Source organism: Nesoenas mayeri (assembly GCF_963082525.1).
Source record: "Nesoenas mayeri genome assembly, chromosome: 2".
NCBI classification, from domain to species: Eukaryota; Metazoa; Chordata; class Aves; order Columbiformes; family Columbidae; genus Nesoenas; species Nesoenas mayeri.
Genome location: NC_137543.1, coordinates 164477113 through 164621291, shown reverse-complemented (window position 1 = coordinate 164621291; position 144179 = coordinate 164477113). Strand labels below are relative to the sequence as shown.

Sequence of the window (144179 nt, the reverse complement as noted above, 5' to 3'; positions counted from 1 at the left end):
AAGCGACAGTCTGCTCCCCTGCCCACGGCTACTCCATCCCAGATGACTGCACAACCTTTGCCTACGCAGGTTAACATGTCAACAGATTAATTGTGGACTCCTAGAACTCCGGCTCCTGACTCTACACCTCCGGGCAGAGCAGCTCCAGCCAAACACGCATGTGCACAGACAGACGCACCACACAACATTATAGACGACACGATAGCAACATCACCAAAAACGCTCTATAACAAGAACGGCTCCAAGCCAGAGACTGCATCGACCAAAATAACCTGCAGGGAGGCAGCGGTGAGGCGAGGAGCCTCTACCGCAACCCCAGAAAAAAATAAGAGCCGAAAATCACGGCCCCTTATGAGACGGCGGCGCTGGCGCACACACACAGATACGGCGGCGCTGGCGCAGACACGCGAGGCTGCTGCAAGACTAAGAACTTCTTCCCAGCATCTTGAAGTGCCAGTCCCTGAGACTGGATGGGTGAGAGAGCACATCTGCTGGCACAGCCCAGGACAACGCCACAAACACAACGGACCAGAAACGCCCGAAACGCAAGAACCCTCCACGCTTTCGGCTGCTGATACAAGAAAACCAGCACCCAATTGGCGCTACACCAATCGGCACAGGCGTTCCAGATCCCGGGACGGCACCCAAGATGCCTTGCGTGCCCCTCGAACTCAACGAGACCCCAGCATCGTCTGACAGGCGCAAGGCAGGCTTCCCGAGCTACACAACAACGCAGACACAGGCTGGAGCTGCCCTGCCCGGCACACGCTGCCATCGCACTGTAAGGTTCTCGGGGCCCCCTACCCACTCAAACGGGACAGTTCCTGGACAGTCCTTTCCCTTATCAGAACTATACCCCCGGCCCTGCCATTCCCAGCCCCTTGCCAGCCCTCGTGCCTCCACTTAGCTTTCAGAGGGCCAAGATACCGAATCCATCTTCAACAGAGGAAAACGCCACGTGCGTGAACGGCCGTCCTCCTGCATCGCCGGGTTCCTCTTCAGCGTCTACGGGAACACGAGAAAACACACGCTCGCTAAGCCGTGCCGGCACACGGTGCCGTGGGGTAAACGCCGATCCCTTCCGCAACACCCACCTCCTGCTAAGTTCCACGGCGTTCCGTTCGGCGCGTCGTGCCGCGAGCGCGGTCACAAACCCCCATCGCTGGTGATGCCTAAGACGGCGAGAAGCAAAAGACCTGTAGCGCCTGGAACGAGTCCCCGGCCCCACGCTCCTCCTCGCCCCTAGCCCGGCTCACCGCAAATGCTCCTCCGAGTCCAAAGGGCCCAGGAAAAGCCTGCAAAGAGAGAAGGAAACGCTGAACCCAGTCACCGGGCAATAACAGGCTCCTCCACGTCCTCCGCCGCCTCACCTTCTCGGCTGCCGGCTGGCCTGCGGCTTCGCCCCTCCGAGCTCGTCTGCGGCACCTGCAAAACCAGAGGCACCTGCTTGGACACCGCCCGAAAACACAGCCTGCCCGCAGACGGTCCCATCTCGCCCTCCCTTACCTGGGCCGCTCACCCACCTGGCCGCCCTTGCTTTTGCCTGCCACGCTGTTGACCACGAAGACGTTCGGCCACCGCCTGTAAAACGCAACCAAAGGACGCTCAGACCTGCACCAGCAACACAGGACCTGAAACCAGCTGCCGCTTCAGCCCAGCACTCCGTGCTCACCTTGCCCGAGGAGCTGCGGCGTCGATACCCAGCTTTCCTCTCCGCTTCACACCTAAGAAAGAGAGAAACCACCAAGCTCAGCTAGAGCCACACGGCACAGCTTCCCTCTGGCGCCACGCACCGACCCACCTGCTTACGGCGCACAGCTCGCCTCCTCCGTCGCTCTTCCGTGCCAAGTCCTTCCTCTGCACCTGAAATTGAGTTATGCAGCAAGTCACCCAGCAGCTCATCAACAGCTTGACCATTCCACAGGTCTGCTTTCTGTTTAGGAATCCCACCAGAAGCTCTAATTGAGTCTCTAAAACACTGGGGAAGCGACAGTCCGCTCCCCTGCCCACGGCTACTCCATCCCAGATGACTGCACAACCTTTGCCTACGCAGGTTAACATGTCAACAGATTAATTGTGGACTCCTAGAACTCCGGCTCCTGACTCTACACCTCCGGGCAGAGCAGCTCCAGCCAAACACGCATGTGCACAGACAGACGCACCACACAACGTTATAGACGACACGATAGCAACATCACCAAAAACGCTCTATAACAAGAACGGCTCCAAGCCAGAGACTGCATCGACCAAAATAACCTGCAGGGAGGCAGCGGTGAGGCGAGGAGCCTCTACCGCAACCCCAGATAAAAATAAGAGCCGAAAATCACGGCCCCTTATGAGACGGCGGCGCTGGCGCACACACACACAGAGACGGCAGCGCTGGCGCAGACACGCGAGGCTGCTGCAAGACTAAGAACTTCTTCCCAGCATCTTGAAGTGCCAGTCCCTGAGACTGGATGGGTGAGAGAGCACATCTGCTGGCACAGCCCAGGACAACGCCACAAACACAACAGACCGGAAACGCCCGAAACGCAAGAACCCTCCACGCTTTCGGCTGCTGATACAAGAAAACCAGCACCCAATTGGCGCTACACCAATCGGCACAGGCGTTCCAGATCCCGGGACGGCACCCAAGATGCCTTGCGTGCCCCTCGAACTCAACGAGACCCCAGCATCGTCTGACAGGCGCAAGGCAGGCTTTCCGAACTACACAACAACGCAGACACAGGCTGGAGTTGCCCTGCCCGGCACACACTGCCATCGCACTGTAAGGTTCTCGCGGCCCTTTACCCACTCAAAAGGGGACGGTTCCTGGACAGTCCTTTCCCTTATCAGAACTATACCCCCGGCCCTGCCATTCCCAGCCCATTGCCAGCCCACGTGCCTCGTGCCAAGTTGTTCCTGTGCGCCTGAAATCGAGTTATTCAGCAAGTCACCCAGCAGCTCATCAACAGCTTGGGCATTCCACCCACCCCTGACTGCACACCTCCGGGCAGAGCAGCCTGAAAGACACTTTGCCTTATGGTCCTGCTGCTTCCTTCGGAAATGCTAGGACTCTACTTCTAGATACAAGATGCTCATTTTAACCCCTGCTAGATAACCAAAGCATCAGTCCTAGGAGGAGAGATTATATCAGCAACTTGTTACACCCCTATAAAAACCATAAATTAACACCTCATCTTCATTGCAGTCAGGAATTTCAGGAAAACGCAAAGAACTTGGAAATTATTCAATAAATGAAACCTAGTTACAAACATACTTTCAACTACAGCTGGTACTGAAGCTTTGCTGCTCCTGAAGGTCCTGCGTCAAACAGGCATCTCCACTTCTCCAAACACAACTGCCCACATAGCTTAAACAGCCCAAAAGCTGCCGACAGAAGCAGCAGAGAACCAGCACCCACACAGCCCAGGAGCTGAATGAGCTCCCTCCCTGGGGACTGGGGCTCAAATACCCTGAGACCCGCCCACCCCTTCCCACAATCCCCTGGGAAAGGGGAGGGATCAATCACCCCAGGCCCCACCCACCACCCTTATCAAATCACCTGGATCCTCACTAGAAATGACAGCACCTGCACTCTTGGGCTCTGTCAGACACTGTTGGTTTTTGTGAAGCCCTGTCGAGACCCCTTGGGGTCTGTCAGGCTCTATCAGGCTTTGGTGGGCTTTGTAGGGCTCTGTTGAGACCTGTTGGGCTCTGCTGAGCCTGTCAAGATTTCTCAGGCTCTGTTGAGGTCCCCAGGACTCTGTCATACACATTGAGGCTCTGTTAGGAACAGACAAGATTTGTCAGGCCCTGACGGGTCCTGTTGGGCTCTGTCAAGCTTTGTCAGGCTCTGTGAGGATCCGTCAAACTCTCTCGGGCCCTGTCGGGCTTTGTCAGGCAGTGTCGAGACCTGTCGGGCTTTCTCAAGCTTTCTTGGGCCCTGCCTGACTCCGTTGGTCTTTCCTGAGCTTTGTCTGCCCCTGTCATGCTGTCGGGTACATGGCTCAGCAGGGGAGGGGAAGGAGTTGTAGGTCTGTAGGCCACACCCCTTGCAGGGAGCCCACCAATGAGAGTGGAAGTGTGGGTCAAGGGGGAGGAGCCCAGCTGGGAGGGTAGGAGTGCTAGGAAAGGGGGTGGGACCTGGTAGGGGCACACCCCTCCGGGAAAGCACCTTGGAGAGAGCTTGGGAGTGGGGTGGGGTGGGCAGTGGCCATAAGCCTCAACCTCACCGTTGTCGTAACCTAAGCCTAACCCTAACACTAAGTGTAACGCTAAACCAAGTCTAATCCTTACCCTAACCGTAACCCTAACCCTAACTCTGACCCTAACCCTGACCCTAACATAAGTTTAACCGTAACCCTAACCCTGACCCTAACATAAGTTTAACCGTAATCCTAAACCTCAACCTAACCCTAACCTAGGCCTAATCCTAATGCTAAATCAAACCCTAAAACAACCCGAATCCTACCCCTAACCGTTACCCTAATCCGACCCTGACCCTGACCATAACGCTGACCATAAACCTAACATACGTTTAACTATGAGCCTAATCCTCACCATAGCCGTAACCTAACCCTACACCCTAACGCTAATTCTAACGGTACACCAACCCGCCCGAACCCCGCGAGGGAGACGGGGCCGCCCCCGGCGCGAGGGAGACGGGGCCGCCCCCGGCGCGAGGGAGACGGGGCCGCCCCCGGCGCGAGGGAGACGGGGCCGCCCCCGGCGCGAGGGAGACGGGGCCGCCCCCGGCGCGAGGGAGACGGGGCCGCCCCCGGCGCGAGGGAGACGGGGCCGCCCCCGGCGCGAGGGAGACGGGGCCGCCCCCGGCGCGAGGGAGACGGGGCCGCCCCCGGCGCGAGGGAGACGGGGCTTGGGAGAAACCAGAAAGTTGCCACTTTCCTCTGTATCACCCACAATAAGAAAATACATACACAATAATGAGCACTCAGATAATGGTTATCAGTACTAGTTCACTAGCCATTGCTCGTTTTGGCTGAGTTCTGCGACATCCATTTGAATGATCTACCAGAGTCCACCGCACACTGCTAAGGTTCTGTGGATAACACACTGTTCTATTGGTGATCAGGGAGGCGATGAGCCACCCCGTAGCTTGAAAGACACTCTGCCTTATGGTCCTGCTGCTTCTTTCAGAAATGCTAAAACTCCACCTACAGGTACTAGATGCTCATCCTAACTCCTGATAGATAACCTGAGAATCAGCCCTAGGAGGAGAGATTATATCAGCAACTTGTTACATACCAATACAAACCAAAAATTAACACCCCATCTTCATTGCAGTCAGGAATTTTAGGAAAATGTGAAGCACCTGGAATTGATTCAATAAATGAAACATAGTTACAAACATACTTTCAACTACAGCTGCTATTAAAACTCTGCTGCTCCTGAAAGTTCTACCTCAAACAGACACCTCCACTTCTCCAAACACATCTGCCCATGTAGCTTAAACAGCCCAAAAGCTGCCAACTGCTGAAGGAGCAGCAGAGAACCAGCACCCAAGCAGCCCAGGAGCAGCATGAGTGCCTGTTCAGGGGCTGGGGCTCAAATACCCTGAGACCCGCCCACCCCTTCCCACAATCCCCTGGGAAAGGGGAGGGATCAATCACCCCAGGCCCGCCCACCACCCTTATCAAATCACCTGGACCCTCACTGGAAATGACAGCACCTGCACTCCTGTCGGGCTCTGTCAGACACTGTTGGTTTTTGTGAAGCCCTGTCGAGACCTCTTGGGGCCTGTCAGGCTCTATCAGGCTTTGATGGGCTCTGTAGGGCTCTGTCGAGACTTGTTGGGTTCTGCTGAGCCCTGTCAAGATTTCTCAGGCTCTGTTGAGGCCCCCAGGGCTCTGTCATACATATTGAGGCTCTATCAGGAACTGACAATATTTGTCAAGCCCTGACGGGTCCTGTTGGGCTCTGTCAAGCTTTGTCAGGCTCTGTGAGGATCCGTCAAATTCTCTTGGGCTCTGTCGGGCTTTGTCGGGCAGTGTCAAGACCTGTCGGGCTCTGTCAGACTTTCTCAATCTCTCTCAGGCCCTGCCTGGCTCTGTTGGTCTTTCCTGAGCTTTGTCTGCCCCTGTCATACTGTTGGGTACATGGCTCAGCAGGGGAGGGGAAGGAGTTGTAGGTCTGTAGAGAGCCCACCAATGGGGGTGGAAGTGTGGGTCAAGGGGGAGGAGCTCAGCTGGGAGGGTGGGGTGCTTGGAAAGGGGGTGGGGCCTGGTTGGGGCACACCCCTCCGGGAAGGCACACTGGGGAGAGCTTGGGAGGGGCATGGAGTTGGCAGTGGCCCCGCCCACACCTTCAGCCCCACCCTCGACCCTAAACCCCACACCCAAATCCTTCACTGGAGATGGAACAAACCACATGCTAAAGGTTTTTTTACATTATTTAATTTTATTGGGTGAGAATTGGCCCCAAAACCAGGTTAAAAATCCCCCAGCATGGCCCTGCGGGAGCAATGTCAGGATGGCAGCGGCACAGCGCTGCCCTTTTCCAAGATGGCCATCAGGGGTAAACAAAGTCACAGGTCCCACCACCCACCTTGGGCCCCATCCCAAAATGGCCGCCCTAGGCAGACCCCGCCCACCTCAGCCCCACCCTTCCAGCACAGGCTTGGCAGCCAGGATAGCCATGGCCCCGCCCACCAGCAGGGACACAGCAGCCAAGAGGGCCACCCATCAGAGCAGCCATCTTGTTCCCATGGGCAAGGTGCAGGGCCACAGGGGCAGCCAATGGGAGCGGCCGATACAGCCAGGAGCTGCCGCCTGAGCACAGCCCAGATCAACAGCCCCTCCGGCAGTGCCAGCATGGCCGCCAGCCCCCCCCAGCCATCTTGGATTCCAAGCAGGGTGGAGCCCAGCAGCCACGCTGTCCTCATTTTCTGTTGTGCACGGGGCCCCGTGCAGCATCGCAACCCAGGACATCTGGTGGGGTGAGGGGACCCAGGAATGTGGATCTTTGTGCAGAATGCAGAAGCTGTGGGGTGCTACATATCAATGGGGCAGAGTGCTGGAACTATATGGTGCTGCAGAGCAGTGCTGTGGATGTATAGGGCAGCCCGGATGTGTGGGGTGCTGTGGGGCACTGCTGTGGGTCTATGGGGCAGGGTGCAGGAGCTACAGTGTGCTGTAGGGCAGCATTGCCGGCCTATGGGTTAGTGTGAAGAAGCTATGGTGTTTTCTGGGACAGTGCTGTTGATGTATAGGGCAGAGGAACTGTGGGGTGCTGTGGGGTTACACTGTGGGTGTATAGGGCAGAGTGAACAAGATATGGGGTGCTGTGGGACAGCACTGTGTGTCTATGGGGCAGAATGGAGATACAGGATGCTGTGGAACAGTGCTGTCCATTTATGGGGCAGAGTAAAAGCAGCTATGGGGTGCAGTGACTCTACAGGGCAGAGGGGCTATGGGCTGCTGTGGGTCACTGTGTGGGTCATCTGTAGGGGGTTCAGCCTCTTCAGGGGTGTTTCACCCCACAACAACCCCCTTGACCCCACAGCCCTCCTGACCCCCACACCCACGCCACAGACCCTTGTGACCCACCCATAGTGGGCAGTGCAGGTGTGGTCAGGAGGGAAGGGTGGTCAGGTGGAGATGTGGGGTGCTGTGGGGCAGCACTTTGCACCAATGGGGCAGAATGCAGCACCTACAGGCTGCTGTGGGGCAGCTCTCTGGGTCTAAGGGGCAGAGTAGAGTCCTGTGCAGCACCACTGTGGGTCTATGGGGAAGAGTAGAGTCACTATGGGGTGCTGTGGGGCACTGCTGTGGATGTATGAGGCAGAGTACAGGAGCTATATGGTGCTGTGGGGCAGTACTGGGCATCTAGAGGGCAGAGTGCAGGAGCCATGAGGTGCTGGGGGGCACTACTGTGGATGTATGGGGCAGAGTACAGGAGCTATATGGTGCTGTGGGGCAGTACTGGGCATCTAGAGGGCAGAGTGCAGGAGCCATGAGGTGCTGGGGGGCACTACTGTGGATGTATGGGGCAGTACAAGAGCTATATGGTGCTGTGGGGCAGTACTGGGCATATAGAGGGCAGAGTGCAGGAGCCATGGGGTGCTGGGGGGCACTACTGTGGATGTATGGGGCAGAGTACAAGAGCTATATGATGCTGTGGGGCAGTACTGGGCATCTAGAGGGCAGAGTGCAGGAGCCATGGGGTGCTGGGGGGCACTACTGTGGATGTATGGGGCAGAGTGGAGGATGTCTGGGGTGCTGTGGGGCAGTGTTGTGGGTCTATGGGGCAGAGTGTAGGAGCTATGGAGCATTGTGGGGCAGTACTGTGGGTGTATAGGGCAGAGGAGCTATAGGTTGCTGCAGGGCAGCACTCTGCATCCATGGGGCAGAGTGGAAGACATATGAGGTACTCTGTGGCAGTGCTGTAGATGTATGGGGCAGAGTGGAGAAGCTATGGGGTGCTGTGGGATAGCAAGCAGGAGCTATAGGGTGCTGTGGGGCAGTGTTGTGGATCTATAGGGCAGAATGGAGGTGCTATGGGGCACTGTGTGTCAGCGTGTGGTTCACTCATCTGCAGGGCGTTCAGCCTCTTCAGGGGTGTTTCACCCCACAACGGCCCCGTTGACCTCACAGCCGCCCTGACCCTCACACCACCCCATAGACCCTTGTGATCCCCCCTCCCGTCCCTGCCATGGTGTGCAGTGGAGGCGCAGCCAGCTGGAGGGGGGGGTGGGGAGGGCGCATGGTCAGCCGGAGAGGGGAGGGCGGGGGGGCCGGCAGACGGAGTTGGAGGGGGGCGCGTCAGCCCGAGTTGGGGGGGGCCCTCAGCCAGAGTTGAGGGGCGCCGTCAGCCGGAGTTGGGGAGGGCCCCGTCAGCCGGAGTTGGGGGGCGCCGTCAGCCGGAGTTGGGGGGCGGCCAGGCTGCCTTCACTGTTTTCTGAGCAGGAGCTGCAGTGGGAAAGGGAAGGAAAGGGCCGTTATTTGTGTCACAGTCCTGGGAAACAGCCCCAAATCCCCCCGCTTCAATATTAACCCAGTGAGCAAATTAACTGCCAAAAAAATTGATCTTAAAAGCTTCTTTGAGCACAAATTATACTAAAAACAGCCCCAAAATGAAGTAAATTGAATTTGAGACCAAACAGCCTTAAAAATCTCAAAAACCCACCCAGTATGGTCCCTCACAGCTTTATATAATAAGATATATATGTAAAAATAGATTAGATACATTACATAGTAATTATATATAGATATTAATATTATATAATGAATATCATTATTACAATATTAGGTTATATATCATTATATTATGTCATTATATATTAATTATAAATTACATTAAGTAATATCAATGAATATTAGTTGATCAGTTAATTATATCAGATTATATATAATATATATTTCTACTATTCATCATATTATATCATTTATAGTAGTATATTACTATATTGATTTTAACTATAGATTTAATATTAATATATTATTTAATAAATTAAATATATATATATATACAAATTAAATATATATATATATAAAATTAAAATTAAGTTAAATTAAATTTAAATATATAAATAAATTTAAAAATACAGTGTAAACAATTAAGTGGGTTTAGGGAGGCGGTGACCAATCAGCGCCTTCCTCTCCTCAGAGGCAGCGACCAATCAGCACCTTCCTGTCCCTCGGAGACAGCCGAGCGGGGCTGAGCCCGCGGGAGGCTTTCCCGCCAGACGGCACCGGCCAATCAGCGAGCGTCTCCTCGGCCCCCCCCAGCGTGAGGGGAGAACGGGACGGGGGAGACAAAATGGCGGCGGGTTAAAAAAGCCCAATTTGTTCCCGCTTAAATATTAATTCAGTAAATTACAAATAAATAGATTTTTAAAGCTTTTTTGGGGGCGCAAATCAGCACAGATCCGGGACCCCCAGCTCTGGACACGTTCAATAAAGCGAATTCAGCCCTAAAACCCCCTCAAAAAGCAACAAAATGCCCCTCCCGACTCTAAATACAGTAATTTACACACTTATTTCAACAACTATTTAAATTATTTTAACAATTAATAATTTAAACAATTAAGCGGCTTTAGGAGCCTCAGAACCGCCCAAAATGCTCAAAAAAAACCTCATAAAACCTCAAAAAGCCCCGTTTAAATATAATAACTTAAATTAATAAGCGGTTAAAAGAAAAAACCGCATTTGGACTCGCAGTCCTGGGAAACAGCCCCAAATCTCCCCCGGGCTTTAAATACTAATCTAGTGTATAAATTCTTATCTATAAGTAGATTCAAAAAGCTTTAAAGTCGCAAATCGGCCCCTCCAACTTTAAACGCGTTAAATAAACCTTTTAAAAAGCCGATTTAGACCCAAACGGCCCCAAATGGCTCCTCACAGCTCTAAGTAATTAAAACAACTCAGCGTCCTCAGGAGCCTCGAACCGCCCGAACCCAGCTCAGCGAAATAAAACCCCAAAAAGCCCCCTCAAACACAACAATTTAAATAAATAAGGGCTCTAAAAAAACCCGATTTGGACTCAAAATCCCGGGGAAAAGCCCCAAATCTCCCCGAGCTTTAAACTTTAATTCTCCCGATAAACCCTCAATAAACAGATTTTAAAGGCGCCTTTTGGCACAAATCGGCACCCAAAAAATACGCTAAAAAAACTTTTAAAAGCCGAATTCGACCCAAACCAGCCCCGATTGCTGAGAAAAGCCCCGAACCAGCTCCTCCCGGTTTCAACACAACGATTTAAACCGTTAAAGCGGCTCCGGTGGCCTTAATCGCCCCCCGCCCCCCCCATCACAAACCCGCGGCTTTAAAACCCCAATTTCGATCAAAACCCCCAGATACACCCCAGCCCGCCGGTCACTCATTAACCCGCCGAGCGCCAATTAACACCCGCACGATAATTACCGCCCTAACCCGCCCCGTTAACTGATTCCGGCCGCCGTTCCTGCCGCTCCCGGGTTTCCCGCCGCGGGGGCGGGGGGGCGGTCGGCCGGTTCGTCAGCGCTCAGGAGCTCCCGCAGCCGCTGCCGCCTCCACGTTTCCAGTCTTGCGCGCGCTCTGCACCGCCCCCTTTATCACCTCCTTGTCCCGCCCAGTCCCGCCCCCCGCCCGCCCTCCGGCCAATGGGCGAGCCTCCCCCCTCAGCCGCGCTGCCCAATCAGCGCTTCGTTGCTGTGGGCGAACGTCGGCGGGGAAAACGGCGACCAATCAGCGCCTTTTCTACCTCAGGGGCGCTAGCGAATCAGCGCCTGGTACTGCGAACGTCAATCAGTGCCTTCCTCCCCTCAGCGACAGGATGACCAATCAGCGCCTTTCTCCCACCCTCACGGGGAATGCCACGTGGGGATGAGCCAATGGGCGACTTCCGCGGCTGATACCTCAGCCAATCAGCGAGCGCCTCCTCCCTCCCTCGGTATAAAATAGCGAACGCGAACAGAAGGGGAAGACAAGATGGCGGAAGAGGAGACGTTATGGCGGCATGTGGCGGCGATTGAGGACGAAGGAGGACAGTTGGGGCTAGGCGGAAAACCGGCGGCAGCAGCAGGGATCGGGGGACGTAGGGGGCGGAAAAGCGGCGGCTCCTGCAGCAGCAGCAGCGATCGGGGGATGTAGGGGGGGCGGAAAGCGGCGGCTGCTCCGGCCGCGGCAGCAGCAGCGATCGGGGGATGTGGGGGGGGCGGAAAGCGACGGCTCCTGCGGCCGCGGCGGCAGCAGCGATCGGGGGATGTGGGGGGGCGGAAAGCGGCGGCTGCTCCGGCCGCGGCAGCAGCGGCGATCGGGGGATGTGGGGGGCGGAAAGCGGCGGCTGCTCCGGCCGCGGCAGCAGCGGCGATCGGGGGATGTGGGGGGGCGGAAAGCGGCGGCTGCTCCGGCCGCGGCAGCAGCGGCGATCGGGGGATGTGGGGGGCGGAAAGCGGCGGCTGCTCCGGACGCGGCAGCAGCGGCGATCGGGGGATGTGGGGGGGCGGAAAGCGGCGGCTGCTCCGGCCGCGGCAGCAGCGGCGATCGGGGGATGTGGGGGGCGGAAAGCGGCGGCTGCTCCGGACGCGGCAGCAGCGGCGATCGGGGGATGTGGGGGGGCGGAAAGCGGCGGCTGCTCCGGCCGCGGCAGCAGCGGCGATCGGGGGATGTGGGGGGCGGAAAGCGGCGGCTGCTCCGGCCGCGGCAGCAGCAGCGATCGGGGGATGTGGGGGGCGGAAAGCGGCGGCTGCTCCGTTCGCGGCCAGGACGTGGCTTCAAGGGCACCGGGGGAGCGAGACCGCGCGCTGTAGGGCCGGGGGCTCCAGGGGTCCCGCAGCGGCGGCCGTGGGGCGGGATGGGGCGGCTGTGGTGATAACCTGTGGGGCACTTCAGTGGCTGCCAAGGGGCTCTTCAGAGGCGAGTCTGGAGCTCTTACGGGGCACGAACAGCGCTGCTATAGCGGTACCTGTGGGGCAGCCATGGAGTTACTTTGGGGTCACCTGTTGGGGGGGGGGCGGGGGGCCGCGCGCAGCTGAGTGCGGCCCCACCCACCGGGGTGGGGTCAGTGCTGAGGGGCGGGGACTGTGAAGAAACGCCCATTGGGAGGCCTGCTTGAGGAAAGTGGGCAGGGGGTGCAGCCTCCGTGTGCCACGCCCCCATAGGAGGAGCCTCTTGGGGAAGGGAGAGGGACACGCCCGAGGGGGGCGTGGCTTAGGAAAGGAGGGGTGGAGCCGAGATAAGGGTGGGCTCTGTACAGCACGTGCTCTGAGGGGGTGTGGGTTAGCAGGGGCTGAGTTTGGGGGTGGAGCTGTGGGCGGGGCTTCGATGCACCGTGCTGCTGGGGGGTGGGCGCGATGAAAGGGGAGGGGTCTGTAAGGGACACGCGCCTCGGGGAGGGCACAGACCGGCAGGGGCGGAGCTTGGACAGGGTGGAGTTGGGGGTGTGGCTTTATCAGGCCACGCCCTTGGAGGGAGAGGCCGGACTGGATAGCACACTGAAAAATTAAAATTAACTGTTGTTAACCACATCGAGTTTGCTGTCTTTTTATTTTAACTCAGAGGTAATTAATAGCCGTCATGTTTTTGCACAACCCCAAAAAAGCTGTGCTTAAATTCAGACTGTTTTCTAATTTTATTTTACATCAAAATATCTTTTACTGTTCTGTTGGCAATCATTACTGCCTGGGAACTCTTTACTGCCTCTATTTATAAACAGCCACTATTTAGTGGTTCCTTTTAACTTCTCTTTAAAAAAAAAAAAAAAAAAGTAACGTTTTGACTCCGTTTGGTTCTGAGCTTTGTTGCCTCCAATCTCATGGCTCTGTTATAATTTAAATACGAAACACTCCCGATTACTTTCCACTGCTGTTTAACATCTAAAGCTTCCTTATTTTGTTTCCTATGCAGTCATTCGTGCCTGCAGTTTATTTCATAACGGTTGTTTAAATGTAGCTACCAATGACTCCACATTAGTTTTCTGCCTTTATCATTTAAAAGGAATTCCAAACAATGTGCTTTTTAAACCAGGATTCAGATTGGGAATAACCGCTGCCTAGTTCACCAAGTAATAGCTGAAATTAAATTTAGTTATTGCTCACGCCTAAATAATTTCATTTATTTACACTTTAACATTTTCATCATTACATTACTACCAGGCAGATTAACTAGCACACATTATTTTTTATTATAGATATAAACTAGAGGTTTTTTCTCTACAGGTATTACTTCCAATTAGTGCTCCAGTATTTATATTCCACTCTTTTAAATTTTACTACATAAATTGGGGATAATTACTGTCTGCAGAGTCTTGAGTAACAGCTAGAGTAGATGAGAGGCATTATTTACTCCCAAAGACTCTTCTGGTTACTCTTATTTAAGTTTTAATTCTAAATGTCTTACAGTAAGTAAGCAGTTACAATAATAAAACACAAGGACCCTGGAATTTCCAGGAAAACCCACCGCAGCGCCTCGACGTGTCCAGAGACTGTCGGTGCCGGCTCCGCCAGCAACGCGTCCAACGAACCCCACAGTGCTGCCGAGGCTGCGGCAGCGCATGGAACCGACCGGAGCGCGGGGAGGAGACTCAGCCCAGCAGGTACCGCACGCAACGTGAAACACTGGGCAGCGCAACTTCATTTCAAAGGAGGAACACGCACACGGAGCGCAAGGGATGTTATTCTGCACGGGACACGCGCTGTCCTTAGCAGCTGCGCAGCAACACTGTCTCTGAGTTGCGCGTCCATCCAGCCGTCTGCCCACCCTGACGCGCTCACCTGCAGACGTACTCAGCTGGACACACACACGTGTACTGGGGAACTCGCACCAGCGCTACGTTCTGGGGAGGAGCGAAGGACAAGGCAGCAATAAATCCTGCAAGAATCCGCCTCTAATATACTGTAGATCAACAATGACAGTTGTAAGTCACAGAGACTCCTCATTTTCTCTCTGACTCTCACAACAGTAATAAGTAAGTCCCGAAGGACGGAAAACACCAGGATCAGCTGGGAACGACAACAAAGGTAGGTCAAAGAAGGTAAATGGGGGCTCTCAGGGGCCCCAAAAGACAAGCTCAGCTGTCCTGAGAGGAGCAGATGGGAATCAGAGGAGTTCTGAGGGGATTGCGGTGGGGGGCTGTCCTGGTTTTGTTAAAAAACAAGTTTCTCTTTTAGTTAATTTGCCTGTCAGCTAAAGCTTCACATTAGCTGCATTTTCCTGGAGAACCAGATACCTGTTTTGGTAAACAGAGCAATGGAATGCTAACTTGTTGCTAAGGACAGATTCACATCTTGCAAGAGGGGCAACAAGAAACAGGTGACCAAGAAACTGACCAACGGTGTATAACATCCCATTCACGTGAATACTTCATATAAAAGTGGGAGATCACGAGGATCTTGTCCTCTTGGCCCCTTTTCGTCCCTTCTGCTTATGGTGACATTAGGAGAGGACCTTGCTAGTCGTCCCTGCGAACTGAGGCCTAGTGAGAAACTGAATCCAGCTCCGGTTGTCTGCAGAGTCCAGTCCAGGACTTCGGGTGCCGGCTCTGCAGGTGCTGAGACATTAAAGACTGGTTTTGTATATTTTGTATGATTTTCTCTATTCTTATTAGTAGCATTAGTAAAACATTGTTAATTTTTCCAACGCTCTTCTCTCTGTCCTTCTTTCCCTCCCGATCGCCTGTCCTGAGTGGGAAAGGGGAGAGGGAGAGGCAAAAGGGGGAAGTGGGGGGGAGAGGGGGTTAACAATACGTCTGCCACGGTTTTACTGTCACCCCGCAATCTAAACCTTCGACAGGGGCCAACAGATGGGCGGTCCTGAGAGGAGACAAGAGGGAAAAATGAGGCCTCTGGGATGTGTCAAGAGCAAATGGGCAAGTTTTGAGGGGAATTTAATGGGGCAAAGGTCAAACAGGCACCGTGATGCCACCAAAGAGCCTGCAGGGACCCAAAGGCAGGCAGGGTAATCGCAGAGGAACTGGAAAGAAATGGGTTTCTGAGGGAACCAGGGGGCGAGTAAGCTTGTGAGGGGTCCAGAGGCAAAGGGATGTGTCCTGAGGGGAACAAATCGGAAGGTTCTTACCTCTGAGAAGTTGTCCTTGACTTCGGTTCCACCAGCAGCCGTCCTGTGGTCCCGGCACAGCCTGGGGATCCCTGACCCGCACCACCACAACCTTTAACAGGACATTGGGCCGTTCTAGAACCTGAATGACAAACAGTGAGTATTTCTCTAGGACGGCTTTGATGTGGGATTGTTCTGTTTATCCTGCAGGGGATGGGGAGTAATTTCTGCTCCCCACAGTACCACTGAACACCCCGCCCATGAATCTTCAGGCATTTTGGGGCTGTAAGCCCCCACCTCTCGCTGGCCTGCTCCTCCAGTAACATCATGGTCACGCCCTGAGTCCCCCCATTTATTCACTCCAAAAAAAAAAGGTAGAAAAGGAAAACAGCCCCAGCTGCCAGCTCATTACTTTAAAATGCCATTTACCTATGTACATACCAGAGCCCCCAAAAACGGGGGGGCAGCGCCACGAACAGCCGCAGCCACGTCCCACAGGCGAGCAGCCGCACCCCGGCACGCTGGGGACAGAGGACGGTGCCGCGAGTCCTGCTCCCCCGACCTGGGCTGGGGGCTCTGCTGAGCATGGGGCGGTCACAGCTCCCCCTCTGAAACACAGGAATTCCACAGCAGAGTTCCGCCCTGGGGCGGCCGGCTGCAGCGCCGCGCTTTGCCCGCAGCCTTTCCTTCCTCGTCCACTTTATACAACGGCCTCTGCTCATCACATCTCATCGAGGCTGCTCTACTCGCATCATCAGCGGGCGGTTCCCCAGTCTCTTTCCTGCCAGCTAAAATACCCCCCAACGGGCTCTTTTTCACAATGACGCTCCTACGCCGTCCTCCCGTTACGCGTCACGCAGAACGACGCAGCTCATCTTGGAACAAAGACAGGCAATAACTAGCAACGCTTACAGCACCGCTCCACGCATAATACTAAAGCCTACCCACGACATACCGCCCTCACAAGCTGTGCTCCAACTTGATCCCACCCTCTCCAAAACAAAACAATTCCGCTACGCAGCTCCAATCTATCCAACACTCAGCACCGCAATCAGGACACTCTGCAACGCAGGCGGCTTCACAACGCTCACGCCCCTTGCGCGTTAAAGCCGCGGCAGCTTCTGCTGTAGTTATTGCCGTTCCAGTGCATAGTCAAAAACCAAGGCTAAGCCGCGTTCTTTACTTCATTTCATGAGCTTACTTATAACCCTTTAGTTTCTCGCTGACCACGCATCTGTGAATTCTTAGTTAAATACAAACCAAGCTCTCAGCTTCTAAACAACGTGTTACTTAACCTTCCGTCTCCCTCTTGTCGTGCAGAAGGATCCGAAAGGCGAAAAACGCCCCCTCGCCGTGCAGGCGGTCAGAAAGCCTTTCCCGCACGTCAACCGGTTAAGGAGGGGCTACATCTTCTATAACTTCAGCGCAGCATACGTTAACTTGGCAGCTTCTCTTCAAAAGTGAGAAAACAGGGACAGGCGTCTGAAAAAACAAGGCAGAGAACAAAGCAGCTGGGAACATCGTGTCACTTACACGTGCACGTACCACCACCCCCCAAAACGGGGGGGGGCTCCCCTAGGAAAACAAAGCGGAGGCAGCGCCCCAAACAGCCGCAGCCCCCGGCCCACAGCCCGGCAGCTGCCCCCCGGCACGGCAATGCTGCTGGCCAGCCTGAGAAGGGACCCGTTCGTGCCGGCCAACATCGATACCCCCCCTTTTCCAGGCACTTTGGAGAACTCTATTGGCCAGAGTTGCCCTGCTACATTTCCCTCGTCCAGTTGCTCTTGTCTGTACCCTGTATCCAGTACTAAGGTGGTTTTCTAGACACGTTTCACATTGCCGGGTCACTCGTTCGCAAAGAGTTTATAAATTCGCCCTTACCTTTTCGCCTAATCTCGACAGAGCGCATCAGCTCCTCACGCCGCGAGGCACCGCTGCCCTCCCGTCGCCGGTGACAGCTTCTTTGGACCCGAATTCTAATTCGGCTAGAAATCTCCTATTCATTTCTTAGCCTCTTTGTTACAGTTTCCTGATCAGTGTTTCCCTTCCGAGGCCCTCTGCAACGCGTGGCGGCGGCTTTTCTAGCAACAGCACAGCTCCCAGCAACTGGAGCATCATGTTCAATCCGCCTTCCTTGTGCTGTGAATAAACTTGATTCTTTTCAAATGGCTTCAAGGGCACGCACCATGCGAAAAACCTGCTTAGGATCCGTGCAAATATTAATCTTCTTCTCTTTGCGTAATTCTAAAGCTCGCGTGAGAGCAATTTCTTCAGCTTTCTGGGCAGAAGTCCCTGCAGGTAAAGGTTTCGCTTCCCTTACCCGCTGGGCAGCCGTCACCGCACGCCCGGCTTCGCGTACCCCTGGCTTTACGCAAAGCCGCTCCCGTCAGCGACCCAGGAGCCTTCGGCATCCTCCAGCGGCCGGTCCCTTCCAGCCGCTTCTGCTGTTGCCAAGCACTCGTGGGCCACCGACCGCAAGACGGATCCGCTGAGGAAAGAAGCCGCACCGACAGCGTTAGCAGTAGCAATATTTACACCATTAAACGTTCTAAGGAGGCACCGAGGGAGGGATGTTGTTTGCACACAAACGGGGACCTGACCCCCGTCGGGGGGACGGACACTGACACGCAGAGACCTGACTGCGAACCCCGCGGGTCAAACAGCGGCTCTGCCCCCCGGCAGCTTCTCTGCAAAGGCGAGAAGAGAAAGCAGGGACAGGCATCTGAAAAAACAAGGCAGAGAACAGAGCAGCGGGGGGGACAGCGGAAAAGAGGCCGGAAGAGCACCGAGGAACAGGGCAGAGGAAGAAACAAATCGGCGCGGCGGGGCGGAGACGGGGCAAAAAAGCCCGGCACGGCCAACGGGACAGAGAGGAACGCGGCCACGGGCGGGGAGCGGGACACGGGGACGCAGCGAGAAGCCACGGGACGCGGGGAGATACCAAAAAGTCGGCAAAAAAGACTCTTTAACGCTGCTCTGAAAGCGTTAAACGGCAGGCAATTTCAATACAGCGCGCCGCACGCTCAGAGGATCGCCCCTGTCATCGAGCGTGCGCGTGACTCACGCTCCTTGGTATTTATGACATACACCTATTGCACGTTCATTTGCTGCTAGCGCTTAGTTAATGCCTTAAACAGAAGCGCTTTCCATAACGCCACCCTCCGCTGGCAGTCCATCGTCGGTACGCCAGAGTGTCCGTCAAGGGTCTCCAGTGGTCCCCGGTGCCCCCCCGCCCCGGTGTCGGCTTCTCGACCTCATCTCTTGAGCACGCCCACTGCCATTTGGTGCTGCTACTCCAGTAGCTCCTTCTCCAGTCAGTGGAACGTTCCCTCTTCCCAGCCTGCGAGCCAAGGACATCCCGCTTTGCCCCATCTCCAGTCCCTACAGAGCTAGTTTTGCTCCGTTAGGTTTCTGTTACGTTAGGCCTAGTCTTGCTACCTCATGCCGAGCGCTTTCTAAAAGACTTTTGCTCCTCCTATCAACGGGAAGCAAGAGGGAGAGCAACGGGCAAAACCGATGGCAGAGCCAGAGAGACCGCGGGGAGCACAGGGGGCTGCAGGAGGAAAGAGAGGAACGAGGAGCCCCGCGGAGAGACGGAGGGCAGGGAAAAAACAACAAAACGAGAGAAAAACGGGGCGGGGGGCAGCACGAAGGCTCAGAACAGGAACGAGGACGGCAACAGCGCCGTACAGAATGAAGAAAGCCAGCAACGCGGAGCACGAGAAAGGCACAGAGAGACAAGGCGGAGGGAGGGAGGAAGGAAAGAGAAAGACAGGAAGGTCGGGGGACAGAGCAGCACGTACAGACGCAGAGAGGAAGAGAGCAGCGGGGGCGGCAGAGCGGCGGGGGCCACAACGGGCCAGAGAAAGCGTGGGGAAAAAGGAGACGGAGGGGCAGGGAGGCACCAGGACACACAAGCCGGGGACGAGGCCCCGAGGGCCAGGGACTCACAGCGGCTCTCGCTTTCCGTGGCCGCCAGGAGGCTTCTAACAGCTCAGACGCTCCTGTCTCCTCCTCTCCTCCCTCGGGGCGCTCGGCCGTCCTCAGCCTAGGAGAACACGGTGGGGTGTCAGGGCTCCCACGAGACGAGGCTTCGGGGACACGCAGCCTCGCCGGCTCGCTCGCCACGCAGCCGTCCCGCTCCAGGATACGCGCACGGACCCTGCCGCGCGCGTTGCCGGCCTGGCCCGCCGCACGCCACGCAGAGGGACCCTTCGCCCTCCGCGGAGAGGGGCTCTCTCTCTTGCCCGCCGCAGGAAGCAGACGTCGGGCCCACGGCCCCGCGTTTCTTCCTCTTTACCTCTCCCCAACCTCTCCGGCTCCAGCCGCGCCAGCACCCGTCCACGGACGGGACGCGCTCCCCCGTCCCTTTGCCCTCTGCGCTGCGAGACGAGCCTCGCCTGCCCGAGGCGGGCGCAGCCCACGGCATCCCCGGGGGGGCAGCGAACGGCCACATCCTCAGCGTGGCCTCTGGGAGCGGGAAAGAAGAAGCAGCGGCCGTTACCACCGTAGCTCAACCCTGCCTGAGCCTGCTCCTTGCGCACGGGCCACCGGAGAGGTGCCGAGGGCCGGCTTGCCAAAAAAAACGAGGATTGGGATTAACCCTCCCAAGGGGCCCCCAGGTCTACCTCCCAGGGCGGGGGCCCCCAGGTCTACCTCCCAGGGCGGGGGCCCCCAGGTCTACTGCTCCTCCTTGGTGAGGGCCCCTTATGAGATGGCAGCTCTGGCGCAAACGCACAGAGAAGCTGCTGCAAGACTTAAAACCTTCAAGATGCTGGGAAGAAGTGCCAGTCCCTTAGACTGGATGGGCAGAGAGCAGAGCTGCTGTCGCAGCCCAGAACTACACCATAAAACACAACTGACCGGAAACGTTCAAGATGCAAGAACCGTGCACCCTTTCGGCTGTCGATACAAGAAAACCAGCACCCGATTGGTGCTACCCCGATCGGCACCGGCTTGCCAGACCCCGGGATGGCGCTTGAAATGGCTTTCGTGACCCTGGAGCGCAACGGTAGCCCACGATCGTCTGACAGGCGCGAGGCGCGCTTCCCGAACTACGCGACAACAGACGCGGGCTGGAGCTGCCCTGCCCGGCGCACGCTGGCGTGGCGCTGTAAAGTTCCCTGACCCCGTTTATCTGCCCAAAGGGGACTGCTCCTGGACTGCCCTTTTCTGCCTGAGAACTTTAAACCCTCCCTGCAGTTCCCAGCCCCTTCCCAGCCCTCGTGCCTCCACTTAACTTTTAGAGGGACAAGGGACCAGATCCATCTTCAACAGAGGAAAACGCCACGTGGGCTAACGGGGATCTTCCTGCAGCTCTCACTTTCTCCATCATCACCTACAATAAGGAAAGCAAGGACATGCCTACGATTAGGCACCCGAATAATATTTATCGGTAGCAGTCTACGAGTCATTGCTCGCCTTGGCTGAGCTCCGGGAGGTACGTTTGAACGATCTACCGGGGGCCGCTGCACGCTGCAAAGGTCCTGGAAACAAAACACTCTTCTAGGAGAGGAGATTATATTAACAGCTATTAATACAGCAATGCAAACCAAAACACAACACTCCATCTTCATCGTAGTCAGGAATTACTGGAAAATGCAAAGCACCCGGAACTGAATCAGCCAATGAAACATAACGACAAACAACCTTTCTACTACAGCTGCTACTGAACCTTTGCCGCGCCCGAAGCTCTTGCCTCAAACGGACACCTCCGCTTCTCCTAAGACGTCTGCCCACGTAGCTTAAACAGCTCAAAAGCTGCCGACTGCCGAAAGAGCAGCAGAGAACCGGCACCCAAGCGGTCCTGGAGCTGAATGAGCTCCCTCCCCGGGGACTGGGGCTCAAATACCCTGAGCCCCGCCCACCCCTTCCTACAATCCCCTGGGAAGGGGAGGGATCAATCACCCCAGGCCCACCCACCACCCCGATCACATCACCTGGAATCTCACTTGAAGTGACAGCACCTGCACTCCTGTCGGGCTCTGCCAGACACTGTTGGTTTTCATGAAGCCCTGTGCGGTTGATCTGTAGGGCAGAGGAACTGTGGGGTGCTGTGGGGTTACACTGTGGGTCTATAGGGCAGAGGGAACAAGATACGGGGTGCTGTGGGACAGCACTGTGTGTCTATGGGGAAGAACAGAGTCACTATGGGGTGCTGTGGGGCACTGCTGTGGATGTATGGGGCAGAGTACAGGAGCTATATGGTGCTGTGGGGCAGTACTGTGGGTGTACAGGTTGTTCAAATGTAGCTACCAATGACTCCACATCAGTTTTCCGCCTTTATCATTTAAAAGGAATTCCAAACAATGTGCTTTTTAAACTAGGATTCAGATTGGGAATAACCGCTGCCTAGTTCACCAAGTAATAGCTGAAATGAAATTTAGTTATTGCTCACGCCTAAATAATTTCACTTCTTTCCACTTTAACATTTTTATCATTACATTACTACCAGGCGGATTAAGTAGCACATATTATTTTTTACTATAGATACAAACTAATTTGTTACGCAAGAGCAGCACCAAACAGAACACTGTAGCATAATGCAAGTAAGAATGACTAGCATCAAAATCAGCGTCATACGATCAACGCTGAAAGAGCTGTGAAGCCGCAGCTCCTACCGGTTCTGACGTTTGTTTCTTATCGGGCACCTCGGACTGCTTGTGTTTCTTACCTGGCACTTACCTGGCACTTCTGAGCGCTTCGGGTCAACCGGCGTCTCTGCCCCCTGGCCGTGCGCTGCAGTACCCGGGTTTCGCCACAGGGCGGCGGCACTGAGGCGCGCCGCGGCACCGCATTGGGGCGGCCGGCTGCAGTACCGCGCTTTGCCCACAGGACGGCGACACTGAGACCCGCCGCGGCAGCCCCGGCCGAGCGCTCGTGCCGCGTGGCGCGGGAATCCCCAAAAAATAACCCAAAAAACAAACGCCACCAAACAAAAAAGCGCACAGACAGCCGCGGCGCGACAGCCGCGCCACCGGGACACAGAACCCGCCGCGCCGCGCCTCGCCCCGAGCTCCCGCCGAAGCGGCGCCCCGCTCGCCACGCCACCGAGCCTGCAACCGCGCCTTAGCTCTGCTTTGCAACGTCCCCCCGGCTAACGGGGGCTGCGCCGCTCCCGGAGGGACCGCCGGACCGGGCACGGGCGCCGCGCCGGAGGGAGATGCGGCTCCAGACCGCCAGCCTTCAGCGCACCTGCCCGCAGGGTCCCACACGCGCCTCCCACCAGCTTCGCCAGCTCGGCGGGGGGGGGAAGCGGAACGGCACCCCGGTCACCCCCGCCGCGGCCGCACTCACCTGCCGCCTCTTTCGCCGCTCCGCTCCGCTCCCCTCGCGCTCTCCCGCCGTCCCGCCGGGCTCCGCGGGCACCGACACCCGCCGCGCCCCGGAGACCCCCGCGGCGGGAGGTCCCCGGCTGTCGCCTCCTTCCCCTCTGCCCTTCTGCCGCCTCCGGGGAGCCTCACGAAGGGCGGCCCGGAGCCGCCTGCCTCCAGATGCCCGGCCGCCGGCCGCAGCGAGCGCTCCGCAGCCACCCCGGTCCCGTTCGCTCCCGGTTACCCGCCCCCCCCCCCGCCGCCCCGCCAACGCCGCGAGGCGCCCGCGGCTTGAGCATGCGCAGGAGGGAGCCCGCAGCACCCGCCCCTTGCCGCGTCCCGGTTGGCTGCCTAGGACACGTCAATCACCTCTCTCGCCGCCTATCAGCGCTCGCGCTTTGAGCATGCGCAGGAGGGAGCCCGCAGCACCCGCCCCCTGCCGCGTCCCGGTTGGCTGCCTAGGACACGTCAATCACCTCTCTCGCCGCCTATCAGCGCTCGCGCTTTGAGCATGCGCAGGAGGGAGCCCGCAGCACCCGCCCCTTGCCGCGTCCCGGTTGGCTGCCTAGGAAACGTCAATCACCTCTCTCGCCGCCTATCAGCGCTCGCTCTTTGGCGCATGCGCAGTACGGAGACTTCAACGCCCGCCCCTCTGGCCACCTGATAGGCGAACAGAGTGGCGACTGACGTGCCTAGCAGCCAACCAGCGCTCCGCTCTCCCAGCCCTCCAGCCCTCCCGCGCCAGCAGCCGCTTGTCAAAGGGAACAATGAACCGCGCTCCGCTGCCTCGCGCTGACAAGGGGCGGCTGGCTCCGCGCACCACAAAAAGCCCTTCTGTCCTGCATTGCCCTTCGCCGGTACAACCGCACAGCTGGGAGCAGCATCCTCACCCCCCTGCTCGCCGCGCGGCTTCCAGCAGCCGTGTTTAAAAGGAAACAAACCGCGCTCATTTGCTTTGCACTGGGAAGGGGGGCGGGTGGTCTCCTACCCATAAATTCACTGTGAGCAGAGAGAGCCCTGAGGAGCTCCGGCCGGCAGGTTTGTCTCCGCTGTGCCCGGGACCGAGGAGACGCCGCCGCCTCCTGCTGCCGCCTCGCCCGTTCCCCTCGCAGCGGGGCTGCCCCGGGGGAGCCGGGGGCCTCTTTGTTTCCCGGCGGCTCATCCGACCGCTGCCCCCCCCGCTTTCTGACCGGCACGACCCCGCCCGCAGCGGCAGCGCCCCCTCGTCCCCCCGGCACGGGCACAGGGCGCCGCTCCCCAGCTGCAGTACCGGGCTGTGGCCACCAGGCGGCAGCACCGAGCGCGGTCCCGCAGCGCCCCCGGGCCCGCAGCGCGGGCGCTGTTTCCTGACCCGCGGGCAGCCGGGGTCCCTGAACGCGCTTTCCCGGAGCCGCGGGCACGGCGGACACGCTGATAAAAGATAAGACCCCGACGTTTATAAAGTATTATTTTTCCTCAAGATGTCTTCTGGCCTAATAAAATACATTGCCTCTGCCTGTGCCCGTGTCTCGTCTGCAGCAATAACTCGGCTCCTCCGCTGCGGCAGCTCTGGGGCTGTTACGGGGTCCGTTCCAGCCCTTCCCCACGGCTGAGCAGCAGCCGGGCAGGTGTTGCTGTTCTGGGCGCTTCGCATCCTTCAGGAACGGTTCTCAAACGACCCTGCGCAACGATGCCCAGCGCCGGGACAGCCCGCGACGGCGGGACAGGAGGCACGGCCAGGGCCGTCCCGGCTCGGGCTGTTCCGTGAGCTGGAACCAGCCTCCTGCTGCCCCGGCCCTTTGTCCTCGGCTTTCCCGGGCAGCTCCTGGGCTGGGTCACACAGACTGTTCTCTGCCGGCACCACCCACCGGGTCACCTGCGTCTGTGGTTCTGGGGACACCCCGCAGGCTCCCTGGAAACGGCCATCGCAGCACTGAGAGGGGGCGTTCAGGAGCCTCTGCGCTTTGGGGTTGGTTTGTGTGGGGCTTTTTGCCTCTTTTGTTGTTTTTATCATTATCTTCTTGTTGTTGGTTTGTTTGTTTTTAAGCTGTCACTCTACATAGCTCATCGATGGTGCTTATAGAGTATGGATAAATCTACCCTGGTTCCCACAGGAGACGAGCATCTTGCTTTACAACAGGTGACTGAATCTGCTACAGAAAAGTTCAACCACCTCCTGTACAGCAAAGGATAAAAGAAAGTATGGATTTTTGTTGCATCTAATCCATAATGCAAGTACCAATTAACAATACTTTACCAGTGGGCTCCTTCAAATATTCACTGTGAAGGCAGTTCCTGGCACGATTATATCAGCGTTCTTACTATTTTACAGAGAAGCACAGGGCACGGCTGATTTTGCCCACGTGCAGCACAATGATCACGCGGGTGCGGTGAACCGGGGGAAAGGCCCTAGAGAAGGAAAATCAGGCTCGTGTGCTACAAAGGGTATAAAGCAGAAAAAAGAGCAGTGAATGTGCATAATGACACAATTAGATGGTTTTTCAGCTCCATGATGTGCTCTTTTACCAACAGTGTCTGCTGCAGTGGGTATCCTGGACACAAACAGGCGGGTTCTGGTGCTGTGCCCATGGTGATTCATCCGCTGTGGCCGGGGGTGTCAGGCCCTGATACAACAGACACAAAACCTTGGGAGGGAGGTGATCACAGTGAAACGCTTAAAGATAATGAGCTAGCAGACTTGATTTAGTCTTTATTTAAACATACACATGGCTGCTGTCTTTTCTCCAGTTTAGCTAGCATGGGCTTCAAGATCTCTATTAATTCTAATTACAATATGTGACAAAAATTAAGGAGGGAAAGCTTTATTTTTACAATGGTGTTTAAATCGCAATTTGGGAAACAGATAAAGGGGTGTAGCACAGACTCTCTTTAAGATGCAAAGAGACATTTAATACAAACTCAGGTTTGCATTTGAAACATCACGTACCTCTGTCCCTGATGTACCGACCCCGTATCAATCCCTGTCCCTGATGTACCAACCCCGTATCAATCTCTCTGTCCCTGATGTACCGACCCCGTATCAATCCCTGTCCCTGATGTACCGATCCCGTATCAGTCCCTCTGTCCCTGATGTACCGACCCCGTATCAATCCCTCTGTCCCTGATGTACCGACCCCGTATCAATCCCTCTGTCCCTGATGTACCCACTGCGTATCAATCCTTCTGTCCCTGATGTACCGACCCCGTATCAATCCCTCTGTCCCTGATGTACCAATCCCTCTGTCCCTGATGGTTCATGTCCCACAGTGTCTTTGCTGCTTGTTGTTCCACCAGCGCTTGTTCTCACACTGTGACTCCTGCAGTTTCTCAGGCCTGATGTCACAACCCTGCCACATCTCCCCTTCTTGTTTAACAATTGCAGCCATAGCAGCGTGTAACTGCACAGCCATTGCACCATTGAACCTTTTTTCAACCATCGTTGTGCACAAGAGAAGACACATGGTACACAATCAATAAGTACAGACTCCACATACAAACATTCTAAGCAGCAGGTTAAAGGGCCGTGTTTTGCAATTTTTGTGGCTCCCATAAATGTTACAGAATCGCTACTTAATATTCCCTGCATAGTGTTTAACACAGAATAATGAGCTCCCAGTCAACTAAGAATTCTCATTCTCTGTTCTCCAAGTCAGGATCTATATTAATCTATTACTGAGCTGTCGGTTTAAGACGGTGTAAAAACTCAGTGGGAGACTCCTCACGATCCTGTTTAATCTCAGAAGGTTTTGGTGTATTTACAGCTTTAGGTGCAGCGTGTCTAATCCCGTATAAAATGCACAGTCCATACCAAGGCAGCCTGTCCTCCGATATAAGGATATCAGGATCCCACTCTGGACTGACCGAGGGACAATTCTGATCTCATGTTCTCTGTGTACTCTACACCAATAGCTGTTCTTCAACAAACCTTGTACTGGTTTCAATTTCTGATTATCCTTTTTCAAAACAAATGGATCTGACGGGGATAAATACAGTGCATATGTAACATTATGTATTGTGTAATACACATTATGTAATAAGCAATATATGATTTAAAATATATATCTTATTATATATTACATGTAGTGCAGTACTATACTACACATCCCAAAGTATACCCACCTAGACCTGTGCAGCATATAAATATTATTTACAGTGGCCACCATTAATTACAATATTTAATCAGATTCCCCCCGGTTGCTGTTCCCCAGAGAGTCAAACGATCCTTTTCCAACGCCACGAAATACAACCTGGGGGGGATTTCTTCCAAATCCCTCCTGTCAATTGTACCACCACCTACTTCACAATCACAGTAACAGACAATTGGTGAACCGTAAGTATTGGACTATAAAATCACCCAAGACACAAGTAGAACAACAACAGGTCACTGAAGACACAATCATACAATTGCTAAGGCAAAAACAGCAAAATCACTAAAGGCAGCTTTACCAAATTACTGTTCCCTCGTTTTTCTCTTTTATTTATTGTTTTCTCATTTTCCTCTTTAATTTTTCATTTCTTTTTAAGTTTCCCAGTTCACCAAAACACGCAGACGCGAATGCGCAGACCCCATGCGCCGGTGTCGCCCACGTCTCGCGCAGGCAGCGTCACAACCCAGCCAGACAACGAAAGTGCCTGATCTCACTGATGGGGCTTTACCCGCGTCCTGAGCTGGTCCGAGGAGCTGTGGTCCCTTCCGGGAATTCCCCGGTGCCGGCACAAGGTCCCAGAGATCCTGGGATCCACGGGAGGTCAGGCAGATTATCCATCCTCATTGCCAGAAAATTATACCAAAAAGTCGGCAAACAGACTCTAACACTGTTTTGAAAGTGTTAAACAGCAGGCACTTTTATTACAGCGCGCGGGGGGATCGCTCCTCTAATCGAGTGTGCGTTCCGCTTTCCTCTGGTTTTACAGACCGTGGAACTCCTCAAACAGCAAAACATGCCAACCAATGTTACAGACGTCTTGTGCTCTTTCACCAGTGCGAGCAGCAGCAACGAGAAATCTGGAATGAGCGTCTACAGAAACACGTACGTATTTACCCAATTCAGAACAATGCGTTACATCCGCTGGCCGTACTTCATTGGCAGTAACCCCTCCTGGATTAACACTCTCTGTGGATGGCGCGGGTGCCAACTGTTGGCAATCAGGGCAGGACATAAGAACGCTCCTGGCCTGATCCACTGTCATTTGAAATTGTCGTTTTAACGCCTTTGCACTCTGGTGAAAGAATTTATGTGATCATTTAGCTTGCTCCAAGGCTTTAGGCACAGTGAGCGGCACAGCTCGTGCATCGGCCCTCCTACTGCCTTCCGCAAGCGGTCCTGGAAGGGCCGTGCGAGAGCGAGTGTGCATTGCATAATACCTATGAGGTCTATGAATCATTAGAAATCATAGCATTCTCAATTCAGCCATCGAAAAAGGATTATCCTCTTCCTTAAGAAAAGAAGCTTCCAGGCGGTTAGGTATGCCAGCTGCATAATATGAGGCAGTGACAACATTCAAAGGTTTGTTACAGAACACCTCAAAGCGATCCTAACAGCTGTCAGCTCAAGAACTTGTTTGACCCTTTGTCTCTTTTTCTACCTTGTGTTTGCAGCACTGGGTATCTGAGTTTAGCCATGTAATTACAACTTTATGTGAGCGACCAGAGGCATCAGTAAATACAGTCTTGTCGCTTACTGGTCGTTGCTGACAGCAGCATTTGCTGCACAATGATAAATTACCAATTTCAGCCCACAGTTTATGTTGAGGGTAATAAACTGGTACGTTCCCTGCGTATGTTGCCAATGCAATGTGGAAATTCACATCCTCAGTTAATTACCATTGCAAATTCTCCTTTGTTGTAGGAATAAATATACCTTCAGGTCTATCCCATACATAGCATATAAACATTCTCTGCCTTTACTTATCAGTTTTGCATACGTTTCTTTTATTATCCAAACTGTTTTCATTGGTGTGTGAGCTAGAAAAACCCATATGGCCACAGTCACCTTTCTCCTTCCTTGAGCTCTCCTGACCTGCGGTTCCACCACCGGTGTCTTCCTCCCTGATCCCTCCTGCCTGGCAGGTGCGCTCCAACCCTCTTTATCCATCACTGTTCCTCACAGGTTCGCCTCCTTCCTTGCTTTTCCTTTGCACGCTGCTCCACCTGAAGAGAAACACACGGAGGACTGAGCTACACCAGCAGGGACAGATTATGATAGACAGAAGATGTGTTATTGGCAGTAACTTCGGTGGGAACACAAAATACTTCGCTTATGTAATGTCTAACTTAGCTAATCAGCAAATGCTTGAGCAAGCATCATAGCGAGTATAAATGCAAACCTGAGTTTGTAATTACTGCCTCTCACGGCACCTTACCGTGAGTCACGCCAGACTCGCTACACTCTTCCTCACAGCCTCACCACCTTCCTCTGCTTCCTTTTTCCTTTGCACGCTGCTCCACCTGAAGAGAAACACACGAAGGACTGAGCTACACCAGCCCAAGGGCACTACAGTCAGATGGGGGACAAGTCTGGGGGCTGACACCTCCCCACACCCCACACCATGACCACCTTGCCTTGGCCCCGGCCCCTGCACATGCCTTAGAGATGTCACAGCTCAGTACAAATGCCCACGGTCCTCACCTGCTCTTTGGTACTTGCGGAGGGTCACGTCGCTGTGCCCCAGGGCACTGGCCTGCACGGCCCTGCCCGGCAGCGGGAGCGTCTGGAGCTGCCGGCTGGTTCTCCAGCTTTAGGGTCACCCGCAGCAGCCCGCTCTCCTCAGCTCTGCACACCCAGCCCGTTGCGCCGCCCAGGCAAAGTCAGCTTCACCCTCTGCCCTACACCTCACCTGCAAACAGCCAACTCTTCAGCTGACAACCGTCCAAAACCCACCGACAAACCCTCCAAATCTCAGCCTTTCACTTTCAGCTGCTGCCTCTAGTGCGTCTCACAGACAAGCCTCCAAAATCCCCTCATCCTGCAATAATACTCCAGCACTGATCGCCTGCGGGAACAACCGCCACAATATCATGCAAACACCAACCAGTTCTGGCACGGAAATATCGCTTTCTCCTCCAGATCCCACCTACACCAACTGCTGACAAACACACGCTGTCCTCACCAAAGCCAAACGCTGCAACAACCAGCGACAACTCAAATGTGCGTGTGCGGCGCAAAACCGCAGGTGTGAGCTAACGCAGAGCTGGGCTTGACAGCTGCACAGTGTGCACCCTGTGGCTTAACGTGGCCAGTCACTGCCATTCCGCCTTCTCCCTGGGAGAAGCGCATGAGCACAGGCTGCTTCAAGGCACGATGCGAACGGTTTGGATCTCCGGGTATCTAAAGCCAAGAGTAATAAATGTGATCTGTGTGTGGCGCAGGAACTTCCCGTCCACTTGCTCCTCCATTCAGTAGGTGCTGCAAGAGAGGGACAGACAAAGAAACAGTTAGGACCGGATTAACAACCTCGTCATCCCTGTCCCCAAACCTGCAGGCGTCCTAGGAGGCCTGATCTAAGTTTGGCTCTTCTCCCGCTCTTTGCTGGAATACTTCACTGCACAAATTTCTGTCATGAACACTCTCTTAACCAGTCTGATGTGTTCATAGCTCCCAGCCCAGCGTCCATTCCTCAAGGTACCTCAGCATTTCCCTTTGAAACCAGACCTGAGTGCCATCCCGTCCTGAGCTCCCTCAGCATTGCCCCCTGCAGCCTCCCCGACGCCATCTCCTCCCTGAGGTCCCTCAGCCTTTCCCGCCAAAGCCTCCCCGATGTCACCCCCTCCCCGAGGTCCCTCAGCCTTTCCCGCCAAAGTCTCCCCGATGTCACCCCCTCCCTGAGGTCCCTCAGCCTTTCCCGCCAAAGCCCCCCCGATGTCACCCCCTCCCCGAGGTCCCTCAGCCTTTCCCGCCAAAGCCCCCCCGATGTCACCCCCTCCCTGAGGTCCCTCAGCCTTTCCCGCCAAAGCCTCCCCGATGTCACCCCCTCCCTGAGGTCCCTCAGCCTTTCCCGCCAAAGCCCCCCCGATGTCACCCCCTCCCCGAGGTCCCTCAGCCTTTCCCGCCCAAGCTCCTTCCGCGCCGTCCCGCCCTCAGGCTCCTCCGCCGCTCCCCCCGTTCCCGGCCCCTCCCGACCCGGCTTTGCCCCCTCCCGCTCGCCTTCCTCCCTCTGCCCTGTGGCACCACGGGCTCCCCCCTCCGCCCCACGGCCCCGCCCGAGCCCCGCGCAGCGCTCAGCCCGGGGCTCCCTTCCCTCACAGCCGCCCGCGTGTTTCCCCCTCGCCCCTTGCTCGGCCCGGCCCGCGGCCGCGCTGTTGCGGCTGCCTGCCCCTCGCCTTCCTCCTGCCCAAACCAGCCCGTCCCTCCCCCTCCAGCCTCCCCCCTCAGCCGGGACCGGGGCGGCCCCGGCCGGTCTCCCCGGTGTCCGCCCGCCCCTCGCTCATCGCCGGCCCCGCCGCTCCTCGCGCGCTCCTCCCGCCGCCGCACCGGCGGCACACGCTCCTCCGCCCCCGCACTTACGCAGCGTGGCCCCGCCCATCCCGCGCAGGAGCCAATCCCGTCCGCGCCCGCCACCGGGCCCCGCCCCCCGGCCCCGGCCCCGGCCCCGGCGGGTCAGCGGCAGCGGGGCCGGGAGCGCCCGCCCCGCCGAGGGCTCCGAGGGACCGAGGGCTCCGCCGCCTGCCCGGGACGGCCCGGGACCGAGGGCTCCGCCGCTGCAGCCCGGTTCGTGCCGGTTGCACCCCCGCCTTACACGGCTGCAGCCTTCCTGCTGCTTTAGCTCACACACCTTTCTTCCTTCCAACTGCACAGCAGTTCACACTCACAAACGTTCCGTGCTCGTTGCCATAAGAGTATCTGCAGAAGAATTTACAAACATTACAAAGATAGACCACGGACCACAGCTTTCTGAGCTTTCAAGTTAAAGTTCCTGTAAATATCCATGTTTCAATAAAACAGGCGATACCAGTAGAGATGCTGCCTCTGCCGTCTTTGTTCAGAAAGAAGTGACAACGCTAGAAAACACATTGGCAGCCGGTGCTTTGACCAGTGAAGGTGGGATGTACAAAAGTCTGATTAAACCAAACAGCCTGAGGTCTTTATCAAGCTGCAGATCTGCCAGGAATGCCCAAATGCAAGAGTTTACTCCTGCAATATTCCACAATGGAACAGACACTTAATATCAAATATAATCTCAAAGTTCCAAACCAGTATATTAAAAAGCTACCACTAAGTATTAGAAGACCACTGCAAGGTCTTATTGCTTTTTGAGTTAAATAATAATTTCTCAATAAACCAAAACTCAAACCATTTCTGCAGTCTGTTGTTCATCCTCCTGTTCATTGCTTAGCACTGCAGCAATCAGTTTTTATACAACGTGTCAACAGAGGCGTTTAAAAAACCCCAAACAAAACTTATTCCAGTCCACGGACACCCCCGCCCTCCCTGCCCCCCCCACCCTGAGCCCCACGATCAGCACTTGGTGCGGGACAGGAGCACAGCTCGACAGACAGAACCAGAAATCCCACTGCGGGGAGAAGGAAACACCAAGGCAGTTACAGCTTCCTTAACATCCCAAATCTGATGTCTTCCAAAGCAAAGCACATCATCCTCGTCATTTAAAAGCCAAAGTTGCTTTGTACGTGTCTGATCCTCACACAGCTGAGCGGTTCTCAAGTCCGCTGAGCTCCCTGTGCAGCCGCCCCCGCGTCTGTGTCCCCTTGTCTGAGTCCCCGGTCGCGGGACAGTGAGTGGGGTTGGGCTCCAGTGATAGAGAAAAGCACAAAGAGTCAAACTGGAAAAGTAACTAAAACAGAAAACCTGAATGCCAGTTTAATTTTAATAACTTTTTTTTACCCTGCTATAAGCATATGAAGTACAGGGGTCACGAACTCTGTTACTACCACATATGTGCCTTATTACATAAGCACAAGAAACAAGAAAGTAGCATTCCTTCTATTTTTGATGTAATGATGAGCTAATCCATCTCCTGAGATGGCTTCCAGACCTGATTTAGTATCTACACCGTGTTGTACTGCAGATAAATACCTCAGGTCAGCATTAATCGAAGACAATGTGCAGAAGGAGCAATATGCAGGGAAGCATGAGATCCTGGATTCCTTACAAGAGTCTACTTCTAAAATTGTCTAAAAATGCTACAGAAATTGTAGCAGATAAACAACAGTAGCCACATTTTGTTCTATGGCATTTACATAATGTTGATCCACCTGTATTAACTTGTGCCCTTTCGGACCAGAGCTGTAAACTCAGTGTGTTCAAAGACTTCTTTCTTTGAATAGAATACACTTGAACTGGCTGTTTTGAAAAGAGCGGCTGTGCAGACCTGCAGCAGCTGAATGGAGGATGTAATTCCAGTGAATGGAGACAGAAAGAAGATCAGCACAAAACCAGCAATGACAGATCAGACACTCACCTAAAGCCTACTTTCACAGATTAGAAAAAAAAAGTGTTTTAAAATAAATTTAATATGATGCATTAAAAATTAAAAATAAACTACTACCTAGTTGAATACACTCAGAAAAGAGTAAATATCAAATGAGGTTTCCAGGTAAGAGTATCCTATAGATTTGAGGCGTGCTTTAGGGACACCCAGCACCTCCCATTCACTGTATGTTATATGAACTACAGCAGTTGAGACCCTGGGATGTGTAACATGCAAAATCCATGAACATTAAAATAATATTTATAAATCACAAGCATGTTATTTGGCTCCTCTATTGACTGAAAGTGACAGGAGTGAAGCATCTAAACGTGATTTGTCCCACATTCGTTCTTCACCACTCTGCAGCTGTTGTAGCAGGAGCTTCACACATGTTTTGCACCATTTAAGAGTTTAGATGCCAAAAGATCCCAATAAGAACCATAATGTTTGTTTACATCTAGAATTGTCTTAAATATACGCCCCTCTATGCATGTTATAGAACACTGTAACCCTGCTTTGTGTATTAGCATGTAATGCACGCCACTATGTGGAAACTGCAGCGGGTCTGTGGAATCCTTGACAGAAAATATGAGAGTAGAGATCAGCCTTGATATTAAGATTTACCCTTGAGAAGGATGGGAGTAAAGGAGTATCCGGAGATATGGAGTTGTACCCGTGAGAGAGGAGAGATGTACCCGTGAGAGAGAAGGGGATAGAAGAATAACATGGATGATAGAAAAATTAACCAATGAGATGTTAAGTGCTGTAACTTGTAACCAATAGTGAAAAGGCATATGAACTGGCAGAATTGTATAAAAATGCACTTGTAGCAACAAATGGCATCTATTACTTTCATCTTGAAAGAATTTGGTCCATGTCACTTGTTCGTCTCAACGGCGACATGTGGTGACCCCGACGTGATCCTGCCTGGAGAGGATCTCGCCTAACAAGGTGACAGCGGAAAGCTGCGAACAGCCGAAGAGCTGTGGAGACGGAGCCCGGTACAGCTGATGAGAGCAGCCAAGGAGAGCTGCCGAAGATCCGGATCGACTGAAAAGACACCTCGCTAAGGAGGAGGTGAGCTACGGGAACATGGGGGGAAACTTATCTAAAGAAGAGGGTACTATATTATCTACATGGTAGCTGCTTCTGAAGAAGCAGGGTGTTAGCCTTCCGGAACTGACTTTAAGCACAAGGTTTAGAGGTTAATCCTGTGACAGCATTTAGTGTGTCACAATGGATGGACTTGGGACATAAATTGTTTGATAGTGCTACCCAAGGGTCCAAGGAAGCAACTGAACTGTTAACGACGTGGTGCTTATTATTAGATACTCTGAAAGAGTTAAAACAGCAACAGGCAGAGGCGGCCGAGGGGGATGGTCTTCTTGGCTCTTCTGGGCCAGATTCGGAGGAAAAAGCAAGATTAAGTACTACCCCGACCCCCCCTGTTGCTAAAGAGCCGTCAAAACTGCCCAAGTCCATATTGTCTGATACGGATAAAGATTCACGGCACTTAATTGAAAAGTTAAAAGGAATAAAGGAGGAGCGTACGTATGTGTGGCCCCGAGATCAGATAAAAGCTATGAAAGACTCACATGAAAAAACAGCGTTATGGTCTCGGGAGGGGCCCTCAGAGCACCAGTCGGAGCACCAGTCGGAGCAGCGCGTTCGGCCGACCGCTCCGCTGTCATCAATCACGGCTCGAGCCTCTCCTCTGTCATCAGCAACCGCGGTTCCGCCGTCTGCGTCACCGGCACTGATCATAGTTCACCCCTCTGCCCCGCCGCTGCCAGTCGTGGAAGGAAAAAATGGACTTTTTTTTTCCTATCCCCCCTTGCCTGGAGATTTAGGTGGGGAGGACCCCCCGTGGTGAGCCAGACCGAGCCAAATAACGTAATTCCTACAGATTTGGGTCCCCCCAACTTGCCCCCGCCTCCCTCCCACGCTGCTCGTGAGGGTGGGGATGGAGTTCCAGACTGTAAACCGAACTTACCAAAAAGCTGGGATTTACCCCCAGTTTCGATTACAGTTAAACTATGGGACCCTGTGCGTTTCGGGAAGAGACACTATACAGGCACGATAACTTTCTGAAATCCTGAGGCAGTCAACAGACCTCGCGGATCAAGCTGTGATGGGGGTGCCTGGGACCAGCAGTGTGGCCAAATCATTTGCAACTATTAATCAGGGTCCCAGTGAGAATTACATTCAATTTATTGACCATCTCCAAGAGGCCATCAATGAGCAGGTTGAAAACTTACAAGCTAAGGAAGCATTGGTGTTGAAATTAGCAGTAGAGAATGCTCATGTTTACTATATGCGAGTTTTACAGTACATATTATGCATTTCTGTGTATTGCCTCTCTGAAAAATCAAGCAGCTTGTTAGGAATGTGAGTTCATTGTTTTACTAGTTGTTTTAAGTGCGCCGTAAAACTCTCTCCCTATTTTTCCCAGTCGTGCTGCAAGCAGCACCCCTCCCTCCCTCCCCCTTCTCAAGGTTTTTACTTACAAGATGGGGTCAGGAATAATTGTTTTCAGTTGTGTTCCTGAAAAATCAGTATTGGGAGGTGTTTTAAAACTTAGGAAAGCACTCAGAATTATAAGGAAGGAATATCTTGTTAAATATTGAAATCAGTGTTCGCTGCTGTTTACGTTAAATGATTGGTAAAAGTGTCCGGAGAATAGAATTTTGTTGCAATTAATGTTGTTTTTAAGGTGAGAAGAGCAGGACAACATAAATCTCTACAAGAGATCATTAGATCACTACAGACAGTTTTACAGCTGGAAGGATTTGAACGTCAACAAGCTGAGAGAGAGTTAACTGATAACACACAGGTCACAGTAAACTTGCTGAAGTCTGCAGGATGCTTTCCTCATTAACCTGTTTTCTTTGTGGGTATCGGTTTAAGCATGTTGCAATTTTGGTAGGTCTTTGTTATATGGTACGATAAGTTCACAGTCTGTTAAATCATGAGAATTCATTGACTCAAAATGTGCGTTCTGTGATAATACAGAAGATCATGAGTAATTTAGTTCTTTACTGCGTGAATGTGATGGTAAATTTTGTGTGTAGTAGCTGTTATTTTTTTCTCTAGCATGCTAGCTTTATTCCAGCATTCAGACTTGCGCAACTCTGTGACGGGCTGTGTCTCATCTCGGTGTGCTGGATTTGGTTTTTCCATATGCACATCATGTAAAGAATCCTGGTTTTGGAATAGCAGCTGTAGCGCACCAGATGAGACACAAAACAAAACAAAACAAAACAAAACACAAAAGGGCCTTGCCTGGTCCGGCTCGGCGGGTGCCGATGGGTTTCAGCGCAACTGACCTGTTTTGTCAGGGAGACCCAGAGGTGCCTCCACCTGCTGAGCAGTGAGCGGCCCAAAGGTGCAATATAAAAAATTGAGATAGTGTCTTAAACTGGTGTAACTGTGATCCATTTGCGTATTTGAACTTGGTGTATGGTTTTCATATCTGAGCTCAATATTTTAGTTTGTATATTCATATTTGGGACCAAAAGAATCTTGTTTGGGGAGATAATTACAAAATGGGAACCGGTTCCACTGCTAAAATTCCACCTTGCCTCTCCTTAGGATGCATCCTTACACATTAGAGTAATTGCTTATATTGTTAGAAAAGCATTTAAATTGTTAAAACGTTATGATAGCTGTGAATTTGGAAGAGGTTGTATTTAAAAGTTGCTAGAATATTAACTGATTTGGATCTAGGAAAACAGAATAATAGATTTATATTTATTATACTGGTTTATACTGTTTTTTGACATCTCTAAATTGTAAAAGGTAAATGGAGCTAAGGAATGTAACTATTGCTGAGCTACTTGAAATTGCATATAAAGTGTATTATGGTTGGAATGAAATGGGAAACAAAACAGCAAAATATCCCAGGCCTGTGTGCAGCTCATTGTAACTGAGGAGTTTACCAGAGCCTCCCAGCCTCCCACCTCGTACCAGCTGTGTGACCTTGGCTGTATCTGAACTGCAGGAAGAGAAAGAAAAAAAATGGAGAAACCTGTTTTCCCGCTGCTAAGCAGAGAAAGGGGGCTTTACTCCCCCACTCTGTCCTTTTTTTGCCCTGAAGTATTGTCATCCATTTTGTTGTGGCACTGTGTTGTTTTTCGGCTTTGAATCAGGGGTTGTTGGTGTTGTTTATTTTTGCTTCTGTCTTGTTTCCTAGGTTTTGGCACATCTGGGGAAAAGAGCTCATACTTTTACCTCTTTGCTGAAGTCAGTCTTTGCACACTGGTCAGCTTTGGGGGGTCACAGTGTTCAGTGCTTCTCTGGGTCAGACTGGTACTGATTTGGGTGTGGAGTGGAGCCAGATTGGTTTGATGTGGAGTTCGAACTGATGTGTTTTCATGCTGGGCTGGACGTCTTGCCATCTCAGATGGGGGCGAGAGGGAAGTTTTATTCCCCCCGCGCCCCTCCCCCAAGCAATGTTACTGCTAGAGAGCTGTGATACTGTATGAAGGAGCCTGAGGGTGAGATTTAAAGGCATCACCAGTGGATCCAGAGTTCTAATGAAACTGGAAAATTAAACCAAAAATTTGTAAATAGACTTATTCTGTGGTAATTAGTTGTAAGTGACTTCTTAGTAAATTCACCATGTTAGTTTTTGAGGTCATGAGAGAGAACAAAAGAAAGGCCGTTTTTTGAGACCAATGGAATGCCAAATTTGGAACAAAGTTTAAATACATGAATTCTTATGGTTGTTAGAAACTCCTATACCTCTCTTAGGTTAAGATTTGTTAAGTAAATTGTAAGCTCAAATAACGTTTTCTGAGACTTCTGTTTAGTTGCATGGCCTACAAGAAGCTGCTTGGATGGCGCAGATCTGCTTGCTGCAAGTGAGAAATCTCCAAGGAAATTTCAAATGCTGTATTTCCACTAGTATTAACAGCCAATGTTTCGATAAAGCAAACACTACACTGATAGATCTGAAACTGGACTTCGATCTGGTAAGGGAAAACAATATCCAATAAATATGACAGCCAAAATGGAGTTGGAAACTTTGAGGAATGAATTTATGACAACCTTACAGGTTGACTGTATTTGACTGGACTTGCAGATTTGTCTATTTATGGCTACAACATAGAAACAACCTGTGGCTATTGTGGGACAGTATGATGAGATTGCTAGCAAACTGATATACCGACTGTTATATACCAATTGTCACTCTGATCAAGAAAATGCAGGGAATTAATTTAAGTTTCAATAGGCCATGATCCTTTTGTCATATATGTACCATTTGTGAAATTTAATTTTGATTTTTTTATTTGTAATCTATGTCTCTATAAATTGCACTAGCTGGTTTTCTTAACAGCACAGCTTTTGGCATGCATAAATGTAAAATGTAAATTGCTGCAGAACCTGCAAGTCTTTAACATCCGGCCATAGGCCATACTTGTATTTGGTCTGATCCTACATATTGCAAAGTTTTTGTCGATGGTTTTGGGCAGTCTCATAAAGCTGTAGTGGGTTGGTGTGAAGATAACAATTGACATCATTCTGGAAAAACTTTTGAAGGTTCAACCCAATTAGCAGAACTTGGCACAGCTTTAAATTACTTAGAGCTTTTTAAGGAGGAACCTCTAAATTTGATTTGTGATTCTGAGTACGTAGTCAAGGTCCAACGCACGTATCTGCTTCTGAACTGTGTTTTTTTGTTTTGGTTTTGTTCTTTTTTAAAACAAAAAGGGGGGAGAAGTAGGGAAAACACCACAAAACCAATTGTCAAAAGCATTGTATGTGATGAAATACTTTGCAAGTATGACCCAAAATCATGCTAAATCAGAAAGAACCTACATTAGTTATGGTCAAATCACTAGTCAATGGAAAAGGCCACATCAATTGATAACCTGGGGGAGAGGTTATGCTTGTGTCTTTACAGATCAAGGGCCGCAATGGTTGCTGGCACAAAACATGAAACCTGTGTCATCTTCCTGACAATGATTGTTGCAGCTGCTGTGTTTTGGATGCCCGCACAGACTAAGACTAACATGTGGAGTACTTTAGCCAACATGACTGACCGGGATTCCATATGCCTGGCTATGGCATCTCCGGAAAACCCGTTCCACACATGCTTGGTTGGCATCCCCCTTGATGACTACAGCAGCATCACACAATTGTTTCAAAATAATGGCCGATGCAGAGGCATTGCAACAAACTGTAATAATACTAACATGGCACTTTGGATTAACTGTCTCCTGGAAATAGACATTGAACCACAGGAACTGGAATTGCTGGGATCTGTGCCCATGGACGCTTGTATCCAGCTGGTTTGTGAAAAGTGCCAGGACAATATGCTAAAGCATGAATGGATAAAACTGCAAAATGTTAATGCTACCATTGGTGACTATAGAAATGAAACTCAATGGTGTAATGCCCCGCAGAAGAATCCAAGGGTTGTCATTGATAATGTGGGAACAGCGACCCCAAAACCTCCTGTATGGTGTATTCTTGATCTGTGGAGATAGAGCCTGATCAGGAATTCCTTCTAATGCTGTTAGAGGACTGTGTATTTTGGGACTGTTAACTCTCTTAACGCCCAATGTATCTATGATAATAGATCACAGAAGAGCAAGACGAAAAAAACACTTCTTGTATGTATATGAGTCAAAATGTGATGATAATGTAGATTTTTGGGGATCAAGGTAAAGGGTTTTAGGATCTCTTGTATCTGGTGTTGGCACAGCTAAAAGCTTTAAATATTTTAGAAAATTAGGATGCTGGCTAGTTAAGCAAACTAACAGAACTGAAAAGGCTTTAAGTGGACTTTTGTTAGATGTAGATTCTGTAAGACACGCCACACGGCAGAGTAGAGCTGCGATAGATTTTTGTTATGAGCTCAAGGACATGGGTGTGAAGATTTTGATGGGATTTGTTAAATAAATTGCTTAGTGGTTGAGAGTTTTTAGGATGGTTGTTATCAGTAGTGAAAACAGGACTGATCATTTTGATGATCGTTGTGGTTGTGTTACTAATGTTGCCATGCATGATTTCTCTGCTGCAAAGGGCCCTGCAGCGGACAATGAGGGCAGCATTTTTAGCACAAATACAAAAAGGGGGAATTGTGGAATCCTTGTCAGAAAATACCGGGGTAGAGATCAGCCTTGAAGATATTAAGATTTACCCTTGAGAAGGATGGGAGTAAAGGAGTATCCGGAGATATGGAGTTGTACCTGTGAGAGAGGAGAGATGTACCCGTGAGAGAGAAGGGGATAGAAGAATAACATGGATGATAGCAAGTTTAACCAATGAGATGTTAAGTGCTGTAACTTGTAACCAATAGTGAAAAGACACATGAACTTGCAGAATTGTATAAAAATGTACTTGTAGCAATAAATGGCATATATTACTTTCATCTTGAAAGAATCTGGTCGATGTCGCTTGTCCGTCTCAACCGCAACACTTATGTAATGTCTAACTTAGCTAATCAGCAAATGCTTGAGCAAGCATCATAGCGAGTATAAATGCAAACCTGAGTTTGTAATTACTGCCTCTCACGGCACCTTACCGTGAGTCCACGCCAGACTCGTTACACTCTCCCTCACAGCCTCACCATCTTCCTCTGCTTCCTTTTTCCTTTGCACGCTGCTCCATCTGAAGAGAAACACACGAAGGACAGAGCTACACCAGCCCAAGGGCACTACAGTCAGACAGGGGACAAGTCTGGGGGCTGACACCTCCCCACACCCCACAGCGCGCCCACCTTGCCTTGGCTCCGGCCCCTGCACATGCCTTAGAGATGTCACAGCTCAGTACAAATGCCCACGGCCCTCACCTGCTCTTTGGTACTTGCGGAGGGTCGCGTCATTGTGCCCCAGGGCACTGGCCTGCACGGCCCTGCCCGGCAGCGGGAGCGTCTGGAGCTGCCGGCTGGTTCTCCAGCTTTAGGGTTACCCACAGCAGCCCGCTCTCCTCAGCTCTGCACACCCAGCCCGTTGCGCCGCCCAGGCAAAGTCAGCTTCACCCTCTGCCCTACACCTCACCTGCAAACAGCCAACTCTTCAGCTGACAACCGCCCAAAACCCACCGACAAACCCTCCAAATATCAGCCTTTCACTTTCAGCTGCTGCCTCTAGTGCATCTCACAGATAAGCCTCCAAAATCCCTGCATCCTGCAATAATACTCCAGCACTGATCGCCTGCGGGAACAACCGCCACAATACCATGCAAACACCAACCAGTTCTGGCACGGAAATATCGCTTTCTCCTCCAGATCCCACCTACACCAACTGCTGACAAACACACGCTGTCCTCACCACAGCCAAATGCCGCAACAACCAGCGACAACTCAAATGTGCGTGTGCGGCGCAAAACCGCAGGTGTGAGCTAACGCAGATTTGGGCTTGACAGCTGCACAGTGTGCACCCTGTGGCTTAACGTGGCCAGTCACTGCCATTCCGCCTTCTCCCTGGGAGAAGCGCATGAGCACAGGCTGCTTCGAGGCACGATGCGAACGGTTTGGATCTCCACGTCTCTAAAGCCAAGAGTAATAAATGTGATCTGTGTGTGGCGCAGGAACTTCCCATCCACTTGCTCCTCCATTCAGTCAGGTGCTGCAAGAGAGGGAGAGAAAGAAACAGTTGGACCGGATTAACAACCTCGTCATCCCTGTCCCCAAACCCGCAGACGTCCTAGGAGGCCTGATCTAAGTTTGGCTCTTCTCCCGCTCTTTGCTGGAATACTTCACTGCACAAATTTCTGTCATTAACACTCTCTTAACCATCTGATGTGTTCATAGCTCCCAGCCCAGCGTCCATTCCTCAAGGTACCTCAGCATTTCCCTTTGAAACCAGACCTGAGTGCCATCCCGTCCTGAGCTCCCCCAGCATTGCCCCCTGCAGCCTCCCCGACGCCATCTCCTCCCCGAGGTCCCTCAGCCTTTCCCGCCAAAGCCTCCCCGATGTCACCCCCTCCCTGAGGTCCCTCAGCCTTTCCCGCCAAAGCCCCCCCGATGTCACCCCCTCCCTGAGGTCCCTCAGCCTTTCCCGTCAAAGCTGCTTCCCGCCGTCCCGCCCTCAGGCTCCTCCGCCGCTCCCCCCGTTCCCGGCCCCCCCGCCCCTGGCGCCCCCACGGCGGCCCCGCTCCCGACCCGGCGCCGCTCGCTTTCCTCCCTCTGCCCTGTGGCACCACGGGCTCCCCCCTCCGCCCCACGGCCCCGCCCGAGCCCCGCGCAGCGCTCAGCCCGGGGCTCCCTTCCCTCACAGCCGCCCGCGTGTTTCCCCCTCGCCCCTTGCTCGGCCCGGCCCGCGGCCGCGCTGTTGCGGCTGCCTGCCCCTCGCCTTCCTCCTGCCCAAACCAGCCCGTCCCTCCCCCTCCAGCCTCCCCCCTCAGCCGAGACCGGGGCGGCCCCGGCCGGTCTCCCCGGTGTCCGCCCGCCCCTCGCTCACCGCCGGCCCCGCCGCTCCTCGCGCGCTGCTCCCGCCGTCGCACCGGCGGCACGCGCTCCTCCGCCCCCGCACTTACGCAGCGTGGCCCCGCCCATCCCGCGCAGGAGCCAATCCCGTCCGCGCCCGCCACCGGGCCCCGCCCCGGCCCCGGCGGGTCAGCGGCAGCGGGGCCGGGAGCGCCCGCCCCGCCGAGGGCTCCGAGGGACCGAGGGCTCCGCCGCCTGCCCGGGACGGCCCGGGACCGAGGGCTCCGCCGCTGCAGCCCGGTTCGTGCCGGTTGCACCCCCGGCTCACACGGCTGCAGCCTTCCTGCTGTTTTAGCTCACACAGCTTTCTTCCTTCTACCTGCACAGCAGTTCACACTCACAAACGTGCCGTGCTCGTTGGCATAAGAATATCTGCAGAAGAATTTACAAACATTACAAAGATAGACCACGGACCACAGCTTTCTGAGCTTTCAAGTTAAAGTTCCTGTAAATATCCATGTTTCAATAAAACAGGCGATACCAGTAGAGATGCTGCCTCTGCCGTCTTTGTTCAGAAAGAAGTGACAACGCTAGAAAACACATTGGCAGCCGGTGCTTTGACCAGTGAAGGTGGGATGTACAAAAGTCTGATTAAACCAAACAGCCTGAGGTCTTTATCAAGCTGCAGATCTGCCAGGAATGCCCAAATGCAAGAGTTTACTCCTGCAATATTCCACAATGGAACAGACACTTAATATCAAATATAATCTCAAAGTTCCAAACCAGTATATTAAAAAGCTACCACTAAGTATTAGAAGACCACTGCAAGGTCTTATTGCTTTTTGAGTTAAATAATAATTTTTCAATAAACCAAAACCCAAACCATTTCTGCAGTCTGTTGTTCATCCTCCTGTTCATTCATTAGCACTGCAGCAATCAGTTTTTATACAACATGTCAACAGAGGCGTTTAAAAAAACCCCAGACAAAACTTATTCAAGTCCACGGACCCCCCCACCCTCCCTGCCCCCCCCACCCTGAGCCCCACGATCAGCACTTGGTGCGGGACAGGAGCACAGCTCGACAGACAGAACCAGAAATCCCACTGCGGGGAGAAGGAAACACCAAGGCAGTTACAGCTTCCTTAACATCCCAAATCTGATGTCTTCCAAAACAAAGCACATCATCCTCGTCATTTAAAAGCCAAAGTTGCTTTGTACGTGTCTGATCCTCACACAGCTGAGCGGTTCTCAAGTCCGCTGAGCCCCCTGTGCAGCCGCCCCCGCGTCTGTGTCCCCTTGTCTGAGTCCCCGGTCGCGGGACAGTGAGTGGGGTTGGGCTCCAGTGATAGAGAAAAGCACAAAGAGTCAAACTGGAAAAGTAATTAAACCAGAAAACCTGAAAGTCAGTTTAATTTTAATAACTTATTTTTACACTGCTATAAGCATATGAAGTACAGGGGTCACGAACTCTGTCACTACCACATACGTGCCTTATTACATAAGCACAAGAAACAAGAAAGTAGCATTCCTTCTATTTTTGATGTAATGATGAGCTAATCCATCTCCTGAGATGGCTTCCAGACCTGATTTAGTATCTACACCGTGTTGTACTGCAGATAAATACCTCAGGTCAGCATTAATCGAAGACAATGTGCAGAAGGAGCAATATGCAGGGAAGCATGAGATCCTGGATTCCTTACACGAGTCTACTTCTAAAATTGTCTAAAAATGCTACAGAAATCATAGCAGATAAACAACAGTAGCCACATTTTGTTCTATGGCATTTACATAATGTTGATCCACCTGTATTAACTTGTGCCCTTTCGGACCAGAGCTGTAAACTCAGTGTGTTCAAAGCCTTCTTTCTTTGAATAGAATACACTTGAACTGGCTGTTTTGAAAAGAGCGGCTGTGCAGACCTGCAGCAGCTGAATGGAGGATGTAATTCCAGTGAACGGAGACAGAAAGAAGATCAGCACAAAACCAGCAATGACAGACCAGAGACACTCACCTAAAGCCTATGGAGACCAAAAAAAGAAGTTGTGTGGGCTTAGCAGTTGGGGAACCGGACCAAAGAGCCTGGATGTTCTCCAACAGGAGGGTCTTTATCTGGCCATAATCATGTAATCAATGGAGAAACTTACCATGATCAGACAGAGTGCAGGCGTGGGCAATGAGAGCAGCAGATCCCGCACCGACAGTGTCAGAGCTTGTACAGACCATGAAAACGCTCACGGGCTTTGTTCAGTAGTTTACACACTATTCTGAAATGAGACACCCATTTAATTGTTGCACAGTACATACTGTCACTTTACACAACTTGGAGAAATAAAGCAAGCTCGTAATGTTCATACTCCATACACCAGGATAGGAGGTTACTCATAAAATGCAATCATCTCTGCCAGATACAAGCAAATGTATACATTTATTTGAACCAAATTCCAATCTTATACTGTCATCTCAGGTCAAAATCTGCTATCAGACACAGGACACACAGCTCAAATGCCAACAGCTCATAAGAAAGCTGCACAAGAGAACGAACTAAAAATACAGCTATGGAATCAAGTGTGTTTTATCAATACGTCAATGCAATTTCCTTCTCTTTCTTTCCTTCTCTTTTCCTTTCCTATATCCCTATTTCTTTGGCTCTCCCTCTATGAGCAGTATAACCTAAGGCTTACAGCCACAAAACTCCTTTCTGTAAATCCTTTGGCTGTTAAACTGTTCACCAATTTGGCTTAAGTAGTGTGAATCTTCCTGCAACCCTGGGCCAAGCTGCAAAATAAAAGGTGTTGGGGTTTGTTTGTTTATGGTCCTTGAGTACCCCATATACTCTTTTCTAAGGGGGCCGTGAGTCTGGGTCACCTCCCCACACACAGCTCTGGCGGGACGTGACAGCTGGGGACGTTCTGCAATGAAAACTCGTCTGGACAGTGGAACATACTGAATAGGTCAATCCAGCATTTAATAAAAGCAACGGAGTTACCACTTGAATTAACAGTCTGTTGCATGAATAACATGCTCTGCTGTATTGCGGCCAGTTGCGAGTGAAAACAGTGCAGTTACCAGTTTGGTGTGCACGGTCCTCTGTATACACGAAGACATCCAGCCAGCTTTAGTCACACACCTGATCCTCCCTTCGTGTTACAGATCTCTGCAGTGAAAGCTGGGAGCAACAAACACTCAGCTTTCTGACGTGTCATTAAAGAGATTTTTCTGCATTTACCACAATCCTGCTGGAGCCTGTACCTGGTTGCTTTAACTGGCATTACACAAATCATTTACTAAGCAGGTACGTCAGCCTGCGAGGAGACACGGAGCGGTGACAGCTGTAAGTCCCTGTGGTGCTGGCACACCAGCGCAAACACAGGCGAGCAGAAGCCTCCAACGCATTGGCAGAAAAGTCCTACTCAGGTACAGCAGACAAATGCAGCTTATAATGGAACGGTTACAACGCTTAGTAGAAAAAAGCTGAGGTTCCGCTGCCTCAGGCTCACAGCGGTTACTGCTGTGTCTGGTCTCAACCCAGATCCAGTAGTGAGCTACACGTATTCATCTTGGTTTGATATTTGTAGTGCATGTGTTAACGTACAGATCAATATACAAGACAAGGTCTGATGAAAAAATATCTCTGAAACATGTTAGTAGTCACTAGGGGAGGAAGAGAGCTTGTACACCGTCCAGCAATTTTTGTTTACAAACTAGTTAAGAACACACATGGGTACACTGAAGGAAGAGAAACCTCAGCTCAGTTAATCACAACTATCTCCTGGTTAAACACATTGGAGTGATTTTTAAGGCAAAGACTGTACCTGTGTCCAGCTCCCAGAAGACTTCAAAGGGGAAATTCTCCATGGATCCTGAGGAGGAAAGAGGGGGTTGTACGGAACGTGAACCCAAAGAACAGTCGGTAGCTCTCCCAGCGCTGTGTGACGGAGCCTCCCCTGCTCACCAGCTCCGGAGGCTGCGGGGGCACAGCACGGGCACGAGGCGCCCACAGGCTGAACCTGCGGCTGAGGGAGAAAATGCCTTCCTGCTGAAGCCTTAACATAACACACCAGCTATTGCTTGTCCTTCAACGGAACTATGTTGTTATAAGCATTTATAGCTTGTCTGTTCATGCTTTTATTAATAAACGCTTTTATCTGCATTTCACAGAATCACAGAATCCCAGAGTGTCAGGGGCTGAAGGGCCCTGGAAAGCCCATCCAGTGCAATCCCCCCATGGAGCAGGAACACCCAGATGAGGTTACACAGGAAGGTGTCCAGGCGGGTTGGAATGTCTGCACAGAAGGAGACTCCACAACGCCTTGGGCAGCCTGGGCCAGGCTCTGACACCCTCACCCCCAACAAGTTGCTTCTCATATTCAAGTGGAACCTCCTGTGTTCCAGTTTGCACCCATTGCCCCTTGTCCTGTCCCTGGTTGTCACCAGCAGAGCCTGGCTCCATCCTCCTGACACTGCCCCTTTCCATATTGATCCCCAGCAATGAGTCCCCCCTCAGTGTCCTCTCGTCCAGCTCCAGAGCCCCAGCTCCCTCAGCCTTTCCTCACACGGGAGATGCTCCACTCCCTGCAGCATCTTGGTGGCTGCGCTGGACTCTCTGCAGCAGTTCCCTGTCCTGCTGGAACTGAGGGGCCACAGCTGGACACAAGATTCCAGGTGTGGTCTCCCCAGGGCAGAATAGAGGGTCATTCTGGTCCACCTTGTGAGACGTGTGACTGAAGGTGACAGATAAGAGCAGGGCACTCTTTAATCCGTAAGACAGGACCCTGAGAAAACTTCACAGGAATCAGTTCTTCACTACATTGCTGCTCCTTGCGCTCACAGGGCAGCAGAAACGCTCGGGCCCAGGTGAGAACGCCCGCGGAAGGGGCTGCCAGGCACCGCTTCGGGCGGATGCTCTGCAAGGACGCGCATCGTGTTCTGCCGGCGCTGCTCAGAGGGAACACTGAACATCCGCACGGAAAACCTGCACTGGGCTCGAGCAGCGTCTGTGTCGTGGGAACCAAGAGCCACGTCTGATCGCCGACCTCGTGTGTTCACACGACTGACCCAGTGATCGATACAGACTTATCTGCATTACAAGCACAGCTCAGCAAGGCCATGGGTGCTGCCTAAGAACCTTTTTAAAATGACCTTTCAGACAGTAAAGACTGATTTCTCTCAATGCGTATTACATAAAAGCTAAAGAATTATTTTATTTCTAGTAAGAAAGATGCCCAATTTTCTTTTGGCTATTAAAAATTGTATTAACCTCCAAAAATAAGAGAGTAAATGTCTGTTAACACACTTTTTCCTTTTATGCTGATGTGAAGAAAATTCCTCTCTCCTCCTGGTACTGTCAAACAGGATGAACATTTACAGAGAATGAGAGTGGGGAGTGATGAAAAAGTCAACAGGTTTTGCAGTCAGTTTGTATAAATTAAGATATACGTGATATTGAAGCAAACCCAAATGTTTCTAATGTTCTCCTATAGAATCTCCTGCTGCTGTACAATAAGATATACTCTCAGACTATGACAACATTAGTCCGTGTCTTTGTAAGGCACAGCCTTTTTCCTACCATATCATGCATAGGTACCACATTTATATATAGCCAGGTAACTGCTCACCTAAGGTGCATTTCAAAACATACCGTATCCTGCTTGGGAACTTGTGCCAAAATGGAAAGTAGTTGTTCTGTATCCAGGAATTTCGAGATAACTGTAAAACAAAAGTAAAGAGATCAGAAATTGAATGGAAATTGTAACAAAATCTATTTTTTTTAATGAACACAATTACTTGGTGAAACTTTTGCTCATATTTTTCATTCATTCTATCTTCACAAATTATTTACCAGGGGAAAAACTGGTTAAAAATTGCTGCTATCTAAATTATGTTGTCATAACTATACAGACTGTACCGAAGCATGCAGTGATTATTTTACAGGTGAACATACATCAATTCAGCAATATTCTTTTAGTCTAATTGAATCACACGTCTCTTGTGATAAAGATCAAGATGACATGATCCGGCTCCAGGTGCACTGACTCACACTCTGCTATTGTGTTTTGTTGAGTTTGTCTGGACCACTATGAAGCAACAGGAAAAAATATCCATACACAACAAGTATAACATCAGTGATGCCTTTATTTGTTTTTAATGTATACATTATGCACACCCGAATACTTCCAACTAGTCATAGAGGTAGAGACAAACTCACATTCTTTGAAAAAGGTATTGGCTGACTCCTACCCATTTAATCTCAGAAATTCACTTTTCTTAGCAAAATCCTTGAGAAAAACATCACTATCATAATAAAGATTATTTCCACTACGTGTCACCCGACAAATCGTTACAATTCAAACATACTGAGTCACATTGCATACTTCCACAGATTAGAAAAAAAAGTGTTTTAAAATAAATTGAATATGATGCATTACAAATAAACTACTACCTAGTTGAATACACTCAGAAAACCAAAGAGTAAATATCAAATGAGGTTTCCAGGTAAGAGTATCCTACAGATTTGAGGCGCGCTTTAGGGACAGCCAGCGCCTCCTGTTCACTGTATGTTATATGAACTACAGCAGTTGAGACCCTGGGATGTGTAACATGCAAAAGCCATGAACATTAAAGTAATATTTATAAATCACAAGCATGTTATTTGGCTCCTCTATTGACTGAAAGTGACAGGAGTGAAGCATCTAAACGTGATTTGTCCCACATTCGTTCTTCACCACTCTGCAGCTGTTGTAGCAGGAGCTTCACACATGTTTTGCACCATTTAAGAGTTTAGATGCCAAAAGATCCCAATAAGAACCATAATGCTTCTTTATGTCTAGAATTGTCTTAAATATACATCCTTCTATACGTTTCAGAGACTGCAATGCTGCTTTGTGTATTAGCACGTAATATACGCCACTAAAGCTGTTTCAATTAACCGACTAGACAGAGTTTTCCTCTGGAATTTAACCCACGCATTAGAACCCCTGCAGACCAGAGCCCAGCTCCACCGGGCCACAGCTCCTCAGGGTCCGCCGCAGCCTGGCGGTTCCTCACGTCCCAGCGGCGCCGCCCGGCCGCTGGTTCTGAGCCGCGCGGCTGCAGCCCCGAACACGGCCCTGGGACCACCCGCGGCACAGACCCCAGCCCAGCGCCACGGGCGGGACCGCGGGCGCGAGTCCAGCGCTGCTGTCCTGAACCCCAGGGCCTGCAGCCAACTGCCCACGCGCACCCAGATCCGGGGCTGGCGTTGGACCTTCTTCTCTGCTCTGACGAACCCAAGTGTATGGCCAGAACAACAAAACCGAACGCAATGTCCTTCTTCCACCTTCCTTCGTTTCCTACGGTCACAAACCATATGGCTGAACTCGCCAAACAAGCTGTCTCAACAAAACCGAACAGAAGCACCTTTGGAATGAAGCACATACCTGGGCATGACCATGTTCTCAGAAGGTAAGAGAATGGGTGTCGCTTCGCCCCCAGAAAGCGAGTCGTGTCCATACCATTTACATCAGTTCTGACAACTGGGGGCTCAGGGGCTGCTTCCCGGGTGAGGGGGCACCGTTCCCGAGGGCTCGGCCCCACCGCCCGGTAATACTGCCTGGTAATACCGCCTGGCCACACTGCCCAGTAATACCGCCCAGTAATACCGCCCAGTAATACTGCCTGGCCACACTGCCCAGTAATACCGCCCAGTAATACCGCCCGGTAATACTGCCTGGCCACACAGCCCAGTAATACTGCCCGGTAATACCGCCCAGTAATACTGCCTGGCCACACTGCCCAGTAATACCGCCCAGTAATACCGCCCAGTAATACCGCCTGGCCACACAGCCCAGTAATACCGCCCAGTAATACCGCCCAGTAATACTGCCTGGCCACACTGCCCAGTAATACCGCCCAGTAATACCGCCCAGTAATACTGCCTGGCCACACAGCCCAGTAATACCGCCCAGTAATACCGCCCAGTAATACTGCCTGGCCACACTGCCCAGTAATACCGCCCGGCAACACCGCCCGGCATCTCAGCGCCGCTGCCATGGGAACAAAACACCCCACGAGGAGCGACCGAGGGCTCAGCCGCAGCTCCACTCTGGTTTTGAACGTTCCCCAGCACAGGCTGATGTCCCCACTGTAACACACAGAGGTGAGGGGGAACCTCCTGCTCCCACATCCAAAACGCCATTTAGAATATAAAGAGATTTTACCAAGAACGTATCAAATATTGACACGATCGGATCAGACAGCACATCTATACCACACTGTAACCTGAAATGGGACTTTCAAAGCTGCTGCTGTGCTGTCCCGTTGCTGACGCTGTGTGAGCTGACACAGGCAGGCGGCAGAACAACCAGAGGCCACAGGTGCAACACAAAGAGCAAATGTATTGTTGTTCACTGCTGCCGGGGGATTCCCAAACACACGTCAGCGCCCAGCAGAGCTCACACCAGTGCAGCCGCAGGCTGCGGAATTCGGGAGCGTTCAGAGACTGGGGCAGTTCCCTTGGGGTGCAGCCTCCGTATCAACATCTTGCCATAACTGGTCATTTTGTTTTCCTGGATATCCAGGTTTAGAAAACCAATGTTTCCACAGTGCTTCTCATCGTCCTCGGTTAGGAAAGCTGTACGTTCCTTTACCTTTTCTAAGCACAAGCATTTCTGTTTTAATACACACCAAAGCCATTTGTGTCAAAGCCATAACAACATCTTTAGGCCATGACATTTGATGGAGGGCACACACTGAACCTATGGAATTATACGGAGAAAGCATAGTCCAGACATTCACAAGTGTTCAGGTGCTTCTATGCCAAGGGTGTTTTTTGCAGGTTATATTCACCTTGTGTGAAAAAGTGACAATGCCCCACAAGCTTTGCTTTGGAGATACATCTCAGTGCACATCAGTTCCAGATGAGAACAGGTCTGCCCATTAAAAAAGATTCTTACAAACACCAGCCCTGCCTGAAGCCATTCAGATAAAAGCCGCGGACCTACGTGGGCTGTACGTGTGTGTGCATGAGGAGCCAAAGGGAAATCAGACACCCCAGGAGCCACCCTGCAGCCCTGGCCTTGGCAACTGCGAGTCTCTGGTCACTTCCCATGCGTTCTTCACCCTTTCCATTTCACAGAGAAGCTGTCAGGTACTCAGCAAGGAAACACGGACACCACTGGCAGTGAGTTACTGCGATGACAGCCTCTGGCTTCTTTTTATAGTTGCTCCACTGAAAAAATACAATTTGAACTATTTTTTCCTGCCTGTCAGCCAGGCTTCGCCAGCAGGGCCAGGTTTGCTGAGCGGGCTGAAGCCCCCGCTCAGGGCGCAGGAGCCGCTCAGGGGTCTCGAACCCGCGGAGCAGCTGCGCGCACAGGGCAGCACCCGCAGCTGAGGGGTCACAACGTCTCAGCACGTCCCGGGTAACGGCCCTTGAGGCCATCGCGGAGCGCAAACCCAGAAAACCGAACACCTCCAAAACAAACAGCCAAAAAACCATCACAAAACCAAAATCCATAACCAGCTGAAACGTGGTTCACATCTCCAGTAAAGCAAATACCGTGCTGCAATTCAGACCAGTTTGTTGATCCAGCAGGGAACCCGGATACTGCGATACTTAGTAAAGAAAAATAATTAGTTCAATATTCGCAAGAAACGGCTACCGTTGTCACAGCAGGGAGCTGCGCCGCGCTCGGAACCGGCCGGCAGACAGGCAGCCGGGCGAAAAACGGGCAGAGCCCCGCAGGGGGATGGCAGCGCCGCCGCCCCGCCCCCTCGGCCGGGAACCGGCGGCCCCGCCCCGCAGCCAACCGGCAGCGAGACCCCCGGGAGCCGCCCGGCCCGGCCCCGCGCGCGGCTCCGCCCGACGGCCGCCCCGGCCCCGCCCTCGAGGCGCGGCGGCCCCGCGCACGCGCAGTGCCACTCCCGTGCCGCCCCCGCCCCGGAGGGTTTGAACGGAAGAGCCGCGCGGGGCGCGGAGCGGCCGTGACCGGCACAGCGGAGCGCGGCGTGCGGGGGCGTGCGGCGGTGTGCGGGAGTGTGCGGAGGTGTGCGGGGGCGTGCGGCGGCGTGCGGCGGCGAGGTCTGCACAACGTGCAGTTACAGACGATCAAACGCAAATGAGCGCTCCGCTGTGCTCTCTGGAACACGAGTGAAGCATCTGAACATGATCCGTACCACATTCATTCCTCAATGCTCTGCGGCTGTTTTAGCAGGAGTTTCACACGTTTTCCCCCTGCTCAAGAATTTAGATACCAAAAGATCCCAATAAAAACAATAATGTTTGTTTACGTCTAGAATTGTCTCAAATACACGTCCTTCTATGCATGTTATAGAACACTGTAACCCTGCTTTGTATATTATTAACACGTAATACACGCCACTAAAACCGTTTCAATTAACTGACTAGACAAAGTTTTCTCTGGAATTTAACACGTGCATTAAGCCCCCTCCAAACCGAAGCCCAGCCCTACCAGGCAGCCCCGCAAGCGCAGGGCTTGAGCTCCGGTTTGCGCCCGATGCCGCACGCCCCGCGCCGCCTGCAGTACCGCGCTGCGGCCACCGGGCGGCAGCACCAGAGACACCCGGCGGGCGGCGCACGGGGAGCACCGGGGCGCCACCGCGCATGCGCCGAGCCGGGGCTGAACGGGCGGGCGTGTGCGGGGGCGACCTGCACCGGGGTGGCCACCCGGGAACAGCCACAGCAAACGAGTCACCCGGGACAACCCGCCACAGAGAATCCGCTCTGGAGAACCACCCCACCCACAGAACCCCCCTCGGCGGAACCTCCCGGCGGCCCGTTCGAGCTCTCCTGTGCGCTATTTGCGTGGCCACGCCTCTGATTTGCATTTCTCCGCCCTATCCCCGCCCAAACCCCGAGGCAATTTGCGTGTTCGGCACGATGCTTTGTTCTGTTTCTATTTCTATTATTTGTATTTCTATTTCTATATTACTTCTGTTTCTTTTCCGGTTTTCTGTTCCTTTTTCCCGGCGGCCCGTTTGAGCACTGCTCTTCTGATTTGCATGTCCCCGCCCTCAGTGGCCGCACGGAGCAAGTCCACAGAGCTCCACTGCGCATGCGCCACTTCCCAGCTGCAGTACCTAACCGTGGTCACCAGAGGGCAGCACATAGCACGGCTGGGGCGCATCACTGCGCATGCGCCGATTCTGAGCTGCAGTACCGGATTTTTGCCACCTGGTGGCAGCGCCGCGCAGGGTTCCAGAGCGACACCGCGCATGCGCGGCGCGCCGGGTGCAGTGCCGCGGTACCGCCAGCAGGGGGCAGCAGTGAGCACCCGGCCGGGCGCACGGGTCGGTTTTCCAAACGTCTTTGGTTTATTTATTTACTGTACGGCCCCCGCTGCAGACCCGGTTCGGGGGGTTTGGGGGGTTCTTGTGCCATGGCAGCGGCTCCCACTCTGCGTGTGGGGCTCCACAGCAGAACGTCCCCATTCTGGGGAATCGGCCCCAAATCCACATCGGGAAAGGAGAAGGGGAAGAAGTAGCTTTTGAAAGTGCTTCTATATCTCTCTTTTCTTTCGAGAGACCATGTTGCCGCTGACTGATTTCGGGCTCTGCCTCCCGCAGAACAGTGTTTACTCGGTCACAGAAAAGTGACTGAACAACGTTCGGGGCAGGTTCACCCCGTTATTCACCCAGGAGGGGACACGCCGGGCGAGCCCCCGCCGCGCCGGGGCAGGGCGCCCCACGGCCCGCAGCCCGGGACTCGTGAAGCAAACTCTCAGGCATCAGTGTTCGTATGAGTCAATAATGTAATACAGCAGCAGGGCTGGGTCGAGCTGGTGTCTGCCCAGAGTCCCAGACAAGCACCCAAATCCCTGGGGTTTTACATCTTTGCAGAACATTCCCATTGTGATTCAGTTCAATGGCAACAGCTGAGTCCGGGCTCTTCTTGCTCCTCACTGGATCTTCCTCGCTGCTCCCAGAGGGGCCTTTGCTCCGTTCAGCTGCAGATGCTGTTTACAGCCCATAGCCCGGAAGGTGCCGTTTGACCGAGCGGATCCTTCTCTTCCCGGCGGAGAGCACAGCAGCCCTGTCTCGCAGGTGTCCACGATCTCTTCGGCCTGTTCTCCCCAGTCAGTTCTGTTCTTCCCAGCAACGTGCGAACCAGACCTTACCCCACAGACGTTCAGTGTCAGCTGTAGCTGTTCTGGTAAATACGAGCAGAACTTTACAGCTTAAGATTTCAGCAAACTCAGCTTACATAGTAACATGAGCAGAGAATATATCAAAAATCACACAACCTTATAATTCTAGGTGATTAATTCTATTCAGTATGCTTTTCCTTAAACTACATGAGTGACATGAAACTTAAATTTGGCTCATGAGGTGACCCGTGAGTAGTAAAACCGTCGCCCCACAGCCAGTTACTCAGAGCTCACAGCAGCTCCCCCGGGCCGCCACATTCACGAACAAAGCGGCTGGTTCGCAGCCCAATCGCACAGAGGGAAAGGTCTGCACGGGACCCCCCCTGGCCGCGGTTCAGGTGCCGTTCTGCTTCCCTGAGGGTTTCTGAACAGGAAAGTTCTTGGCCTGGTGGCAGCTCAAGCCATTCCCTCCTGGCTTCTGCTTTTGGCCCCAAACCAGCTCCTTTAGTGCCCATTTCTGAGACCCAAACCCGGCTGCCGAGCCTGCTCTCCAGTCCCAGAAATGCAGGATTTGACCTCTATTTCTGAGCCCCAAAACCAGCCATGCCACTCAATCTGTTCCTGAGCCCCCAAATCAGCTGCACAAGCCCGTTTTCAAGCCCCCGGAACAGAAAGCTTCATCTCCATTTCCGGCTCCCCAAAACCTGACCCTGTTTTCAGCCCCCGTGTGCGATGCCGAGGGGCAGGGGGAGCTCAGCCCCCGACCCGCAGGGCCCCACGCGGCCTGGGGAGCGCTCGGGACCGGCCGGCGGCAGCACCAGCACGGGCGGCGCTTCACCACCGCCGGTCAGGCTGCACTTCCGCGGCCCCGTGAGCCCCGCAGCCCGGGCGGCGGGACCCCGCGGGGACCCGCACGCAGCCCCTGCCCCCAGTGCAGCGCGGGTCCCGCCAAACCCCCGCCGGCGGCAACCGCGGCTTCCCCGCCCGGGCGGGCACCGGCCCCGCCCGCCGCCGCAGGAGCCCCCGGCCCCGCCCGCCGCCGCAGGAGCCCCCGGCCCCGCCCGCCGCCGCAGGAGCCCCCGGCCCCGCCCGCCGCCGCAGGAGCCCCCGGGCCGCCGCTGCGCGGGCCCAGCGAGGAGCAGCCGGGACGGGCTGAGGCCGCCCCCGCTCCCCGGGCCGGACAAGGGCTCGGCCCTCGAGCCGCAGCGACGCCAGGACAGCGCTCGGCCCTGAGCCGCCTCCGCGCCCACCGGCCCCGGGAGCGCGGAGCCCGGAACCCCCGCGGAGGCTCCACGGGGATCCCACAGCGCGGGCGCGGCCCCACGGCCGCTCACCTGCCCGGGGCGGCGCCCGCACCGCCGGGGCGGAACGAGGCTCCGCGGCCGCTGGTCCCGGCCCCCGGCCGCTAATGTTAATGAAGTGACGGGGAACGGGAGAGACGACTGGAAAGAGAAGAACCAGACCGAGGAGAGGAGGGAGAGGAGATGGGGAGAGGGAGATGGGGAGAGGGAGATGGGGAGAGGGAGATGGAGAGAGGGGAGATGGGGAGAGGGAGATGGAGAGAGGGAGATGGAGAGAGGGGAGATGGGGAGAGGGAGATGGGGAGAGGGAGATGGAGAGAGGGAGATGGAGAGAGGGGAGATGGGGAGAGGGAGATGGGGAGAGGGAGATGGGGAGAGGGAGATGGAGAGAGGGGAGATGGGGAGAGGGAGATGGAGAGAGGGAGATGGGGAGAGGGAGATGGAGAGAGGGAGATGGGGAGAGGGAGATGGAGAGAGGGGAGATGGAGAGAGGGAGATGGAGAGAGGGAGATGGAGAGAGGGGAGATGGGGAGAGGGAGATGGGGAGAGGGAGATGGAGAGAGGGGAGATGGGGAGAGGGAGATGGGGAGAGGGAGATGGAGAGAGGGGAGATGGAGAGAGGGGAGATGGAGAGAGGGAGATGGAGAGAGGGAGATGGAGAGAGGGGAGATGGGGAGAGGGAGATGGGGAGAGGGAGATGGGGAGAGGGGAGATGGGGAGAGGGAGATGGAGAGAGGGGAGATGGGGAGAGGGAGATGGAGAGAGGGAGATGGAGAGAGGGGAGATGGGGAGAGGGAGATGGGGAGAGGGGAGATGGAGAGAGGGAGATGGAGAGAGGGAGATGGGGAGAGGGAGATGGGGAGAGGGAGATGGGGAGAGGGAGATGGAGAGAGGGGAGATGGAGAGAGGGAGATGGAGAGATGGAGATGGAGAGAGGGGAGATGGGGAGAGGGAGATGGGGAGAGGGGAGATGGGGAGAGGGAGATGGAGAGAGGGAGATGGAGAGAGGGGAGATGGGGAGAGGGAGATGGAGAGAGGGAGATGGGGAGAGGGAGATGGGGAGAGGGAGATGGGGAGAGAGAGATGGAGAGAGGGAGATGGAGAGAGGGGAGATGGGGAGAGGGAGATGGGGAGAGGGAGATGGAGAGAGGGGAGATGGGGAGAGGGAGATGGAGAGAGGGGAGATGGAGAGAGGGAGATGGAGAGAGGGAGATGGAGAGAGGGGAGATGGGGAGAGGGAGATGGAGAGAGGGGAGATGGGGAGAGGGAGATGGAGAGAGGGAGATGGAGAGAGGGAGATGGAGAGAGGGGAGATGGGGAGAGGGAGATGGGGAGAGGGAGATGGAGAGAGGGAGATGGGGAGAGGGAGATGGGGAGAGGGAGATGGAGAGAGGGAGATGGGGAGAGGGAGATGGAGAGAGGGAGATGGAGAGAGGGGAGATGGGGAGAGGGAGATGGGGAGAGGGAGATGGGGAGAGGGGAGATGGGGAGAGGGAGATGGAGAGAGGGGAGATGGGGAGAGGGAGATGGAGAGAGGGAGATGGAGAGAGGGGAGATGGGGAGAGGGAGATGGGGAGAGGGGAGATGGAGGGAGGGAGATGGGGAGAGGGAGATGGGGAGAGGGAGATGGGGAGAGGGAGATGGGGAGAGGGAGATGGAGAGAGGGGAGATGGAGAGAGGGAGATGGAGAGATGGAGATGGAGAGAGGGGAGATGGGGAGAGGGAGATGGGGAGAGGGGAGATGGGGAGAGGGAGATGGAGAGAGGGAGATGGAGAGAGGGGAGATGGGGAGAGGGAGATGGAGAGAGGGAGATGGGGAGAGGGAGATGGGGAGAGGGAGATGGGGAGAGAGAGATGGGGAGAGAGAGATGGAGAGAGGGAGATGGAGAGAGGGGAGATGGGGAGAGGGAGATGGGGAGAGGGAGATGGAGAGAGGGGAGATGGGGAGAGGGAGATGGAGAGAGGGGAGATGGGGAGAGGGAGATGGAGAGAGGGAGATGGAGAGAGGGAGATGGAGAGAGGGGAGATGGGGAGAGGGAGATGGAGAGAGGGGAGATGGGGAGAGGGAGATGGAGAGAGGGAGATGGAGAGAGGGAGATGGAGAGAGGGGAGATGGGGAGAGGGAGATGGGGAGAGGGAGATGGAGAGAGGGAGATGGGGAGAGGGAGATGGGGAGAGGGAGATGGAGAGAGGGAGATGGAGAGAGGGAGATGGAGAGAGGGGAGATGGGGAGAGGGAGATGGGGAGAGGGGAGATGGGGAGAGGGAGATGGAGAGAGGGAGATGGAGAGAGGGAGATGGAGAGAGGGGAGATAGGGAGAGGGAGATGGAGAGAGGGAGATGGAGAGAGGGAGATGGAGAGAGGGGAGATGGGGAGAGGGAGATGGGGAGAGGGAGATGGGGAGAGGGAGATGGGGAGAGGGAGATGGAGAGAGGGGAGATGGGGAGAGGGAGATGGAGAGAGGGGAGATGGGGAGAGGGAGATGGAGAGAGGGAGATGGAGAGAGGGAGATGGAGAGAGGGGAGATGGAGAGAGGGAGATGGAGAGAGGGGAGATGGGGAGAGGGAGATGGGGAGAGGGAGATGGAGAGAGGGAGATGGAGAGAGGGGAGATGGGGAGAGGGAGATGGGGAGAGGGAGATGGGGAGAGGGAGATGGGGAGAGGGAGATAGAGAGAGGGGAGATGGGGAGAGGGAGATGGGGAGAGGGAGATGGGGAGAGGGGAGATGGAGAGAGGGAGATGGAGAGAGGGGAGATGGGGAGAGGGAGATGGGGAGAGGGGAGATGGGGAGAGGGAGATGGAGAGAGGGGAGATGGGGAGAGGGAGATGGAGAGAGGGAGATGGAGAGAGGGAGATGGAGAGAGGGAGATGGAGAGAGGGGAGATGGGGAGAGGGAGATGGAGAGAGGGGAGATGGGGAGAGGGAGATGGGGAGAGGGAGATGGGGAGAGGGAGATGGAGAGATGGAGATGGAGAGAGGGGAGATGGGGAGAGGGAGATGGAGAGAGGGAGATGGGGAGAGGGAGATGGAGAGAGGGGAGATGGAGAGAGGGAGATGGAGAGAGGGGAGATGAGGAGAGGGAGATGGGAAGAGGGAGATGGAGAGAGGGGAGATGGAGAGAGAGGAGATGGAGAGAGGGAGATGGAGAGAGGGAGCTGGGGAGAGGGAGATGGAAAGAGGGGAGATGGGGAGAGGGAGATGGAGAGAGGGGAGATGGAGAGAGGGAGATGGAGAGAGGGAGATGGGGAGAGGGAGATGGAGAGAGGGAGATGGAGAGAGGGAGATGGGGAGAGGGAGATGGGGAGAGGGAGATGGGGAGAGGGAGATGGAGAGAGGGGAGATGGAGAGAGGGGAGATGGAGAGAGGAGAGAGGTGGAGAATCAAGAACTGGGACGAGGAGCTCTGCAGAGAGATGGAGCAAGAAAACATAGGGTCAGGGAGCAGGACAGAGCAGGATGGGAGGAGAACACGAAAGGAGGGATGAAGATGGTGACAGGGTGCAGGACACACAGACAGAAAAGACACAGAACAGGACAAACAGATGGAGAAACAAATAAAGGGTCAGATCTGTACAAAGGGACCAAGAAGGAAAAGTTTAAAAAGTGCAATGGGCTGGAGGACAGAGATGGAGGAAAAGGAAACGGGGACAGGGAGCTGGACAGAGGAGGAGAGAAAGGGAAAAAGGAGAGGCAGCCGGACGGGGAGGTGTGGACATGGACAAGCCACGAGGCACCAGGAGAGAGAAACAAAGGCAGAAATGACAGGGACAGGGAGCAGGACAGAGGGACAGCGAGGGGAAACAGGAGCAGGAGAGGTGGAGGAAGAAGCACTGGGGCAGAGGGAGGGAATGAAAAGGTATGAGGAAGGATGGGGATAAAGAGGGGAAAAGGAAAGACAAGGAGCAGGATCCAGATTGTCAGAGACAGGGAACAAGACACGGTGATACACAGACAAAGGGACAGGGAGCAAGACATGGTGATACACAGACAAAGGGACATGGAGCAAGACATGGTGATACACAGACAAAAGGACAGGGAGCAAGACAAGGTGATACACAGACAAAGGGACATGGAGCAAGACATGGTGATACACAAAGGGACATGGAGCAGGACAAGGTGATACACAGACAAAGGGACAGGGAGCAAGACATGGTGATACACAGACAAAGGGACAGGGAGCAAGACAAGGTGATACACAGACAAAGGGACAGGGAGCAAGACATGGTGATACACAGACAAAGGGACAGGGAGCAAGACAAGGTGATACACAGACAAAGGGACAGGGAGCAAGACAAGGTGATACACAGACAAAGGGACAGGGAGCAAGACAAGGTGATACACAGACAAAGGGACAGGGAGCAAGACATGGTGATACACAGACAAAGGGACAGGGAGCAAGACATGGTGATACACAGACAAAGGGACATGGAGCAAGACAAGGTGATACACAGACAAAGGAACAGGGAGCAAGACAAGGTGATACACAGAGACAAAAGGGACAGGGCAGCAGGGCAAGGAGAAAGGCAAAAATAAAGACAAGGAGCAGGACTGATGTGCAGGGGAAAAGCCCCAGGATGGGCAGCGAGAGAGGCAGACGGAGGAAAAAGAGCAGCAGGGATGGAGGGAGGAGACACAGGGACAGGAGCTGGACAGACGGACAGAGAAACAAAACCAACGAGGGACCGGGACAGAGAAACGAGGGGAAAGACAAGGAGAAGGGCAGAGAAACAGGAATGGGGTAGGCAGGGAGCAGGACCGAGAGACGGGCGAGGAAGGGAAAAGAACGGGGGCAGAACGCAGGGACAGAAACAGGGACAGGGAGTGGGACAAACGGACGGGAGAGGAAAATACAGCCATGGGCTGCAGGACAGAGATGGAGGAGTTACAAACACACAGACACAAGGAGCGCGACCGGATGACGCGAGGGGACAGGCACAGAGACAGCACCGGGGCAGACAAACCAAACCAAACCAAACCAAACAACCAAACCAAACCAAACCAAACAACCAAACCAAACCAAACCAAACCACCAAACCAAACCAAACCAAACCAAACCAAACCAAACAAACCAATCCAAACCAAACAACCAAACCAAACCAAACCAAACCAAACCAAATCAAACCAAACCAAACAAACAAACCAAACCAAACCAAACCAAACCAACAAACCAAACCAAACCAAACCAAACCAAATCAAACCAAACCACCAAACCAAACCAAACCACCAAACCAAACCAAACCAAACCAAATCAAACCAAACCACCAAACCAAACCAAACCAAACCACCAAACCAAACCAAATCAAACCAAACCACCAAACCAAACCAAACCAAACCACCAAACCAAACCAAACCAAACCAAATCAAACCAAACCAAACCAAACAACCAAACCAAGCCAAACCAAACCAAACCAAACCAACGGGGCTGGGCTGCTGGGGAGATACGGAGCAAGAAACGCCGAGGAAGAGAGAAGAGGGGATGGCCGGCTGGGGGAAACAGAAATGATGGGAGAGGGAACGGGACAGAGAGAGAAAGGGAAAATACAGTGAGAGGCAGCAGGACAGAGGGACAGCAAGAGAGGAAGAAAACAGAGGGGACAGGAGTCTGCAGAGCTGGAGAAAAAGCAGCAGGGACAGAGGAAAGAGAGCAAAAGAGAGACAGGGAGCAGAACAGAGAGAGGAAGGTCAGGGCAGCGGGAGGAAAGAGATGGAGAAAAAGCATCTGGGATGGTCAGCAGGACAGAGGGGATGATGAATATGGGTAGGGAGCGAAACACAGGGATATGGAGAGAAACAACGGGACGGGAGGCGAGAGAGAACAACGAGAGAGAACAATGACAGGAACAGGGACAGCGAGAAGCACACGGCTGGGGAAGGGAAGGAAAGGAACGAGGAGACCTGCAGAGAGATGGGGACAAGAAAAGGGCCAGGGAGCAGCACAGGGGGCAGAGAGAGTAAGAGATGGTGAACATGAAGGAGGATGGGACAGGGAGATACTGAACGGGAGAAAACAGGGACAGTGAGTAACACAAAACGATAGAAAGGAAGGAGAAAGGAAGGCACGGAGTGGCAGGTACAGGTGCAGAGAGAACAGCACCAAGGAACAGGCCCGCGAGGCTGTGGAGGAGCAGAGATGGGTGCGGACAGTGTCATGGTCTCCTCGCCCCCCTCGCAGCCCCACCCGCGGCCGCCCCGTCCCCCCTGCCCGCGGGCAAGGCCGCAGGGCCGGGCTGGGGCTGCCAGCAGCCCCGGAGGTACCTCCTGCAACACCCAACGCCGCCCGGGCCGGGCCCCGCGCAGCTGCTTCGTGGGCTGTAACAGCAGCGGTAACGACAAACGCGCTCCAAGTGACCGAGAGACCGACCTGGAGAGGATCCAGACCCCTCTGGCGGCTGGGACTTCCCACTTCATTTCGGTATAGAAGTGGCTGAACGTGGAATCCAGAGCAGAAACGATTCACCTAAGAAAGATCTCACATTTGTCAGGTCCCCCCAGCCCTCTACACGTTTGCCCCGTGTGTGCGCGTGGGCACACGAGGGAACAGAGACCCCAACGCTCACTGACGTCACCAGGAGCAGAGAGGAGCCACCTGCACCTGTCTGTGTTTGGACACGTAAGGTTAGTGCAAGAGATACAAAGAAACCAAGTATTTATTGTTCAAAGCTTTTCTACGAACCAGTCAGCATCACACAATGAGATATGGCGCTGCAGAGCAGAGGGAGGGATTCTCTGTCCCTCTGCCCCCCGTATTTGCTCACTCACACAAACCCATAGCTGTGTTATTTTAATGCAGTTCCTTTCTTCAAGGAGACTGGAAAAGCTGTTTATCATACAGGACCTGGAAGAACAGATACATCCTATTAAATAACAGAGCAGTTACAGAAAGGAGACCTCTTTTCTTCAGGAAAAAGACCTTTCCCCCCTTGTCTACCTGCATTGCCATGAGAGGGTTGTCAACACAGAAACAGGCCAAAAAAACCACCTGACTAGTGTTTTGGCAAAATTAGGAGCCCTAGGATATGCACCAATATTGGTATACGCACAAATATTTTCACTCAGCTGTCACAGGATAAATTCTAAACATGGTGTAAAAAAACACCAGCTGAAGCACCGTCTGCACTACAACAACCACCAGCCTGCTCAGTGCAACAGCCGGACCCTGCGCACAACAACCGAGACGGTGGGACGTGTCTGGCTCTGTTCTGCACACCCGTGTCCCAGGCTACAGATACGGTGAGACGGACTGTTCCTCGTGCTCTGTACACACACAAAACACACCGATTCACGCGATTGTGCTATTTCCAGCAGTGCTCTGCACACCATCCTGTGCTCTCACTGGCACTCCTTATTTCATTTTCCACTGCTGTATTCTCCCCTCTATTCCACAGTCAAACATTTGTTTTCCCCTTAACTTCTAAGAAACACCTGAACTGAATCCTGACTCTTGGCCAACACAAAGCGTTAGTGTTTCAAACCTCGCAGCTCCAAGGTTTATTTCCCTTTTTTGGTGCTCAGAATTCTGTTTTAACCCTTTCCTAGTTTGATGCCATGTTTGCTAACAAGCTATATCATCATATATACATTAACTACTTCTATGCACAGAATGGGTCTTTTTGCAGGATGCACAGATTTGTATTGTACTATGGCGGCAACTGAAGACCCAAACCATCTTCTTGTCACCGTTTATATACACAAAAAGACAACCAGCCTGAACTTGAACGGATTTATCACTCACAATCTGCCACAATTACATGCCTGTTCGGTACCACTGCCTCTCCGTGCACTCCAGCAGCATTTGGTCCGGTTCCTGCCAGTACTGTTCCACTGCTTCTCTTCAAAGGTGATTTACCTTTTCTGCACACAAGCGAGCTCCCGACCGCACTGGAACGCAGAACAGGATTCCTCTGTCTCTTCAGTAAAGCGCCTGAACTACTTCTGAACACAGGAAAAGCACCAGATCTGCCCCCGGTCCGAGCACAGGAGACACCTGAGAGCTGCTCCCGGCCCCGCGGTGGCGCCCGGCCCGCGTGCGGCGGTGCGGGACGCAGGCACCGCCGCTGCGGGACGCAGGCACTGCCGGTGCGGGACGCAGGCACCGCGGCGGGACGCAGGCACCGCCGCTGCGGGACGCAGGCACTGCCGGTGCGGGGCGCAGGCACCGCCAGTGCGGGACGCAGGCACCGCAGCAGGTCACCGGCACCGCGGCGGGACGCAGGCACCGCTGGTGCGGGGCGCAGGCACTGCCGGTGCGGGACGCAGGCACCGCAGCAGGTCACAGGCACCGCGGCGGGACGCAGGCACCGCGGCAGGATGCCGCTCCCAGCGCTGCTGCGCGTGTGCACGGACGCTCAGCGCAGGACTGGAGCTCGACGGGGATTCGCCGCCCAGCGATGCTGCTCAGAACGCCGGGCAGCAACGGCACAGCCGTCTCATTAACTGGCTCTGAAAGACTTTGAAACACAGCTACCCAACTGGCTCCACAGAGACGTTCCACGAGCCGGCCGAAGCCCACGCTGTGGCACACACTGACAGATCTGTACAAATCTGCCACTTCGATGGGCAGCTGCTCAGCGGCCGAATTCCCAGCAGACACCGTGCAGGTGTCCGTCCCAGCCCCACGTCCTTCCCGCACCCCCCCTTCTTATTCCTGGAGACTGAATGCACCCCTGAATGTAGCTGCTCTGTTTAGCACACAGAAAAGTTTTACACACCGGACAGCATGCACACAACTGACACAGCAGCGGAATAAACATGGAAGCACAGTAGCAATGACCCCGCTGGCTCCCCTCGGAATGCTCGCGTGTAGCCAGCTCGTGGAGTCCTAAACTAAATGAGCTTTCAAGTCGCTCACTGTCTGGCAGCCTCGCAGCCCCTCACTATACTCAGTCTAAGACTGAACGATTTCACATTTTACTATAAAGAGTTTTTAACAGCAAGAAGTTCCAAATGAGGCCGTTCCTGGTGAAAGGTCTCAGAGAGAGGTGCAGCTTTGTCCTCACCAGTGGCTCTGCACGACAGCACTGCCATCGTGTGACTGCAACCAAAACGGACACATTCCGAGGCACCTCTGAACAACTGGACAGAGTAAATCTGCGGCACTATTAACGTGAGAGCAGAGGCATTAAATGAAGGGGTGGAAGAGAAGACTCTTCTGAGACTGGGCAGGAGAAACTTTGAAGTTCAGTTAAGAAACTGGCAAAGACAGCAGAAGGTGAAAGGACGATAGCACAGCAAACGCGGCGTTCAGAAGAACGGCCCCCCTTGCACACCACGCGGGAATCTGATTCTCTTTGCAAGAAAGCGAAAGACAGCAGATGAACAGGAGCAACCGAGGAGCGGGTTTTGAGTACCGCACCACCTGGACAGAGAGTTGTAGTTTGGTAGCTGCTTTTCGGACTACAAATCATGATGGTCCATTACTTACAAACTAGTCTATGCTCTACCAAAAATGAGGGGGGAAGGATTTAATGAAGATGTCCCTGCTTTCAAGTAAATATGGTATAAATTCCCATAGTCTGAACTTGTCATATATTTACAAAGATGATTTCCAAGGGATACGTTCTCTGTGCTATTTAAGGCTGATAGTGCTTTGTAACTCAACAGCATCCTATACACCCAGCATGTATCATGTATAGGGGAACTACACAATTCATACTAAGAGGCAGTTCACCTCTGATCAAAATGTGAGACCGATCCAGGGACTTTTAACATCTTGGAGAAAAGAGAAAACTGCCACACTATAACAAAATGAACAATTAGGGGAGTTCTTCTCAGTGCTGATCCCTACTGGCACGCAGAGAAACACTGAAGAGATCTCATATTTTACAGACACGCTTGTTGTTAGCATGTGCCACGTCCAAGGCAGGTATCAGCAAAGCACCAGTAAGTCTCATTCGCCTCTCCCTCGGCTCTGCCAGCACCGCCGGCGCTGGGGCTGCCCCAGAGGCTCTTACCGGGGACAGTTCTCTCAGCCCAGCACGTGGGTCATACCCATCGAGCGGCACCTGACTCGTCTGCCTTTCAGTGCGGGGCAATGGAAAGAGGGAACATCAGCGTTTGCACAAGAGATGTCCTGACTTGACTTCTTCCTTCCAGAGGGGCTCTTCATTCCAGGAACGGAAATCCCCCGGTTTGTTACTTCACACAGTGAGATGGCTTCCTGCGCTGCTGCAGCCGGAATAAAAACTCTATTCAGGAATATAAAGCATTCCACAGCCATAAGAAAAACTCTCTTGCCTGTTTGCAGAGAAGCTACTATTTGAGACTCTCAGGTAACATCGGACGTGAACTGCGTTTATTTCTCTAAATCTGTTGTCTCCTACAACACCCATCTCAGCTGCCCCACCAATGCCACCCACGATTCTGTGCACAGCCCATTTGGATTTGCTGCGTGGTGTCTGAACTTTGCACTAAAACTCAATGATGTGCGTCGATGAATGAACCTTCAATCGTCTTTAACACTGACACTTGTGTGGTGGTTTCCCTGGCCTGAAATGGTTTGAGACACCCCCCATGGGCAAGATTTTCAAGGGTCACTCTAAAGCTGGTGTTCTGACTGGTGTGTTGATGGTGCATTCTCATCCAGTCAGGAAGCAGGTCCATGTGTAACAGTGAGCTAAGGAACACTGACGAGTCCACTGGCTTGGCGGTTGTGATGCCAACGGGATCCCGTGAGCAGCACTTATGTGTTGCGCACTCCCAGAGACTGTTCCAGTTCCTGCCGGCGCTGCTGGATCTGAAAGAAAAGACAAACGGCGCAGTGCAGCAGATTCAGTTGTTCGGTGGCAGGAAGATTCATTTATAGCCAGCAGTGTGGATAATTCCTTCGTACCTTGCAGTAAAAATATCTGCTCACAGCCTCTTGAGACCATGGCTCATGATAAAATTCAGCTCTGCGTTCTTCCTCTGGGTTTCCAACTACATCAGTCATCACCTGCGACAAGAATAAAAACGTCTTTCACTGTAGCTCCTTACCACACAGAAAAACATTCGGACTTACCTACAGTCAAAAGGTATCTACATTTAAAAAGGTCAGGATTGTTCTCTAGGCCCAAGGCAAAGGGCGATGAACGGCACGTGTGCTCGAGGTGTTTGCATAGGAACTGTGAACAGCTCCTCAGCCGTGCGGGGAACAGCCCCGGGCACCAGGCGCTGCCCGGGCCGGGCGCCTGATCTCCGACCATGAACAGTGGGGGCGGTTTAATTCCAGTGCCCAGGAAAGTTCCCAGCACTGTACATCCAGTTAGCCCCTGTGCCCAAAGAACCTCAGTAGCTACTCATACACAGGGTAACAGCTTGAAATTGTTAAGGTGTTCACACCAGATTGAAGGACAATTCTATACCAGCATTGCCCTTATCTGAAAGCATATCTTACCTTGATTTCAAGGGAAGTTCTGAGGGGGAAAGCATTAAGTAAAAATAGCTCTATTGAAAGGCAAGGAGCAGAAAACCCTATTAAATCCCAAATGGACAAAGTCCTGAGCTGATTTTTTGGTCTCTACACAACTGCCAATAAAGCAAGATTTGAAAAACTGGTGAGTTGCTTACGGAATTAGTGGATGGGACCACCTGGAAAACTGCCCTTAAAGACGAAAAGAGCTGAACAGAGCCGGCAGCTCTCTACGGACACTTTTCTTGGAGCGAAAGAGCTCCGAATTCCCCTGTGTAGGAAGCTGGGGATGAGGGTGGGACCGGCGCGGCTCCGTAAGCGCCTCCGGGTCACACCGAAGCGTAAGAGGAAAACGCACAGGCAGCGGAACCCGGGACACGTGTCTCGGGGAGAACACGGGGATGTGCCAGGAGGGGCCCAGGACAGCTCAGGCACAGCTGGAGCTGAACTTTGCAAGTCCTGCTGTCCCGGGACGGCTGAACACCCGCGTGACGGAGTCCTGCTGTCCCAGCACGGCTGAACACCCGCGTGACGGAGTCCTGCTGTCCCGGCACGGCTGAACACCCGCGTGACGGAGTCCTGCTGTCCCAGCACGGCTGAACACCCGCGTGACGGAGTCCTGCTGTCCCGGGACGGCTGAACACCCGCGTGACGGAGTCTTGCTGTCCCGGGACGGCTGAACACCCGCGTGACGGAGTCCTGCTGTCCCGGGACGGCTGAACACCCGCGTGACAGAGTCCTGCTGTCCCGGGATGGCTGAACACCCGCGTGATGGAGTCCTCCAGAAGTCTCCACTCCTCCCCCTTCCGCCTAACACCACAGAGTGTGACACCGCAGGGCACGAACAGCGCTCTGGCCGTGGCCTGACTGTGCCCCCTCCCAGCCTCCCGCGCGCCTCGCACAGCCCGGGGAGCTGGAAAGTCCTTGGCTGCTTAACAACAACTCAGACATCAGTGTGTTGTCAACATTGCTCTCACACTAAATCCAAAACACAGCGCCATACCAGGAAGAAAATTAACTACCCCAGCCAAAACCAGGACACACTGTTACTTCTTGTTCAAACCTTAGCTCACCTTAAGATCCCTACTCTGGGACCGGAGAAGGTCTTGGATGTATCCTTTGGGATCTTTGGAGAAACTCAGCATGAAATCACGTTGTATTTTCAACTGATTTATGGATTCAATTGTCTCATGAATCTGACAAAAACAAACAAAGTAGATGTTAGTTAATTCTTCCCATGCTCCGGCGACCCCGAGGCCAAACCCACAGCACCTTTGCACTTTGTGTAACGTACAAAGGTGACAACTCTGCACCGCAGAGCTGCGCAGGACCCCACGGCTTTTCCTTTCAGAGAGGGAGTTAATCCTGCAATGACGTTCAAGTTTCACTTGTACCTCTGCAACACAACCATGTACAGGATTCGTCTTCACTTACCGTGCTGATCTGCTGGATGGCACCTGGTAAACGATACTGAAGAGCTACCACGTCACTGGACAATGTAGTTACTTCCTGTCTATAACCACCCTTTCTGCCGAGTCTGGGATTTTTCATGAAAGGAGCTATATAAATCTGTCTCTAAACAGTGCCCAGTGCAAGAAAGCAGTTATTGCCCTGGTTAATCATCATCATATCTTCAATACTCTGCTGTGATCCTTAGAATTTCCAGTGATTGCCTGATCAAGTCCATGTTAAACGAATTCACATAACACCCATGACTCGTAAACTTTTTCTTATAAGAAAGGCTGTTAAGTCACAATGGCTGCAAAACGAAGAGTGTGAACAATGAGAAATCAGAAGCTTGGAAGGTTTATAGAAAGTGAGTCATTATCTTCAGAGATATTAAGAAAGAAACGAGGTTTAACCAGCAGGGAGAATGGAGACTCCAAAGAGAAGTCAAGGTCCTACCATCATCCCAGATACCAAAATCAAGTACGGTCAGTGAGAGGACACTTAATGAATCATTTGCACATACACATTTAGTACAGCAAACTATTGCTACCCTGTTCCTCAAAAATTCTAGTTTGAGATTGGAAACCCATTATTGAGTATCACATATACATCTGTTTTGCCAAAGCAGCAGATGTGGCCAGGCACACGGCAGACAACAACCCTCGCCGGCGCTGGCTGTGCCACCAGGGCCGCTCGAACAGGCGCCGCTATACGGTGCGCTGACAGGAGAGAGCTGCTGCCAGCGACGCCGCGTGTGGGAGAGAGATCTGCTGGCACGCACTGAGCTGCCAGTAGAGGACTCTGTGGCAGCGCCGCAATAAATGGCACAGACTATAACAATGCAGCAGGCAATGCCTGTTTACCCAGAGCTGATTTCAGCAACGTCACTAGTCACAGCCCTCTGCTCTCATCAATGCTCAAAAAGGGTGATACGGACCTGGGAAAAGGTGAGCTGGACTAACCACAGTCCTGTGCAAGCTGCAAGCAAGCCTTTGTAGGCTGGGAACCAACCAGCCGAGCAGCTGCCGTGCTCAAAAGGACCTTTCTCCAGAGCCATCAAACAAAAGATGCTGCAAGAGTTACCAGAATCCATAGGATTGCCAGTGTCCAAACCCCTTTAAAATCGCATGAAAAACAGAGTTTAACACATTAGTTTGTATTAGAGGCAAACAAACAGAAACTGGGCCCAACTGTACGCCACATGAATCCTCGCTGGCCCACGATGTCACATCTTCTTCCCTTGCTCGGAGAGGCCACCTCTGCTCATCCCTCAGCAAGACGCGTCGGCCACCGAGCCCGGGGCAGCGTCCCAGGCACGAACCCCTCGAGCGCCCGCAGCGCCCGCAGCGCCCGGGACAGGGACCGCGGCGTGAGCAGCGCGGGACCCCCCTCGGCACGCCGGGACGAGCCCGCCAGACTGCTCCGGGTGACTTCTGCCACGCGTTTTCCATATGCACACCCGCTGCAGAGAGCTGCTCTGCAGCCATGTGTGGAGTCATTACTGAGGGGGCTAATTATTGAAACTAGTTACCAAGGATACACTTATTGAGAATGAAGTTATATCCACACGTTCAGCACACAAGGCGGCTGCGCGGCGGGGAAATCCCCGGCCGGCACGCCGGGCGGCAGCGCGTGGGGACGCCCCGTGTGCCGCCGGGGACGGGCTCGGGGCCGCAGCGGTGAGGAGAGGCCGCGGCCAGAGCCGTGCCGCCGGGCAGTACGGACCCAGCTGGCAGAGCTGCTGCCAGGTTCAAAAGATGAGGTTTAGCTGCTGTCAGTTAAGTTCAATTCCATCCAAAATGGTAGCTACCAAGCCAGACATTTGTCCGGTGGATGCAATTTGCTCATTGTAATCTCATCAAAACACCAGAACACGCCTCCATCTCAAGAGATACCCGACTCCCGTGCCCTTTTGAGCCAGTGCAGTGAAGTTTTCACCTTAAAAACTGAAGCGAGAGTTTTGACACCAATCAATAACCAAGGTATGTATGACTAGAGTCACTCAAGCTCCACCTAAACCTAGAAATTAGTATAAAATACCCTGAAGGTGTGGGAAGACACCGTCACTGAGAAGTCAAGAGAACAGCATCACAGGACTTCTGGGATCAGTCAACAGGTTGAGCCTGGGATCACTTAGGCTGAGCCTATCTTCACCCAAAGGGACGCTCTTGGGTGAGATCTGCGCACCCAGTTATACCAAGTTTTCCCTGGACACTCAGACTTCAAGCTTGTTTTGTAATCACATTAATAGTGCTACATAGTCAAGTTAGAATTTATACATATTGGGTACCAATACTTATTTTTTGCAGCTAATGTGCTTTTTACAACTAAAGTGTATTTTGCAAGTAAAGTGTGTTTTTTCAGACAGTGTATTGATCAACAGCATCTAAAGAAGATGTACCTGTTGTACCATCTAAAAGAACTTCACCTGTTGCTTTAAAAAACCTCATTATTTGTGGATCTAGTCCTGCGAATTTCTCATTGAATGCACTCAGACTTATATATTATACTGTTCATGAATCTGGGCAAGCATGTAAATTCAGTGGTCACAACTGCCTCGCACTATCAGTGAATCCAATTGTGTGAATCCAGTGTTATGGTGGAGCAGCTGTGGAGCACAATCAGACCTGTAGTGCTGGCCTGAGGTTATCTGATGGGACTGGGCATCGCTCGGGGTTCAGCTCAGCTGCTGTGGAGCACAATCAGACCCGCAGTGCTGACCTGAGGTTATCTGATGGGACTGGGCATCGCTCGGGGTTCAGCTCAGCTGCTGTGGAGCACAATCAGACCCGCAGTGCTGGCCTGAGGTTATCTGATGGGACTGGGCATCGCTCGGGGTTCAGCTCGGCTGCTCCCAGGGTCACAGAGCACACGCTGAGGACACGCTGGAATGCAAGGGAGCTTAACTGCCGCTAAACTAATCCTCTTCACACAACACCATGCATGCACAAAACATCTGGATATTAGATTCTATTAGCTTTGCCATACAGCACTTTAGCAAGAAACCATGACCTCCCAATAAAAAGTTATAGTCGAGCAGTTCAGATGATTCTGGAATGCCAGGGGACTCATTATCCTCCCTGTGAAACTCTGCTTCCATCACTTCGACAACCGCGCGAGGCCCTGGATCAACACCTCAGGAGAAGCAGCACTCACCCCTCTGTATTCCCACTGCATGTGGCCAGTTCCCCTCTGAGCACACCTGAGCGAGCATCCCTGTCTCACAACGTTACTGTCCTCGACGTGTGACACCAAACCCACGCGCAGGCACACAGTGAGTATATATGCCATGTGATACTTTACTCCTGGGCTGGTACCTTGTTGTCCAATGCTGTAATCTCCTGTTGGTTAGCTGTTGAGAGAAGAAAACTACTCATCTGTCCCTTTAGTGGGTCTTCAACTTCTACATCTATGTCATAACAAGCCGTCTTCTTCTGATCGTTGGGGTCAACACTACAGGGAGTATAACAAAAGACCATGAGAACTGCCAAAACGAACCAGAATAAATATCCATCCAGCCCAGAATACACTTTGATAAAGCATGTTGCAGATGCTGTGGAAAGAGTTTAAGCACAGGGTACCTTTATATATTCGTATATCCTAGTATAGCCTCTCATCTTCCACTGGCCAGCATTCACAGAATTTTGAGCTGGTGGTTTTGTCCAGACCATCAACTTTAATAGCTACTAACAGACACAGTGTTCACTAAACTGTCCAACATCTTCCGGAGACCTGTTATAACTCTGGTCTCCAAAGCAATGCCCAGCAGTAAATACCATTCTGGTGTGGTTTTGCTTGACTGCATCTTTTTTGGCAAGTACAACTATACACTACCATTCTGGATGTGAGCACATAATGACATTTTATTTGGTTATCAGTTCCTTCTCTAATAATTCGTAGCACTGTTAATTGTTTTTTGCAGCTACGCAGCATTGTAATGATTCCCAGCTACTTCTCAGGAGGCAGCAGTGAACCTGGGCACCACCGCTTGGTTTGCAAAGTTGCCTGCTTAATTCTTCAAAGAAAACAGCCAGTCCCGCCTCCCTGTTACAGAAGCTATAGTGACTCTTCCCAATGTATCGCGGGTCTATTAACTCCATTCTCTACCACAGTGAGTACTGATTGGCTTCCAATATCCAAGACTGGTCCTGGTACATTTTTGGCGTCACATTAACTATTTACCACCCTCTGGTACTGAAGGAGATTTCAGTAATAGGTAACACATTGTAGAATCATTTAGGTTGGAAAAGACCCTCAAGGTCATTGAGTCCAACTGTAAATGTAACACTGCCAAGTCCACCGCTAAACCACATCCATAAGCACCATGTCTACACATGTTCTGAACCCCTCCAGGGCTGGTGACTCCAGCACTGCCCTGGGCAGCCTGTTCCAATGTCCCACAGCCCTTTGGGGAAGAAATTGTTCCCACATCCAACCTCACCCTCTCCTGGCGCAATGTGAGGCCGTTTCTTTGTGTCCCTGTCTCCCCTCAGCTCCTGTTCTCCAGCTGAACCCCCCGGGTCCCTCAGTCTCCATCACATTGTGCTCCAGCCCCTCACCAGCTCCGTTTCCTTCTCTGCACTCGCTCCAGCACCTCAAGGCCTTTCCTGGTGTAGGGGCCCAGAACTGCCCCAGGATTCGCGGTCTGGCCTCCCCAGGTCCCAGCACAGGGACGGTTGCTGCCCTGGGCCCGCTGGCCATAGTGCTTAATAGAGTCTCTGCAGTCTCAAGCTAAGCCAAAATAAATCTGGAAGTCTGCCACTGAATTGAAAGTAACTAATTTTTAGGTTCATAAAATCATAGAATAATGTACAGTTGAAGGGATTTCAGTTCCTTTTTTTCCCCTCGAAGTGGACTCAAACTCTTGTTCATTTCCCCTTAGGAAAGAAACCTGAACCACTTTCTCAATGGTGTTCTAATAGGGATAAAAATGCTAAGAAGTTTTCCATTCTCCTAGACAATTGGTGCCTCTCTATTGAAATTAATTCAGAATTATATAGACCAGAGTAATACAGAGAGTGACCACACAACAAAGCCCAAGGCACTGACGTGGGAGTTACAAGAACTGGACTGTGGTCCCCGCTACTCCAGCTGCTCTGTGTGCTGTGTTTGTACAGCGGGTGCTGCGCGCACAGCGGCGCTGAGCTGACGAGCCGCTTACCTGATGATGTGGTTTATCACGATGGGGTCTGGCGGCAGCAGCAGGTTAGTGAGTCTCTGAGGAATCTCAGAAAACTTTAGCCGTGGGCAGTCGAAGATCTGGAACACAAGAAATCCATAAATCCTGTTATCCCTGCCCAAAACCTAACTTGCAATTAAATGCGCAAGGAAGAAATCAACAGTTCAGAAGTCAAGTGACTTTGGAAGCCATTAACATAATCCTGGCTCCTTGCACAGGACAGATTTTTGGTCACCTGCAAACTGTGGCTGTAGTTACAGCGCGGCCGGCTGACGGGTGTCGGACCAGGGCCGCGGTGTCACCGCTGAGGGGCACAGGCCCCCAGCGGACAGCGGGACCGGCTGGGCTCTCCTCGTCACTAACAGCTCGCAGCAGCACGTCATAAAGGAAACTTTCCTCATTATTATTCTTATTCTTTTACCAGAGGAAATACAAAACCAGCTTGCTGCCTTCCCCCCCAGGCACGATTCCTGCATTATCTTGTGCTGAAGAAAAACACAAAAAGACACTTTAGGATTTGAAAACCATTTGCTCTTTTGTTTGTTTTGCTTTGGGGTTTTTCTTTTTCCTTTTTATTTTTTTTTTTAAATAAAGGAAAAATAAGTCAATATGGTTTTACTTATTTTGACCTAGAATGTAAACAGCCCCTTGAAAGAACCCCACTCCTCTCCAACCAGCACCTCATGGTTTCCTTCTCTTTTACCTTCTCTTTACTGCGGTTCAGAAGCTAAATACGTATTGAATTTAGAAAAAGAATCTTTTGAAAAGGATCAGAACCGGTAGTTTTTGGGACTGTCTGTGAGTAATTGCGGTGCATTGCCATCAACCTCCAACACTCCTCGCTCCGGGAGTTTTCAGAGTATAATTATTACAGCCCTTTTGTCCTACTGGGATTTTTAATGCTCTGAACAGATGAACTTTTCTCTAAAATGTTCCATTTAAACTGACTTTAAAAAAATGTGACCTACCTATATATTTGCCTAAGAACATGCCATTCTGTGGAGGCAAATAGTACACACATTGAGCCTTCCATGGACAGAGAGGCGCTGCCTGCAGTGCTGTCTGTGACACCAAGAGACACCGCTCTGCAGTGCTGTCTGTGACACCAAGAGACACCGCCCTGCAGCGCTGTCTGTGACACCAAGAGATACCGCCCTGCAGCGCTGTCTGTGACACCAAGAGACACCGTCCTGCAGTGCTGTCTGTGACACCAAGAGACACCGCCCTGCAGTGCTGTCTGTGACACCAAGAGACACCGTCCTGCAGCGCTGTCTGTGACACCAAGAGACACCGCCCTGCAGCGCTGTCTGTGACACCAAGAGACACCGTCCTGCAGCGCTGTCTGTGACACCAAGAGACACCGCCCTGCAGCGCTGTCTGTGACACCAAGAGACACCGCCCTGCAGTGCTGTCTGTGACACCAAGAGACACCGTCCTGCAGTGCTGTCTGTGACACCAAGAGACACCGCCCTGCAGTGCTGTCTGTGACACCAAGAGACACCGTCCTGCAGTGCTGTCTGTGACACCAAGAGACACCGCCCTGCAGCGCTGTCTGTGACACCAAGAGACACCGTCCTGCAGCGCTGTCTGTGACACCAAGAGACACCGCCCTGCAGTGCTGTCTGTGACACCAAGAGACACCGCCCTGCAGCGCTGTCTGTGACACCAAGAGACACCGTCCTGCAGTGCCGTGTCTGTGACACCAAGAGACACCGCCCTGCAGTGCCGTGTCTGTGACACCAAGAGACACCGCCCTGCAGCGCTGTCTGTGACACCAAGAGACACCGTCCTGCAGCGCTGTCTGTGACACCAAGAGACACCGCCCTGCAGTGCTGTCTGTGACACCAAGAGACACCGCTCTGCAGTGCTGTCTGTGACACCAAGAGACACCGCCCTGCAGCGCTGTCTGTGACACCAAGAGACACCGCCCTGCAGCGCTGTCTGTGACACCAAGAGACACTGCCCTGCAGCACTGTCTGTGACACCAAGAGACACCGCCCTGCAGCGCTGTCTGTGACACCAAGAGACACCGCCCTGCAGTGCCATGTCTGTGACACCAAGAGACACCGCCCTGCAGTGCCGTGTCTGTGACACCAAGAGACACCGCCCTGCAGCGCTGTCTGTGACACCAAGAGACACCGCCCTGCAGCGCTGTCTGTGACACCAAGAGACACCGTCCTGCAGTGCTGTCTGTGACACCAAGAGACACCGTCCTGCAGTGCTGTCTGTGACACCAAGAGACACCGCCCTGCAGCGCTGTCTGTGACACCAAGAGACACCGTCCTGCAGCGCTGTCTGTGACACCAAGAGACACCGCCCTGCAGTGCTGTCTGTGACACCAAGAGACACCGTCCTGCAGCGCTGTCTGTGACACCAAGAGACACCGTCCTGCAGTGCTGTCTGTGACACCAAGAGACACCGCCCTGCAGCGCTGTCTGTGACACCAAGAGACACCGCCCTGCAGCGCTGTCTGTGACACCAAGAGACACTGCCCTGCAGCGCTGTCTGTGACACCAAGAGACACCGCCCTGCAGCGCCGTGTCTGTGACACCAAGAGACACCGCCCTGCAGTGCCGTGTCTGTGACACCAAGAGACACCGCCCTGCAGCGCTGTCTGTGACACCAAGAGACACCGCCCTGCAGCGCTGTCTGTGACACCAAGAGACACCGCCCTGCAGTGCTGTCTGTGACACCAAGAGACACCGCCCTGCAGCGCTGTCTGTGACACCAAGAGACACCGCCCTGCAGCGCTGTCTGTGACACCAAGAGACACCGTCCTGCAGTGCCGTGTCTGTGACATGGGGACACGCTGCCCGGCAGCGCCGTGTCTGTGACATGGGGACACGCTGCCCTGCGGTGCCAGATGAAGGGTGCGGGTGGGGCTGAGAGAACGCGCTGCCGGGCTGTGGATGGCACGTGGAGTCAGGTGTCCGGCCAGGGCGCTGCGCTTCCTCCGACAGTGCCACCTGAAATCCGGCGCTTTCTGGAGAGAGGGAATTTGGTAGCAGAAGTACCTGGAAGCCAGTCCTGGCTTTTGAAATACCTTTGGACCTTCTTCCTTGCTTTTGGTTGTAACACAGTGGATTTCAAATCTCCCAGCTGATGTAAACAGATTTTCTAAAGGGAAAAGGATCCTTCTCCATCAATTCTAAAATCTACCTCATTTGCTGGAATTACTTGCACCCAGGAATTCAGTCAGTTTCTAAAGAGCCAGGAAGTAACCAAATCTACTGAGCCAGCAGCTCACTGTTTCAGTTCTGAATTCCGACACTGGGCAGAGGTGTCTGTGGAATTCCTGCTCAGCTCTGCACGCCCAGCTCCATCCACCCGTCTCCTCAAACTACTCACGTGGGTGCCCAAGAGCTTCAGGAAGGGAAAAGGGAGCAAGGACACACACAGCAGTGAGAGAAGGGGGCGACCAGGAACTAAGGCTGGATGGGATTTTAGGAACTGTGGCTGGATGGGATTTCCCCAAAGCTCCTCACACTCCTCCTTAGCTCGAGTTCACGGCCTGCACTACAAAGCCCGTAAGCCGCAGGGGTTCTGTGTGAGGTAACACACGCTGCAGTGCGTCACTGGCGGTGACCAGCGCAAAAGCTGGCACACCGCGTGAGAAGACGGACGCTCGGGGAACGCTGCGCACCTGCTGTGCTGCTCCGCCCGGCGCTCTGCGCTCTCCAGATACGCCTGCTCCTTTCCCAGGGGTTACACACCCAAAACGACACTCTACGGAAATACCGTCACACTGGAAGGCGTTCCTCACCCAATTCATGTACCCTCCGCATCTCAACCCTGGAGTTCTAGGGTGAAAACCAGAAACCTCATCACAAAATGCTTCACTGGATTGAATGGGATTCACTGTCTTGAGTATCAACACCAGCTGTGAAAGCCAGATCAGCTGCTCAGGACAATTCTGCCCGAGACCCAAGGGAAATGGAAACACCCAAACACTCAAACCAATCCCCTTTACGGTTTAAAGCTGTTCAAGCACTGCGCTCTCACCAAACGACTCCAGACCGACCAGCGCCTGCAGCGAGCGGGGTTCGGTCTCCTAGAGCAGGAACCTGCTCCTCAGCCCACTGCAATTACTTTGCATTTCTAACTGCACAATAGCTTTTCTCACCGGTTTGTCACTTTTGGAACCCACATACGCTTTCAGCATTTGTCATGCCCTGTCACAGAGCTCTGCAGTTTAACTGTGCTCAGTGCCTTCTGTTTGGTTTTGATTTGCTACCTGTCAGTTTCAGTTGGTGGCCTCTAACTATTTAGCAAAATAAATGATAATTACTCCAGTTCATCTTTTCCATCCTGCAATGATTTTTCAGGTCTCTCTCACAACCCCTTTCCATCTGGTCTTCAGGCTGGCACACAGAAAACCGGCTGAAGATGAACAGAGAACGGAAACCAAACCACCTCAGAAACACAGCAAACAGCTCTCTAATTCTGCCAAAAATTCTTATGTAGCTTTAGGATTGAATTTTCACTATATATGAAAAAGACTTCATGATGTAATTCTTAAAAAAACCCAAACAATTACGTGCTTATAACTACATAATACATACCACTGCCCATGAATCTCAATTATTCTGTATTTTCAAACATGGAAAAACCCAGTGCTGCCTTTATTTCAAGCACTGGTCACTTCAAACAATGGAAGGGCAAATTAATAACAGAAAATCAAAGTTTAAGAAGAAAACCGGGACTCAACCTTCATTGCAACATTTCCTTCCAATGCTCATAAAGCACTGTTCACGTATTGTAACTGCCAGTACCTTCCCCAAACAGGGTTATGTCACAAACTACCTCCAGGTACTGCCAAAATAAATTAGGTAAGCCCGAAGCTACAGAAAACCAAAGCAAATTAGGATAGTGATACCTCAGATCACATTGCCTTTACAAAATAAATATAATAATATTTACGGAAAAGGTGGAGATGCCTTTAAGTGGCATTCTTGTTTAACTCTAAGGTCACTGTGGAAAACCTTTAGTCTTAACGTGCTACTTTCAAAACATCATGGGGATTGTTGAGGGTATTTTACAACATGAAGCAGACTTAGGGAAAAATAGCTTTTCTCATTCTATCTCCCATGTCTCCTGCCCTTCATGAACAGGGAAAGAGAAGGGAAGAGAACAAGTCTACATATGCCTTGGCCATCAGAATCAGCAGATTATTCTATGTTTCTTAGAAGAGAATGAAACATTGGGGTAAAAAAACAGTAAATCAATACAGTGAAACAATTAAACAAAGTCGTCCTTCCTGGACAGGCCACAACTCATGTGGCACTGAACGACTGGATGTGGTCTCTGACACCAGTACATACGAAGGCTGCTCAGTACATTAGTCGTAGTGACTGCTGAAACCCATTCAGTACTGCAGATATTGAAAGTCAGTAACTTTCATTCATCCAAAATTCGCGAATGTTACCTGCTGGAAGTACTTGTCGCAGTTAATGTATTCCTTATCGTGGGAGTCCTGCAGCTTGTTTGTTTTTATGTACTGCCAGAGCGCCTGGATGATGGCGGATCGGGTCTGGGTGTGTATCCCCAGCAGCCGCGCTAATCGCGGGTCTAGTTTAAACTGCGGAGGCTGCAACAGAAAGAGGAGGAGATGGAGATGGCAACAGAGAGAAAAGCAGATACACAGGCGCGAAGTTTCAGCTTCGGTTCTCGAGGCCTGTGCTCCTCGGAAGCGGCTCCCTGCTCACTGGCACAGACAGCACATCACAGGGTGCTCGGCTGTGCAATGCTGCCGGTGCACAGCGTGCTCGGCTGTGCAAGGCTGCCGGCGCACAGGGCGCTCGGCTGTGCAACGCTGCCGGTGCACAGGGCGCTCGGCTGTGTAAGGCTGCCGGTGCACAGCGTGCTCGGCTGTGCAAGGCTGCCGGTGCACAGGGTGCTCGGCTGTGTAAGGCTGCCGGTGCACAGCGTGCTCGGCTGTGCAACGCTGCCGGTGCACAGAGTGCTCGGCTGTGTAAGGCTGCCGGTGCACAGAGTGCTCGGCTGTGCAACGCTGCCGGTGCACAGCGTGCTCGGCTGTGTAAGGCTGCCGGTGCACAGCGTGCTCGGCTGTGCAACGCTGCCGGTGCACAGCGTGCTCGGCTGTGCAACGCTGCCGGTGCACAGCGTGCTCGGCTGTGCAAGGCTGCCGGTGCACAGCGTGCTCGGCTGTGCAACGCTGCCGGTGCACAGGGTGCTCGGCTGTGTAAGGCTGCCGGTGCACAGCGTGCTCGGCTGTGCAAGGCTGCCGGTGCACAGCGTGCTCGGCTGTGTAAGGCTGCCGGTGCACAGAGTGCTCGGCTGTGCAACGCTGCCGGTGCACAGCGTGCTCGGCTGTGTAAGGCTGCCGGTGCACAGCGTGCTCGGCTGTGCAACGCTGCCGGTGCACAGAGTGCTCGGCTGTGTAAGGCTGCCGGTGCACAGAGTGCTCGGCTGTGCAACGCTGCCGGTGCACAGAGTGCTCGGCTGTGTAAGGCTGCCGGTGCACAGCGTGCTCGGCTGTGCAACGCTGCCGGTGCACAGGGTGCTCGGCTGTGTAAGGCTGCCGGTGCACAGCGTGCTCGGCTGTGCAACGCTGCCGGTGCACAGGGCGCTCGGCTGTGCAAGGCTGCCGGTGCACAGAGTGCTCGGCTGTGCAACGCTGCCGGTGCACAGGGCGCTCGGCTGTGCAAGGCTGCCGGCGCACAGAGTGCTCGGCTGTGCAACGCTGCCGGTGCACAGCGTGCTCGGCTGTGTAAGGCTGCCGGCGCACAGGGTGCTCGGCTGTGCAACGCTGCCGGTGCACAGCGTGCTCGGCTGTGTAAGGCTGCCGGTGCACAGAGTGCTCGGCTGTGCAACGCTGCCGGTGCACAGGGTGCTCGGCTGTGTAAGGCTGCCGGTGCACAGAGTGCTCGGCTGTGCAACGCTGCCGGTGCTCCGCACGAACCCGCCTGGGGCTGAAAGGGAAGCGAGACGCTCCCCGTGTGCTGCCCACAGAGGCTGCCACAGCTGCACAGGCAGCTCAGGTACCACTAGCAAGAGCCACTCCTTTGAATTTCTGTATGAAACCACACACGTAACTCATGTGCATCTTATCTGACTATTCTCTAAGGAGCCAGTAGTGGAAATGTATATTCTTTCTGCAGGTGGGCAGTGAAAATACTAATTATCATAGTGCCAAGAACAATATTCTGCCGGACTGTGATAGAAACTTACTTGATGCGCCCCTTCACGTTTCAAATAATCTGTCAGTTTGGTATCACTCTGACCTCAATGGATTATGTGACCTTCTGAGTCCAAGTACATTGGTTTCTGAGGTATGTGACAGGACGAACTCGTTCTGCTGCGCTGTGAACCAACAGCTGCGTTTTCCACGCCAGAAGCAGAGCACTGACCTGGTAGTCCAACATGAGGAGCAGTGTGCACCGCACGCTGACATCGCCGGGTCTTTTCACCTGGAAGCCGTCGGTCTCCTGGGTTGTGGGAGTTCTGTGCCACTGCCAGAGGAAAACCGGGTACGGTGGTCAGCCACTTTCTGACTGACGCCCACCACGGTGCACCTCGAACAGTACACCGCGCAGGAACGAGACAAGTACAAGTCTCCTGAAGATTTTGCAATTAAACAAAACAACCCCCCACACCCAATAATTTCTTGCTCTGCCCTTACAACTCAGCTTTCAACCTGTTCTGCTGTTGATATGCTTTAATTATCTGGAAAAATGCACACATTTCTTCATTTCATGCGCTCTGTTCTAAGATGTGCAGTACATCACTACTATATTTATGGTTTTAGACTATACAGATTTTGTCAATAAACATTCTTAAAAAGAATCGAATTTTGAAAACACTGAAAATAGCTTAAATGAGCAAATGCAAGGTATCCTGAAGAAGGCAGGCAGCAGCACAGCGCTCCGCACCCGCGCCAGCACCGGGCTGTCTGCCCGCGCCTCCTTACCTCCACCAGGTGGTTGTCAGGCCCATAAAGATCTTTGTCCAGTTCAATAACCAAACTCTTAAAAAAAGACGAAAACTTCCGTTTCTGCTTGCTGAGCTGTACGATCAGGAGAAACAGAAATCATTAGGCCTGCACACGTCAGCTTGTGTTCTCCGCCTCCTCCTCAGCCTCGCGCTTTCTCTGTCATTAGTTCCCATACGGATCACAAACGTGATCAATTACTTGAGTTCTCCCTCTGACAAACGTCTCTTCCCCCAGCAGGTGGGTTTGACTACGTGATCTTTGAGGGTCCCTTCAAGCCCAGACCATTCTGTGGTTCTAAGGCCGCTGTATACCTTTTATTTTAACAGCTTGGGTTTTTGATGAATGCCAATTTCTGTTTGATTTATCAGATGACAGCAAATTTCTCAGATTAATCACACACTTAGTGAAAGTATTTCCTTTTACATTCTGCCTTTCCATTTAATTATCCATATCCACTGATTATTACACAGCTCATACTGTCAATTAAACACTGGGAGCTCTATAATCGTATAATCTGACTTTCCGCAGAATGCAGTACAGAGGGTTTCAATTAATTTCTTCTTTGTTAAACAGAACATCTTTTAGAAATCACAGAATGGTTTGGGCTGGAAGGGACCTTCAACGATCACCCCGTCCCAAGCCCTGCCCAGGCGGGGTCACCTTCCACCAGCCCGTGCTGCCCCGGGCCCGGCCACGGCCGCTCCAGGGCCGGCGTGCGCAGCCGCTCCAGGGCCGGCGTGCGCAGCTTCTCTGGCGGCCGCTCCAGGGCCGGTGTGCGCAGCTTCTCTGGCAACCGCTCCAGGGCCGGCGTGCGCAGCTTCTCTGGCGGCCGCTCCAGGGCCGGCGTGCGCAGCTTCTCTGGCGGCCGCTCCAGGGCCGGCGTGCGCAGCTTCTCTGGCAACCGCTCCAGGGCCGGCGTGCGCAGCTTCTCTGGCGGCCGCTCCAGGGCCGGCGTGCGCAGCTTCTCTGGCAGCCGCTCCAGGGCCGGCGTGCGCAGCTTCTCTGGCGGCCGCTCCAGGGCCGGCGTGCGCAGCTTCTCTGGCAGCCGCTCCAGGGCCGGCGTGCGCAGCTTCTCTGGCGGCCGCTCCAGGGCCTCACCGCCTCGTAGTGAAGCACTTCTTCCTTATATCTAACCCACGCCCTCTTCCAGTTTAAAGGCATCACCCCTTTTCCCATCACTACATGCCCTTGTAAAAGTCTCTCTCCATCTCTCTCGTACGCCCCTTTAGGTACTGGAGGCTGCAATGGGGTCTCCCTGCAGCCTCCTCTTCCCCAGGCCGAACACCCCAGCTCTCTCAGCCTGTCTTCGGTTTAGAATTTGCCAATACTTGAGACACTATTTTGTTCCAACAAAGAATCTTTCTTTCTTAAAATATAGGCTCTGATTTCTAAAATGAATTTGTCTAACATCAGTGTCCAGACATCACACTTTGTGACCCTTCAGCAAGATGATGATTTTGATTCATGTAGTTATCTCCAGACAGACAGACATGTCTTGAAAGCTCTGCCCACTCCATACACCCATGTTCTCCATCTGTTTATCGTACTTAGCTGGTGAAGCCTATTCAAATAGGTGACACCTTTACTGGGAAAGTCCAGCCTTCCCTGAGGAAAGTTAAATCCGTCACTGAGGTTTCTGAGGACTTCAGAGTAATGACATTTTTCTTCCATCCTTGCTCTGACCATCCATTCATTCTCTTGCCCTCCCTATGAATAAAAACTCATATCTTTATCGATGATCTGGATGAGGGACCGAGTGCCCCGCAGTGAGTTTGCAGACAGCACCCAGCAGGGCGGAGCGCTGACGTGCTGCAGGGCGGGAAGGCCGCACAGAGATCTGCCCGGCTGGATCGATGGCCGAGGCCAATGGTCTGAGGGTCACCAAGGCCAATGCCGGGTCCTGCACGTGGGTCACAACAACCCCATGGACGCTGCAGCTGGGAACAGCAGCTGGAAAAGGACCTGGGGTGTTGGTGCCAGTGGCTGAACATGAGCCAGCAGGTGCCCAGGTGGCCAAGAGGCCACAGGATCCTGGCTGGTACCAGCACCGGTGTGGCCAGCGGGACCAGGGCTGTGACCGTCCCTGTGCTGGGACCTGGGGAGGCCAAACCCGAACCCTGGGGGCAGTTTTGGGCCCCTACACCAGGAAAGGCCTTGAGGTGCTGGAGCGAGTGGAGAGAAGGGAACGGAGCTGGTGAGGGGCTGGAGCACAATGTGATGGAGACTGAGGGACCTGGGGGTTCAGCTGGAGAACAGGAGCTGAGGGGAGACAGGGACACAAAGAAACGGCCTCAAGTTGCCCAGGGGAGGTTGAGGTTGGATCTGGGAACAATTTCTTCCCCAAAGGGCTGTGGGGCATTGGAACAGGCTGCCCAGGGCAGTGCTGGAGTCACCAGCCCTGGAGGGGTTCAGAACATGTGTAGACATGGTGCTTATGGATGTGGTTTAGCGGTGGACTTGGCAGTGTTACATTTACAGTTGGACTCAATGACCTTAAGGGTCTTTTCCAACATAAATGACTCCATGATTCTATGAGCTACTCGCTTCTCCTTGTTATCCCACTCCTCACAAGATGCAACGTCTGCCGTAGACCTGGTTTATCCCACCTCTCGTGACCTGAACCTGGCCATATCTTTTAAGGGAATCACTTCAGGCCTGTTCTCTCCACCTCCTCCAGCCTGCCCTGTCCGTATGTCTGTGCCCCACTTCCTGCTGTCCTTCCTGCCCCTCCACGACATGCCCGTCACGGCCTCGTCCGCCACTCTGCCCAGCAGCACCGAGCCAACGCGGCCGTTCAGGACGTCTCGTCTGAGCTGACGTCCCCAGTCCAGCCCACCGCCCCAGGACAGCCCCTCGTCCTCGCCAGCCCCAGCGACGCCCGGGTAAGTCATACGTCATCCAGAAGCTTCCCCTCCACGCGCAGCTCCCAGGAAGCGATGCTGCCATCAGAGTCGTCAGCGTCGGACTTGGCGGGATTAAACGTGTTGGAGATGTAAAGTCTCAGCTTCCGCTTTTGCTGTTACACAAATAAAGAAAAGAAAAGAACAGATCCAGTTTAAGTCCAAGACCCAAGGAAGCCACGGGCAAGGTGACAGTTACGCATTTATTAGAGAATCTGCATGTTTAGTACAGTTGTACCAGCTTATACTAGAATTTACGATTTGGTTATGTATAAGAAAATACACTGAAGACCTGAATCTGAAATTTCCTTTCAAAACTACTGGCTGTACAGACGTGCCAAGGTCCGCTCTGAGCGAGGAAAGGCAGGAGGCGGCAGGGCCACGTCCACGAGACCGAATATGCTGTATTTCTGGATTAGCTGTTTGAGAAACCGCGGTGAGGAAAGCACGACGTGATGCCCCTACCGAGCAGATCCCGGCCAGACTAACACTCAGCTGCAAGCCTCCTGTACATGAACGTCTTTCATAGCTGCATCAGTTCAGATTTGTAAATGTCGGTCACAAGTACAACTAATTACACACCAGGCGCATCTCTGCCCATCTTCACCATCACACAGAGCCTCGTAGCAGCCCTCCTGCACACACCCGAACATCTGCTCTGGAGGATTTGTGAAGGAATTCCCATTTCTAAACTCACAACTCTTCAAATTAACTTGCACATTATATGCACTGTTGCTAAATTTTATCCCCACCTAGATGATTTGAAAACCTGCATCCATATACATCAGCAGCTTTTCTTCTTTTCTCGTGGATACTCTCCTGATATTTCAGGTTTATATCACCAATTCCATTCCCAAAGACGCTATCTGCACTCTCCCCTTTGCCCTGCAAACTCCTCTTCTCCTCCTATCTCCCCATATCCACAAAGGAACTGAGTCTGTTTCCCCAAGGTCTGACATTTCGTCACTGAGATCACCCTCTGCAGTAACATCCTTACCCAAATCTGAGTATCTCAGCTGCCCTCCTCTGTGCTGGCTCTCAGGCTCCAGCCTCCCTCATAGTCCTCCCGGAACGCAGCAGTGGGGACGTCTGACGCTCCGCCGAACGCACAACGCGCTCCCTGACACCGCGTTTTCCTCTGTGAGCCCCGGCTGCTCTCCACGCTGCGCGCGCCGGACGCAGCTCCCGTGCTCCGGGTGCGCCCGCACGCAGCTCCCGCGCTCCCGGTGCGCCCGCACGCAGCTCCCGGTGCACCCGCACGCAGCTCCCGCGCTCCCGGTGCGCCCGCACGCAGCTCCCAGTGTGCCCGCACGCAGCTCCCGCGCTCCCGGTGCACCCGCACGCAGCTCCCGCGCTCCCGGTGCGCCCGCACGCAGCTCCCGGTGTGCCTGCACGCAGCTCCCGCGCTCCCGGTGCGCCCCCATGCAGCTCCCGCGCTCCCGGTGCGCCCGCACGCAGCTCCCGGTGTGCCTGCACGCAGCTCCCGCGCTCCCGGTGCGCCCCCATGCAGCTCCCGCGCTCCCGGTGCGCCCGCACACCGCTGCGCCGACACTGTCCGCGCGCTGCTTTGCTCCTCCTGCATCTCCCTCCAATTTAAAGAGTTTTCTTCTACACAACAAATTTTCTTCCTCAAATTTAATCCATTCTTCACTGTAACCCCTATAAATCGGTCACTTCTTCCCTCAGTGTCATTACAAAGGAACTTAGAATAGTTATGAATAAAACTCCCTAAATAATGGCTCCCTCTGCAGTTATCTTTTGCCCTGCTTTCTACACAGCTCGATTTTAGATAAAAAAACGTTTATCCCTTTCCTCGAACACGTCACAAACAGCACTGACAACCTGTAAGTATTGTGGAGTGCTCGGCCCTCGGTCCCTGCTGAGCGAAGACGTTCTGTCCAACCAGCAACATGTGGAGCCTGCACCCGCGCTCGTCTGCGCGTTTTGGCCCTAAAGGTACCACAGATTTGCTACACCATTAAGGCAATGATTACCTTCCCAATGTACCCACAGAGAGATCCTTGCTTCTGACTTATAAGAAATAGCCAGGAACTCCGTCAAACAGACCAACTGCACAGCAAGAGGACCCAGCACCAAATGGGCTTTGAATCTAATAAAAATCTGTGTTAGAATATAAAGCAGAATAAGGGAACATAACGAAGAAAAAGTCACATTTTCTGGGTAAAATGGAGTAAATAAATCTAAACCAACAGCAGTCTAAAAAAACTGTGAGCAGGGCACTTGTCCGTGAATACAGCTGGAGCAGCCCACCGTGTCCTCTGGGCGTCACCGTACAGACCCAGAGACACTCCAGCCCGCACAACCGCCTTTCTGAAGCTGTTCCGACACGTCCACCTCCCGTCTGTTCCCTTACGGGAACTGCGCTGTATTTCTGGATTAGCTGCTCCATTCTTCCCTTCTTTCTGCCCCCCCCAGACCTCCCACCACCACCTGCTCCGTACACACGTTCGTGTTCCAGCGCCACCGCTCCCCGCAAGAGGCAGCGGGGAGCAGCGCTGCCCAGGCCATGCTGGCTAAGTGCAATGCCACCCAGTGCCGAGCCAGACGACGGCACTCGAGCTTGCCCAGCACACGCTATCACCCACACTGGGAACACACTCTGAGTGGTGTTAACAAAAATACATTCAGACAACTCCAGCAAAACATCAGAACCGCAGCTCCACAAACGAACATCCTCCTTGGACCAGAAGGCTCCTTCTCTACCGCGACCTCCCTCCTGCCGGCTGCGGGACGCTGCCATCCCACCCGACCGAGAGACCCAAGAGCAGAGTCTGAATCCCTGCAGGGACCTACTCCAGCACCCACAGCTGTACCGCTGTCATAAGGATGTCCAGTCTTGAAGAAGTCAGCCCAGAGGTGATGCAGAGAGTCAAAACTGAGCTGAAGGACAAAACCAAAATTGCACTGGCTGGGGTTTTACAGCCACCACACAGACCACGAAGTGTCCTTGTGTGAAGACACTCACCCAGCCACTGCACTCATCACATACGAGCACCCCTGGGCTCCACGATAACGTCGGGTTCATTTCCAGAAGGCTCTGAGAGCAAGATCTTCCTCCTTCTCAGCTGAGTGGCTCCAGCTCATCCCAGCGGCAGCGACACAACAGCAGCTGCGCGCAGCTTGGGCGCCGTGCGTCTTAAATACAGCAGTGGACAAGAAGCCATCGTCCTTCAACAAATCTGCACATTTCTTAGCAACGCACATTATAGCACAGATCTAAAACCTATTCTCTCTGTATGGTAGCTTCTCAGAGAACAGGAGAGCAACCAACCAAACCTGTGCACTCGTGTTTTACTGGTAGGATTCTCAGTGACTTGAGGAAAAACTAAAGAGGAAACTGACAGCTCCAGGGCAAGAAGAAAGCAGCACATTCCATCTCTTCAGACACACCGGGACTTACCACCCACAAAGACAAAGCTCAACACGGGAACTTCACAGAGGCCCAATCAATGCTGTAAATCAAATAACTTCCTGTCCAAAAGATCAATAAACGCTTCATCTGCTTGTTCTCTATGTGTAAGATACACATCTTCAACAAGCATCTTGGACTTGTCTTCAGCAAAATGAACTTGAAATAGCAGTCATATTAAAAAGAAAGGCCTTCCCCTAAAAGCACTGTATTTCACTTACAGCTTCTTGAGGAAAAGAAAAGGAAGACAGAAGCGCGTATGACAGAAGATGGGTCATGGCAGCGGTGACAGCAGCGCCAGGGCCGGGAGAGCCCGTGTGGCTGGAAACGGGTCTGAACAGCAGCTACAGGAACGCTGGGCGGCACAACTGCAGCTCCTGTTCTTCGGTGTCACCTTCACACACAGCAGAACAGCCTCGAGTGGCAGCAAACGGCTGGAATGCTGGAAATGCATCAAGTCCTTCAGAAAACTGCCTCTGGTTTAGAGTGTCATATTTTTTTTCAGTTTCTATTAGCATTAGATCCCTAAAAAGTCAAATCAGAAATGGAGCGTCCGAAGAGACCGATCTGTGTGATACCCTCAGGACAATGTCCAGGAACCTGAACTCAGGTGTCCCCCAGGGGACGCTCGGGCAGCACACGAAACCCCAGGAGCTGTCCCGGGGAGCGGCGCTGGGAGTTCAGCCAAAGCCACCGGGCTGTGAGCAGACGGCGGTGCCGGTGGGGCAGGAAACGCGGCTGCGGCCGCGCACGGCCCCGCGTTCGCGGCTTTGCGGCAGCCGAAGGGCGACTTGCTGCGTAACTCAACGCTGCATAAGAGCCTCACGCGCGAAATCTGTGTTTCTGTCTTTGCATACAGAGCAACTGTCTCATGGTCCCGCAAAAACCTTTTAGGAAGCAAAAAGAACAGTGGGAGATAGAGCAGCATGCAGACTAGAAATCTGGAGACAAAAAGAACAACGACCAGTAGTAACAAGTATTCACGTCTGACCATTGTAAGAGAATCAAATGGAACAGAGTGTCCATATCAGGACTGGAATACAGAGGTGTCGCTCTGCCGGGGCAGCAGCAACCACCATGTCAAAATCTGTAGATTAAACTAAATTAGTTGGGTAACTCACGACAACAGAAGATGGACAAGAACTTACAATGGTCAAACCGAAGCAGGAAAATCAGTGACTTGGTAGAAGATGCAATTATCATGAAGACTGAAAAGAACTACCTAATATTTGCTGAGTTCAAATTTGCACCAACACATGAAAAACACCTGTAGACAGTTCTATAAAAGCTTCAACAATAAAGAAAAAACCCTAAAAAATGTAGAACAGATGTTACAGAGGAATGAACTGGAGAAGAGCAGCACAAACAGCCTGTGCATCAGTTCGAGCAGCTCTGGGCAGAGCAGGAGGCGCACGGGCGGTGGCGACGAGCGCTGCGGAATTCCCCATCTACAGCGACTGCCAGGGCTGCAACGTTACCCCTGAAAACAGAGCATTATAAAACCTGAAAGGCACATTTAAAAAATGGGCTGATCTAAAGAAGATCAGGTGTTTGCCTTCTCCTTGTCACACAATGCAAAAAGCAAACCACATAAAATTATGTCACAAGACCATAAATTCAAACCTGATCGGTGGCAGCACAATGAACCACAATTTACCAGAGAACTGACTGTCACAGAACTCAGATTTAAAACTTGCAGGTTTTTAAGCCAGAAGAGACTTTACTTTCCAGTCCGATCTCCCATGCAACACGCGCTCTAATCATTCATCAACAGCTCTTCTTAAAGGACATCCAGTGTTGACTTAAAGACCCGACAACAAAAGACCTATTACATTAATGATATCCTGCTCTAGTGGTCATAAATATGCACATTAATCAGTTTCAACTGATATATTTATGAACTACCAGCTGTTGGACCAAAGCCAAAAGCTCTTTAAAAACAAGTAAAACAAAACCAGACAAACAAATGGAGAAGGGACTGGAGCAGCTGTATTAGGTACAGATCCCACAAATATCCAGTCAAATAAATTGTCCATTTTAAAACCTCTCTGTGTCTTAATATACACTGAACTCTGATTATTGGAATTTGGGTGGAACTGTTCCCTACAGCTGGGAGGGCTTCTGGCACCTTCCTATGAAATATTCAGCATGGGAACACACCACCCCGAGGGGCTGTGGAGCACCCACGGTGGGACGTTCAAAGGCTGTCTGAGCGCGGTGCTGCGTGACCAGCGCCCGCTGGCCCTTCCTGAGCACGGCGACCTCCAGAGGTCCCTGCAGCATCAGTCCAGCTGTGGTCCTGCGCTGGTCCCTGTCAGTAAGGACACCCACACACAGCAGCCTCCCCATTCCTGTTGCACGTGATCGTGCAAGACTGAACCACGTCCTCATCAAACGCCTGAGCTGGTCTGGGGTGGGTTGAGATGCACGCGTGCTGGGCCTGTTTGTGTCCAGGCCGAGGGCCTTTCCCGGCGGCTGGCGCGAGCCGCGGCGGTGCCGCGCGGTGAGGCCGCGGGCCCAGGGGACAGCGAGCGCCCGTCCGGGCGCCGGGCCGGCCAGGAACGTCGGAAGTGCTGGGGCCCACGGACACCCGGTCCTCTCAACAACGCAGTCACACGTGCGAACCCCAGATCGGTCCAGACAGCACAGCCTGGGGACCTCTGGGGGTTCAGGTGTCCAAAAGGAGGCGGACCCGCCCAAAGCCCACAGATTCTGAGGGACCCTCAGAGACTGGGTGACTGAAGATCCATTTGTGTGTTAAGGCCAAGACCAGTAAGACAACCACAAGTGATGACCAACTCTCCCAATGTACACCTGTTTCCTAATCAGGAGATATATCTGTTGCCAGGCTACCTCTTCACACTAGACAAACTGTAAGCTATCTGGCGCTTTTTTGTTTAAATTCTGTAAATGTTACGGTTGATGATTAAAGATAAGAAAATTCCTAATAATATTCACTCAATAAATTGTTTTGTTTAAATTGAATTGCCATAAATTCTGGTTTGCCTTCAACACATTTCTTCAAATGGCTGGTGCAGACATTCCACCTGAAGAGCTTTAACATACCTGATCAAACGCGCTGTGGCGCTCGATGGGTCCCACCAGCGGGCCTGGGGTCACTGTATCCTGCAATGCTTTTCAGAACCCCTGAAACACGATTTCAAAGATGAAATCTTCCTTTCCTCTCCTGGATTTGGAAGAACTTTGCTTCTCTGGCAATTCAAACCTCTTTCTAATTTCAAGCCTAATATTTGTTCAGTCATCCTTTCCCCATTTGTTCTTGCGCCAACATTGTCCTCGAGCTTAAATGCTGATCTTTTTCCCCCCCTCTATCAAAAACGCAGCCGCTCCCGGTCTCTCCCGGGTTTTTTTTGGTATTCAGACAGAAAAGCCAAGTGGCATTGAATCTTCCTTTTGCTAGGTTGGTCCAGCAGCTCTTTTTTTGCATGATCACTATAGTTTGAACTGTTCATTTGGAGCATCAATGACACCATATTCTGGCTTTAACAATCCTATGAGATATCACCAGGGTCTGCTGCAGCAGCATGAGCTTTTCTGTTGCTACAAGGAATTCTAGTTACTAGCCTATCCGAAGATCATTTATCTCAGTTGCATAATATTGTTATTATACAAAAATAACAAATCCCACCTTTAATGATGTTTCCAATCAATTTACAACCATTTTACAGCAGAAATTCCTCCAGCTAATCGCAGCCAGCACCGAGACCAACGTGACAACCAGAGAGGGAAGCGCGCTGTCCTGGTGCCGCAGACCTGGAGTGCAGAGGGATCTACACCAGCTGAAACGGGACAGAGAGGCCACTGCTCTCCGCCACCTGGAATGTGCTTCAGCAACCCCCACCTCCTTCTGCACAACATCCTGTGAGGAATGATAAATGATAGCTACGGCATTTGCTGACTGGAGCGAGTGCAGGTTTGATTCCAGGAGCTCAGTAACAGTAGAGTTCAGAGCATGACAGAAAAGTCTCAGTACATGGAAACGATGAGTCTCGTACAGCGACAGAACCGCGGAGCTCGGGTGTGCCAGGCACCCTGAGAACTAACCCAGTCCTGCCTGGGAGGGCAGAGGACGCGGCAGGAACCCGGGGATCGGAAACAACGGACATTCCGTTCTGCCAACAATCCTATAGCAACTGCTCGGTCAACTTAAAACCCGAAAGTGGGGAAAGAACCTCAGTTTACAAAACCAGGAGAGAGATGTGACTATATTCAGATGCTACTACCCTCTTTTAACCTAAAAATGGAGAACTCGTGAGTATACAGTTCAGCCTGAAAAACTGCAGCTACGCAGAGTTCTGGTGAACTCAGCGTCCCCTCCCAGGTCACCGTGAAACGTGACGTCCTGGTGACAGCCCTGGTGACAGCCCTGGTGACAGCCCTGGTGACAGCCCTGGTGACAGCCCTGGCTGGGTGAGGCCGGGCTGCTCCCGAGCTGCCGCGGCTGGGGCGGGAGCCCGGCCCGTGGGACGGGCACCAGACGCTCTCCTGCCAGCCACGGCAGCCACGTGTGAGCTCGGAGGAAAATCGCCTTACGCTTAATATTATGCCTTCGTCCACAACTGACTAGTTATCTTAGGCTTAGACAACAGAGAGAAATAGGCACCTTTTAGGGCATGATTTATCTGTATTCTTTCAAGTATCTCCTTCTGTATGAGAAGAACTGTGCATTAAACTCCATTGCCTACACTGACCAAACCTCTCGACTATAAAGGGAGCCCAGGTTCACTGGCTTACCTATAAATAAATACAATGTAGGTGTCTATACTTAGCCAAGTAAATCCCACTCCCAAAGTTCACCATAGCCCTCGCAGTGCAGAGTTTCAGTGATGCATTCTTCCTTAACGACATCTGCTCGTCTGGAGCTGAGCCACACGGCTCCTGTTTCCCCCAGGCTCTGTGTGCACCTCCAGCCACAGGTGGTCACGCAGCCCGTCCGCCCCACGGCCCCTCGAGGTTCCTCCAGGGATCCCGGTCACGCAGCCCGTCCGCCCCACGGCCCCCGAGGTTCCCCCGGGGATCCCGGTCACACAGCCCGTCCGCCCCACGGCCCTCGAGGTTCCCTCGGGGATCCTGGTCACACAGCCCGTCCCTCGAGGTTCCCCCGGGGATCCTGGTCACACAGCCCGTCCGCCCCACGGCCTCGAGGTTCCCCTGGGGATCCCGGTCACGCAGCCTGTCCGCCCCACGGCCCCTCGAGGTTCCCCCGGGGATCCCGGTCACACAGCCCGTCCCTCGAGGTTCCCCCGGGGATCCCGGTCACACAGCCCATCCCTCGAGGTTCCCGCGGGGATCCCGGTCACACAGCCCGTCCCTCGAGGCTCCCGTGGGGATCTGACAGGGCGCGGGGCGCTCAGCCAGCCGAGCGCTCTCTCCAGGCGTGGCAGCGAACGCCGCCTGCGCAGGAGCGATTCCGAGAGTCGAGACAGATCGGTCCGGGCGCGCAGGGCCGGCAGCGCAGAGGACACAGCGGCCCCGGCAGGCAGAACGGGACCGGCGGCGCGGCAGCTGGGCCGGCCGGGCCTGTCCCCTCGTCCCGGCGGACCGCGGTGTCAGCGGGCCCGGCACTCAGCACCGCGCTGTGCACGGAGGTGCGCACGGGTCAGCGTGCCCGCCTACTTCATGCACCGTCCTCAATGAAAGTGTTTAAAACATCTCCCCCTATGTTTTCTCCAGAATAGTAACAGCCTGAGCAATACTAGACCATTATTAACCTGTGGTTCCTAAAGACCGTTTCCAGCTACTGCTCCGTCACTGTGGTCAGTATAACTGCAGTTACAACTGATAACCGAGCAGTCCTGCACAGTCCCTGCGTATTATCACATAACTCAGACAAAATAAACATTTTCCCACAATTACAATTTCGGTTTGGGAACCACTGCTTTAAGGCAAATATTTTAAAATTAAGAGAGTTTGATAAGAGATGGAAAAGCAGAGAGAACTTTTATTGCTGTTACTAATACTCAAACTATAATAAAATGAAAATACTCCACATCAGAACAACCCAGATTTATCCAGGCTTAGCTCTGTTGTGACAGGTCTTGAATTTCACAGCTGCTACGTGTCAGTTCTAGACATGAATTGGAAAAACTGCTGTCTGGCCGTTCCTCGGATGTAACTAGATGAGTAACCGGTGCTTCAGGCGTGTTTGCTGACCCCAGATGTACCCCCAGCGTCCTGTACGCGGTGCCCCCACAGTGCTGCCCACCGCAGGCCCGGAACGTCACAGGCCACGGAACGAACACCCTCCCGCAGACACGGGAACGCCCGGCTAAGTCTGTTTACGGTTAAACACGGCCAGTTACTCCTTCTAACAGTCCAATCAGTTATACACAACACTTTTTGACTGCAAGCTTGTGATTTAAATCATCCACACTTCAGTTTCTGATCTACAAAACAGGTGTGTTAATGGAACTTAACATTTTCTATTTTTTTTCTGTTTCATATATATCGACTGGAAAAAACATCATAGGTAAAAGCCTTCCACATCTTAGCAGGTACCTACGGCGACAAACAACGTGGAGTCTCGATCGCAGTTCAGATGACACCCCTTACTGCGGCTCGAACGAGAGCGACAGCTGCGCTCCACAGGAGACATACAGCTGCGAAACTCCCCATGCTACAGAATCCACTACATGAACGAGCATGAGCATTCGATACAGTCACAGGAACTTAAATACGACATGAAAAGAAACTCTTGGCAATGAGAATGGGCACTCATGGGAACAGATTGCCTGGAGAGGCTGTGAAAGCCCAGCCCTAGAGGCTTTCCGAACTCCACCAGGCGCGACAGCCCCGTGTCGAGCGGGAGACCGAACCAACGACTTCCACGGCTTCTTCCTACCAAAACCTTTCCATGATGCAGTTGAACAGACTTGGAAAACTTAGGAAAAGACAATTCAGCAGGCTACTGTGAACAGTGGAGTGCTGGACTTAATCCAATAGAAACTGCAGAAAATGTCCTCCAATATTTTCTTATAAGAATAATCCTTTTACAGACTACGTAAATATGTACATTTCTGCAGGATCTTTAACAATTTTTCTGTAATTTTCCCATTACGTGTTCTGTTATTCCACAAGTTTAGCTTTTGACTGAATTTAATACATCTCTTCAGCACATCCCTCTGGTGTCTTATTTTCTTCTTTTTAATCATCCTAATAGGAAGTTCCAAAACCAGGGTTTCTTTATCCAGAAACTATTATTGCCCTTCCTAAAGGCTTTCACAAGCCAGAGCTGTAATGTCCAGGGCATCTCTCCACCACTTTTCCAGGCACGCTGCTCCCCATCTGCTTATTCTTAGGAACTTTTTCTGACCCGTTTCAAAATACCTCTGTTAACAGGACTTTTACTGGAAGGATCATTCCACCATTTAGCACAAGGATTATTTCCCCCCCAGCTCAACCCACAAACAGCCCATGACGTACCTTCATTGGCCTCTTCAGTGCCTCCTGAATATCCACACGCTTCCGCATGATGGTCTGGTCCAGCTTGCGCTCAAAGGCCAACAGGTCCATGTAGGCCTGGGACTCAGGAACCAGCTCCCGGATCTGAGGAGGAAACAAGAACGACCCAGCACTGGAAACAAGGGACACTCCGGCACTGGGGACAAGGGACACCCCAGCAATGGAAACAGACAAGGGACACCCCGCCACTGGGGACAAGGGACACCCCGCCACTGGAAACAAGGGACACCCCAGCACTGGGGACAAGGGACACCCCGGCACTGGGGACAAGGGACACCCCAGCAATGGAAACAGACAAGGGACACCCCAGCACTGGGGACAAGGGACACCCCAGCACTGGGGACAAGGGACACCCCGGCACTGGGGACAGACAAGGGACACCCCGCCACTGGAAACAAGGGACACCCCAGCACTGGGGACAAGGGACACCCCAGCAATGGAGACAGACAAGGGACACCCCGGCACTGGGGACAAGGGACACCCCAGCAATGGAGACAGATAAGGGACACCCCGCCACTGGGGACAAGGGACACCCCGGCACTGGGGACAGACAAGGGACACCCCGCCACTGGGGACAAGGAACACCCCGCCACTGGAAACAAGGGACACCCCAGCACTGGGGACAAGGGACACCCCAGCAATGGAGACAGACAAGGGATACCCCGGCACAGGAAACAAGGGACACCCCGGCACTGGGGACAAGGGACACCCCGCCACTGGAAACAAGGGACACCCCGCCACTGGGAACAAGGGACACCCCGCCACTGGAAACAAGGGACACCCCAGCACTGGGGACAAGGGACACCCCAGCAATGGAGACAGACAAGGGACACCCCGGCACAGGGGACAAGGGACACCCCGGCACGGGAGGGAAGAACCCGCCGTGCGCCAGCGCGGTGACACCGCCCCTCCCCAGCCCCGGACAGCGGCTCCGGACCGCGGGCAGCGCGCATACGAGCGGGAGCTGGCGCCCCTGAGCTCCGGCAGCGCCCGCTGGGCCCGCAGCCCCGCACCGCGCTCCCGCCAGCCCAGGCTCGGCTCTGAGCAGCCTGGGAGCCGCTGCTGTCGCAGCGCGAAGCACGGCAGATTTGTCCTGCTTAAACTAAAAGAGTGCTGGGTCTCTTCAGATAAAACTAAAGGGGGGGTGTTCATGTCATTTTTAAGTAAGTGTTCCCCACGGTAAGCAAAACCTGCCATTTAGGAAGTCAAGGTTTGTTGAAATAACTTCTCGGATGAGGTGCAATTGACCTTCACATCAAACTTCAACATGACCAGCTATAAGGTGTCAACTTCTGATCTCATATTCTAATATATTAGCTAAATTACATCAGTTCTATTAAGAAACACCCTTTTTATTTTCCCTTTTCCAGACAAGTTAGTAGGGGAGGTAACATGAAGTAGATTAGGAGGAAGGTCTAACAATCTGAGCTTGGAAATGGGCAAGTAAACCCTTCTATGAAAAAGCTGGTTCTTGGAATAACTCATGCAGGCAAACTATAAAAGAAAGGAACTCTAAGTAATTACAGTAAATCTGCTGGACTGCCTTGTTTATTTCTATAATATTCACTCTAGCTTCCACCTGTATAACTAAAATATTTAATTATTATAATACTTCTTTTCCATAGGAATTAAAACTAGTTGGTATTCTTGTTTTGCTTTAGAATCACAAGTCTACAGTTTCAATTTGGTGTAAGACACGAACACCAGTGAGAGACCCCAGGCACAGCCCTGTCCGCTGTGCCGTGCTAGGACAGCACCGCGGCGGGGGTCAGCGCAGCGAGCCCTGCGCCAGCACCGCGCGGCAGCGCCGGCAGCGGCCCGGGCCCGGCGCCGCGGGGCAGCGTGCGGGGCAGCGAGCCGGGCAGCGTGCGGGGCAGCGTGCGGGGCAGCGTGCGGGGCAGCGTGAGGAGCAGCGTGAGGAGCAGCGTGAGGGGCAGCGTGAGGAGCAGCGTGCGAGGCAGCGTGCGGGGCAGCATGAGGAGCAGCGTGAGGAGCAGCGTGAAGGGCAGCGTGAGGGGCAGCGTGAGGGGCAGCGTGAGGAGCAGCGTGAGGAGCAGCGCGAGGGGCAGCGTGAGGAGCAGCGTGAGGGGCAGCGTGAGGAGCAGCGTGAGGAGCAGCGTGAGGAGCAGCGTGAGGGGCAGCGTGCGGGGCAGCGTGAGGCGCAGCGTGAGGGGCAGCGTGAGGGGCAGCGTGAGGAGCAGCGTGAGGAGCAGCGTGAGGAGCAGCGTGCGGGGCAGCGTGAGGAGCAGCGTGAGGGGCAGCGTGAGGAGCAGCGTGTGGGGCAGCGTGCGGGGCAGCGTGAGGAGCAGCGTGAGGGGCAGCGTGAGGAGCAGCGTGAGGAGCAGCGTGAGGGGCAGCGTGCGGAGCAGCGTGAGGGGCAGCGTGAGGGGCAGCGTGAGGAGCAGCGTGAGGGGCAGCGTGAGGGGCAGCGTGCGGGGCAGCGTGAGGAGCAGCGTGAGAAGCAGCGTGAGGAGCAGCGTGAGGAGCAGCGTGCGGGGCAGCGTGAGGAGCAGCGTGAGGGGCAGCGTGCGGGGCAGCGTGAGGAGCAGCGTGAGGAGCAGCGTGAGGAGCAGCGTGAGGGGCAGCGTGCGGGGCAGCGTGCGGGGCAGCGTGAGGCGCAGCGTGAGGAGCAGCGCGAGGGGCAGCGTGAGGGGCAGCGTGCGGGGCAGCGTGCGGGGCAGCGTGAGGCGCAGCGTGAGGGGCAGCGTGAGGAGCAGCGTGAGGGGCAGCGTGAGGAGCAGCGTGAGGGGCAGCGTGCGGGGCAGCGTGCGGGGCAGCGTGAGGCGCAGCGTGAGGAGCAGCGCGAGGGGCAGCGTGAGGGGCAGCGTGCGGGGCAGCGTGCGGGGCAGCGTGCGGGGCAGCGTGAGGAGCAGCGTGAGGAGCAGCGCGAGGGGCAGCGTGCGGGGCAGCGTGAGGAGCAGCGTGAGGAGCAGCGTGAGGGGCAGCGTGAGGAGCAGCGTGAGGGGCAGCGTGAGGAGCAGCGTGAGGGGCAGCGTGAGGGGCAGCGTGCGGGGCAGCGTGAGGGGCAGCGTGAGGAGCAGCGTGAGGGGCAGCGTGAGGAGCAGCGTGAGGGGCAGCGCCGCCCCGGCTCGCTCGGAACCTGCCGCCCGATGCCGCCCCCTGCGCAGCGGGGCAGTGGCGGGTGGGCACTCCCTGTGCGCCCTCTCCAAACTGCCAATGCACAGGCTTTTGTCAGCCTTCCCTTAATATTTTTATTTCCCAGGAACAATTCCTGCCTTCTGTACTTAGACTGATCAAACATCATTAAAAAAAAGTATCTTTAACCTTATTTATTTGTTTTGACATGCTGGAACAGCTGCTGTATTCACAGCAGGACTGACACTTCGGAGAAGCAGAAACCACGGAGCCAAAATCTCTGTTCAGCTTCAGCTGAACCACCGTATTTTAACCGCTTGTGCTCTTTCCTGAAGTCTTAGTGTTAGCAGAAGAATAAAGGAACATGAACATTTTTAAGGGTGAAGCACAAAGAGCAAGCACTGCCCTGCAAACATCAATGAGCTTGGCAATGCTCTGCCCCACAGTGAATGCAAATCTTTGGACCCAACAAAATACCCCAATGCTTCTATCCCATCCTACACAGAAGATTCCTCAGTTCCTTCTACACAGAGGAAATTAATCATTTTGTACTGCACCTAATTAAAAATCCTGGACCCAGAACACAGTCGCAGTCTTTTAGCTCCAAGCTCACGGCTCCTTGGCGGGTGATGGAGCAGGATGTGGCCCCCAAGACAAAGCACACACGCAGCTGTGCTACAAACCGTCCAGCTGGTTCGCACGGCACCGGACCCAGGGCCTGGTGAAACTTCTAACGAGTTTGTACAAACAGCAGTAACCTTCCATAAATATTTATATCCACACTATACATCTCTTACCTCATGGAAGTGAAAGGGTATTTCCTATTCACTCCTATAATCACAGTGGATGTTAAACTTTGTAAGATGTTAAGAAAGCATAAACATTTTAAAAATAGCCAAAGATAATACTGTGTGTAAACCCTTGAACTGCAAATGGGTGCAGGCTGAGAGAGTATTTGGGAGAACTGTACCTGCCTGTGCTTTGTGCTTTCTCTGGGTACGTGTTACGGTCTCGGTGAAGACGGGACACTGGGCTAGATCGAAGTGGGCTCACCCGCTTCTGGCTGCTCCTGCACTCTTCTGCTTGCTCACCCTACCACTGGAATAATCTTTTGGAGGCACGATAACGTTCCAACTTGATAATCTTTGCCAACTTCTCCTCAAGAGTGAAAGGAAAATTAAAGGGGAGCCCCAGCAATATCACATCATGATGAAGAATTTTATTTGTTTCTGGTACGTCTTAGCTCAAAACAATAAAGGTAGAACAGAATTTATTTTTCAGTTCTCTTCATAGGTAACGGAACAACAGCCACCGTGGTGTCCGTGCGATAAGGACCCGTGCAGCCTGTCTAATTCTTTCCTCTTACATGGTGTGCACTAAGAACTGCACCGCTCCACGCCAGTCTCTTCCCTTCTGCAAAAGTTCTAACTATCAATGTGTAAAGAGTATTTCATGACTCAAATTCTCTGTTCAGGCCTTTATCTATTTCAGAAATCACAAAAAGTACCCAGCAGCAGCACGTCATCAACTGAGGTTTGAAAGCACGTATGTCAAACCTCATCTTAGAATCACACGGATAACTGGAATAGGTTATTGCTAGCACTAGTAAGATAATGTCTTTCTAAAGGCTGGGGTAACCTGCAGTGACCACAAGGTAATCTGGACCAGAAGGACCTTTGGAAGTCGTGCAGATCAATTGTTGCGCTAAACCAGTTCAGATCACACCAGGTTGCTCAGCACCTGGTCCCGTCGGGGTCTGAACACATCCAGCCAAGGACGCACATCTCGCGGCGTCTCGTGGCGGCCTGTTCCAACGTTCTGGTACCACATGGTACCGTTACAAAATCAAAAACCCAAACGAGTTCCTGACACGGAGTCAATTGCCACGCTGCAGTGAGCCTGCGCTGCCCCCGCCCTGTTGTGCGCCGCCAAGGGGAGCCTGGCCTCGTCCTTCCTCGCTGTCCCACGTGGCGGGCACGCTCCAGCGGGACCCCCTTTCCCCTTCCCAGGGCTGCACAAACAGCTCTTGCACGTTCTCTCGGTGGGCCTGTGCTCCGGCCCTCGGGCTCCGGGCCTGTGGGGGCCTCGCTCCACGGTGCCACATCTTTGTGGTGCTGTGCCCAGAGGTGGTTTCACAAGTGTGGTATAGCAAGGAATACTCTCTTTCCTCGACTTCATGGCAACACCTGCACTAATACAGCCCATTTTGCAGCTGACCTTTGTCACGGCTGGCTCACCTCACAGACTCGTTCTCCGCTTGTTGTCCATGAGGATCCCCAGGTCTTCTTCTGCAAAACTGCTTTGTACCCCATTGACATCCACCTGTTCCACTGCACAGCGTCACGCCACCCCAGGAGCAGACTTTGTATATGCCTTTGTTGAACTTCACAGCACTGAACCGCCATCGTGTCCCTGCAGCTTGTCACGGCCCCCTGAGCAGCCACGCTCCCCTGACCCCGACGTGGGTCAGGGACCCGGGAGGCCTGCAGACAGGACTCAGCAGGAGAAACGGAGGCAAAGACAACCGGAGTGCCTCAGCCTCCTCCAAGGCTTCCAACATGAGTGGCAGAACCAGACCCAGAAGACCCAGGTTGTCCTTACTCTTCCACTGCTGATCCACTTGCAGAAGGCTTCCTTGTTGCCCGTCACATCCATTGCTAAGTTCAATTCCAATGGAGTTTTGACTTTCCCAATTCCACGCCTGCGTGCTTGGGCACCACGGTGCTGTTCTGGCTGGACAGGCCATCCCTCGCACATCCCTGTTCACACCTCCACGCTCTCCCGCTTTGTATGCGAGGCCAGGCAGGAATTTCCTGCTCAGCCCTGCTGGCCTCCCGCAGGCGTGCTCAGCTTTCTGCACACGGGTCTGACGGCTCCCCTTGTTTTGAAGGGGCTGTCCCTGAGTTCAGCCAGCCTCCCTGAGCCCCTTCGTCCTCCGGGGATCCCCACTGTCCCATAGGATCCTTCTGGGCAGATCCCTGCAAAAGCCAAACCCTGCTCTCCTGAAGTCCAGGTCTTGCTTGCTTCTCTCGGGATGGCGAACTGCCATCTCATGGTGGCGGCGGCCAGGGCTGCTTTCACCTTCACATCTTCAACCAGTTCTTCCTTCTCCGGGAGCGGCAGGTCCAGCAGAGCACCTCCCCTTGTTGAGCACCCGTGTCAACAAGTGTCACCAATGCACGCCGGGATGCACCTGCAGTGCCTGTGCCAGGGCTCCTGCCCTCAGAGCAGACAGGGCGGTAAAGTCCCCCCAGGACCGTGAGCACCTGCCACCACGGCACTTCCTCCAGATGTCCAAGAAGGGCTTTGTCTGCCTGACCAGGCGGGCTGTTGTGGCAGACAGCCGCCACGCTGTCACCCGCACACCTCCGCTTAGTTTAAACTGAAGACAGGAAAACAAACAAACGAACAGACACAGAACAGCGTGCCTTCCAGACTGATGTCTCTTTCCAGGAGAAAGCTGGATATCATTAAAAGTTCCAGAAAAAAATAATAAGTAGAATTTGATCAGTTTCAGGTAGGAAATAACGATTGAAGCTGCATTCTCCACCACCTCAGCAGGACAAACAAAGCAGTTTTAGCATTTACTTTAAAGAAAAATCATCAGACATTTATCAATAGAGGTTTGGCAACTTCCTTAGAATTAGGCCAGCCTATAATTTCCATCTTTGGGAGAGGTAACAAAAGCCTCTTGCTGTCCCAAGTCTGACAAGCTTGATTATATCCTGAGCCACACAGCCTAGACATTTCAAAAGTAGTGTTCAGAAGCCAACATTTCTACATTACGAGTGACAACAACTGGAACCTGACTCACCAGCTACCGGGCAGTTTCCCTGATAAGAAGCTTTAGCCTATAGCTTATTGGCAGAAGTTTACCGCTGAGGTGCCTGTGGTGCTCAAAGGACAGCTGAGCGCTGGCGCTCCTCAGGCGTCGGCTCTGGGCCGCCCAAGAGTCCGGGTCCCCAAGAGGCAATGTGTCAGGATTCCTGACTGCCTGTCAGAGCCAACAACACCGTCCAGCAACGGGGCAAAGCAGCTGAAGACTGTGCCGCTCTGAACTGCACAGCACGTGCAGGTACCACTGGAAATGCAAGAGCCTGCAACACCACAAGCAACAGCTAAGCAAGGCTTTCACCAGCACAGACTGATGTGGGCAGATGGATGCAATACATACGCTGCACACTGTTTGTATCTGAATGTTTAATTACATTAAAAAAGGCTATCGGTCACATCTATGAATTAGGATTATGAGGAGTCCTGATGAGTTACTCTCAAAGTTCTAGCAAAAGCAATTCAGCAGCTCCTTTACGTTCAGTGGCTGGGCAGCACCTCTGATCCAGCCAAACCTGAGACACATACAGTCCAAGGAAACGACTGGAGAGGTGACCACAAAGTCAATCAGCCCCTGCTCCAGCACTGCTGTACGGACACCCAGCCAGCCCTGCTCCAGCACTGCTGTACAGACACACAGCCAGCCCTGCTCCAGCACTGCTGCACAGACACACAGCCAGCCCTGCTCCAGCACTGCTGTACGGACACCCAGCCAGCCCTGCTCCAGCACTGCTGTACGGACACCCAGCCAGCCCTGCTCCAGCACTGCTGTACAGACACTCAGCCAGCCCTGCTCCAGCACTGCTGTACGGACACCCAGCCAGCCCTGCTCCAGCACTGCTGTACGGACACCCAGCCAGCCCTGCTCCAGCACTGCTGTACAGACACACAGCCAGCCCTGCTCCAGCACTGCTGTACGGACACTCAGCCAGCCCTGCTCCAGCACTGCTGTACGGACACTCAGCCAGCCCTGCTCCAGCACTGCTGTACAGACACACAGCCAGCCCTGCTCCAGCACTGCTGTACGGACACTCAGCCAGCCCTGCTCCAGCACTGCTGTACGGACACACAGCCAGCCCTGCTCCAGCACTGCTGCACGGACACACAGCCAGCCCTGCTCCAGCACTGCTGTACGGACACCCAGCCAGCCCTGCTCCAGCACTGCTGTACGGACACTCAGCCAGCCCTGCTCCAGCACTGCTGTACGGACACTCAGCCAGCCCTGCTCCAGCACTGCTGTACAGACACACAGCCAGCCCTGCTCCAGCACTGCTGTACGGACACTCAGCCAGCCCTGCTCCAGCACTGCTGCACAGACACACAGCCAGCCCTGCTCCAGCACTGCTGTACGGACACTCAGCCAGCCCTGCTCCAGCACTGCTGTACAGACACACAGCCAGCCCTGCTCCAGCACTGCTGTACAGACACACAGCCAGCCCTGCTCCAGCACTGCTGTACAGACACACAGCCAGCCCTGCTCCAGCACTGCTGTACAGACACAGCCAGCCCTGCTCCAGCACTGCTGTACGGACACACAGCCAGCCCTGCTTCAGCACTGCTGTACGGACACCCAGCCAGCCCTGCTCCAGCACTGCTGCACGGACACCCAGCCAGCCCTGCTCCAGCACTGCTGTACAGACACACAGCCAGCCCTGCTCCAGCACTGCTGTACGGACACACAGCCAGCCCTGCTCCAGCACTGCTGCACAGACACACAGCCAGCCCTGCTCCAGCACTGCTGCACAGACACACAGCCAGCCCTGCTCCAGCACTGCTGCACAGACACACAGCCAGCCCTGCTCCAGCACTGCTGCACAGACACACAGCCAGCCCTGCTCCAGCACTGCTGTACAGACACACAGCCAGCCCTGCTCCAGCACTGCTGTACGGACATCCAGCCAGCCCTGCTCCAGCTCTGCTGTACAGACACACAGCCAGCCCTGCTCCAGCACTGCTGTACGGACACCCAGCCAGCCCTGCTCCAGCACTGCTGTACAGACACACAGCCAGCCCTGCTCCAGCTCTGCTGTACAGACACACAGCCAGCCCTGCTCCAGCACTGCTGTACGGACACCCAGCCAGCCCTGCTCCAGCACTGCTGTACAGACACCCAGCCAGCCCTGCTCCAGCACTGCTGTACAGACACACAGCCAGCCCTGCTCCAGCACTGCTGTATGGACACACAGCCAGCCCTGCTCCAGCACTGCTGTACGGACACACAGCCAGCCCTGCTCCAGCACTGCTGTACGGACACACAGCCAGCCCTGCTCCAGCACTGCTGCACAGACACCCAGCCAGCCCTGCTCCAGCACTGCTGTACGGACACCCAGCCAGCCCTGCTCCAGCACTGCTGCACAGACACCCAGCCAGCCCTGCTCCAGCACTGCTGCACGGACACACAGCCAGCCCTGCTCCAGCACTGCTGTACGGACACCCAGCCAGCCCTGCTCCAGCACTGCTGTACAGACACTCAGCCAGCCCTGCTCCAGCACTGCTGTACGGACACCCAGCCAGCCCTGCTCCAGCACTGCTGTACAGACACACAGTCAGCCCTGCTCCAGCACTGCTGCACAGACACACAGCCAGCCCTGCTCCAGCACTGCTGTACGGACACACAGCCAGCCCTGCTCCAGCACTGCTGTACAGACACACAGCCAGCCCTGCTCCAGCACTGACGCACGGACACATAGCCAGCCCTGCTCCAGCACTGCTGTACGGACACACAGCCAGCCCTGCTCCAGCACTGCTGTACAGACACACAGCCAGCCCTGCTCCAGCACTGCTGTACGGACACCTAGCCAGCCCTGCTCCAGCACTGCTGTACGGACACACAGCCAGCCCTGCTCCAGCACTGCTGTACGGACACTCAGCCAGCCCTGCTCCAGCACTGCTGTACAGACACACAGCCAGCCCTGCTCCAGCACTGCTGTACGGACACCTAGCCAGCCCTGCTCCAGCACTGCTGTACGGACACACAGCCAGCCCTGCTCCAGCACTGCTGTACGGACACACAGCCAGCCCTGCTCCAGCACTGCTGTACGGACACACAGCCAGCCCTGCTCCAGCACTGACGCCTAGCCTGAGCAGTGCAGGCTCCCTGCACCAACTGCTTCACCACAACAACAACGCTGGGAACCCTCTGCCTTTTACACTATTAGATAAGATGGTTTTCAAGAGTAACATATATTTAATAGCTCTCCTGTGCCCCCCAATTTCCAGAAAAGTCTTCAAAAAGCCTGCAGGTAACAGATGCAGACTGGCTGGAAAAGGCTCCAGAAGCTGCTCTGAAAGGTGGAGCTTTCACCCCGTGTTTCACTGCATTCCACAGCCACGGGTGCAAATCCTCCCTTGGCAGGACACGGATGTGCACAGCATCCTCCCACCATGACCGGTGAGGTGTGAGGAGGTTCTGACACATGGACTGCAGCCTCGTGGAGCCCCTCATCCCGACACGACCTTGTACCACCAGCTCCAGCACTGCCACTGCTCCGATAAAACGCCACTGCAGACAGAACTCCAGCAGTTTGTGGTGCCTTATCGTCCATCAGTTAAAATTACTGGCTGACAGCAAGAAAGATACCGAAAGGCAAGAAGACTTGGGGACAGCACGGTTCTGAAAGCATGTGTAAGCTTTTTACATACTTGAATAAGGCTCCGTCTATTAAAGAATCACCATGGATTTGATAAACAGAGGCACAAGTCTGCTGCTGCCAAACAAGTTTGGTTACCTCTGTTCTGAGACCTCCTTATCTTATAAAGGCACCAGACAAAAAGAAAACAACAAAGGCAGCCTTGAAATGAACATATATTTAAAGCAACAGCCTCGCCATCCAGAATGTGCAATTGTCTCCAAAAACAGTTTCTGTGGGACAGACAGAGGCGAAAGCACAAGAAATGTAGTTTTCATTCTAAGAAAGTACAGATTCCAAGCAGAGCAGGAATGAGGGTTTAACATAAACACCATGGAGGCTGCAAGTCATTCAAAGGTCTGGATTTAACGGCAGCTTAGTCCTTTCAAGACAGCAGCATGAGAGAACTAACGGCTCACCTGCGAGAGGCTCTGCTTTCACAACGTGGTAGGGATTACAAGAAAATAAGTGATAATATGGCATCAGGAGCGCCAAGGTGGGCTCCGCTCCTCGGGCGGCTGGCCCTGGGCACCTGTGGAACGTCACAGAACAGAAGCCGGGGCTGCCAGCATGGCCGGGTTTACACCAGCGGCAGACAGGGAGACCTGAGCACCCTGTCAAAGGGGTCCTGAGCTCAGAGAAAGCGCCAGGAGCCAAAGAGACGGGGACCAGGACGTGACGGGGGGTGCGTTTTGAGGACGAAGGAAGCTCTGGGACTGAGCGGGTCTCGGGGGAACTGTACTGAAGAGGGCACGAGAAAGGAAAAGTCTGAGAATAATGAAAGAGAAGGGGAGCAGAGAGAAATTCCCACGTTCAGAAAGCAAGCAGAAGATTTAAGCACTGGGGACCAAGGATAGGCAGACACCAAAAGCTAGACGTATCTCCAGAGGTAAGAGAACTAGTAACTCTCCGCACAGCACAGGCCCCTAAACTCTGTTGTTTACACGGGTCCCCTCTGGTCCCGCCAGGACACAACCAGCAGCACCACAACGCGGCGGCCGGGCCGCGGAGCCCGCGAACAGCGCGTGTCCCGCAGCGCTCCGGCCAGCCTCGCGCGCTGCCGCAGCCGCGGGAGGCCGCGGCGGGCCGGCGTGCGCCAGCGCGGTGCTGCGGCGTGCGCCCGCGCGGTGCTGCGGCGCTGACCCGCGGCCGGGCCCGCTCCCGCCCAGCCCCCCCGCCGGCCGGCTCAGCACACTGTCACCCCCTGCCCACTTACTTTTTAATTAGATTTTTAAACAAAAAGTGAAACTATTTTCTAAAGCCCCTTTAATTACACTAAGATGCTGAACTGATTGTGAAGGGAATAGGAAATGAAAGCGACTCACCCTCTGAGGGAGAATTTTGTCAGCCATCTTCCTCCTCTTGGCACTGTACATTTTTTAAAGAAAAAAACACGTTACCATGGTGACAGATCTAGGAGTAACGAGGCCACCTGCTAAATTATCCTGACATCTCCACATGCTGGTGCACAGCTGTGCGTGCATCCGCAGGAGGGTCTCCCCCGTGCCCGGGGCCCAGGCCCCGCGCTCCGCAGCCGCAGAGGCGGTTTGCTGAGCACAACCCGGGGCTGCCTGGTGCGCATCTTGGGGAGAAGAGCGCGAGTTCTGCGGTCACAGCACCTTCTGCGGTGCAGGGCAGCGCTGAATGCGAGCGCATGTGCATCCTGTGTCTACAGATACGGAAAAGCATGCGGGAGGGCAGCGCGCACGTGTGAAGTGCGCACGACAGACCTGTGCACGTGTGGACGGCCCAGCGCCTGTAAGCAGAGCAGGAGCTGTTCAAACAGATCACACGCATTCATCCATTCACGCCTCGAACTGAGCGCTGAGGGAAACACACATGCATGTGTACTTCATAGGATGTAGGAAAACACACACACGTACACTCCCTTCCCTGTGCACATACACTCGTTTCATTGTCACCTGTTTGCATCAGTGATACACAAAAGCAAGCGTGCTTGCATTTCCATATTTGTTCATCTTTATGAACACACATGTGGGAAGATACACGTGTGCCTGTAGCGTGTATACATAATGTGTTCATACCCCTACATAAGCACATTTATGTATCTATGCTTCTAAAAACATACTTGTTCTCCTGTACACACGCACCGATGTGTATGTGCCTAAGAAACGGTTCTGTCAGGAAGATTGCCAAACACACTGTCTTCTGAATTCCTGCGTTCTCAGAGCCATTTGTGCCCACCAACCCCGTTCCGTGGCTCTCGCTAGCGGGGCCGAGAGGGAGCTCAGGCCCTCCCCACGCGTGCTGACAACAGGCCTGGCCTGCAGCGGCAGTTTCTCAGACTCTTCCCCTTCCCGCACCAGCCGGGCCTGACGAACTCTGCTGGGAAGTGCAAAGTACACCCTTCCTCGGGGCAGAGAATCCATCCACACAGTCAAACCAACGTCGTGGAACAATGTCCCTTTTTGAAGAGCAGGAATAATGGGACTGGAATGTTACACGGTGGGAACCTCCAACACCTTCCACAAACTTGCACTGAAATAGTTCACAGAACCTGGGAGTAACGCCTGAGCAAGCTCCACCACCCACGGGGAAATGGGACATACATGCACCTGCAACAACCCCAAAGGCTTGCAATTAAAGAGCAAGTAACAAACAAACAAAAAGCACCAAAAAACTTGGGTCTCAACCAGTTCTCTAAGACTCTATTACAGAAGTGAGATTTTTGTCTCCACCAAACCTGCCAAGAAACAACGACATAAACCGTGGGACTCAATTACTCCCGGATTTGGACCCAAAGTGCCAAAACGCTTGCCTGAAAAAACAGAAAAAATGCAATGGGAAACAACAGGGAGGTGGAAATGAACGAGGAGCAAACACTCAGCACATCATGCAGAGGAGGGTGTGGGAGAAGAGTCAGAGGAGCCCTCCTGAGTACCGGGAGGTGCTGGTGCGCGCTGCGCTCGTGGTGCTGGGCTCGGGCTGGAGCACGGGGAGGGGGAACGGCTTCCTCCTATGAGCTGCCCCATCAGCTCACAGAAACCATCCCTGGACACCAGGCAGCGAGCGATTATCCAGCAGCAGCAGCGTTTCCGGCGACACCTGCTCTGCGTGTCGGAACGCCGGGGCCACTTTGTGCGGTGTCCGGGGCGCCTCCGGGTGCTGTGGAAGGGCACGGCCTCCAGGACACACATGCGTCTCTTGTGCACACATGCTGCACTCACACACGCTCCTGCTGTATTCAATCTTATTCAATCACAATGTATTAATATTCTCAGTCCTTTCCAGATGCATCCCATATATAAGCGCTTCCAAGTTTGGCTTGCTGATCCAAGGCATTTAAGCTGAGCAGAGCCGGGTTCCTGGAGCACTGAGCTTAGGGACGTTTTACCTACAACTAGACTCGATGACACCACCTGAACACCATCTGAATCTAGATACACACCTACCGCGATTGTGTAACAGGCAGAACACCCAGACGAGTGCGCCCACATATCAACACTGCTGAGGTCCCATCGGTTGCAAAATTACGGAACCATTATTTAATGAAGAATGATTCGGCACTGTCTGAAGTGGGCACGATTCAAAAAGAAAGTTCCTTTAGAAAAATCCCTCTGATTCTATTCAATTATTTCCTACCATACCTCTTCATTTTACCTCTAGGAAAGCCTGTGACAGTTGTGAGCTTCATGACTCTCCTGAGTGACCACGGTGTAAGTATTGACATGAACAACAAAAACATTTCTTCCACTTGTCTCATTCATGTTAGCCAGTCAGATATCTGAGAGACTATACGGAACAGATAGCAAACAATACAATAGTTGTGGTATGCTAGAAGGTAACTGTTGATTAACTTAAAAGGCTAAACATAATGGCCAGAATTATAGTCTGATAAGCCCACAAACTGCAAAACCAGACATGAGTAAAGGTCAGTTTGTTCCAGAGCATTTGCAAACAGAGCTTTAAGAAACTGACAACATATAAGTCTTCCATGCTGTCTCATTCCATTTTTAAGGTATTACCTATTGCTAAAAAGACATTTTTTCTTCCTCAAACGTGCTCCCGTGTTTCCTGTCTGCAGCACTCACCTCCTGGTGCGGTTCTGCGTCGCCTGCTGCTGCTGCTGCACCTGCTGCGGCACCTGCTGCTGCTGCACCTGCTGCGGGGCCGCGCGCTTCCTCGTGGGCTCCATCACGGCCTGGGGCAGCCCGGGCCGCACTGACGGGCTCCCGACGTACGGGGGGCCCGGGGGACCCATGGGAGCCCCTTGGTGGGGCATTCGGGCTCCTGATGGCATCCCAGGTCGCTAGGAAAGAAGCGGAACAGAAAGAAGAGTCAGTTTGGTCCCTGCTTCTTCAGCTGCAGAGATATTTGTGCATAACCAGACACTAACTGTGCCAAGTTCCCCCTTCTGACCATCCTGAGAAGCACTAAGCACGGACACAGAGCACATGAGCTCTGGACCGTATTTCCTGGACACCCCAACAGGCACTCGGCGGCGGGCAGGAGGCAGGGATGAGAAGCACCGGCCGCGGGAAAACCCCCGTGGTGGGAAACACAGCCAGGCCGGCCCGGGGCACCATGTCCCACCTCCGGACCCGAGAGCAGGGCTGTGGCAGCAGGGCCGTCCACCAAAAGCTCACACCTCTGGACCCCAGAACAGGGCTGTGGCAGCGGGGCCGTCCACTCACAGCTCACACCTCCGGACCCCAGAACAGGGCTGTGGCAGCGGGGCCGTCCACCCGCAGCTCACACCTCCGGACCCCAGAACAGGGCTGTGGCAGCGGGGTCATTCACCCACAGCTCACACCTCCGGACCCCAGAACAGGGCTGTGGCAGCGGGGCCGTCCACCCGCAGCTCACACCTCCGGACCCCAGAACAGGGCTGTGGCAGCGGGGCCGTCCACTCACAGCTCACACCTCCGGACCCCAGAACAGGGCTGTGGCAGCGGGGTCATTCACCCACAGCTCACACCTCCGGACCCCAGAACAGGGCTGTGGCAGCGGGGCCGTCCACCCGCAGCTCACACCTCCGGACCCCAGAACAGGGCTGTGGCAGCGGGGTCATTCACCCACAGCTCACACCTCCGGACCCCAGAACACGGCTGTGGCAGCGGGGCCGTCCACCCACAGCTCACACCTCCGGACCCCAGAACAGGGCTGTGGCAGCAGGGCCGTCCACCCGCAGCTCACACCTCCGGACCCCAGAACAGGGCTGTGGCAGCGGGGTCATTCACCCACAGCTCACACCTCCGGACCCCAGAACAGGGCTGTGGCAGCGGGGTCATTCACCCGCAGCTCACACCTCCGGACCCCAGAACAGGGCTGTGGCAGCAGGACCGTCCACCCGCAGCTCACACCTCCGGACCCCAGAACAGGGCTGTGGCAGCGGGGCCGTCCACCCACAGCTCACACCTCCGGACCCCAGAACAGGGCTGTGGCAGCGGGGCCGTCCACTCACAGCTCACACCTCCGGACCCCAGAACAGGGCTGTGGCAGCGGGGTCATTCACCCACAGCTCACACCTCCGGACCCCAGAACACGGCTGTGGCAGCGGGGCCGTCCACCCACAGCTCACACCTCCGGACCCCAGAACAGGGCTGTGGCAGCGGGGTCATCCACCCACAGCTCACACCTCCGGACCCCAGAACAGGGCTGTGGCAGCGGGGTCATCCACCCACAGCTCACACCTCCGGACCCCAGAACAGGGCTGTGGCAGCGGGGCCGTCCACCCACAGCTCACACCTCCGGACCCCAGAACAGGGCTGTGGCAGCGGGGTCATTCACCCGCAGCTCACACCTCCGGACCCCAGAACAGGGCTGTGGCAGCAGGACCGTCCACCCGCAGCTCACACACCAGTCACAGCTACGGGCGCTCACAGCTCCAGCGACTCCGACTGTGCGCGGACCAGCGGGAACACTGACAGGGCATTTTCCGTCAAGCGTCCGCTCCTTCACCTGCACTGGGAGCAGTGTAAGCTCATAAATGACACGAATCCCTCAGGAAAAGGTCATGTCTGATCAAGCCCCTCAAGTTAAAAAAAGGGATGCGGTAGTTTGCAAGCAGCCCCTGCAGACGTTCCGACATCCTGACATTCGTGTTTACTTCAGCGTGCTCTGAGAAACCCTTCGGGTCAAACCACGAGCTCAAGGCCACACAAGACACACACTAAACTAAATTCTACATCCCAAAGTTTATAGTCATCAAGGAAAAAACACCAGTAAAATAACTACCACCCGTAAAATGCAATTTAAAACAAAGAAGAGATGAGTTTCATTCTAAGAGTTATCAGGACGTTTGTTTTATGTCTACGTACATGTGAAAACACAGACGAATACATAACCTATAGGCGTTTGAGCCAGTATGTGAATAAGAATAACCATACACAAAATTATTTTGAAAGTCAAGTCCCTCTACAAAGTCTTTTAAGGAAACCGAGGTGCAGCAGCATCTCTCATGGGTAAATAATTGGTTAAAGGACAGAAATGAGACAACAGCAATTGGTTTAGAAAATAACGGAAGGCACCCAGAGTTTGCTGGGACGTGCTTTTCAGCATAGCCATAAGCAACCTGGGACAAGAGACAAGGAGCAGGGGAGTGAACAAGCTATCCACGCTGGCCAAGGTGAAGGCCAGTTCCAAAGAACGGCAGAAGGGCTTCGTGAGACAGAACGGACACACGGGGAAAACAAATCCAGCCACCAGACACAAAACGACGGGCTCTGAGCTGACCGCTGCCCTTCAGAAACAACATCGTGGAGTTCAAACAGTCACTTCAGGAAAGGAAAAAAGTTCACTGCTTACTAGAGGTCAAAGAAAGCCATTAAACCTAATAAATGCCAAGGAGGGGAACAGAGCATTGCTGTGCGCTGCCCACGGCTTGGCCCCGCGCTGAATGCCTGTGCAGCTCTGTTCTGCAGCTCAGGACGGTGAAGCAGATCCATAAAACCACAAAGAATGCAATGGAAATTGTTAAGATATGGAACTGCATCCGCATAAGTAAAAGTAAATACATGATGGTTTTCCATCTGGAAAGAGGTGACCCAAGGTAACCCAAGGGGGCATTTCTGGAGCTCTGCAAAGTCCGGAGTGGCCTGGAGGGGGCAGCGGGGGACCGGCTGCTCAGTGCCCCTTCCAGACGATAAACCATGAGCCAGACCCACACACAGACGCACAAAGGGGTTTGCACGCCGGGAGCCGTCAGCCTGAGCAAGCCTTCTCAAAGGGGTGCCAACGGCGCGGAAAACGGCTCCGGAGCGACGCGGTCCTGGCGCGAGCACCCGGCGGTCTGGGGGTGAGGGGTGCGCGCCCTCAGGGTGCGCGGCGTCCACGCGGTGGGAAGGAAACGGGGTTTGCACCGTTAATAAATAGAATAACAGTTCTAAACATGGTTTAGTTCACATTTATCTCATCCTTTTATAATTTCTAAATATATAATTATAATATATATTATAACAGTACATAATTCTAAATATAATTTGGACCTGCATCTCCAAATTAACCACCCAAGCCCACTGCAGCCCCCAAAGCCCCAGCTCGGTGCCCTCCCTGACCACACAGGTCTCAGACATTCCTTGTGCACGAAGGAAACCTGGGAAAGAACGAACGGGAGTGGCTGGTCAGCAAAGGCCCAAAGGCTACACTTGGTACGGACAGAGCTGGCGCAGCAGGGAGCCCAGCACAGGAGCCCAGCAGGAGAATTCAGCAAGTGTGCACGGAGAAACCGGCTGAGAGAACAGTCGCTGAGCAGAGAGCAGCAACCAGGCCGAACCGAGCTCTGCCGGAGCTGGAAACCCCTTCCACAAACACGGGGCTCCGAGAGCCGTGGAACAGAGCAGCTGCCCGCGCAGCCGCCCCGCCCGCGCAGAGCCGGCACAAATGGCCCAGAAAACGCTCTCACTGGAGCCTGTATCTGAGACCTCTCTGTGTCTGTCAGTCTGCGCACCGTGGCGTCCTTCCAGCAACCAGCAGGCCTGCTGTTCCCTGTCAGTCACTGCGGACATCTGACATTCCGGACAGACGAGTCCCGAGCGCGGCCATCTCGCGTCCGTCCCCCCCGGGGACGGGCCGGACTGCGGCCCCGCAGAGGGCACCTCGAGGCCTGGAGCAACGTCAGCAAGCCAGAGCTGCTCGATTTAGATCTGACATCTTCCAGCCTCCTTCAGTGCCCTTTGTTAAGCATCAAAACAGAGAAACACAGAGAAAGCACCAAACTGAGAAAAAGGAGACATCTCCAGCAAAACCACGTTCGATGCCGCCCTGCGCCGCCTCACCCCTTCCCTCCCATCTACGCTCCTGCCTCCAGCATCACCCGCCGGCACACATCGCTCGCGAACCGCGGCGCCGGCACACCGCGCTCCCGGTGCCAACGCCTCTGCCGTCGCAGCTATTGTAGGAGAACACTCAAGCAGCACCTCATCTAAACGCTTATTTTGCTCTCGAACACACGTACAAGAGAAGACAGAGACAGACAATACATTGAATTTCTCACAGTCTCGATACTGAAGAGTATTACAACACCACCACATCTTTTGAGAGCGATCTTGGGGGCCCACCTGCCTACAGATCTGCACCCATCTGCCCTGCTCCTCAGGGGGCTGAACCTGCCCTGGACAAGTTCCACGTGTGCTGAAGGCCGCGGTCCCCGCCAGCGCCGACACGCCACGCGCCCTCCCGCGACACCGCCCGCGCCGGCCCACACTGCCCCACGCTGCCCGCGCCGGACTGCACTGCCTGCGCCGGACTGCACTGCCCGCGCCGGCCCACGCTGCCCGCGCCGGACTGCACTGCCCACCCCGGCCCACGCTGCCCCACGCTGCCCGCGCCGGCTCACGCTGCCCGCACCGGACTGCACTGCCCGCGCCGGACTGCACTGCCCGCGCCGGCCCACGCTGCCCCACGCTGCCCGCGCCGGCTCACGCTGCCCGCACCGGACTGCACTGCCCGCGCCGGACTGCACTGCCCGCGCCGGCCCACGCTGCCCCACGCTGCCCGCGCCAGCTCACGCTGCCCGCACCAGACTACACTGCCCGCGCCGGACTGCACTGCCCGCGCCGGCCCACGCTGCCCCACGCTGCCCGCGCCAGCTCACGCTGCCCGCACCGGACTACACTGCCCGCGCCGGACTGCACTGCCCGCGCCGGCCCACGCTGCCCGCGCCAGCCCACGCTGCCCGCGCCGGACTGCACTGCCCGCGCCGGACTGCACTGCCCGCGCCGGCCCACGCTGCCCGTGCCAGCCCACGCTGCCCGCGCCGGACTGCACAGCCCGCCCCGGCCCACGCTGCCCGCCCTGGCTCTGTCCCCGGCCGCCGGCCACCCCCGCTCTGCCCCTCTGCTCCACATTACGTGGGTTGCTCCACACTACTTCGAACACGTCACAGGCCAGAGGACAAACGCGGTGCGGTCTGCAGGCCCTGGGGAACGGCGCGGCAAGCGCCCAGCTGCAGGGACGCTCTCACGGCTCCGCGGTGAAGGCGCGGAGCTGCCACAGAGCAGCGGGACCAGGCCGGGCGGTGCACAGCGGCACACAGCACCATCTCCAGAGCTGCCACAGAGCAGCAGGACCAGGCCAGGCGGTGCAGAGGCACACAGCACCATCTCCAGGGCTGTCACAGAGCAGCAGGACCAGGCCGGGCGGTGCACAGCGGCACACAGCACCATCTCCAGAGCTGCCACAGAGCAGCAGGACCAGGCCGGGCGGTGCACAGCGGCACACAGCACCATCTCCAGAGCTGCCACAGAGCAGCAGGACCAGGCCGGGCGGTGCACAGCGGCACACAGCACCATCTCCAGGGCTGTCACAGAGCAGCAGGACCAGGCCGGGCGGTGCACAGCGGCACACAGCACCATCTCCAGAGCTGCCACAGAGCAGCAGGACCAGGCCGGGCGGTGCACAGCGGCACACAGCACCATCTCCAGAGCTGCCACAGAGCAGCAGGACCAGGCCGGGCGGTGCACAGCGGCACACAGCACCATCTCCAGGGCTGTCACAGAGCAGCAGGACCAGGCCGGGCGGTGCACAGCGGCACACAGCACCATCTCCAGGGCTGTCACAGAGCAGCAGGACCAGGCTGGGCGGTGCAGAGGCACACAGCACCATCTCCAGGGCTGTCACAGAGCAGCAGGACCAGGCCGGGCGGTGCACAGCGGCACACAGCACCATCTCCAGGGCTGTCACAGAGCAGCAGGACCAGGCTGGGCGGTGCAGAGGCACACAGCACCATCTCCAGAGCTGCCACAGAGCAGCAGGACCAGGCCGGGCGGTGCACAGCGGCACACAGCACCATCTCCAGGGCTGTCACAGAGCAGCAGGACCAGGCTGGGCGGTGCACAGCGGCACACAGCACCATCTCCAGGGCTGTCACAGAGCAGCAGGACCAGGCCGGGTGGTGCACAGCGGCACACAGCACCATCTCCAGGGCTGCCACAGAGCAGCGGGACCAGGCCGGGCGGTGCACAGCGGCACACAGCACCATCTCTAGGGCTGTCACAGAGCAGCAGGACCAGGCTGGGCGGTGCAGAGGCACACAGCACCATCTCCAGGGCTGTCACAGAGCAGCAGGACCAGGCCGGGCGGTGCACAGCGGCACACAGCACCATCTCCAGGGCTGTCACAGAGCAGCAGGACCAGGCCGGGCGGTGCACAGCGGCACACAGCACCATCTCCAGGGCTGTCACAGAGCAGCAGGACCAGGCCGGGCGGTGCACAGCGGCACACAGCACCATCTCCAGAGCTGTCACAGAGCAGCAGGACCAGGCCGGGCGGTGCAGAGGCACACAGCACCATCTCCAGAGCTGCCACAGAGCAGCAGGACCAGGCCGGGCGGTGCAGAGGCACACAGCACCATCTCCAGAGCTGCCACAGAGCAGCAGGACCAGGCCGGGCGGTGCACAGCGGCACACAGCACCATCTCCAGAGCTGCCACAGAGCAGCAGGACCAGGCCGGGCGGTGCACAGCGGCACACAGCACCATCTCCAGGGCTGTCACAGAGCAGCAGGACCAGGCTGGGCGGTGCAGAGGCACACAGCACCATCTCCAGGGCTGTCACAGAGCAGCAGGACCAGGCCGGGCGGTGCACAGCGGCACACAGCACCATCTCCAGGGCTGTCACAGAGCAGCAGGACCAGGCCGGGCGGTGCACAGCGGCACACAGCACCATCTCCAGAGCTGTCACAGAGCAGCAGGACCAGGCTGGGCGGTGCAGAGGCACACAGCACCATCTCCAGAGCTGCCACAGAGCAGCAGGACCAGGCCGGGCGGTGCACAGCGGCACACAGCACCATCTCCAGAGCTGCCACAGAGCAGCAGGACCAGGCCGGGCGGTGCACAGCGGCACACAGCACCATCTCCAGGGCTGTCACAGAGCAGCAGGACCAGGCTGGGCGGTGCAGAGGCACACAGCACCATCTCCAGGGCTGTCACAGAGCAGCAGGACCAGGCCGGGCGGTGCACAGCGGCACACAGCACCATCTCCAGGGCTGTCACAGAGCAGCAGGACCAGGCCGGGCGGTGCACAGCAGCACACAGCACCATCTCCAGGGCTGCCACAGGCTGCGCCCCCCGCACGCCGCCCACGCCCCGCACCCCCGTCCCTGCTCCCAAACACACACACACCCGCTTTTCCACCTCCGCCCCGCCCGAACCTCCTCCGAACCACCTCTGTCCTCCTCCCCTTTGTCATTTCTTCATGCGAACTTCTCAGAAATGAGACGACATGGGACTGCTGCTTTTCTGTGTATTTCTACTGCAGAGGCTTTTCTCACGGGACATCAACACCATAGCAGCCGAGTGCTAAAGCAGAAAAAAGAAGAGTTCCCGTCTGGACATACCAGAGACAGGAAAACAACCCAGAGAGCTGACAGGTAAAAGTAAAAGAAAGCGCCAAGAAAATAAAACCCAAAAATGGCCGTAAGAGCCTCACAGAAAGGGCCTGAGCAGGGAGCCACCGCAACGCAGCCAGCAGCGAGCGGCACCCACGGCGCCCTGTTCTGAGGGACACAGCGTCCGTCTCGGCGCCACTGGCACCCCCATGGCTACAGTGAGCAGCCACCACCCACGGACACAGGGACCCGCGGGGACCGGGAACACGCTGACCCATGGGGACCGGGAACATGGGGACCCATGGGGACCGGGAACACGGGGACCCACGGGGATCAGCAACATGGGAACCAGCGGGATCTGAGAACACAGGGACCCACAGGGACCGGGAACACAGGGACCCGCGGGGATCAGCAACACAGGGACCCGCGGGGACCGGGAACACAGGGACCCATGGGGACCGGGAACACGGGGACCCGCGGGGATCAGCGACATGGGAACCAGCGGGATCTGAGAACACAGGGACCCACAGGGATCGGGAACACAGGGACCCGCGGGGATCGGCAACACAGGGACCTGCAGGGTCTGAGAACACAGGAACCCGCGGGGATCGAGAACACAGGAACCCATGAGGTCTGAGAACACAGAAACCCACGGGGCCTGAGAACACGGGAACTCGCAGGGTCTGAGAGCACGGGAACCCGCGGGGATCGAGAACACGGGAACCCGCAGGGATTGAGAACATGGGAACCCACGGGGTCTGAAAACACGGGAACCTGCGGGGTCTGAAAACACGGGAACCTGTGGGGTCTGAAAACACGGGAACCTGTGGGGTCTGAGAACACGGGAACCCGCAGGGATTGAGAACACGGGAACCCGCGGGGTCTGAGAACACGGGAACCCGCGGGGTCTGAGAACACGGGAACCTGCGGGGTTCGGGAACACAGGAACCTGCGGGGTCTGAGAACACGGGAACCCGCGGGGTCTGAAAACACGGGAACCTGCGGGGTTCGGGAACACAGGAACCCGCGGGGTCTGAAAACACGGGAACCTGCGGGGTCTGAGAACACGGGAACCCGCGGGGTCTGAAAACACGGGAACCCGCGGGGATCGAGAACACGGGAACCTGCGGGGTCTGAAAACACGGGAACCCGCGGGGTCTGAAAACACGGGAACCCGCGGGATCTGAGAACACAGGAACCCGCGGGATCTGAGAACATGGGAACCTGCGGGGTTCGGGAACACAGGAACCCGCGGGGTCTGAAAACACGGGAACCCGCGGGGTCTGAAAACACGGGAACCCGCGGGATCTGAGAACACAGGAACCCGCGGGATCTGAGAACATGGGAACCTGCGGGGTTCGGGAACACAGGAACCCGCGGGGTCTGAAAACACGGGAACCCGCGGGGTCTGAAAACACCGGAACCCGCGGGGTCTGAAAACACGGGAACCTGTGGGCTCTGAAAACACGGGAACCTGCGGGGTTCGGGAACACAGGAACCTGCGGGGTTCGGGAACACAGGAACCCACGGGGTCTGAGAACAACAGTTACCAAGAATACAAACGGCATGTTTTAAAACTGAAAACAGAGCTACCTTGGCTAGACAACATATCGTGTTAGTGCATTACAGCAGCTACCGATTTCTATAAGGCACAAACATAAGGAAGAGGAAGATGCTGTCTGAGGGTAAGAACATGCCACTGGAAGTACCTGGAACAGCTAAAAAATCTAGACCAGACTGATATTGTCTGATGGCAACAGGTTTCTGACCGCACAAACAGTGTCCCACTGCATGTGCTGCTTCAAAACGGACTCCTAGAAGTGCAAGAAAGCTGCAGACAGCTCCTCTGCTCTCGCTACAGACGTCACCTCATACGAGTTCATTTTCTAACGTCTATTAATCTTCTAGATTTAGTAGCAGAAACATCAGTCCTACAATTCTTCGTGCTCATCTGCCATATTCACCTTCCTCCACTTCCCAAAAGCTCTCGCCCATTTTCATATAATGTCCATGAGCATCCAAAAATCTTCAGTTTAGAAAACATCCCATTTCCTGAACTGGGAACTGTAACTTGAGACAAAGCGCAGTGATCACTTTTCTGTGCCATGCATGTCCACTCACGGCTCAGAAAATCAGACAAACCTCAAGCGAACACTTGGATGCACCCACGGAAAATAAAAAATCTTTGGGGTTGAAACTACCAGACCCTATAGACTAAAACATAAATATTTGGGATTGAAACCACCAAACCCTATAGACTAAAACACAAATCTTTGGGATTGAAACCACCAGACCCCACAGACTGTCTTTGAGCTCACAGACCCGCTCGCACCCACCGCTGAGCTGCAGCGCACGGAGTGGAGCCGGCGTGAAGAACGCGGCGTCCAGGTGAAGCACCGCCAGGTTTCTGCCTTGTCCCTGTGCGGCACCGTGTCCTGCCGCTCCCTGCCACTGCGGACACTGGGCTAAACTGTTCACTGTCACTCTGTCTGTATTCCTACAGTATTTCTTTTTTAGAAAACAGAAGAGCAATTCAAACATCTCACATCAGTTACATCTGTGCCACAATATTCATCTGCAAATCTGAACTTTCTCAACAGGCAACTCAAATTTGTTCAACAAGCCCACATTGCACAAAACCACGACAACTAAGGACAAGGTACTGGTCTCTGTTAAAGGCCTCTATAGAATTAGTATGATTTTCTTGCCTTAATCACCTGTGAACTTTTCTACACCTGTCAGCCGGCAATGAGTCCGGGCTGGGAGAGGACAAACCTCGGGTCTGCGTGGGCAGCTCACGCAGCCCAACACCGCGCAGTGCTCCCCGCTCCAGGCCTCCGCAGGCGCGGTCCAGCCAAGCCCCTTCCCGCGGGGAGGTCCCGGTTTCTCCCGGCTGCCTCGAACCCCGCTGGCACAGCAGGGCCCGCGCGGCACACGGCGCCGCCGACCCGGCCCGCACGGCCACGCCGCGGCAGCTGCAAACCTGCGCCGGCACGGGGACGCGCTGCCCAGCGCGGTCCTGGGGCTCCGCTCCAGCCCTTCGGGTGCCGGCCGATCTGCGCTCTGACCAGACTGTGTTTAGAGCCGTGATAATATAAAAATTAGTAGGATATTTTTCATTAGCTCGTCTGTTCTAGTCGTGATCTCTGCAAACTGACAACTGCCTGGAAGAAACAGTCACCTTCATCCACTTACAACAGATCACTGTTCCATTTGGGGAGCATATATTTAGTTCTTCCCATTCTAATGAAACAAATATAATTTTTATATCCTACTGAAATGTGAGTCCTTGAGGTCATCCAGTCCTTCCTTGTCTCCAAGTAGTATCACCGGTATCTCCATTATCTTTGATAGGTGTTCACTTCTTCAACCAGTGCCTAAAGGCCTCTACTGACAGAGATCCTACAACTTGCCTGATCAGCTCCCATCCTTACGTATTATAAATAATCTTTTAAAAAAGATTCTCTTCTAGATTAAGTCTTCACGGGCTTCCCACCACCACTGACCCCTGCGCTGTTCCTCCTTCGCCTGCTGGTCACGCAGGTGACCGAGATCAGGAAAACATTCCTGTACGTATGCCCTGGATCGACGGCCACTTCTGCGTGACCCTCTGCCCCATCTCCTGACCAGTTTAGCTGCTCTCCCAGCAGCGGCTGCTCACGGTACATCCAAACCTTCCTTAACACTCCATTTAAAAACCAGCGATGCATGAGGACATGCAAAACCTGCTTACGAAATCAACTGCTTATTCCCTTTTCCAAATCACCGATAAATCTGTTAGACACTCCACACGTATCTTTGGGGCATCACACCTGTCTTTCTGTCTGTTTTAACACTGGCAACAAGTCATCTACCACTGCCTTAAACACCCATCGCCACGATCCCCGACGGCACGCGCTGAGACCCTTCCACCGCGACAACCGCCTCACAGAACGGCGTCTGCGCTCACACACAATCCTCTGGATCCGAGACGCAGATAACTAGACAAATCGACGACTAAGGACAAGCAAAGAAGCCACATAAGTGATACAGAGGTTCCTATAAATTAGCAGTCTCAATGTGTAACTAATATTAAACTGTAGAGATTAGCAGGAACTATGAAAAAACCATATACTAGCAGAAAATAAATATGGATAAGGAGTTATATTAACAGGAAGAGCTTCCTGAGCACAGCACAGAGAACAAAGAACAAGATCGCTATGGGAAAAAGAAAGTAATTTGAAGTGACAGCAAGTATATTGTAAATACAGATATGACTTGATGGTTGAGAAAGGGACACAGACCTTTATAGGTGTATCTTGTGTACAAAAGGCAGGAAGATTGGCTTTGGAAGGGAGATAAAGTGGGAATGGAAAGAGGACGCAGAAGCAGATTAAAGAGGTCAAAACAGCACAAGAAAACGAACCTCTCAGCAGCTTCTTGTCAGGGACGACACCGGCAAGGTCGACGGCACGAGGCGCTGGAGAACACGGAGCCACGAGAGGACAGATGTTGGACCAGAGCCGTGGCAACATCTGCACACGCACCTGCCCGGAGACGGGGGGAGCCCTGATGGGGTATGGACACAGGGGGACGAGGGAAAGAGGGAACTGCACCAGGCGTTTCAGGGATCCAGCCTGCGGGGAGGCCGGTGACACAGCACAGAGGAAACAGGAACATCACTAACTTGGTTTGGTCAACACAATCCACGGCAACAGCTGGACACTCGGAGGGAGGTGTCATAAAGGCTGCCTGAAATGTACTGCTGGACAGTAGAAAACACATCAATAAAGAGACAAATCAACACAAATGTGGTGATTGAAGCTATATTTATCCATAAAAGTGCCAGAAATAGAGCAGAGAGGAACACACACACACACAAAAAAAAAGAGAGGACAAAATAAAGGATGGAGCCTTTGGGGAAAAGATTTTCTCTCTTCCCACAAGAACAATGTGCAAGGCCCTGATGGAACAGAACAGCAGCAAAGAATCGTAGAAACAAATAACCGACAGAAATGTAACCCTTGGGAAAGAGCGGCTGAGCACAGGTGTGACAAACCGCAGGAACTCGGGCAGGAGCAGAACGAAGCGCCACACCTGAGGTTTTCACCCATTACGAGGTGTCACCGTTCAGGGTGTCAGGCAAACAGGGCAGAACAAGGAGAAGAACAAGCGCGGAACCAGGCGCGCAGGAGCACAGGGCGAAGTGACCTTAGCGCCGGAACGTGTTTCCAGAAAGACCAAGTGAACCCAAAAGGACCTGCCCCCAGGAACACTGTGATTCATCCTGTTCACCCAGCGTCCACAGAGCAAAAACCATTTCTCTATCTACTATTCACCTCTATTTACCTCTTCTTCTTCTTCTGGGGAAGAGGGGAAAAGAGAAAAAAGAAAGGCGCATGCTGCCATAAGAAAATCAAATAATAAGTAAGTAACTTGAAGAGGAGACTTTTCCCTGAAATTACAGCAGAATCAGACTCCAAGAAATGGAAATAAAACTCAATAGCTAGCAACACGTAAACTCAAGGTAACGGCTGTGACGGCACATTCTTATTTGGTAGGATACAGGACCAGGGGTGTTAAAATGAAGTTATAACTCCTATTATCTCTTTTAAGCAACAGAAGACTGAGCACCCCAAGCTGTGCTTTGATCAAAACGAACCCCAGACAAGGAAGAACCCGGGAGGCCACGCAGAACTGCAGGAGATCGTGCGGAGGGGAGGCGAGGGCACCAGCCGCGGCCATGCCGGGACGAGAGCGGGGAGCCCGGCCCAGCGGCACGCGGCGGGAGGGCGGCCGGCGAGCGCGCGCCCCAGGCGAAGCGCACGGTCAGGTAAGGTGCCACTAGCGGCAAAACTCCAGCACCCAAACAAGTAATGGAAATGAGCTCTGCTAAATGCATTCTGGTATAGATTGAAAATTCCCGTGTTTCAGCAGCCAGCTGCTGCTTTCACGTGAAGGCCGTCTACGTGGGGAAGAATCACGTCCACAGAACTGCTTTTGCCACTCCTCTTGATAGTAAAGGGTGACGACTGGTGTGCAAATGCCAACAGAAACCATGGGAAAGGTAAAAGCATCCCCTACACCCACCGCTCCCAGCCCACCCGTGGTTCTGCCCAGATACAGCCATCTGGAGCAAGTCACCCCAATACCCACAGTCCCACACTGAACCCGTTACAGACCCGCGCACCGGCTCTCCCGTCACCCCAATAACCCACAGTCCCGCACTGAACCCCCGTTACAGACCTGCGCACCGGCTCTCCAGTCACCCCAATACCCACAGTCCCACACTGAACCCGTTACAGACCCGCGCATCGGCTCTCCCGTCACCCCAATAACCCACAGTCCCACATTGAACCCATTACAGACCCGCGCACCGGCTCTCCCGTCACCCCAATAACCCACAGTCCCACACTGAACCCCTGTTACAAACCCACGCACCGGCTCTCCCGTCACCCCGCGCGCCCGCGATCTCCAGCTCCTGCGCTCTGTGCCACATCCCTGCGCGCCGCTTCAGAAATACAGAATGCCACCTCAAAGTCCTTCGTCTTGTGAGTCCCACCATATCAGGATGTGCAGGACACACTATAGATCCTACACATCTGGAGAAAGATTGAACTATGGAGACAACTTAGGAGCTTCACAGATTTCTGTGATCTGTGCACAAAAGCCACCACCTGATGTCTTCAAAAAGGTGTCGCAGGAGGTGCCAGAATCCTCAAGAGAGAAAGCACTCAAGACTGTCAGTATCCAAATAATATCTGCATTCCTTGGCACTCTTTAACAGTCTTATTTTTGATAAATATGTATCAATACAATTAATCCAAATGTTATAAATGGTGACTGCTTCCAACCACTAGAGAGTCATTTAAAGAACATCGTTTCCAATGCAGCAAAACAGGGTTGGCATTTCCCCTTAAATGGAGATCGAAGACCTGATTCTTAAACAAAAGCTGGAACATTTTTAAGGACCTGAAGGATGGCTTTAGTGACGCATGGCACCCTGAAACTCTCCTGTGGGTGCGTTCCCATAGACTGCCACAGATCTGCAGAGCTAATCTCTTCAAGCCCCTGAAAGTCACCTGTTAAGTAGCCAGAGGATACACAACAGCCAAGACTGGAGACAAGAACCAGAGGCAGCACCACAGGCTTCATCAGGCTTTCATCAGAATTGTTTTCCAAAACACAAGTTTGATTACAGAACAAAGTGTCCTACAAGCCCATTTGGGTCAGATCCAGTGCAGATTCCGCACCGTGACCAGGCTCAAAAGCACGCTATTCACCATTCATGGAGAATCACAGCAGAAATCACAGCACACACCCCCCGGCCGCCAGCCTGTGCCACCAACGAGCCGGTGCCTGCCCGGGGCTCCGCGGCCCCGCGCCGCCCGGCGAGGCAGCGCGGGAGCACCGCAGAGCTCCCGCCCGGCGCAGCCGCCGCTTCCACTCATCCCTCTATTCAGAGCCAGCCAGCTCGCTAACTTTCCCGACTCACCACCCCATGGACCAGAAACTCAAAAAGTTTGCTTTTCGTAGCTTTGCGAGCCCCTCCTGTAACTTCGTCTGTAGCCATCGGGGTCTGCTCAGCCTCTCTCACTCTCTCTCTTCCTCTTTCTTTCCCTTTTCTGCCTTTTTCTCCAACTCTCCCCTCTGAGTCCTGCTGGGCTCTCACACTTCTAATAGCGCGGAGTGGGGAGGGGGCCCCTTCAGGGCCTTGCTGACGGCCCACTCGCGCGAAGCCTCAGCTGCTGCATTCCTCCACTGATAAGCCAGAAATAGTTTGTGCTGCCGGGTTCTGTGTGTTTACTCTGCAGGGACAGAAAATCCAGCTTTTTAAACCTCTGTCCAAACAGCAGAGATAAGCAGGAGGCAAATTGAAAACACGTCTCAGCTTTTCCGCGGCAGCGCTGCAGCCTCTCCTCCTCTGCACCGGGATGGTAAATTCTGGGGCAGGGGGAGGGGAGAGGGGGCAACTTCAGCAGCAACACGCAACCCGGTGCCTCACAGAGCGTGTTTTCCCACTAGAAAATGCAGCAGGCGAGCAGTGAGAAACAATGGTTTTCCCTTGCTCCCACTGCTCCTCCCGCGCTGCGTTTCCAGGCCCTTTCCCCGGGGACCTGGCAGGCAGCACACAGAAACATTCGCTGGCAGCGTTTCCAGCCTGCGAGACTGAGAACTAACCCCTCTGGACAAGAGAGAAACAGCGGGAGGCAGAGAGCCGGGAACAGGGAGGGACAGCGCGAGCGCGGGAGGAAGGAGCAGGGGCAGCATGGCGACCGCGCGGCGCCCGGCTCGCCACCCCGCTCCCGCCCCGCTCCCGCCCGCGGGACGCCTCGGTGCCACCGCGACGGATCCATTAGGGACCCCGGTGACTGACAGATGCAGACAAATTATAACACCGCAGCTGCCGTGAGACATCAGCCGCTCGCTGCTTATCACACAAAGCCCTGCGTGACAACACGTGTCAGCCCAGGACGCTGCTGGGAACACGGGGCCCACCTGCCCCCCGGGTAGGGGCGCACAGCGGCGCCGTCCCCTCCGCCCGCAGCACGGCGGCCATTCCACGAGCAGCGGCGCTGGCTGCTCCATCATGGCAGCGCGGGCGGCGTGGCCTGGGGCACCGATCCGCTCACCCGCGGCTCCTTGTGCGTCTGCTGCTTGCAAGGCTGACGTTTCCCAGTCTGCCTCACACCGCAATAGGCGAGAGGTTGCCAGGTTACGAGAGGGGTTTATTCTATTCCTCTGCTTGAAATTCTTGTCTAGGGGCTGTGAATTTTCTGGCAAACAGAAGAGAATCAGATCTGAAACAAATAAATAAATTTATGCCCTCAACCAGTAACAAAAACAAGCACAGAAGAGACACTGCATTAGGCAGCAGTAAAGAGCAAGCCGCAAAGATCACGCAGTCATTTACGCATGGGGATGAAGGCAACAACCTCCGCTGACATTCAGGATGACCCCAACCCAGGTGCTACTGTACAGCAACACCACTGGGAATCACAGAAATTCAGAGCGTGGGCACTGTCACCAGTTCCCCCGCTGGTCCCTCGGAAGGAACACGCCAGGCAAAGCAGCGCGGCCACATCAGTGCCTGAACTGCTCCAGCTTTTAGCTGAGCTGGCCTAAGGGCATGTGTGATCTGGAACCAAACTGCCACGTGCCTGGTGGGCTTGTTTGATTAACAGTTGGAGTAGATCTTAAGGGTCTTTTCCCACCTACATGACTCTATGATTTTACGTGTCAGCGTGCCTGGCCAGGTGGCACCGGGCCTGCGCCCCCCGTGCTTTTCCAGATCCCGAGGCAGGGAGAACGCCGGCTCCCATCTTGTGAGCCCTGTCCCGCGTTCCCAGCGAGGCCACACGTTTCCTCTGAACTGCACTATGGCTCCTGCACCGGCCGCAGGAGCACCAGCCGTCCCCGCAGCGGCGATACCGACACAGGCGCTGCTGTTCCCGTTCCTCGAGGCGAACTGCGCAGCCACCTCCGCTCCGGGACGCGCGACGGAGCCGCGGCCGGGCAGAGGCTCCGGGCGGGCAGAGGCTCCGGGCGGGCAGAGGCCGCGGGCGGGCAGCGGCTCCGGGCGGGCAGCGGCTCCGGGCGGGCAGCGGCTCCGGCCCGGGCGGCGGCGGCACCGGGCGCGGCTCCAGGCTGCGCGCGGCGCGCGGGCCCCCCTCGCGTCCCCCCGCGCTCCTCCGCCAGCACCATCGGCACCGAATGGCAACGGCGCGCCCGGCACGGGCAGGGCGCGCGCCAGCCGCGGGCCCGGCTGCGCCGCCGGCGGGCGGGGGCGGAGGGCCGGGCCGCTCGCCCCGGGCCGGGCCGGGCCGGGCGAACCGAAGCGCGGCGGCCGCGCCGGGCCGGCCGCACGTCCCCGCGGGCCCGGGCGCGGCGGCGCGCATGCCCGGCGCGGCTCCGTGAAGGTCAGCCGTGGCCTAGCGGGGACGCGCGGGCGGGGACGGCCGGACGCGGGCAGGGAGCGGCCTTAACCCTTCCCGCGCCGGGCCCGGGAGCGGCCCCGCCCGCTGCGCCGGCCGAGCTGCGGCGCTCGGGGGGAGCCGGGGCCGCGGCGGGGCCGTTCCGGGCCGCTCGGGGGGAGCCGGGGCCGCGGCGGGGCCGTTCCGGGCCGCTCGGGCCGGGGCGGCTCCGCCCGCCGCGCCCCGCGGGGGCAGCGCTCGGGGCCGCGGGGCTGCCCGGGCCGGAGGCGCAAGACAAAGCGAACCGGGCGCTTCGCAGGCGTTTGGCGAGCCCCGTGACAAACGGGCTTGTCGGGGGCGCCGAGGACGCGGCGAGCGGCCGCAGCCCGGCCCGCCCGCGGCGCTTTGTCCGCAGCCGGGGCCGCCGCTCGGGCCGGGGGGCTGCGGGCTTCTCGGTTTTCTGAACGGGCAAAGCAACGAGCTGCGGCTGCTCCCGGCTCCGTCACTGTCACGTTCTGGAGCAGGAGGATACGCTGAGTGTTACTGAATTTCAGTTTAATACCATACGACATGTATTGTATTCTATTCTATCTGGCTGTTCTTAACAGGCATTACATGAAGAGATTTCCTGAAAAGAACATCAAATTACAAGGTCAGCCACTTGAAAATTAAGGAATGGCAGACTCACGGTAGCCATACGTGGAGTCAAAGTCAAAAAAACACAAAATCATGCAATAATAAAATTAATCTCTTATTTAGTATGATTGTAGTTCTTTACAATCATTAGAAATAGCTCTTTTGTTTTGAAAATGGAAAAGAAGGTGCAAATGGATGGAGGTGACTTGCCCACATCACCTGGTTGAGAATGAAACCCTTTTCCCGTGATTCTTCCACTCCCGGCAACACGGTCAAGGAAAACCAGCGCACAATGCGTCTGCACAGGAGGGGAGGACGGTGCGGGAATGTCTTCTCCCAAGCCACGAGAGAAATAATATCGTTTTCTTTTGTTTCGTCTTCTATTTTCCATAAAGTTTAGGAGAAAAGCGCGTTCTTAAGCTGCCTGGCTCAGCCCAGGTCCTGCCCAACGAGCACCGCGGCAGCTCCAGGCCAACTCAGGCCCGGGAGGTGCTGGTGTCAGGGACCCAGCGGTTCCTTCACCAGCTCGGGCTGCGCAGACGCTGGGGCTCCCGGCGCCCGCCCCGCGCACCCGAGTCAGCTCGCGCTGCTCCTGCCCGGCGGAACAAGGAAAGGCCGACACTTCCTCCTCTCCCAGGGACCGAGGCACCTTTTCTGTCCCCAGCCTGGGTGTTTTTCAGGCTTTTAAGATCCTTAAACTAGGATGGTCAGGTTAGAAAAGATGTGAACCAAGCTGTTGCTTCAGGAAAATATTTTTGCAGCTGCTTCCGCTCTTTGATCCACAGGTAAGTAAGGACGTACATGGCGCTGCTGGTTGCCTTCAAGAGCCCTAGTTTCCCTTACCCAGTTTTCACTGAAGTCAGCAGCGCTCTGCTCACAGAAACTTAAAATATCCTCCATGGTTTTGGAATTGATGGGATTATGGGATTGAAAACATACTGAAAAACGGACAGAAAATATCCCGAGATTGAGGGTCTGCTTGTTGTAAAGAAATGACCACTTGTTCCTGCGTTCAGAATTATTCAATGTTCTCATTAACAATATGGACAAGGAACTAGAGAACGTGCCTATCAAACTTCCTAGCAAACAGGGTTTGGAGGGTTACAGGTCTGCTAGGAGGGAATTAAAATCCTGACAGGCTGGAGATGTGATTTGGAAAAACAAGACATAATTCAATCAGAAATAGGGTGAGATTCCACATCAAGACAGAAATCAACAACTACACAAATACAAGACAGAGAACGACTGGCTGAAGAGTACTTTTTTTCAGAAGAAACATTTGGGGCTATGACAGATGACGGAGTTACCGGTGCTGCGCTGGCACAGAACACGCAGAGCGAGCGACCCCCGCGGAGCGGGAGCCGGAGCCGAGCGCTGCCCCGCGGCCCCGGCGCGGCAGCACCAGCGGTGACAAGACTCCAGATCTCCCGCTCCACGCCTTGTCCCTGCCCCTCTCCCTGTCACCTCCGGGGCAGTCCCGGCTCGGTGCTCCCTGTCACCTCCAGGGCAGTCCCAGCTCGGCGCTCCCGGGGCTGCAGAATTGCACTTCGCCAGCACTGCCGAGCAGCCCCCCCGCAGCAGCCCCTCTCGTACCCATCGTGAACGGCTCAGCCGGGCCGTCCCCTGCCGCGTGGGGCTCTGCGCTTCAGCCGAAGCGTGTGGGACACGCAGCGTGGGTCAGCGACAACAGCGAGCGTGATGGGGACTGCAAAGCCCCAAAAGAGAAAATAACGGTGTCCAGCTGTCCAAGGGCGGCTGCAAATACAGGGAAGAGCTGCTCCCCACACACGGAGGACCAGAAATCATGGACTGAAACGTCTGCCAGGAAGATTTACATTGGGTATTACGGAAGAAAGTCGAGGTGCTCTGCACGGCAAGGATGGGAACCTCCATCCCGAAGGTCTTCAGGAGCGGGTCAGGCGCGCAGAGCGATGGGCGCTGACTGGGCGGGACAAGGGACGCGCTGGTCCCCACAGGCTCCTTTCCCTTCCTTCCCTATGGAAGCTGTATGGCATTTCAGAAGGCAAAGATAAGGCTTTCTTCAATCCAGAGAGTTTTCCCTGGCAGGTTTCACAGATATTATGCAAACAAATTAAAAAGGTCCCCTTTTTTTTTTAAATTTTGAAAAAATACCTATCCAATTGCTACAACAAAGCGAGAGTACGGAATCGCGCACGCAGATGGCTGCCAGTTGCGTCTGAGACCTCCCAAGTATCACACCGCTTTTGTACCGTGGCTTCTCTCTCCGTGACTTACGTATCCTCAGCTACCGTGTCGCATCACTGCTTTGTGGACATACCTTTTGAGGCCAGGCCTTTCCACTAACTGCTTTTAAAATCCATCTGCAATGAAGAAATACCATGGGCAACTTGTAGCATGCGTAAAGAAAACTTGAAATAAAGGCAAAAAAAGAATAAAGGAAGGCAAGGAAAAGCATTTGTGTCTGTCTCCAGAGCGTCCAAACATTACTCTGCAGAAGCAGTAAACTCTACCACCCCCAGTCCGAAGAGCGAAGAGCGCATGGTGATGCTGCCAGATCAGAGCGACGGCTCTGGGGCGTGCTGGGTAAGAGCGCGGCAGAGGATGCGCCTGCTGTTACTGCCTGACAGGACGCAGACGGGGGACAGCTGGTTATCGAGTCCAGTCCTGTATGATTGATAGCAAACATGTCATGTAACCCTTCCAGACACAAATCTATTGCACAGCACTTCAAACTTGGGTGTTCCTGTGGGACAGCTGCTAAAACCAGAGTTCTTTGAATGACCATCTTCTTTTAGTACATGGGTCTCTTCCAACCAAAATGATTCTGTGATTCTATATCTTGCTATTCCCATTTATTCTTTTACCAACATTGCCCTTAACAGTTTTTCTTTGTGTCTGATGTTTCTGCTTTGGAGCATTTATACATCGCAGTCACACCCGCACTCACTCCTTTGTCAGGTCAAACAATCAAAACCGGCTGTTTGGTCTCTTTAAAGCTGATTGCCCAGTTCTCATCGTGTCCTCGGCCCTTCCCGAGTCCGCCCCAGTTAACCAGCCCAGAACAGGGCAGACAGGACCGAGCCCCGGCCCCCGGAGGCCACGTCCTGTGCGGCGCTGATCCTCCTCCCGCCGGCAGAAACGCCAACAGCCGCGCACTTCCCCACTGCCTGCACAGCCGGGCAGCAGCAGCCGCGCGTTCTGCGCGGGGCGATGTTCGCCGCTCGGCCGCCGTCACCGCAGCGGCCGTAGCGCGCGGGGCCGGTTCCGTGACGGGACACGCCGTGCGCTGCGCCGTCCTCAGCGGTCACCCCCTCCTGCCGCGGAGCTTCGGAATCTCCCAGTTCTTTCACGTAACTCATCTCTTCTGCTTCAAATCTACTCACCACACTTGCTGTTTTTGTGCCGTGGGCATTACTGAGAATATTAAATGACACAAATCTCATGGCAAATTGTGAGGAAACCGCAAAGTTCTTGTGTCGCCTTTGCTGAGCTCCTCACGTACCTCGCAATTCTGCTGTTACCTGAATTTTCAGACAGCATTGAATCAAAGGCGTCCCTGACGTCTACATGAAGACGACACACGCTGTTTCCTTTAAGTAGAAAATCAGCTGAGAAAGACAGCGGGTTAGCAAACTGATGGTGCTTTTTTATACCGCCTGCACCCTCCTCATGCTCCGTTATCTTCTCCTTTAAAAATCATTCTTGAGCCTTGTCTGTACTCAGAATCAGACTAATACAACTGCCCGCAGTATTCTTGCCCCTTCGTATTATAGGAAAAGCAGCAAGATCCCCTGTTTCTTTATCAGGAAAAAAAAATAAGCCCTTTTTGATGAATAATGCTAGGGATTATATCCCGCTCTCACTGAAAATCACTTCAAAAGTATCTGCAGTTAAGCAGATCAATAATAAGTAAATACTAACCGAAAGATGTATTAACAGGCAAAGCTGCATAAGAACCGAGACACAGCCCCAGGAAGCGTCGGCGGCCGGGACGAAGCGCGTAACCAGGGAAGGAGACGGAGCGGCCTCGGCTCGGCTGCCCGGGGAGGCGCCTCCCGCCCCAGCCGGACCGCGGCGCAGCCAGCGGCTCAGCAAGGGCCCATCAACCCGGAGCACACGGCACCGAGCAGCCGGTGACGCCGGTGGCCACGACCCTGCACCGCCAGGCAGGCCCCGGCGCCTCCAGCTTCCTTCGTTTTATTTGGCAGCATAATCACAACAATTACAAACTAATTACCCTCCCAAAAGTCAAAGTTAATCGCAAACAGTATATAATCACAGCAAACATCAATGATCTTGGAAAATGGCAGCCAACTGGGAAATGGCAAATGTAATTAAATGCAATGTAGTAAAACATAATTATACGCCTGAAATTCTTACCATGAGCACGATTTGTACGTAACTGCCAGGAAAATAAAAATTACTGAAAGGTTATAAACAAAGGTTGTAAACAAATGAGAAAAACAAGTGGAAGGGAAGTGGCTACTAAGGACACCCAGCACCACGGGCCTGCTGGTCCTGAGCCGCCACACCTGGCACCGCGGGCCTGCTGGTCCTGAGCTGCCACACCAGCACCGCGGGCCCGCTGGTCCTGAGCCGCCACATCTGGCACCGTGGGCCCGCTGGTCCTGAGCCGCCACACCTGGCACCACGGGCCCGCTGGTCCTGAGCCGCCACACCAGCACCGTGGGCCCACTGGTCCTGAGCCGCCACACCTGGCACCACGGGCCCGCTGGTCCTGAGCCGCCACACCAGCACCACGGGCCTGCTGGTCCTGAGCCGCCACACCCGGTACCACGGGCCTGCTGGTCCTGAGCCACCACACCCGGTACCGCGGGCCCGCTGGTCCTGAGCCGCCACACCAGCACCGCGGGCCCGCTGGTCCTGAGCCGCCACACCCGGTACCGCAGACCCACCGGTCCTGAGCCGCCCAGCCCGCGCTGCGCACACCCGGCGCCGCACACACCCGGCGCTGCACACACCCGGCGCTGCACACACCCGGCGCTGCACACACCCGGCGCCGCGTCAGCCCACCCCAGCACCGAAGCGCAGGAACAGCGCCGGGCTCACCGCCCTGGTCCCTCCTGGGAACAAGGATGCTTCATTCTGCAAGGAGGTTCCCTGGTGCTCAGCCATGCTGGTACGGGCACCTCTGATATGGACACACTGAATGTTATCAATACGATGCCAGATAAGGAGACATAAATCTCTGCTAAGGTTATAGAGAGAAAGGCTTTCTAAATTGTTCATTATAAACCTAAATAAATATATGAAGAAAATGATAAAGTTATTTCATTAAATTCCTTTAGTTAAGATCTTGGCTATTAACCTGGAGCAGGATTTTCGCCCATCTAAACAAGCATAAAACAAACTCTAAAAATTAGTGAAAAGTTTGTGTAATGGAAGGTCAGTCACTAATATTCCAACCATAAGAAATACAGGAAAGAAATTCCCCCTCACACAAAAGCCCTTGTCCTGTTTCTGCTCTGGAGAAAAGCTGATTTGTCTGTAACAGAACTGACTCTTCCTACTGCACCCAATCTCCAACAACTCCACTTGGCGCTTTTGTCCCAACAGCCACCGCTACCGTCTTTACCTCTGCTGATCGAGTCGCTTCTTCCTTTCACACTGCTGCCACTGCAGAGCTCACCGCTGCACTGCAGTCCCAGTGACACCGCTGCCACTGCAGAGCTCACCGCTGCACTGCAGTCCCAGTGACACCGCTGCCACTGCAGAGCTCAGCACTGCACTGCAGCGCCAGTGACACCGCTGCCACTGCAGAGCTCAGCACTGCACTGCAGTGCCAGTGACACCGCTGCCACTGCAGAGCTCACCGCTGCACTGCAGTCCCAGTGACACCGCTACCGCTGCCACTGCAGAGCTCAGCACTGCACTGCAGTCCCAGTGACACCGCTGCCACTGCAGAGCTCAGCACTGCACTGCAGTCCCAGTGACACCGCTGTCACTGCAGAGCTCACCGCTGCACTGCAGCGCCAGTGACACCGCTGCCACTGCAGAGCTCACCGCTGCACTGCAGCGCCAGTGACACTGCTGCCACTGCAGAGCTCACCGCTGCAATTCTGTCTGTTCTGAACTGGGCAAATATTTTTTTACTCTGATTAAATCCACCTGGAATGCTGCTGGCAAAATGCTCTGAAACTCTCTAAAGTGCCAAATAGAGGGGTAAGAAAACGCCCACCTGTTCCGCAGCCTCTGTCTAATCCATGTCTGCTTTACCCACGTGAGGACACCCTTGCCCAGCATCGATCACGGCGCTCAGCTGCAGGACGCCTCGTCTCTTCCGCAGCGCTGCCGGGAGCCACCAAGAACAGCTCCTCACGAGAAATAATTTGATCATCAGTTACAGTTACCCCTCTCCTTGTCATGGCCTTACTTGAAGGTTTAGCATTGTTCTTCCCTATTCCCCCCTTCATACATTAACTCCTTTTATCTATCAAAGGACAAATTCTGTGAACCATATTGCGTGTTTAGGAGACCAGTTATCTGACATTTCAAACCAGACAAAGCCCTGAAGAATACCGTTGGAAAACAACCGTTCTGCCTGGCAGCTGGTGAAGAATGGACTGCATATAACTAAAATAGTTATGCATCTACTAAAATAGTCTTGCATCTTCTGATCCTGTTGCAGTCTCCTCAAAATAAAAATGGTTTGGATCCTTCCTGCCGCAAAGCACGTGAGAGAGCAGGAATCAGTCGGATGCTCTTTCAGCCATTCGCCTTTGGCTGGAGGACAGCAGACACTCTTACGACTCACGCAGATGTGACGGATTCTCTTGACGCCCATGGCAGCGCGCAGTACCTGCTCCTGGGCCAGCAGGACCACCCGTCTGCCCGCAGAAAGCTGCACGATCCCTGCACGCCGTCCGCGCCGCCATCGCCGCCCCTCCCAGACCCAGCACGCACACAACCCACGGCAGCCGGGGCCCTCGGGCTGCGGTGCTGCAGGGACCACGCGGCTCTTGGGAGGGCAGCTGGGGCCGGGGGCCACTCCGCTGCCTGGGGGGAGCCGGGGGTCACCCCACTGCCCGGGGGCGGCTGGGGGTCACTCTGCAGCACGGGGGGCAGCCGGGGGTCACCCCACTGCCCGGGGGCGGCTGGGGGTCACTCTGCAGCCCGGGGGCAGCCGGGGGTCACCCCGCAGCCTGGGGGGCAGCCGGGGGTCACTCTGCCGCCCGGGGGCAGCCAGGGACACGCAGCTCCACTGGGCCTGAGCGCTGAACCGTCCGAGTGCGGGGGCAGCACCGGCCCGCACACCAACAGGGGCACGTTGTGTGGGGTGGCTGCTACAGCCCACCTGCTGAGGAAGAACTGGACGAGACCTCAGACAGCAGGAAAACCCTCATGTTCACAGGCTCTGGTCCTCACGGGAGACTTCAACCACCCCAATATCTGCTGAAGGGGTAACAGAGCAGGCACCAGCAGCCCAAGAGGTTTCTGGGCACACTGAAGGTGAATTGCTAACACCGGTCAGACAAGGAGAGCTGCTCTGCTGGACCTGACTCTGACGAGCAAGGAGGAGCTGGTCAGGAGTGTGAAGGTCGGGGCAGCCTTGGCTGGAGCAGGAGACAAAGGAGTTGAGGAACATGACGGGATGGAGCAGGGCAGAAAATGGGATCACAGCTCTGGACTTCGGAAAGGCAGACTCCAGCCTGCTCAGGATCTGCCTGCAAGAGTCGTCATGGCCTTGGAAATAAGAGGTTCCAGGAGAGCTGGTTGATTTTCAAAGATCACCTCCTCCGAATCAAGACTGGTTCCTCCCAACGGGCAGGAAATGAAGCAAAGCAGCAGCAGGCCTGCAGGCACCAACAAAGCTCGGACGTCACAAGGACGCGCAGCAGAGGCAGAATCTGGGACAGGTGATCCAGGAGGAACATCGAGACGCTGTTCAAGCACGCAGGGATGTGATTGGGATAACAGAAGCCCGCCTGGAGTTGAATCTGGCAAGGAACACGAAGGGCAGACAAAAAGCCTTTTATGAGTAGATGAGCCACAAAACATGGGGAAATGTGGGGAATTGGACTTGCTGAGAAAGAACATAGAAAAGGTTGAAGCACTGAATGCTGCCTTTGGCTCCTTCAGCGGCAAGGCTGGGTGTTGGGAATCTCCCGAGCCCAGTAAAGAGGTCTGGAGCAAGGAAGACTTGTCCTTGGTGGAGGAAGAGAACGTTAGGGAACATTTAAACAAACTGGACACGCAGCAGTCTGTGGGACCTGACAGGATGCGCCCAAGGGTGCTGCGGGAGCCGGTGCCATGGTGAGACACCTCTCCATTGCCTCTGAAACTCCAGAGACCGGGAGGGTTCTCGAGGACTGGAGGAAAGCAAACGTCACTTCTGTCTGCAGCAGGAGGGAGCAGGAGGAACTGGGAAAAGCAGGTCATTCAGGGAGGGACATGGAGCATCTCCTCCTGCAAACCACGAAGCACAAGAAGGTGACTGAGAGCAGTCAGCACGGATCTGTGAAGGAGAAGCTGTGGTCACGCACCAGGACAGGCCAGGGGACGACTGGCTGGGAATCAGCTTTGCAGAAAAGAGCAGAGGACTCTGGTGAGCGGCCACCCGAGGGCCTGCCAGCAGCGCTGCCTGGCAGCACAGACAGCTCACAGCGCCTGAGCGGCGGCGGGAGCGACATCACCAGGTCAAGGGACGTGAGCCGCCTCCTGCTCCTCCACCGGTGGGACCACGTCTGAGAGCTGCGCCCGGCCCTGGGCTCCCAGTAAAGACACACACAGACACACTGGAGACGGCGCAGGGACTGGAGCACCCGTCACCAAGGCAAGGCTGGGAGAGCGGGGACGTTTCCAGCACGGAGGAGGCTCGGGGGGTATCTTACCAATGTGTGTAAACACCCGATGGCAGGGGTGGGGAAGACGGAGCCAGACTGTCCTCAGCGGCACCCAGGACAGCACCACAGGCAATACAGGAAAGTTCCTTCACACACAAGAAAAAAGCTTTGTCACTCGGAACCGCTTTTTTCCTTAGAACAGGTCGCCCAAAGAGCAACTTCACTCTGTCCCTGAAGATACTGCAGACTTCCCTGGACCTGGTGCTCGGGCCGTTGCTCTGGCTGGCCCAGACCTGGAGGGGGAGGTTGGACCACAGGAGCTCCAGAGGCCCCTTTCAACCCCGGCCATTCTGTGGCTTTATGATTCTACCCAGGAACCTGAGCATTACAGGTAACTCAAACGCGCCAAATCAACATGCAGCAGATTCCTGTGAGGAACCACGGAACGGAGACTGACAGCAGAAACAAGGCAGTGGCAGAACAGCTGGAAGCAGATGTGCAGAGCCAGCGGCTGTCTGTGCAAGCACGGAAAATCACGGAGTGCAGAGACGGGGAGAAGAGTCGGGGGCTGGAGGGTTCGGGAGCAGGGACTGAAAATGCCAGAGCTGCTTTACTTCAGAAGGTATTAGGGGACAAAACAGTAGAATAATGGAAGTAAATAATGCATTTATTTTTACTATTCCTTAATGCAGGACTAGGGAGAAGCTACTGGAATGAAAAGCAGGCTATTGATACAAAACTTCAAAACAAAAGAACAAACACAATGTTCAGTAATACCTATACATAATACATACAAATGCATACAAAATGCTGCTTCTAAAATGATTTTCCCAGTCGATCACTCTGAAATGACCACTGTTCCACTGGTGCTCCTGCATCCCACACCTTGTATTTAAAAAAGAAAAGACCACACCACGCTTGGATCCTGCTCGTGGTCCCTGCCCGAGTCTGCTCCCTCAGAACAGCATCGCCACGAGCTTAGAAGCGGTGCCTATCATATATAATTTGTTTACCATATTAGCAGTTTCTCACATGGTGGATCTAGTGCAAGTTGACCTGTCAGTGGTTCTGCCCAGTTCTCCTTCTGTCCTTGCGGACCGCAGGAAGGATCGCTGGGGCGCGGGCTCCCTGCACACGCCTTGTCTCCTTCTTCCCAGACATGCCCGCCCGCTCCCCTGGGCATTCCCGACAGAAACTGCCTGACGGCGCTCTGGCTGGCGAAGAGCTGCAAAGAATCCCCAGCGCCGGCAGCCAGTGACCGAGGACGGAGCTCCCCGATGGGAACACCAGTGCCCGATCCCCCCGTCCCAGGCGGGCGCGGGACAGCGGGCCGGCGCGGGCCGGCTCTGGGCCGGGCTCTGGCTGGGCTCTGGGCCGGCTCTGGGCCGGGCTCTGGCTGGGCTCTGGGCCGGCTCTGGGCCGGCTCTGGGCCGGGCTCTGCTCCGGGGAGGCGCCGCGGCCCGGCCCATCTCGGCCCGTCGCCATGGGAACAGCACATGCCTTTCCCGTTGCCGAGGAGACGGCAGCTTTTTGAGGCTGCTGAACATTGTGCCCAAAGCATTTCAGCATCTCTGAGATCATAAGGAGCTTTACACAGGCGTAATCACCCTCTACTCCATTTAAACATGTCAATCACTCTCTTATTTTTCAGAACCCGTTTTAAGCATTTTTATCTAATATGTCCGATAATTCCTAATATGTGGGTTTGATATCAACATTTAAAATGACATTGTCACCCTAACACCTCTGTATGCCTGTAAGTCTTTTCCTCTATTGTTCTGCGACTCTTCGGCTCTCACTGACCTAACCTGCAGTGAAACGAATTCCTTCTTCTCCGTGGGTTTCCGTGGTGTGGACCTGGACTCAGAAAACACTGCTGGGCAAAGCCCGCGCCCATCTCTGCTCTGGCTTCTCGCGCTGTCCTTAGAGAGCAGCCGCGTTTGTGAAGCCGAGTGCTCTGTGCGCCGGAGGCCCCGCGCGGGGCAGGGGAGGGACGCGCACCCCGGCAATCCCCCGGACCTGGCGGGTGCGGGACGGGCGCGGGTAGGAGCAGGTTGATCCGCGGTGAACAGCTGGCTGTGACCGTGTCTCACCGAGCTCCGGCCGCGTGGCCACGGGCCTCCGAGGCCTGAGAGCGGAGGCGACGGCTCGTCCGGCCGCGTGGCGCAGGAGTCTCTCTGGCCGCCGGCTGGGACAGGGAGAACAGCCCCGTCTGTCGGGGTGACAACAGCCTGCGAGCAAGAGAACGGCGACTGGGGAGGGAAGTTCACGGTGCAGATCAATGGGAGCAAAAGTGCCCTTGGTGGGGACGCAGGGACTCACTTCCAGTGCTGCACACAAACACACAGGCTGGGAAACGTGAAGTCAAATAAGTTATTCCAAGCACACATTTACATTTTTGTACTCAGAAACTCCCGGAGATGTCTGAAGAAAACGCTTACACAGACGCTGAGGCCAGAGGGGCTCTGACAGCTGCACCTTACCTTGTCCACAAGGGCACGGTGTCCCTGCTGCGCCCCTGGCTCATTCCAGGAGAGAATCCCACTACCATCATAGTCCTCCCGTTTTCGGACTCGTCCTTGCAGTTACCCTCAGCCACTGTCAGAGGTTTGTGTTACACCCATGATGTGAGCCAGGACAGCTCCTCCCACAGCACAACCAATAATCCCTCACTCAGCAGACTCCTCACGCCATTTAACTTACAAGCTATAAAGATGCTGGAAAGTCATGCAATCCTGATTAAAGAATGCAAGTGATCTAGGATCTGTGTCTTGACTTGTGCTCTTCCACGGTTTAATTACCCTCGCTGTAAAACTATGCCTCCCTTCACGCTGGAGTTTCGCTATGTGGAGCTCCCATTTGTTTTCCACCCTACCCAGACCTCCCGGGGTCTGTGTAGCCACACGAACTAATGGCAGCAGCAGCAATAATTCCTAAATTAACACAGAGCAAGAGGCAACGATCACCTGTGCTATGCATATCAGACTAGAAATCTGTGTCTTCATACGAAACGGCCTTGTGAACTATCTTCCCCGTTTAGGTTCTTTAAAATTAAATCAAAATCCCCATCAGCCTCTCCTGAGTGAACAAAGTACACGTCCTTGTGGTTGCTCACTATGCGACAGCGTTAACTACAGCTTTAAACTTTGTATGTGTCTCTTCTGAACACCTTTTCATATTCCATCAGCCTTCTCGAAGTACAGATACTTTAAACGGAACCGGTTACAGTAATATGCAGTAACGTCCCCAGAAGGGCATCGCTCTAGGACCTTGGGTTTTCCTTTACTACCGCAATCCCAAAGCCCATTGACAGCTACTCTTTCTATACAAATTAATCTATGTTTGTTTCTCAATACAAGATCCTTGTGTATTACACCACCAAAAATAAGGGTGTGTTAAAAGGAACCTACTGTATAAATCAACTTATAAACAGTTGAAATTGGTCAATACATGACGTTCCCCGTTACTCATCACTGCACTAATTGTCTCTGCCCGCCCGCTTCCTCCCGCCCCCGGGACGGGGATGGCGGTGACCTCGGTGCCAGCTCCGCTGCCCTCCGGGTGGGTGGCCCGTCACAGGGCCTGGGCTGCTCCAGAGACCTCCCGGCCACCTCGGCGGCTGCGCTGCGCCGCTCCTCGGTGACCGTACGCGAGCAGCTTTTCCCCACAGCGAGCTTCGAGCCCCAGAAAGCGCCCACGTCTGTGATATCCAACAAATCTCACCACTGCCACTGGTTTTATACGGAAAGACAAATAATACAGAAGTGATAGTAAAATAATTGAAAGCTACGAGAAAGTGCAAATCGTGGTGTCACTAGGTGCTACATACATATAACACTGTAAGTAAATGCTGGGCTTAACTATCTCTACTTCATCTGACTTGGATCTAAAAAACCCCAATAATTTACTAGGAAGACCAAAGCTGATGCCAGAGCCGCGCTGACTCTGAATGACGTGTCCACAGCCAAAATCAAGAAATACAACATCACTCTCAGCCCATTCCTGGGCACCCAAACGTCTCTGCTCTCCAAGGGAAGATAATATTATTTACCTTCAGTGTGCAGAGCAAAGGTGAAGGGATGGGCGTCTTCTCCGGGCCAGCGGGACTGTGCTTACCACCGCGAACCCCGGGCTCCCCAGCCACGTCTGCGCGATGTGAGCCACGCTGTGCACGTCTAATCACCGATCTGTCCTGATGAGGTGCAAAGTGAGGGAACGTTTTGTGGGGCAGCTGGTGTCAGGAGATGGTGGGAAACGCCTTGAGAACAGAATCCACCAGCAGAACCAAGCTCTGTGCTGCACGGCGGCAGGGACAAGGGGAGCTGACTCGGGGGCACCTGCCCAGAAACACCGCGGGCAGCGCGCGGCCCCTCGCCCACCAGCGGGTCAGTGTGAGCAGACACAGACTGACCGCGGGCAGCGCGCGGCCCCTCGCCCACCAGCGGGTCAGTGTGAGCAGACACAGACTGACCACGTCAGCGCGCGGCCCCTCGCCCACCAGCGGGTCAGTGTGAGCAGACACAGACTGACCGCGGGCAGCGCACAGTCCCTCGCCCACCAGTGGGTCAGTGTGAGCAGACACAGACTGACCGCGGGCAGCGCACAGTCCCTCGCCCACCAGCGGGTCAGTGTGAGCAGACACAGACTGACCGCGGGCAGCGCACAGTCCCTCGCCCACCAGCGGGTCAGTGTGAGCAGACACAGACTGACCGCAGGCAGTGAGTGGCCCCTCGCCCACCAGCGGGTCAGTGTGAGCAGACACAGACTGACCGCGGGCAGTGAGTGGCCCCTCGCCCACCAGCGGGTCAGTGTGAGCAGACACAGACTGACCGCGGGCAGTGAGTGGCCCCTCGCCCACCAGCGGGTCAGTGTGAGCAGACACAGACTGACCGCGGGCAGCGCGCGGCCCCTCGCCCACCAGCGGGTCAGTGTGAGCAGACACAGACTGACCGCGGGCAGCGCGCGGCCCCTCGCCCACCAGCGGGTCAGTGTGAGCAGACACAGACTGACCGCGGGCAGTGAGTGGCCCCTCGCCCACCAGCGGGTCAGTGTGAGCAGACACAGACTGACCGCGGGCAGCGCACAGTCCCTCGCCCACCAGCGGGTCAGTGTGAGCAGACACAGACTGACCGCAGGCAGTGAGTGGCCCCTCGCCCACCAGCGGGTCAGTGTGAGCAGACACAGACTGACCGCGGGCAGCGCACAGTCCCTCGCCCACCAGCGGGTCAGTGTGAGCAGACACAGACTGACCGCGGGCAGTGAGTGGCCCCTCGCCCACCAGCGGGTCAGTGTGAGCAGACACAGACTGACTGCGGGCAGCGCACAGTCCCTCGCCCACCAGCGGGTCAGTGTGAGCAGACACAGACTGACCGCGGGCAGTGAGTGGCCCCTCGCCCACCAGTGGGCGTGGACCCGGCGCAGCGCCCGCGCGTGCTCTGTCCCTGGCGCGGAGCAACAGGCCTTGCATGCACACCTTAAAAATATGAACAATTGCCATGAAAATACATATGCACAGAAAATACTGAATAGTGAGCATTAAAAACTCTGAATTTCAGTACTTGTGTTGAAGAAAATCAGAGCGCTACGGGGGGGCTCTTCATTTAAGAGCACTTCATTGGAAACTCAAAACCCATAATCTAAAACAATAACAATGTAATTAAAAGGACTCTCCTTTAGATGAGAGAGTAACAATGTAATAAATAAGGGGCAATAAACAGTAGAAGTGATACTGACAATTTTTACATTGTGGTCTCGACATTAAGTTCTGTAATAGAATGTTATAGCAATTGATTCAAAACTCCATGATGATACAAAGTCAAAAACAAGACACAAATACTTTAAAGTAATATTTCGGTAACAAAAAATGTCCTCCTATGAATAATATATGTTTGATGCACTTTCAAGAGAGTTTACAAAATCGTTGCCAATAAGCATTCTGTTAAGTGTTGACGAAGAGGTCAGAGGGGATGCTCATCGTTTATGTTGGTGATAAATAACAAGGTGCTTATTACTACAGCCATTCTACACAAGAGCGCTGAAGTCAGACGATTTACAGTAATTAGCTGGATACTGCCATTCAGCAGCTCTACGAGAAATAACTCGTGCACTCCTTGGACTGCTGTTGTTACCTTCAGAAACCTTGAAACACTGAAGAGGAAAGAGGGGAAGCGAATGCTGTGTCAGATACTCAATAGTGAACCAGGTGGCAGGACTGGTAATGCACCAGTAAGTCCGACAGTCTAACAGTGTTGCTGCCGTAGTGCTCAGGAAATATTCATTAACACTAATCAAAATGGGTTTATGGAAAACACATGAAAATATACCAGCTTAGTTTGACAAGATATTTCCATAAGGCTATTAATAAAAAACTGTTCTTTGTTCATATAGCCCTGCATAAAGCACTGACCCCGTCAGTATGTTCGTTTGACCGAGGTGGGACCGGAGGCTCTAGCCCAGCACGACACCCGGTGACACGACATGCAGTGACACGGCACATGGTGACACCGAACGCCCGGTGACATGACACTCGGTGACACTGGACACCCGGTGACACCGGATGCCCGGCAGACATCACCGCGGCACAGGCAGGTGTGTGAAATATTGCTGAGCTGACTGCCCTGGGCAGTCAATGGAGAGAAACAGGCACGTCAGGGGCAGTTCAGGTGATTACAGGAGGATCTAATTAGCTGATCGTACTACAGAGCACTGAGTCAAACCCTCTGCTCACTGCAAAAGGAACTACAACAACTAGTTCAGTTCTAGATGCCTACAGTCAAACAAATAAACATCTCC

At 54.2% G+C, this 144179-nt stretch overlaps 1 protein-coding gene and 1 long non-coding RNA gene across 2 annotated transcripts; both read right to left on the bottom strand.

Annotated features, from left to right (window-relative positions):
- Positions 1–12914: 12914 nt before the first annotated feature.
- Positions 12915–16820, bottom strand: LOC308037186. The gene is made up of 3 exons (XR_013921736.1): positions 15915–16820; positions 15495–15615; positions 12915–14967 (listed from the first exon to the last, which is right to left on the bottom strand). It is a non-coding gene; the product is annotated as an uncharacterized lncRNA (long non-coding RNA).
- Positions 16821–66627: 49807 nt separating this feature from the next.
- SMARCD3 (SWI/SNF related BAF chromatin remodeling complex subunit D3) lies at positions 66628–125624 on the bottom strand (the record flags this gene model as incomplete). The annotated part of the gene is made up of 13 exons (XM_080340463.1): positions 66628–66681; positions 66778–66879; positions 68409–68531; positions 72102–72237; positions 73946–74043; positions 79389–79550; positions 81334–81435; positions 81894–81989; positions 84811–84933; positions 95691–95813; positions 107611–107653; positions 110338–110555; positions 125547–125624. 13 exons carry the CDS (start codon positions 125622–125624, stop codon positions 66628–66630), a joined length of 1458 nt encoding a protein of 485 aa, XP_080196589.1.
- Between the last annotated feature and the right edge of the window lie 18555 nt (positions 125625–144179).